Genomic DNA, 138,000 nt, shown 5'->3' on the forward strand with positions numbered 1-138,000 from the left:
ACTGAGGCCACAAGATGAGTCCGATCCTTTCACTGCTCTTATCTATCAGCCAAGATGGTCACCAACTTCCCCTTTTGACTTCCTGTCAATTTAGCATTAATACACTTTCCAGCAACACAAGGGTTTTTCCACAGTGGCTTCAACACAAAGAAAAAGGTCTCTTGATGCATATAAGCTGCTGCTACAACTTGTTTATATATGCAGATACTTCAAACTCACAAGTCGGTTATTATGGCTTTAAAACATTTTCTCCTGAATATGTAACTATTTACTCTCACAGTGATGTTTTTACAAGTAAGTCCGATGAAGCAATCCTTCGTGCTAAAGAGGAAACTCAAAAGGCAGTGTACCTTGCGCAGTACGTGCCGTTATTAGATAGCTGGTGGGGATAACAAAAAGTTGCCAGCATACTGCGAAATAAGTCATCACAAAGTTTAATGGAGATTTCTCAAAACACAGTGTACGATCAGACGAACAAGGAAACATTCTGGATGAGAGAAAACAGCAAATCCAAGCACAAGTGCATTAAGTATTTGGTTATTTTTGAACAGCTTTTCAGATAAAAAATGAAACACGCTTAAATTACAGGAGAGAAAAATGCTTTTGTGCTACATACAGAAAAAAGCATATGTTTTGATAGACAGCACACAGATGGACCACAGCTGTTTTCTCACACATTGGCGTATATGGCATCATCCCCATCAGCCTGTAGAGGAAAAACAAAGAACTCACTCTGTTTTTAATGCATGCATATGCTGAGTGATTGATTGAATGAATGAATGAACACCTTACATACCTCCATGTTGCCATATACATGATCATTAGCATAAATGCCACCGCAGCTTACATCATCATAGCTGTCTTTTCTGAGGGGAAGAATGCAGAAAGAAAGCAAAGATGTGACTGTTTTAAATCTACACATAAACACACCCAAGAGTGTGTGTTATTAGTTTCATTTAAATCATGAGGAAAGTTTCATTTACTCCGAACTGGGGGGAAATCTTTTCGTTGTGGCGTACTGAGGGAGATCCACAGCTTTCTCTGCCTTCATGCTGTTCATGGTACATGCTGGTGTGTCTGCAGGTCTCCCCCTACTGGCAGGGAAATGGGTTTTACATTTTTGAGAAAGACTTTTTACAACCACTGAAACTCTTTGATGCAAAATGTAAAGTTGCAAGCTAACATGCTGCTTCAATACTGGTTAAAGTCATGTCATTTGACTGTAATAAAGCAGAATTTTACCCTTTATTAACAAATTCCTCCTTGTAGATGATAGATTAAAATTGGAACCATTTCGGATTTTGATGCCACTTCATACATAAAACAAGCAAAACCCTCCCTAGAGCTAATGTTTGTCCATTCAGGGCTACTGTAGAAACATGGTAGAGCAACAGAAGTCAAAATTGTTCACCCCAAGACCTCAGAAACTTTACTTTTAGGTTCTCATGACTGCACTTGTTGCTAGAAAACACTGACAGTTTAAAAAAGCAAATCTGAATTCAAGTTGTATTCACAGCTTGTACACCTGATCAGTTTGTTGATCACTGTCTCTTTGTTACAGATATTTTAGCAAATTACTGAAGGCCAGGAAAAGCCATGATATCCTGTCTTTGTCTGAAAATACCAACAACTCTACATGTGTGTGATCAATAACCACAGCTGATACTTTTACTTTCAGATAAACTTGCCAGTGGATTTCTTCCCATGTTTGCGTTGTATAAATTTTGTTGGGGAGCAGGATGACTATGCTTCTATGTCACCAGTTTTGCTAAAAATTCCCTCGGGAGAATCGCAGAAAAGGCGCAAAACAGCTTCAAAAACCCCACATCAGGTCCCTGGTGGACATGATAGTGGTACAATTCTCATGCACTAAAACAGGAAGACGCCTTAAAGTCTGTGAGAGTTTGGAGAGTGGGGTTGAAGAATAAAAGCATATGGGTTCTATCTAAAGATGCACAGTGCTATATGACAAGCCTGCGAAATGACACAATTTCATGCAAGTCATTACTTTTTAAGACATGTTTAGAGAGTTAATTTTGGGTTAAGATTTGGATTAGGGCAAGAAGGACCGTTTTATAGATATGAGGAGTTCATCTAATGCTAACAAAAACACAGTAATTCATAGTTGTGTACTACTCAGTTCAATTCAATTTTATTTTTATAGCGCTAATTACAATTCAAATTGTCTCAAGAACCCATATGCCTGAACAAAGGCATAAAATCCTCTTGGACATCCTACATACTTGTCCTTTAAATGCACATCTTTATTTCCAGTGTTTGTGTTATGCGTTATAGTGTTCCAATTTTACTCGGTGCAAGTAAAAAAACAACAAAACAAACACTTTCTATTTACTGTCACTGAAAATAAGTATCTTATATACCAACTTACCATTTCTTAGCAACTCCCACTGCTATTAAAAGTAGCACCAAAATCACTCCTGCTCCGATGCCGATGAACATATACTGCATGTCACCTGTCCAAACAGAAATCACAGTGTGCTTTCTTCTCCAATCTAATCTGCATTCTCGAAATTCATTGTTTCTTCCTACCGTTCACAGTCAAAGAGAGCGTGACGTTGGCGTTGCCCAGACTGTTGTTGGCCACACAGCTCACAAACTTGGAAGACCCGACGTCTGCCTGCAGGGTCCCGATGGTGAGCAAGCCATGTTTCTCCACTTTGGTGCTTTGCAGGACTTTGCCAGCAAGCACAAAATGGACCATGCTGGGAGGCCTGGACTCTGCGATGCACACACACTTTCCCACATTCCCTTCTGAGGAGCACGAAGAGGCAATTTTGATCTCAGGAGCATCTGTACAGACAAAAAAAATGTAGTTAGAAGACAGGAAATAGTCACACATTTAAAGATAATCTCCTCTGTGAATGCATTTCTTGACTTACATAACACATTGAGCTTCACTGGCTTTGATTTGCGTTGTCCTTCTTCATTGATGGCAGTGCAGAACAGGTTTCCTCCTGTGTGCCTAGAGACATTGTGCACAGTGTAGATGTTTCCTTTATGCAGCTCAGCGCCTGTTTCGTTGTGCCAAAAGCTGTTAGCAGGAGGGTGAGCATCACTGGAACATTTCAGCTGCACAGTTTCTCCTTCCTTCACATCCGACTTGTAATCAACTTTCACATTGACTGGAGCATCTGCAGAGAAACACTGTGTTTAGTGCTATTTCACACAGCATTTTATCAAAAAAAAAAATAAATCAGCAACATTTTGGCCATTGGTGTGTTAACAAAGCCTCTTCTGAGTCACGACAGAATAGCTACAAAAAATGACAGGAAAAGCAAAATGATCACATAAGAAATGCATAAAAAGCCACAAAGAAGGTTTAAGATACACACAAGCAGATTATATTTGCTGCCCTTCATGCCACAGGCTCATTCAGTATAAATAAAAGACAATATAATGGTGTTTTTCCAGTGCCGATGAGTAGCACGATGACTGCGAATCCCATGACAGTGACTGGAACAAGTTCAAGAAGCAGCGATTTTAAATATTACATGTAGGTAAAGAAGCCGCCACATTGGGGAAAATCCAGTATATAACATCATTATAGTACACTGTTAAAAAAAGCAACAAAAAACAATACAATTATAGCAACTGGGGCATCAGAAAACTACTAAAAATAATGGAATATAACCATCTCATTAGAATACAGTTTTTTCACACAATTAAAATACAGTTTGTGGCCTAATTGCTTTACAAGATATGCTTTTTTATGTTTAATTAAAAATATTTACATATATACAGCCAATTAAATTAACTATAAACATAGTAATTATCATTGTTTTCAATGATAAAAATCTGCATTTTGACAGTTTATCAATGCTGATTGATATTATTGTTATGATTCTGCTTCTGTCCCTGTTCCTTCTCCCTCTTTCCTTCTTCCTCGTTTTTCTGCGTCTGTTTTGACCTGTCTGTCTTCCTCTGTATCTGTCATCTCTCTTACCCCTGTGTCTCTCTCTCTCTGTCTCTCACTGCCTGAACTGCTGATTGCTGCAATGAAAGTCAGCTGTGACAATCAGCTCACCTGTTCTCCACCTCACCTCCAGCTATTTAAGCTCTGTGCTGTCCTTTACTCCCTGCTGGATGGACTCTGCTTTCAGACTCTGTTTTCCCTTCCACTGGATTTTCCCCACTTGGACTCAGTTCTTCTTTTGGATTCTCGCTAGCCCTGCTTTTGTCTCCAGCCAGTAGCTCCAGTCTCGTCTCCATTCTCCCCAGATTTCCTGAGCCTGCTTCCCTGCCCCTTCTACTGTCAGTTCCCCCCATTGTGTAACTACCCCTCCTTAGCTTAGTTTTGTTATTTCAGTTTAGTTTTGTGATCTTCAGTTTTTGAATTCATTGTGTCTGTTAGTAGTAGTTTAGTTTAGTTTCCTCCCAGTTCAGTTCTCCATTTATGTATTGTTTTAATTTTCTGGTTGAATAATATTCCTTCCTTAATTCATCTGTCTGCCAGTCTCCCTGTGTCTGCGCTTGGGTTCTCCAACTTCCCCCATCACAATTATACACGTATGAAAACACATTTATTCAACATTTTCGTTCTGACAACTGTGCAATCTATATAAAATTACAGAATCTTACTTATTTTTCTGCTAATTGTTACGAATTATATCTAATTTTACAAATATATTTGATGTATTACATATAAATTCAATAATTTTATCTGCTAAAGAAAAGCACATATTTGTGGAAATACAATATATTTGCAAATGTATTTTAAAAGTCAGAAGTTTTGATTCCTATTTTCTGTTAGATTTGTAAATGTTTTTGTCGTGATGTTTGTAGTTACACATTTTTATCTTTTCTTTAGCAAGCACATCTAAGTAAAATGGGAGAATCAATCCTTCTTTTTCTGTTCATTTCAACTAATTGTATCAAAATTTAGCAATATAATTATGACATAAAATTTTCTTTAACAGTTTTATCTTGCCATGAAATTACAACAAAAAATGTTGATATTAAAATTTATGTATTTTTTAAAAATACATAAATATGTGCCAGATGCTGTTTTTGTTTAATTATATTTCACATTAGATTTAAATTTACATTTCATTTTTGCAATTTTATTTATATTTTTCTGCATTTAAAAAATGCTGGAAAAAAGTTTTTTTTCTAATCCCAGTAAATTTCTTTTTTTTTTTTGTTTGTTTGTTTGTTTTTTTTATGGTGTAAAGTGTTGCTCTTGACCTTTTTCTGCTTTTTGGCTTCACGGCAGTTTGTTTTGGGCTTCCTTGTCCTGTTTTGTTCTAAGTCTTTATGAATTTTTAACAGTTTTCACTCATCTTTGACATGATCTCATGTTTTTTTAAGGCTTTTTCTTGTCTTTTTGTGACTATGCTGGACATTGTGAGCCTGGTTTTGAAAAATGATACTTTAATGACTCACTGTGTTTGAAGCATCTGCTTTAATCATCGCCGCTGATGTGTTTACTTACATTTCACTTTGAGGGTCTTGGATTCCTTCTGGTGCGTCCCTCCTCTGTACGTTACGCTGCATTGTAAAGGCTTGTTGTGGTCAGCGTGGGTTGGTTGAAAGGTCAGTGTGGACGTCGCCTCCCACTGGCCTTCGTTCAGCTGCTGGGAGTTGAAATGCTGCTCTCCAGTGCGACTCCAGTTGAAAACGGGAGGAAAGGCAGGACAGGAGTGAGACACGGAGCAGAAGGCCGACACCGTCTGACCCTCCTTTACTTCCTCTCTCACAGTGAATTTGATTGGATTTGGTTCACCTGTGTCAAAAAGACAAATCATAATAGACGATAAGGATTAAAGATCTGCTGTAGGAGAGCATTTAGCTAAGATTTGGATTTTGACCTCACTTATTTTGATACTGAAGAATCATTTTAGTTGGGAAAAGTGCTTAAATCTACTAAACCTGAGTCTGCCGAAACCACATAAGGTCACTAAAGCACAACATGAGCTTCCATTATAGACGAATGAAGGGTAAAGGGCTAGAAAGACAGATATTTCCTCTTTTATTAGAGTGGCTGCCTTCAAATCAAAGTTAAAAATATAACACAGCTAGAATGGGAACTTGATTTTGTTGTTACAGTGTAACTTTATGTTTCCACAAAGACAGTTCCCCAAATTGTTCCTTCATAAAATAACTCACATCCCGCTCAATTCAAAGATTTTACGGGTGATCTCCAGCTTGAAGGAAAGTAAATGAGAAGTACTAGACTGCTGTGATGAACAGAAGCATCTGTGTAAAGAAAAATAACCGTTGAAAGCAGCCAGAGTTATTTAAAGCAAGAGCAGGATGGCACGTTACAATAGCAAAGACGAGGGCTGACGAAACAGATGCAGTTCTTGAAAGTCAGCCACCTGAAACCTGAATAATGAACATTTCCATCCCAGGTTGTATTGTTAGAAAACGTGACTTCCAAGGCTCTAGTTTCACAACCTGAATGTTCCAAAACATCTGAAATAAGCTGTAGAAACTTTTGGATAAAGACATTTTTGGACAATATGTGTAACAAAGTGCTGCTACCCGTAAATATAAAATCTTTTTGCTTGTAATTCAGATTTTGCACAAATGTATTACTATGTCTAAAGTTCAATGAATAATTCAGTGAAGCAAAAAAAGTTATCGAACTATTTTCAAATGACTGCACCCTGATCCTACACAATTCTCTGACCTGGGATCAATACAAATGACCAGTGTCATGATTTAAAAAATGCAAATACAAATGCAGAATGTTAAACCTTGAACATGTTAGAGTTAAAAAGAAAACTTACTAATCATTGAAATGGAGACTTTGTTCTCTCTGTAGGAAAAATTGTCATAGTCTTTCATTTCAATCCTGAAGTGAAAAGGCCCCTGGTCGCTTGATCGAAGGGGATCAATCATCAGGGAGCAGTTCTTGTGTCTGACGTCTCCCAGCAGCTTCGTCCGACTCCGATACTGCTCCTGCATTTTGGCCTCGTGTGGGTGATAGATGAGGTGGTTGGTGTCGTCCATCCAGCACCCGGTGAACTCACTGACCGCCTTCTGTGGATCTGGGTAGTTGAATGAGCAGGGGATCACCACACATGATCCAGGGAGACCTTTGACCGAGGAGGGCATTGTAGCTGTCCAAGACGAGGCTTCACTTTGAATAACTGTAAGAAAATTGCACAAGAAAATGTGACAACATGAGGCCCAGATATAGAATAAACAGAGAAGCAGACGGATAGCCTGCCAGTGAAATAAAGTGAAAAATCATTGCAGAATTACATATTTTCCTGCACAAACAAGACATGAGGCAGACGTTTACAGCTAAAAATAAATTCCACCGTACCATTGAAGCAAAGGCATCCAAAAAGCAAAGGCCACGTTAAGGCGTCCATGCCGTCTTATCGGGTGGAGATCTGCAAATAAAGTGACAAATATACTTGTGTGTTGCTGTTGTCGTTTCCCTGTGGTGAGAGATGACTTGTCTAGTTTCCATTCCACTTTTAATAGGCTTGACATCCACTGACTTTGACACAAAATGCTGTCTCATCAGATCTTTCTAGAAGGAGAAGTTTGTCATATATTATTTGTATTAATTTTAATTTTTAATCATGTCATAAAGTATCCAATCAGGTCTTTTAAATATTAACGCCTCTGTCACACTGTGTACAACCCTGGTTCTCTCAGTTCCTTGTTTCTACAGGAATTAGATTTATTTTAGTGATTGTGACTTCTCCCATGTTATTTTTGTGTTGCATATAAACCGCTTCACAGAACCAACTACACATCTGATAAAGCACCGTAAACTGTACATTTGAAGCCAGATAACTTTAACCACAAATCACCAGCTGCTAACAGTAACGTTCAAATACTCAGATATTTAATCAGAAAAGCATCTCAAAGTTCATATATTAGTAAAATGAATATGGTTGATTTTATCTCTTCCCATTAAAATAATCCTAGATGTTTCATTTTACCGTCGAACAGCTGTCCAGACGCTCCCTGTGCCTGTTAAAAGTGACGCCCATCAAGAAATGTATTTTATCTTATTTTATTGATAAAGTGGAGTAAATTATAGCTCCTAGTGTTAATTATTATTATTATTATTATTGTTATTATTATTATGTCTTTCAACCACAACAAGATAGTGTGAGTCAGTTTTATTCTATTACATTGACTGAACTTCTAGGAAGACTGTCACATAGAACATTTTCATCCAGCCCTGTTGATGCCAGATGCCAAAAAGATACTAAAAAAATAACATAAAATGATCTCTTTTTTCTATAATTAAAATCCATTTTCTAGTTTTCATTTCACATGAGGTCATGCATACTGTTTTGGCTTATTAAAGTTTAGAGAGGCATAATTACATGTGTAAAGACACATTAAAAATTCTCTGTAATATCTACAAATCTATTATACAATAATAAATTATTTACATGTGAATAAAAACTGTACTTATAGATATTATACACTGATAAAAACACATTCTTTTGACATTTTTGTTCTACAAACCGTGTAAAATTACTGGGTCAATACCTCTTTTTCTATCACTAATTGTATCTAATTTTAGAAATATTTTAAGCTTTAAACTTGAATTTAATAGTTTCGTCTGTTAGTTAAAGACGCTACATCTGTGAAAATATTGTACATTTGCAAACATATCTCAGTGTTACAAGACATTGTAGACATGCACATTCACTGCCTGGTTTTTATAACTTTATTAAAATATTTATGTAATTTAAACATACACAGGAAAAATGATTAATAAAAATTAAAAGTTGCATAGTTTTACATATTTGTAAAGCAAGCTTGCCTACATGTTAGTTACAAACTGTACCTCAACAATAATATGACACAGGGATGGAATCATTTATTGAACAACAAATGGTCAATATGCTAAAATGTCATAAAAGTAACAACAACATACAAAATGTTTCAGTTCATGAGGAGAAAATACATATATTTTTATACATAAAGGCAATATTTTACAAGGAAAATAGCATTTACTCTACCTCAGGTTGCATGACTCATAGCAGCAGAAGTTCAAGGCAGGATTTCCTTTACTCGCCTGCTGTGCAAAGCTTATAAAGTCACATGACGTAGTGTTGTGTATGATTTCTGCACATACTGGTGGTATCAGAGCTTCATTTTATCAAGGCATCAAACTGAAATGTTTTAAATCCAAGTGGATTTAACCTGATGCAAACAAAAAGGAAACATTTTCACTTTTGCTTCCATTTCTTAAAAAAGAGATCTGGCTCATGTCACATTTGCATTGCGGCCTCTCTTCCTGTTCACAGCGAAGTCTTGTGGTGACAGAAAAGTGACTCTAATGTTGCGGTCGGCTAACTGGGCCTGTTTGCAGCCCCCTCTCTCCCTCAAAATCACAAGTGAAGATCTACTTGCTGAGCTGTTATTGTGCATTGAAATGTACACAGTGAATGCAGCAGCTCAGAGTCTCTGGTCTTCAAAGGCAGGGTTCATGATGCCCTTCTTGTTTGGGTTGAAATCCTTCCCTTGGACGGCCAGGTCCATGTAGTGGACGCTGCGGTGGAGGTGGATCTTCTTCACGGGTGGACTTCGCTTTCGGTTCACTCTCCACAGATCCTCTTCGCTCTGTGTCAGGAAGTCCTCCAGTTTGATTGTGTCCTCTTTCTGGGGACCCCAGGGCAGTTTTTTGGGAGCAGAAGTGATGAGGCCGGTGGATGCTGAGTTACCCATGACAGAGAACAGAGATACGCAAGGAGTCAATCTGTGAATCAAACAGAAAAGAGACTGCATATCAAGTGAATGAATAAAAACATACATGTCAAAGCCAAAATTCCACATTAATAGCATTGTTTTTTACCTGGTTGTTGTCTTTTCCTGCTGCTGGTTTGTCCAGATGCTGAATGAGAGGAGTCGGCCTCCTTCATTTAAAAGGCAGAAAACCTGATGTTGTCTGTCAACAAGGGAACAATTAATCACATCTCTGTGATTCTGAACAAAGCAGAAGCAACAGTTAACTAAAGTTCATCATAGTTGATTAAGGGATCTCTAGTGGGTCGTTTATAATAATCAATCAATCAATCAATCACTGGGAAATCCCTTCAATCAGCTTTCAGTTAATGCATTCTACTCAAAAAGGTGATATTTACATTTAAGACCAACATTAACTAAAGCATTTCATTTCTAATGATTTTTTTTAGCTGAACAAGAGGCTCTTTCTGAATGGAAACTAAAAAAAAAATAGGTGACTGAAGATGGTAACACACTGTTTCAGAGATGCTAAAGAGACATTTGAACTATTTCTGTTCTTTTACGATTTTAACAGGAGAAAAGATGATATTTATACCCCTTGATTACAGTTTTCAACATTTACAATTTTATCCAAAGAGAGTAGATACAACACAAGCAAGGATCCAGTGAGAAGAAAAACCTGGATATATCATCAAGTAAGTTTCTGTTTCATTCCAAATGTTCCTGGTCATCTCTACCATGTTCAGAACGTTCTAATATATTATAAGTTGAAAATAGTTTATTCCGTGGTTTAGAATTTGTAGAAGAAGAAGTGAGTAATGTTTAGATTAGATTAGATTAGATTAGATTAGATTAGATTAGATTAGAAAAACATGGGCATTTATCACCAAACAGTCACATTAATTAATCTTTTTGAAATCAAGGACTCCACCAACTGGGAGGATGATTACTGATACAGTGTAAGACGTTTTATGCGATTTCAACTTGCAAATGAAAATTCACTGCTGCCTTGAAAATGTAAATTAACTCAGCTTGAAGACAACCTTTATTTGAACTCATTAAATAAAGTTCCTCTAGTTGACATTGTGTCAACATTGTTTTTAAATCCTAAGACAAGAGTGTTAAATTTGTTATTTACAATATGAAACTGCTACATCCATATATATATTTCTAAAATTAGATGCAAATTGTGACAATTACAAAAAGAAGTATTGTGTAATTTTACACATGCTTATTATTTGAAATGAGAGAATTATGAATATATAATTGAATAATATATTATATATTATAGTATTATAAAAGCGATTTTGTACATTTTAGATAATTTCATTATGTTAACACGTGCAAATCTTCAAATGACAAAAAATACACATGATCTTGTGTAAAATTAGGGATATAAAATCAATTTCAATCATGAAAAATTAATATACTTTTATGAGCTATGTGGTTATTTCAGAATAATTTTTGAATGGACCATATTGAAAATACTGCAATTTTCAATATCGTTGGTTTATACTTTTTAAGTTGTCTAAGTTGATTTAACTTTGTATTCAGAGTAAAACAAAGACAAACCTTATCAGTGCAAGAAAACCTTGTTTATCTAGTCAAACAAATTCACATTTTGATATTATTATAACTCACAATTTCAACTTCTATATCTATATAACTTGCCATATCAGGTTAGTTGGTTAAAACACAAGACACTTGTGCTCTAAACAAAAAGGAAGTGCATTCATTGAAGGACCTAGGATCCCTTACTCATCACTATACACACCAGTGAGCAGTGATTCCCAACACATCTCTGGGGGTCATCAGATGGAAACCTCCCTTCAACGGTGTTTCGTCTATTTAGTCCCACAACACCTCCAGGAGGTTGAACTCTGGTAGCCCAGATTCACACCCCCAACATCCCCACCCCCCTTTTATTTACAAGAACTTCAGGGCATCTAGCTCAACTCTGAAAAACTACATCTTCTTTCTTCTGTTTCAAAAATTAAACTACTGAGTTGAGTTACAACAATAAGATATAATATGGTTTAGTAGCTTAGGGGAATTATCATTTTTATGTAACATCCAAATAGAGGTGGAATTACCCGCTGCCAAAATAAACCCTGGTTAGAGTCAACCGACCAGATAATCCTGAATGCTTTAAAATCCAGGCTCAAAATTAGAGGTGACTGTTAATCTCTGGAACAGTTTACCTTTTAATTCACTTTAAAACAGTTAAATTGCTGCTAAAGACCCACTTTTTCTTGTTGACATTCGGTTGAAATTGTGCTTGACACCCTGATTTGATCTCTTATTTTGGTGGGAATATTTATTATTGTGCCAGTTTGATGGCCTGTGATTTTAACTGGTACATTACAGTTGTCAGTTTGACTTCCTGGTCATGGCTTCCCCTTCAGTGACTTCAGATCAGCATTACAGCGCCACCGTCTGGCCAACATGAACATTTAGACTAAATACCAAAGAAAGGAGGAAGGTTAACAACATGTGGGCAATCAAGGTCTATAGAAACCTCTCAGATTAGCTGCTGTTGACAAGAATGGTTTATATATAATTCAGTGTAACAATAACTTTCCATTTCTCACATCATTTTTTAGGAAACTTGACTGTAACAGTTGGTCAGACTCAGAGCACAAACAGTGAGGAAGGTTTGTTCATATTCCCCCCAGTGGAGGACACAGGAACTACTAATCAAGTAAGGAAGCAGGAAATCACTACAGTTTATGCACGTATCAAAATTTAATGTTTGAATATACGTTTACATGATTGATACATCTGTTCAGACAACATTGTTAGTTTTTGTTTAATGATATGATCGAGGCATTTTTTTGCAAAAGGTTTATGTTTGTTAACATGATTTGCAGAAATGAAGCATTCACACAAGGCAGCACATCCTGTTATTACTGGCTATAATACTCAAAAACAGAAAATACTTCATCAGCTGTTATTTAGATGATTTCTTCTCTCTGAAATTGATGAATGAATAAAAGCAGAAAAATAAAAAAGCAAGACTGCCAAACAAATAGGTTCTTCCCTCTGTGATTTGCTTGTTTACTTCATTTCATTCACTGGAACATTTCTGCCTTTGGTGTCCTTCTCCTTGGCCTCCTTTGATTCCCTGAAAAGGAAGAAGATTTGAAACAATTAGATTATTTTCATGTTACACTGACAAATAAAATCTGACCTTCAAGTCAAATGTTGACATGTAACATAGGATGAATCAGTTGTATTTGAGTTTTCCCCTCTCTGTGTATTTGGATCATATAGATGTAAAAGTATTCAAACTGGTTGCCTGTTAACTTTTGTGTTGATTTTAAAATTCTTTATTTAGTTTAAAAGGTATGACAAGGCCTTGCAGGAGACCAGTCTACGTCTCAGAAATGCTACTGGTCGATGAAACACGAAGAACCACTAAATCGGGTTCATGTTTTTTAGCTGTTCCGCAAAGCAGAACAAAAATATTTCACACTCTCTGTCACAAAAACAGCCTTTCAGATGATGTGAGAGAAGCTGAACATACTTAATTATATTTTTATTTTATATACACTACCAGCAAAAAGTTTGGACACACCTTCTTTTGAAATGGGTTTTATTTAATTATTTTGTACATTGTAGATTAATACTGAAGATATCAAAACTATAGCAGAATACATATGGAATTATGCTGTAAACAAAAAAGTGTTACCTACATACATACACAGGCACAGTGTTCTTTCCTTTTGCCAAGAATGTGTCATGGTTGTTGAAAGTTGTCCAGCAACAACAGAATGAAGACAAGATTACTAATGATACCAAATTTATGTAATGCAGTAAATATGTCCTTACACAGATACCAAGGGTGTGAATGGGATTAAAAAGGAATATTTGACTTTCCTACTTGTCCAAACAAGCAAACAACTGTGAGTGAATGTGATTTTTCTGAAAATATTCTACCATTTTGTGGCCAAACATGTATTAATGATACTAAAATTAAAAATAACAAATGAGAAATAATGCACAGTCTCACATACTTTGATGACAATCGTTGTTTTCACTTCTTGCCTTCAGCTTCTGCCCCTAATTAGACAACAGAAAAAGGAGAACAGAAAATAAGATATCGTGCTACATTAAAATTCAAGCATATATCTTATCAGCACCAGCAATAAAAATAAACATCTGCAGATATGTGTGAAATTACTGTAAGACCAGCGATGCACTGGTGTGTGAAAGCTACAGTTTTAAGTCGATGAATTATAATAACTATAAAGATAAAAACTCTGTTTTTTAAATTAAAGACCTGTACTCTCAGAGATTCCAAACATTTCAGGGACAAAACATTTCTACAGTAACCTCATGCTTGCAAACCCAAAAAAACGCAGTTTTTCTCACCTGCGAGACATCTTGGAGAGCCGGTTCCACACACTACATGTGACAAATGAATAAAAAGGCTCATGAATCACATGAGAATCAAAAAGAAACTGCACCAAAAACTGAATCTGATCTGATAACTTTCCACTCACCTGCCTTCTTGATTTTGGAGCTCTCTAATACGATTCCTGAAGCAGAGAGAAGAAAAAAGAATCAGCAGAGTCTGGAAATACGTTCCTCACAGAAATTTTAGTTATTTGCCAGAATGTTTCATTGCCTCACTTGTATTTTTTTGCCATGAAAACACAGAGAAGCCCAAAGATTAGAGCTGTACCAATGGCCACTGCAGTTGGAATGATGATGTGATTGTAGTTTTCTGCCCCTGCAAATAGACAGAATTTATATCAAACCCATTTAGCAGCTGAGAGGAAGACAGAATCCAGTAAATGACCAACTCAGTGCAAAGATCTCACGTTTTACATAGAGTGAAAAAGTTTGGGAGGACGTCTTCCCTCCAAAAAACTCAGCAGTGCAGGTGATCTCGCTGTGGTCATCCTTCTCCTCAGGAACAAACGTCAAGATAGACTGTGTCTCCCAGTTGCCAGAGCGAATGTCCTTATGATACTCTATGATTTCTCCAGTTTTCAGAGTCCAGGAGAGTTTAGGCCAGTGGGAGGGGCAGGTATGGATGATGGAGCAGGTGACGGTGTAGGGCTGCCCCTCGATGGCCGTCGGTGGATGATTCAGTGTAGGAGCTGGAACATCAGCTGGAAATGAAAACAGATAGAGATAAAGTATACTGATGGAACAGAAAAGTGGAATAGATTCATGAAATTTTGGAAAACTGGTGACATACGGAGCATGTTCAAACCAACACAGTCCTCAACAAAGGAGAACTTGTCTTTGGTGGGTTCATTATCCTCCGTTCGCACAAGTTCAATCCGGAAACAGAAAGGGCCGTTGTCGTGATCTTTAATGTCAACTATTTCTAAGGTGCAGTTGTTCTGACCCAGATGTCCCAACATCTGTGTGCGGCCCTTAAAGTTGTCCAAGATCTTGGCGTAATTATCGTTATAGATGTTTTCATCTCGTTTATCATGACGATGCCAGATGCCTCTGAGTCTGGAGTTGGGCAGGTTTCCTCCAGGATGAGTGAACGAACAGGGAACCACAACACAGGATGAAACCAGGGCATCGAGGCTTTTTACAACATGGGCCTTCCATTCTCCACTAAACACAGGGCTGCAGATGCCTGAAAGAGAATCATAAATAGTTACAATGACCTGTATGACATGCAGAAAGTATGAAATGATTAGAGGTAAAGGGGTGACTGATCATGATACCTGCCAAAAGCAGAGAGAAAATCATCAGCTTGTTCTTCCTGTCCATGTTTTTCAGGTTTTCTTGCTGCAGAATGTTAAAATTAAAAGCCATTAAATTAAATGGTGGGGGGGTTGAAAACCACATGAAAAGTACACTTTAACTGCAGAAGAGAAGTACTTTTTCTAGTCTCTCACAGAATCAGAATCAGTTTTATTGTCATTACACAATGTGTCATGAAATTGCTGTGACTTCTCTCCTTACAGTAGATACAGAAAGTATTCAGACCCCCTTAAAATTTTCACTCTGTTATATTACAGCCATGTGCTAAAATTAAGTTCATTTTTTTCTCATTAATGGACACACAGAACCCCATATTGACAAAAACCACAGAATTGTAGACATTTTTGCAGATTGATTAAAAACTCTATCCAGCTGTGTTTAATTATATTGATTGGACTTGATTAGGAAAGGCACACACCTGTCTATATAAGACCTTACAGCTCACAGTGCATGTCTGAGCAAATGGGAATCATGAGGTTGAAGGAACTGCCCACAGATCTGGCCAAGATTACAAAAGAATTTCTGCTGCAGTTAAGGCTCCTAAGAGCACAGTGGCCTCCATAGTCCTTAAATGGAAGACATTTGGGACGACCAGAACTCTTCCTAGAGCTGCCTGTCTGGCCAAACTGAGCATTTGGGGGAGAGGAGCCTTGGTGAGAGAGGTAAAGAAGAACCTAAAGATGTGAGAAAGTTCTAGAAAGACATCACTGCAGACCTCCCCTAGTCGAGGCTTTATGGCAGAGTGGACCGACAGAAGCCTCTCCTCAGTGCAAGACCCATGAAAGCCTGCATAGAGTTTGCCAAAACACACATGAAGGACTCCCAGACTATGAGAAATAAGATTCTCTGGTCTGATGGGACCAACACAGATTTTTTGGCCTTAATTCTAAGCGCTATGCATGGAGGAAACCAGGCACTGCTCATCACCTGCCCAATACATTCCCAACAGTGAAGCATGGTGGTGGCAGCATCAACATGTGCAATGTTGTAAGTGATATTAGTGACATTTATTATGCAAACTTGCAGGTCTTGGCATTTGTGGCATCATGTTATTTAATTAAAGCTGACTTTTTAAATCACTTTTCAAACAAATGTCTGTGTGCTGGCTACGCTATTTGATCATCGTCCTTTAAAGCCACATTGTAGGGTTCGGTTTAACTGAATGGTCGAGAATCTGTCACCAGTTAAACAGCTCATATCTAATCCTTTTCTCGCCGTAACAATAGAAATGAGATTTTGAACTTTTTTTCCTCAAAGTCAGAAAAAAATAGCATGCTACTCTTTTTTGTTCAGTGCGTTTTGATACTTCTACTTTTGTCTTTGCCTGCAGTCATGCTCACCCCTTCCATGCATTTCTATGCATCTTTAACATCCCCGAACACCACAAACCTTCAGTGGTTCCCCTTCAGCCAACACTTCCTCATTTTCCAGTAACCCCCTTGGAACTTTAGTTTCATCTCACACACCCCAACTTCACTCAGAAGTAGATTCCCTGACGTCACTTGACATGATTAACGTTACTTCGTCTGTTAGTAAATGATCGGCTATCTAAGACGTGCAACCGTTCACTCCTCCAGCTTCAGTTTAATGACAGAAAATGATAAAATGAAAATCAGTGCGATAATTTGCCAGACTATTAGAGTACAGTAAAATCTGAATACCCAGAAAGAAAAGGAACCTCACATATAATAGGTATTCTGAACTATTTTATGTAAGTATAATTTTGTGTCTTTAGTCTTACCTGATTTTGCTTCTGTCTAGTTGATCACAGCTGGTTGTGAGCGATATTCTCCTCTGACTCTCTTAAAGGCCTTTTTTTCCCTATCAAATTCTGCTAATAGGTACCACCCAGTTCCCTCCATCCCCTTCAAACCCACCCTCTGACATTTATATATATTTGTCATGCTTTTTATATCCTTTTCTGCCAAATAGGCAGGAAGGATATAAAAAGCTTGTCCCATCATCTTTACCGTAAATTTCATTCTGAATTAGTAAAATTGTCACTTCTCCAATTAATCTAGACTCAACAACCCACAATGACAGTGAAAATATGTTCTTATGTTTTTTTTATTGTGCAAATTAATCAAAAGTCAAAAGCTAAAATCTGTAATTTAGAAAAGGATTTTGATCATTAATTCATAACTTTACAGAAGCACCTTTGGCGACAGTGACAGCATTGATTTTTTTGTTCTCTAAAAGGTTTGTACACTTTGTTCATGGCAGTTTTTAATATCATTCTAGCTCTAGCCAGCACGTTTGTGTGTCTGGAACTGCTTGTTTGTGTTTTCTGCATTTGCAAGATGTAGGCTTAAAAAACTCTTCTAAATGCTGAATCTGTATTGTCAACTCAATGAAGATGTGTTCTTTCATTTGCTTGTGTACATTGATTGAAAATTTGCCAATTTTATCACCTTACAATTAAATTTGCAATTAAACAGTGTTTAAAAAGTAAAGACATCTAAATATGAATGACTGTAGTGCGCGTTTATTGTCCCTATCTAATCTAATTTTGCCTGCAGTTTTATCAGTTGCCCCCAGAGGTCACATATTTGAAATCATGGCCAAAATGATCATTTTCATGCAAATCTAGAAAAGGTCTACAACCGAGACCACTCCCTGCTTTCTGCATCATTAACTGTACTGCTACTGCCGCTACATCTGCTGTCAACTTTTCCACGAAGAGAAACAAAAATGCTTCTTCTTTTCTAAACTGGCTCTTCTCCTAACTTCAGAGTTGTCACTGGAGTTCACACCCTTGTGCACCACTTGCCATCTGTCTTGAGGAGGCTTTTTTAGTGGACACAGCAGCTCAGACCAGCAAGACAGCAGCTTTAACAGGTAGGATTCTGGAAATGCTGCTTTATGCTTCAATATAGTGACACCGGCATATGCAATAAATGGTGGTTCAGTGTATTTTCTTTAAATATATATTTTTTGAAAGTTAATATAGCACGAAAAATGTCGCTAAGCGTCTCTGGGTGTTTGGTTTTAATATAGGCCTGATCATTGAATATTTTTTCTGCTATTTATCATTGCTGTTGGTCTGAATGATTAGATTTGTTTCTTGGGTGAGCCTTAAAACTTTTGTTAGAATAAACAGAAAAGGGTGCAGACAATTCATACATAGTATACAACAAATATGAGTAGAATGCTGTGTATTATCGCTAAAATTCACAATTGTATCATGTTACAGCAACTGTATTGTGTTGAGTGTATAAATTTTTAAAAAAGAGGTTAAGTGGACTATATTGAAAATGCAGGAAGCGAAGCACACCTGTGACCAAATAAGACTTATTGCATAATTAAGGTTATAAAGAAACCACATCTCCTTCAGTTTTGCAGTGGTTTGTGTCCTATGCGACATGGCTCGATATGGGTTTATAATTAGTAAAAGGGTACAAGAGCATCAGCCAGTTCTAGCAGAAGGTACACTGAGCATCCTCAAAGCATTACAAGTTTATACACAACCTTGCATTAAAAAACAGACAATTAGTGCTACTGACTGTGTGGAAAAAACTGGTGTTTCAGTACTAAAGGATATTATATGACATCAACTCCTATGGCAGGGTCCGAGAAGAAAACCTTTGCTTCAGCTTATTAAAATTTTTTTACAAGTTAGATAGATATTGGCAGCACATTCTTTGATTAGAAATAATCAAAATAAAGAATGTTGGATTAGCTGGGGCCAAGAAGGCTTAACAAACATTGCAGTGGTCTGTCAGTGATTGCATAGTGCCGACTGTGAAAGTGGAAGTGTGCTGATGTGAAGCTACTGATTGGAAAGAGGACTCCCACTACCAAGAATCGGGGCAGGAAATTATTTTCCTGATGTGAATGTGATTAAAAAGGTACATGGTTGCATAACAGTTTTTTTTTTTTTTTTTTTTTTTAAGGAAACGACGTGGAAACTATGGCCTGACCAAATCCCTTAGCGAAGGCAGAAGATGTCTTAAAATATGTGCAAAGCTAACATGCAATGGCCTCAAAAATAAAGGTGGAAATTCAATATATTAATAGTTTAGAGAATGCTGTCATTACTTAAGGGTGTACCAGTTTTTGATACATTTTGGCTGAGGCCTGTATATCCAATGGTGTCTCTCTAGACTGTTTTTAAATTTTAGATACGATCATAAGATGATAGTTTTGAATTATTTAGAATTTTAATGATGTTCCACAGAGGTGTCTCAGAGTCTTGTAGTAAATGGCTAATGTGTTTTGTCTTGTTAAAAATGTGTATATTTTGTATTATCGAGTCAAATTAAGTCAGCTATTTTTATGGAACATTTAAAACAGCAGCAATTCAACTTAAGTGCTTTCCAGTAGAAGTATAAGACCATTGAGAATTCACCTGATAAATTTAAATATAACTGATTACAATCTAGGATATCACATCAAATTTAAATTTAACGAACTTAAATATTAGGGATAATACAATAACATTACTAATTATGCACATTTCTGGCCAAATTTATATAATAAGGTCATAAAATATTATATAGATTACATAATTACCTCACAAATACAGATATTAGCCCTTAGACCCTAAAATATTATGTAAAATACTAATTTTCCCAACAAATTTCAACATTTAGGTTAAGGCACTACAATAGTATGTAAAATCTAAGTTCACCTGACTAGTTGAAATATTAAGTTTAAGACCCTACAATATTCTTTACTATTTTCTTAGTCTTTTTCTAATCGATCACTTTTATTGCCCACTAAGGCCCATATCGTAAAGAATTATTGATTATTGTTTTCCAGACTCTGTTTCAGGCTAATCTGTAGCTGCTTTCTAAAGTAGCCGCTAGCCGTTAGCGTAGTCTTAGCCACCATGAGAGAAGCTAATTTCCTGGTTTGTGGCAATGGCTTGTGTTTCTTGTTCAGTGTTTGCAGACTTTGCTTGAGAGACATTTGTGAGACCACCAAGTCATGACAGACAGGAAGGGAAGGCTGCATCACACCCGAAGTAGCACATTTAAATGATCAATAATCGGTCAATAAAAATACAGGTACCGATAATGGGAAAAATGCCAAATACTGGCCACAATACTTGGCCGATAATCGGTTTATCCCCAGTCCCGATGCATCCTTGACAATATAAGTGAAGCAAGAACATATCTGGGAATTTCAGTTACAAGTTTTTCTTAGCTGGAAGCGTACTTGGCCTGAAACTCATGAGTTTAAGAGAAAAGAAGTAGGGACAAGAATGCATATAGAGAAAAGTGTTGTAATTTTGCTTTGTATCTCCTTTAATTTTATTTAAAGATCCCAGAGTGCATTGCATCAACAAATCATCAAAGAAGAATGGACAAAATGAGAAAAATTCTGATGTTCTGTCTGCTTTTGGCAGGTAAATTATTGGTCATCTCTTTATTTTCGCTCTATTTACACACAGCTCACAAGTTCTTTGTTTCACGGTCACTTTGATAATTCTCTTTCAGGCATCTGCAGCCTTGTGTTTAGTGGAGAATGGAAGGCCCATGTTGTAAAAAGCCTCGATGCCCTGGTTTCATCCTGTGTTGTGGTTCCCTGTTCGTTCACTCATCCTGGAGGAAACCTGCCCAGCTCCAGACTCAGAGGCATCTGGCATCGTCGTGACAAATGGAATGAAATCATCTATAACGAGGATAACTCAAAGATCTTGGACAACTTTAGGGGCCGCACACAGATGTTGGGACATCTGGGTCAGAACAACTGCACCTTAGAAATAGTTGACATTAAAGATCACGACAACGGCCCTTTCTGTTTCCGGATTGAACTTGTGCGAACGGAGGATAATGAACCCACCAAAGACAAGTTCTCCTTCGTTGAGGAGTGTGTCGAGTTCAACATGCTCCGTATGTCACCAGTTTTCCAACATTTCATGAATCTATTCCACTTTTCTGTTCCATCAGTATACTTTATCTGTCTGTTTTCATTTCCAGCTGATGTTCCAGCTCCTACACTGAATCATCCACCGACGGCCATCGAGGGGCAGCCCTACACCGTCACCTGCTCCATCATCCATACCTGCCCCTCCCACTGGCCTAAACTCTCCTGGACTTGGAAAACTGGAAAAATCATAGAGTATCATAAGGACATTCGCTCTGGCAACTGGGAGACACAGTCTATCTTGGCGTTTGTTCCTGAGGAGAAGGATGACCACAGCAAGATCACCTGCACTGCTGAGTTTTTTGGAGGGAAGACGTCCTCCCAAACTTTTTCACTCTATATAAAACGTGAGATCTTTGCACTTTGGTTGAATATTGAAGAAGTATACTTGAACTGTATACGGTAGACCAGATGTGATCCCATTCCCATTTGTAAGTAAAAAAAAAAAAAGACTGATATGAATTCTGTCTATTTGCAGGTACAGAAAACTACAATCACATCATCATTCCTACTGTAGTGGCCATTGGTATGGCTGTGATCTTTGGACTTCTCTGCATTTTCATGGCAAAAAAATACAAGTAAGCCTCGTTTTACACTGACTTTACCTGACAGAGTACAACAGATAAATAAAAACACCTTTGAGGGAAAAAAATTTATTTTCTAACCCTTTCAACACTTTTTCATTCAGCAGGTCTTATTAAATTGGCTCTTTTTTCTGTTTCCTCAAGGAGACGCATTGCAGAGCTTCAAAATCAGGACGGCAGGTAAACATATTGTGAAGTAAATTTATTGTATTTCATAGTCCCAATAGCACATGATTTAAACTCTTCTGTTTCTTTCTCGTAATTGAAATTCCTTTAGCATGTGGAACCGTCTGTCCAGGCTGTCTCGCAGGTAAGAAAAACCTGATTCTGATACTTTTTCTGTCTTGTCTCACAGAGTTTGCAAAAGTACTACTGTTTTCTATCTTTTTTTAATAACTAAACTGACGTATGATTTGCAGGATTCGTCCTGATCGCCCAGCACCATCTCGTTCTGAACAAAGGCAAGAGACATTTCAAAGATCTTTATCTCTCCAAAACCGACATGTCCTTTTAGTGACTAGTTCTGTACTGTCCCTTCTGTAGCTTTGTATAGAGCAGTGCATGGGTGTAACTGTAATTTGCATTTGTATGCAGAAGTTGCATTTTTTCTTGTAAGTGACAAGAACCTATGCTAGAATTTAGATGCCTTAAAACATTTGCATAGTTTCTGTTCTTCTTTTTTTGTACAGACGTTCTATTTGGAGTAGATTTTCGAGGTAAGGCATGACAAATATTTATGGACACACGCCAGCTTCTACTTCACAAGTACTTTTTAATCGCTTTTGTACAGTTCACATACGCTTTGGTTTTCACACTTCTATCAACTTACACACATTACGACAAATACTTTAATCTTTGACAGGAGGCCTAAAGGCGACATGGTGGACTTTGGTCATACGTGAGTGTGTTAAAAGTCAGAAAGTTAAACAGTTAATTGTTGGATTTCCAAATTGTGTGTGGTGACGTACATTTTAATTCACAGTCCCAATAATGTCGCATGCAGTGCTGACCAGAAAGTCTCCAAACCTCGTTTCCCATCACCCAAAAGGTACTTGGCCTGAACCTCTCTAGTTGATGAAATATACATTTTATAATTTGTACTACAGCAATGTCTTACGCTATTTTGTTTCTCTGTCTTTTTGTTTGTTGTTAATGAACCATAGCCAGCCGAAATCCTACAACTACAAAGAGGTATTGTTAATTTGCCAACATTCATGCCTTTAAATCACATTCAGTACACTTATCCATCACCATCTGTGGTAATAATGACCTTCATCTCTCACAGGACCTCGATGACGGTGATGATTATGTAAACACTGCTGACCTCAATGTCTATGGAAACATCTGAAAACAAGAACTTTCCAAGAGAGAGGATATGATCAAAGCAAAGAGCACATCTATTTCTGCTTTTACTGATTCATAATGATTCTGTTTATCTTTTGCATGTACATATCCACGGTGCTGATCTTCTCTATCAAGCAAAATCGGTTTAATTGTGTAATTCATACTGTGTGGTGTGGTGAATTTTTAGGTCCATAACTCTATTTGCATGAAAATAACAAGTTATTTGAAGGCATAATTCAAAATGGAACAGAGTTTTCTTATTGAGTTGACTTTTTTTTTTAGGGTGGTGGTGGTTGAGGGTTATGGGGATGTGGGTGGTTTCAGATGATTTAATATTCATATAATCAAATATGTATTACAAAAAATACATGCTCTTAAATCAATATAAAATAAATGTAAATAGTAGTACACACTGATATTTAAAGATGATTTGGGTATATATGAAGTATTGCTCAGATTTGATATGCTGCTTTTTTCCTCTTCAATTTCCATCTTAAAAAACATCACAAAATTTAGTCATCAACATTGCACAACGGTAAGGTGAAAATGAACAACACTGGCCTCCATGAAAGTGACAGATGAACAAATATTTAAATAAAACAGGTCTTCTTATCCTGGTCACTTTTACAGAGTGATCTGTGATAAACTCCAGCAGAAATGTAGGTTTTTATTTGTACTGAATCAAAATGAAGAAAAAAAACAGCTTTATCATAATGAATGAGTGTTTTCAACTGCAAATGTGCCAAAGTTGATGTACCAGGAGTAAAGCACAACAAATGCTGCATCTATTTTCGTCTTTTCATTGAATGTCACACTCTGCAACCTTTAAAAAACGCTTATATGGTACAGGAACCTCTAGTGAAGAAGAGGTTAACAGAGTCACAAGAATATTAGGAAGGGACAGAAACAAATTTGACTCAGCTGAGACCAGAAATATACAATATACAAGAAGGGCAGCGATGGAACAAAGTCTAAGTAAAAAGGTAACAAAATTCTACAACCAGCTTTGCACAAATACAACAACTAATAAAGCAGCCAAGTCTCCCAGACATCATCTTTCTATGCAACTAACCTGGAGTCTATCCCAGCTGACTTAGGGGACACTCTGGACAGGTTGTCAGTCTGTCACAGAGCTACACATAGAGACAAACAATCACACTCACATTCACACCTACGGACAATTTAGAATCACCAATTATTTATCCTCAGCATGTTTTTGGACTGTGGGAGGAAGCTGGAGAAAAGCCACGCATGTGCAATGGGAGTGAGTGTACTTAGGACGTCAAAGAGGACAGCTCAGGTGAAAGTTCTCTGGCATTTATTTTCTGCAGAAGAGATTAACAGACATTAATCGCCTTCTGGTTCACCTTTCCTCATGCATTCTGCTCCGAAACATCCACACAAGAACAGCATTCACACAAGCTTAGCTGCTTGGGAACATGCCACAGGGAACATGCGCCTCTACTGACAAATCGTGCCAAAATAAAAGTGAAACGCCTATAAAACTTATAATAACGGTCAAAACATCACAAAGCAGCTTGAAAACATAATAATATACAATGGTAAGCAACATGCAACAGAGTCCACATGGCCTACCATGCCCCCCCTTCCCCCCCACCCACCCACCACCACCACCACCACCACCACCACACACACACACACACACACACACACACACACACACACACACAACAAAATGCCACTTTTTTTAACCTTTATGATGTCCTAAATGAGACTTTGAGTGGTAACAATAAAATAACTCATTCCCACTGTAATTTTTTTATGCTGTCTTTAATTTACCCAGAAATGTGACATTTTCCACAAATTTTCAGTTTTTTTTTTTTTACCAAAAATTGACATGGTTATTGTAGCCACTTCACTCATGGCAATCACAACATGTTATACATCAAATAGCTTGTTTCTGCCTAGCCCTGGTTAGTTTTCCTTCCCCTGTGTGTTCCTCTAGTGTCCATTCCTTTTTGAGTTTTGTTTCTCTCGCATATGTTAGTGTTTTTGTCCTGTTTGTCTGTTTGTGTCACAGTCACAGCTTAGGCTGTGGGTGGTGGCAGTACTCTCTCCTCCTCCGGCCCTGCTCTCTCTCTCTCTCTCTCCCCTACAGGTGTGTGCAGCTTCGAGGAGGGCTCCAGGTGTGTTACATCTGTAATCAGTAGATCGTGTGCAGGTGGAGGCCAGCTAATCATCCACTCCGGCGTTCCTATAAAGACGGAGACCAGTTCTGCTAGCCAAAGTAGTCTGCACCATTATTTTTTTCCTAGTTTTGTTCTGTTTCTGTTGTAGTATCTGACCTGAGACATGTGTTGCTCATCATGTGTTCCTTATTAGAATGGAATGTGTATCTGATGCTAAAGGAACTCAGTGTTGTGTTAGATAGGAGTTCCTGTGTCGAGGCAGTTGACCTCTGAGGTTCTTCGGATTCTGCAGTAGGGTTAATCAATGGAGATCTTATTTTTGACCAGCAGTTTTCTCATAGGAATTACATGTTGTCACATGTTTTCATTTGTTCAAAACATATAAAAGTGGTTTTTGGTTGCTGTTCTGAAGGGATCATTCGGCTGAATCCTTCCAGGCAGTCTCTCTGTCTGATTGATGCTGTTCTTTCTTTTACTTACCACCTCCGCGTCTGTATCAGGAACGAGAGGTTTTTCCTGAAGGACTGAAAGGAGCGTACCCCTACAGAGGACATTTCACTAAAGTCAGTAAGGCTTTCCAGACCTAGCAGTACCAGACTTGGTTTTTGCTTTCGATCGCTAATGCAAGCTTGTATCCTGTTTGCTTAATATCTGGGTTCAATAGGTTGGCGTTCTGGGTTTCTGTGCAGTTTACTGGTAGAACTAGGACTCTGTAGTTTTGTATTTATCCCTGTTTCTTTGTTTTCCTGCCTTGGTGTTACCAATAGTGGGTTAACCGTAGTTTTCTGTTTTTGTAATTTGTCCACTGGAGGTTCTACGTTCAGTCCGCTTTACGCGGTTCAGTTATTCTTCCTATTTCCGGTAGTTATTTTCCGGTTCCATTTGTCGTTCTTTGTTTCCCTGAGTGTAAAATAAAAGTGTTTCTTAAAACTGAATATCCTCATCTTCTCATTTCCTGCTCTTGAGCCTCATGCACCCGCCCTAACAGTTTGATCCATAGCTGTAGGTCTGTTCTTAGTTTCCCTTTTAGTCTTGTTTTCTCCATTTTGCTCTGTAGTGTTCGGTTTTAGTTCTTCCCTTAGTTTATTCACAATTCCCCTCACTCCCTCCAGATCTGTTTATTACTTGCGTTATGTAATAAACTCCTCGTTATTGCATTTTTTTGGGTGTGTTGAGTTCACTGTCTGTGCTTGGGTCTGTGACTCCCAGTGACTTTACAAGGTAATTCATCTACTCGGATCATTTGTTTCTCTACTCAAGACACTGATTGTCAGTGCTCTTTTAAGGTAAGCCCCATCTTCACCCTTCTTGTGGTTGGCAGGATCAAACTCTCCACCCACTGTGTTAGAGGAAGTTTTTTGAAATGAGATAAGTGGCGTTTCTTAAAGCTGGTAATACACTCCATAAATATTCAACCCTGCAGGTAAGTCAGTTTAATCTTTCACAATAGTAGTGTCTATAAAGCAACTTTGCTTTTTGAAAAATGCATTTCACAACTTAAAATGTAGAATTTGAAAAGTTTTTTGCAGAGACTAATGTAAATATTATGTCAGAGTAGCTTCAAATTTTGATTGCTGAACAAATAGCACGGATTTTTGTTTTAATTTGAAATGTGGGGCAGTGTATTAATCATCACTACTGTACAGGAAACCGAACTGAATTTGGATTTTATACTCTGACATGCTGTAGCTCTCTCTGTTCTGCAAATTCAAGTGGGGGAGGAAAAATCCAAATTATGTAACACATTAAATAATATTTCTCTCAGCTAAGATGTTACATACTGCTAGCCTGTCTCAAGAGGTTTTTGGTATCAAGAATGTTTTTGTTAAATGTAGATTCTCCTTTCTTCTACCTTTTTTTTTATACCATATTGTCACAAATTTCCACTGTGGCCTGAAGCTGTAACACTCAGAAATGACTGTAGCTGTCTGGTTGCTTAGAACAAGTTGAATTGTAACATTTTTACTTATTCAAGAAATGGTGTGATTTGGGTAGCTTAAAATTGCCTGGTTTATTCCTATTGCATTTGTGAGATTTTAAAAGGCTCATTGTGTAATCTGTGTACATTTCATATGTTCCTTGTCTGCAAATTTTAGGAATCTTGGCTGTTTTTCCTCTATGACAGCAACATTATTAATTATGTAAATTTGCTGGCATAATTTATATATTAAGACCATAAAATATGATATAAATTAAAGTTACTTGACTAATTGAAAAATTAAGTTTAAGACCCTACAATAGTATACACAATAATTCTTTATTTGCTTAATATTTCACTGTTATCACACTTTTATTGCTCACTAAGGTCCAGATCTTTAAGCATTATTGTTATCCAGACACTGTAGCTGCCTTTTGTCTTAGCTGTTTTCCGTTAGCATATCCTTAACCACTGTGAGAGAAACTAATTTCCTTGTTTGCGGCAATGGCTTGTTCTTGGTCAGTGTTTACAGTTTCTGTATTTTTAAGTGTTTTTTAACTTAACTTCTCTTGTATTTTTTAAAATACGTTTTTACATTAAACAAACGTTTTCAGTGGGCTGTAGCAGCAGATTTAGTATTTTCTCTAACTTTTAAGCATTTATTACAAGTAAAATACATTTTGGTCTCTGTCTTGTTTTCTTCTTTTCTTTTTTAAAACACGTTCTGGTTGAATAGTCCGTGCACTGGCAGAAAGTAAGGGGGTGGCGTCACCTTTCTAAAACCCAATCAAGCTTGAAATTTCCAAGACAGAAAGTGTGGCCCCCTGCTGATTTATTTTTGACAGTTCTTTAGTGATTGTGTGACTGTACATGAGTCTCCCAGCTTCATGGAAATTCATTCTAAATGGCTTGAGTTCCTGCTTTAACAGTTAAACTACACTGATTATATTGTTTCAATGCATAATTCTAATGAGCTGATTTCATTTATATCTTAGCTGTGCGATATTCCTCATAAGATGTCTGGGTTGCGCCATTGTCTCCTGTGCTTCTGCATTCTAGGTACAAAAATTCCATACAGTTCAAATTTTGATCAACATACAATATAAACACTTATTGTGCTGATTTTTTTTTTTTTTTTTTTAATTTTCTGTTTGCACACTGGTCTTCTTGCAGGATATAATTTCTGCAGCTCCAGGGCTTGGCAAGTAAAGATGCCCAGTCATATCAAAGGACTGCTGGGTTCCTGCCTTGTCATCCCTTGTAAATTTAACTATCAGCGGTATCCACCTGAGAGACCGGATCGTGTTGTTTGGTACCAGTACGTGGACAGTGGATATCCTCTAGTTTACGATAAATGGCACCCAGGTGATGTGATTGCCAAATATAAATGGCGAACGCATGCATTTACTTCAGCATACTCAAAGACATGCAGTCTAAAGATCGAACCAGTGATGCAGTATGACCACAGTCAGAAGCTTTATCCCTGGGTAGATCCAGAGAATGTTGGGAGAGGGACCTACCGATTCTGGGACACAACCGTGACAATTGAAGTTGTCGGTACGTCACCAGTTTGGACTTTGATTCCCAGTTTATTAGGAAGCTGTTGTATATTTATCTAATTCTTCACATTTCCTTTGTAAAGACAGGGCAGAGGCACCGGATATTACGATATTTGGAAGGCTGAAAGTTGGACAGACTGTGACAGTACAATGCAGCGTTTACCACACCTGTTCTACGAATCCCCCAACTCTGAGTTTCAACATCCCACTGAAAAACCATCAACTACGCCATACGGAGCACGACGCTACAACCAAAACCACTCTGACCACCACTTTGTTCATAGAGAGAGATTATCAAACTGTGACCTGCTCCGTCCGACACCCCGGCGGTCGCACTGCAAGAGCCTCTAAAACCTTAAGTGCAGAATGTATGTAAATGCCATTGCAATAATAAAAACAGTTTTCCTTTCATGCTGACTTTAAGATTTTAACACTTATTTGTATCTCAGGCTCCATTTCACCGTTGACTATCAGACCTATGTCAGATGAATTTCTCGAGGGATATGCGAGCAAAGTGATCTGCACTGCTACGTACACATGCTCTAAACATATACCGACTATCACATGGAACTATGGTGGCATGCCAGTCTCCACTGATACTACCAAGGTACCAGGAGCAGCTCTGTGGAGGACTGTATCCACCCTGACATTCACATCATCAGCCAACAGCCATGGAGGATCTCTGGTCTGCTATGCACGATTCACTGGGGGTCTGATACAGTTTGTTAGCCTCACCCTACGGGTAAAGAGTAAGTGCAAATAATTATTCTCTATATTGAATAACTGAACTTTGCCATCATAGTGATGTGCAAGGACTCTCATACATTTCCTCTGCAATAAAATGCTTTAGGCAGTTTCACACTCTCTTAGTACTGCAACACCTATGCTGTTTCTTTTATGCAATAAAATGTCCTATGTCCATAAAATCACTTCACAGGACCGGCTTGTTTCAAGCATAAGATTTCAGCAGACAATAAGATTTCAAAATTGCACAATAAATCCTTATTTTGTTTTAGTTTTCTGTCATTATTTTCTTGTTAAAGTATAAGACTCTGTAATTTGTGCTTGTGGCTTACTGAGCATCTGACCAATCAGGAGCCCCACAAGACATGAGCTTCACAATCAATTTATTTGTTTGCTGATTTTCATCATCATACTAAATGCTCCTCGATGTCCAAAATGTCAGGAGCCCCCTCTTATAACATTAAGGCCTCATATGAAAAAAGCACCATTAGTTCCCTTTGTTTGACACCAACCGCTTAAAAATTCTGGTTAACATTAAAGCAGCTGTTATTGATATTCTTCTACAACTTTTTCTTCACTCACATCTAAGTTCCTGGCATGAGATCCCACATAATAAGTCTTCTCCCGAGAAATGGGTGGAGACCAAAACAGAGCTCAAAAGAGAGTTGCTATTGGACTAATATTTGATTAAACCGAGATAAACACAACAAATGAATGCAAATGCTGTTCTGTATGTGGATGTATAAGACGAAAAAAATGAGCTCTCGCATGCTTGCTAAACCAAGTCAAAAGGTATTAATAATGACTTGCCAAAAAGACAAGCAACTTTGCCTTCTTCCTTTTCCAGGGAATATGCTCTCTCGGGGTTGGTCTTTCACCACTCCTGGCAGCGTAACTGGACTGAGAGGCTCATGTATCATCATCCCCTGCAGATTCACCTACAGTACCTCCCAGCCTTCTGACCTCCAAGTTATCTGGTACTTGTACCAGAGCAATGGATACCCAGCGGTATACAACCAAAGAGGAAATGAAGTTATTAGTGAGTTCAGAGGGAAAACCAGCTTGATGGGATCCGTGAGTGACAGGAATTGTAGTCTTAAGATCGAGAGGCTGGAAATGTCACACAATGAGGACCGTCTCTACCCGTGGATAGATAAGAACCCCATTACTTCCTACCACACCACTGGCCACTCATTTTATGACAAAACCACTCAGCTTATTGTTTCAGGTAAGCATTTATTCAGCTCATCAGTCTTATCTGTTCCGTGGGTGTATTGTCAGTCAGAAATATGAGGTTTTCTTACTAGTGGAACAGCATCCAGAAGATCCAGTTTCACACTGGCTCTCTGTTCTTGCTTTGATTTCATAGATCGTGGACAGGAGCCACAGCTGAGCATCATCGGTATCCCCAGGGTGGGAGAACAGAGCAGAGTGTCCTGTAGTGTGCGTCATACATGTTTGTCTGCTCCTCCCACCCTCATCCTCAGTGGTATACCTGGAACAGACCAGACTGTGGACACTCTGGTATCTGACGGGATGTGGGAAAGAACGGTGGCGCGAACCTGGACTGTAGAAGAAGAGCACCAGAGTGTCAAGTGCAGTGTAACCTACCCAGGTGGTCAGAAAGCCTCAAGTGAGCTCCAACTGAATGTCGAATGTGAGTACAATGTGAGATGTGTTAGTGTATATTTAAATTAGACTCCTGATGCTCCTTTGCCTTAATCTTCACTGTCACATTTCTGCTCAGGTCCATATGAGGAAATCAAAATGGTTGAACCGCCCGGCGAGGCCACAGAGGGCGTGGCAAAGAGTGTCATTTGTGCCGTTTCCTACAAGTGCAGGAGGAATACACCAACCATCGTGTGGAACTACAAAGACATGCAGAGTTCATTAAAAACCAAAACGATCTCCAGAGATACGTACAAAACAGTGTCAAATCTGACTTTTATTGGTGCTCTGGAGGATGATGGTAAAACTTTGACGTGCACTGCTCAGTTTAGAACTGGGGAGACCTCTGACTCTGCAACTCTTCATATAAAAAGTGAGTTTTGTCATACACAGTTAATAGTTTGACACTTTAGATAAAAAGATATGCTCATTGGTTTTCTGGTTGAGAGCTAGAACAGACTGACACCATTCTCACATCTGTCTGTTAAATATGAGACAAGCTAGTTTAGCTTAGCCCAAAGACTGGGAACAAGAGAAAACAGGTAACCTGGCTGTGTCAAACCACTAACAAAACACCTTCTCAAGCTCAGTAAGTGCAGGGATGTTGACTCAGAGAGTAGTTTTTAAGGTGTCTTGCAAGATGACATCGGAAATCAATTGATTTCCTCACCAAGTACAATAGATATATTACTAGCACCAGCTTTACTACCCAAAAGCTGGCTGTCATAGAGAAGGGAAAGGAAAGGAGACAGGATATTGCTTACAAAGTTGAAAATTACACACAGTCTCTTAAAGGAGATGATTCATAGGTGTAAAAACTGCCACAAGTCAATGTGTAAAAAGCAAGCTCCCATGAAAACATGATTTGTCAAAATTTGGGGGGCAGTTTGCTATTTTTGCCCTAAATTTCTATTTTTCAGTATCTTCATATTCATGAATAATACAGAAAAAGTTTCCATCCTTGTTGTTTAATTCATGACTTTAATTTAAACTACATGATGATGCAATAACACAAACTTAACTCAATTTAACTCAAACTCTAGAAATAATAGCCAAATTTACTTGATGCCAACTAATGACTCGCCTAAAAGACAAGCAACTTTTCTTCGAATGTTTCTTCTTTCTACAGGGAATATGCTCTCTCGGGGTTGGTCTTTCACCACTCCTGGCAGCATAACTGGACTGAGAGGCTCATGTATCATCATCCCCTGCAGATTCACCTACAGTACCTCCCAGCCTTCTGACCTCCAAGTTATCTGGTACTTGTACCAGAGCAATGGATACCCAGCGGTATACAGCCAAAGAGGAAATGAAGTTATTAGTGAGTTCAGAGGGAAAACCAGCTTGATGGGATCCGTGAGTGACAGGAATTGTAGTCTTAAGATCGAGAGGCTGGAAATGTCACATAATCAGGACCGTCTCTACCCGTGGATAGATAAGAACCCTATTACTTCCTACCACACCACTGGCCACTCATTTTATGACAAAACCACTCAGCTTATTGTTTCAGGTAAGCATTTATTCAGCTCCCATTGGTCTTAGCTCCCACTGAGACCAATGGGAGTTTTCTTTTCATATCGTAATGCACATCAGCATCTACCATAAGAACTACTGTGGGAAAAGGATCTATTTCAAGCCTGTGTTTGTAGTCATTAATATGAGATTTTCTTATCTCAGGACCAGAATCCAAATGTACCAGTTTCACACTGGCTCTCTGTTCTTGCTTTGATTTCATAGATCGTGCACAGGAGCCACAGCTGAGCATCATCGGTATCCCCAGGGTGGGAGAACAGAGCAGAGTGTCCTGCAGTGTGTGTCACACATGTTTGTCTGCTCCTCCCACCCTCATCCTCAGTGGTATACCTGGAACAGACCAGACTGTGGACACTCTGGTATCTGACGGGATGTGGGAAAGAACGGTGGCACGAACCTGGACTGTAGAAGAAGAGCACCAGAGTGTCAAGTGCAGTGTAACCTACCCAGGTGGTCAGAAAGCCTCAAGGGAGCTCCAACTGAATGTCGAATGTGAGTACAATGTGAGGTGTGTTAGTGTATATTTACAATAGACCATTTCATTAGGTACATGCTGCTAGTCCCGGATTGGACCCTCTTTTTGCCTTCAGAACTACTTTTATTTCTTCTTCGCATTGATTCAACAAAATACTAGAAACGTTCCTCAGAGATTTTGGTCAATATTGAAGATAGCATCACTCAGTTGCCACAGATTTGTCCATTCAGTCCATTATGTGAATCGCCTGTTCCACAACATCAGGAACGTGCTCTATTGGATTGAGATCTGATGACTGTGGAAGCCATTTTAGTACAGTAAACTCACTGTCAGGATAAAGAAATCAGTTTGAGATCATTCGTCTTGTTCATTTCTGCCCAGAGAACTGCTGTTCATGCCCATCTGGCATGTCAAAGTCTACATGCCTAAACACAATATGTTGCTGCCATGTGATTGGCTGATTCAATAATCCTGTTAACCAGCAGTTGAATAGCTGTACCTAAAGTGATCAGTGGAATAAAATGCCACTTTGCTTTCATCTTTACTGTCACATTTCTGCTCAGGTCCGTATGAGGAAATCAAAATGACTGAATCGCCCGGCGAGACTGTAGAAGGTGTAGCAAAGAGTGTCATTTGTGCCGTTTCCTACAAGTGCAAGAAGAATAAACCAGCCATCGTGTGGAACTACGAAGACATGCAGAGTTCATTAAAAACCAAAGAGATCTCCAGAAATACCTACAACACTGCATCAAATCTGACTTTTATTGGCGCTCTGGGTGATGATGGTAAATCTTTGACGTGCACTGCTCAGTTTAGAACTGGGGAGACCTCTGACTCTGCAACTCTTCATATAAAAAGTGAGTTTTGTCACACAGTTAATAGTTTGACACCTTAGATGATAAGATATGCTTATGTGTTTTCTGGTAGAGAGGTGCATTGACAGAACTGTTATATCTGTCTGATGCATGTGAAGACAGTTAGCTTAGCTTAGCAGAAAGACTGGAAAGAAGATGAAGCAAGAAGCCTGGATCTGTCAGATAGTAACAAAATCTACATTCTCCAGCTCACTGACGGCTGAGTTATGGACTCCCAAAGTAGTTTTCAAGGTCTTGCCCGTCGCCACTGGAACTCAATTGTGTTTATAGCCAAGTACAATAGATATACCAAAAAGCTGGCTGTTGTAGAGAAGGTGGAAAGATTAGGAGATGGGATATAACAGTCTCTTAAAGGAGATATTTTAAACACATGAAAACTGTCAATGTGGGAATTGACAGCTCTTTGTAAAAAAATCTGGGGCACAGTTTCTCAGTTCCTGAATTCCTATTTCTCAGTATTTTCATTCTCAATCATGCATAACATTTAGCTGTATGACTCATGCACCAGTGTGATTCATTACTTTAATAAAGATTACAGCATGTTTTGTTTATTTTTGGCCGTAATACCAAGAACTAAACTCAATTCAAATCAAACACCAGAAAGGAAAACCGAATTTTCTTGAAACCAACCAAACAGAAGAAGTAGAACAAACCTATCCCTCTGTGCTGCCAAAATCTGCAACTACTTTTAATCTGTCTTCTTATTATTCATAGTCCTATTAGAAGGAATAATATTTTGGGAAAATTAAATCTAAATTGAATGCTTTATAAATGTGGTGTCCATTGCTTTGTGCTGCGAAACAGTCAAAGGAATTGAGCTTCTCTTAAAAGTGATTGTACAATGTTCACAAAGTCAAAAATAAGTAGAAAAAAGAGGGTGTAAATGAGAAATGTAAGGTTTGTCTCTTCTAATACATCTTCACACAGCTGCCTAATGAAGGTGTGAAGTGGGTGTAATTGACGCCTAGTTGGTTTTGGAAAGTTACGCTTCATAAGTGACACAGACACCTGCTCTCTGACGTCAAAAATGTGGATTTTTGAAGTTAACCAACCATGTGACATACAGTGTAGAGAGACCATAAGCTTAAATATTACCTGTTCTACCCACACAGAAAAACCCCATAAAAGTTGTTTTTTTGTAAACTTTTTCGACTTAACGTGTTCAGTTGTGAGCTGTTGAGCTGCTGCTTCAATCTAACTGCCATCTCCACGTCCAACTCCAACTCTCCAGAAAGTGAATAAGAATTATCCCAATATGTCAAACTGCACTGCAATGATTAGATAACATTTAACGATTTAATTAATTGCCTGCTGTCATTTTTTTTTCCAGAATATGTGAAACCAGTTGAAGATCCTCATGAAAATGACAGTGGGTGCACTTCTCTCAAAACTCCCCTTTTTATCATGTTGGACGATTGGTTTTGGCATCAAGTTGTGGCCTTTCCTCTCTCTTTGCAGCATTCCATGTTCTGGCCGCTGACGTCCCCTTCAGATTCAGCGCCCTGACCCGTTCCTGTGTGGTCATTCCCTGCAGTTTCCAGTATGAAGAGGACATCCCTCTGACCCGTGGCATCTGGTCCAAAAAGACAGGAGGCATTGTCTTCCATAATGGCCAGAGCAATGTCATTGACCACTTTAAGGGCCGAACCAAAATACTGGGAGATCTGAATGAAGGGAACTGCTCACTGGAGATCGATGACATCAAACCCTTTGACAACGGGCCCTTCTGCTTCCACGCAGAGAAAGGTCATGACAAATACAGATTCAACAACAGCTGTGTGTTTATTGTCATGAAAGGTTTGGATTTCGATTACTCTTATGTGTCACGCAATTTGTCTGTTTGCTTCCTGAGGTGTACATCAAGACTCTGCTTTGTGTCTTACATGCTCAGCTTCCCCAGAAAAGCCAGTGATGACCCCAGTTCCAGCAGAAGTGGATGCTGGTTCAACTATAACTGTCTCGTGTTCGGTTGCACACACGTGTCCGTCGCACCCTCCCATCTTCTCATGGAGTGTCCCAGACCTCAGCAGTGAGATTTCACACACCTTGACATCGTCAGGCATCTGGGAGACCAAATCCACCGTTACTTTCATGGTTGCCGCAGGAGACGGAGTCAGAAGCCTGACCTGTACTGCCATCTTTTGGCGTGACAAGCAACAAGCAGGCACAGTGAAGCTGAATGTGAAAGGTTAGAGCACACCCTTTCTCTAGCATTTCAAACACTGAGTTCCCTGTTTAGTTTTTTTTTACTACAGTTGCATGAAGCTAAAATGTTCCTACATGTCCAGGATCACTGATGTACCAGCTGAGAAGTTCACTTCCAGTGTCTGTTCCAGTCTCACTTGTAGTCCTGATCATCATCACCTTAGCTGTAGTGTTTGGAGTGTTCATGTGCAAGAAAAGGTAGAGCAAACTTGTCTCATTTCAAAATGTGCAAATACGTTTGTAATATCAAATGAAATGATGCTTGTCTATTTTTAGAAAGATTCATTAGCTTACTTTGACTCTAGAGTTGAATATATGTATTTACAGCACATATTTTTTGCAGGAAGCACACTGATGATTTGCTGACACCACCGCCTCGACCAGAGAAAAGGCATGTATTTAAATCTAAACGTGCATAATGGTGAAATATTCCAGTCAGGAGCTGTCATGTCTCAAAAATCGAAACTTATTACGAAACACTGGGCTCCCCTGAAGGTGTTTTCTAAGAATTCGAGTTATTTAAATGTAAATATCTGCCTCTGTTATTTTCACAGGAGGTCACTGTGGGACAGATTGTCAAGGTAAGCTTCATTACAAATTGCATCTGGTGAGCTATATTCTGCATATGGCCTTTTTTTAAACCTTGTATTACTTTTAAAAAATGATCTAAAATTGTCCAGGAGATTCCCTGAACAGAGGGAGAGACCTCCGAGGCCAGAAAAACGGTACGTCAGCCGACTGCCTGCTTGTTTTGGACAAATGCAGTGGTACCATACTTGCAAATTATCATGTTCTTTCCAAACAGGAAGTCCATGTGGAGCCGATTTACCAGGTAAGAACGCCTACATGCACATGAACATTTACTTTTAATCAAGTGCCTTATGTATATAACGCTACCTTTTTTTAGGAGAGCACAGGACGATCACGTTGGATGGCAAAATGAGAGGTCACCAAGGTAAATTGGATTTTATCCTTCCTACTGTTAACATTCCTGTTCAACAGTTTCATATTTAATTGGTCATCCTCATACAGGAAGTCATTCTGGAGCAGATTTTCAAGGTAACATTTTTTATCCTTCTGTTTCATGACTCTATATGAAATACATGATATTAACTGAAACTGTCAAACAATATAAATGAAATGTTTATGATCTTTGCAGACACCAGGGCAACACTGCGAACATCAGCGTTGGCTATTTGTGAGTGTTTATCTGGATTCTTCCACTGTATCACATAATCCAACTGCAACAATAAGCAACAGACCAAAGCTGACTTTGTGTGATTCTTTTCTCCTCCTATAGAAGCAACACCAACGCTGTAATCTGTGACCCTCATGTTGACAAACCACGCTTTCCATCCCCTAAGGAGTGAGTTTTCTTAACACAGCTGTGCTCCGTTAAACATTATACCATTGTGTTTCACTTAGCTGTGTATTAATCGTCTGCTTTCCTGTTCGTTCTGTTTCATCCAGTCACCGGAGGCGGCCTCACCCTTAACAGGCTTGGTTAGTATAGTGCTGTTGTGTGGTGAGTGGTAAACCCCAAATCATGTAGATAAAAGGCTTTTGTTATAAATTGTAGAAAGTTGCTCCACTAACTATTAACCCTCTGAACCCCAAGCTGCTTCTTTATTGTGCTCCTGTCACATTTTTACTCATAACAGTATAAAGCCCTGGATCTCAAAAATCACAAAAAAAGACAAATTAAAGCTTCTTAAGTTCTTCATTTATTAAAAAAAAAAAAAAAAAAAAAAAAAGTAATTCACTTTTTCTCAAGTGTCAATCAGGTGTTACCAATATTAGAAAAAAAAACACAGCCTGCAGTACGGCTGAAAAATCTCTGGTTCAAGTACTTTATTTTTTACTTTTCTTTGAATTTGACATGTAGAATAAAGTGATTCTGAAGAAATTAACCTTAGATTTGCTTAATTTTTCTCATGTAACCACAAGTCACACATGATGAGTTCACAGACCATTGGAAAGTCTAAACTATGACAGTTCTTTGTGTCTTTACAGTTTCTGTCACAGACATATGGTGTCATTTTGACAGCATTTTATGAGATTAGAAAAACAGGCAATGATTCAATCAAATTTTTAAAAAATCTTTCACCTCTCTGTAAAAAAAAATGTTATCTGCCGTTATTTATTACATTTAGTGACTTTTCTGACCCAAATCCACACTGTGGTCACATGATTTGTCTTTTTGATCATTTTATTTTGTGTACAAAGCTAGCATGCTGCACAGAGCAATTTGTGACTGTAACTGACTATTTTCCTTAAATTTGTTGCAGGATTTCCAAATGCAGTTCTTCAGGGATGTCTCGGGAAACACAACATGCTTCTATGAGTATGTTTCTGTCATTTTATATTCAGTGCATGTGGGGTGGAGAGATGGTGCATTTAAACTTCATTTAGCTTCATTTCAATCAGGAAAGACTCAAAAGAAGGAAAGGCTTCGTGATGTATTGTACGCGGTGTGGACAGTGAGGTAAAGATATGAGGAGTCCTTAGTAACTAGACCTCATGTTAAGGGCTTAGTGATGCCATGAGCTGTACAGGTTTAACAAAGGGAGGAAGGGCCTCTGTCAGCTTATGTGATGTGTTACGAGCAGGAAGAGAGAGAGAGAATGTAAATAGATTGCAATGGCTGAGATTTCTGCCCTGATTCAGCTTCAGCAAAGCTTCATTTAAACATTTACTTCATGCTTTGAAGCATGCAAAATGCCAATAATGTGCTGCCATGATACTGAATTTGCATCAAATATATGATAATAAACATGATTTTTTTTCTCATTTTACCTCAGTTGTTGGTGTTGTTCGGCAGTAGCTCTTTACAAGGCTTAAATGTACAACTACAATCAATGTTAAAACAAGAGAACTCACACCTTTAGGCTTCTGGGAAATGTATTTTTTTTTACATGGTATCTATATTTTCACTAACACTCAATGATAGGTGACTTTCCATTAGAAGCTTTAAAAGCATCTCCAAAAAGAAAATGTGTCTTTAAACATCTATAATTAACTAATCCGGCTGAATTCATTCATAGAATCACCAGACACAAGTTTATAATTGCATTCAGTCTCGTGTTTCAATGGCTTCTTAACTAGTGACTGAAAAGCTGCTGAAGAATGTAGAAATGGCTAAAAATCATCAACTGGATGTTTCCAAACTCCCATAAAATGTCCCTCCGCCCTCTTTTACTCTTTTCTCAGCAGTTATGATGAACAAAAACACAGTTAAAGCTGGGGACAAGCCAATCTAGACTCTAAAGACAGACATTAACCATTAATAATAATCAACAGGGGGTTATAATATTGTACAAAACTTAACCAATCAGTCCCACAAAATTATAACCACCTGTCAAAAATTGTGTTGGTCTCTCACGCCACTAAAACTTTACAAGATGCGGGGAGTTTGGAGGCCGCATCAATACAACACAATAAACATTCTGTAATGATCTAATGTCTGCCTAAATCTAAGAATATGTAGAAATCCGTTTCCAGTCAATCGGCTTGTGATCAAATTCATATACATGAGGCAATAGTTGGTCACAATTTTAAATATTTGTCTGATCACTTTGTGTTGTTTTGTTTATTTGGTCATATACTTTAATAAACTATAAATAAAGGTCAAAATCTTGCTATTTCATATTTTTGTCACTTCATATCAGAGTCAGGTAAATCTTCAGTATATGTGTCCTTCACAGCAGATCATATTTAAAGCTCTGAACTGTTCCTGGGTTAAAACAAAACGAACAAAGCCAGGCTGTGGTACTTTTATGAAAAAAGAAAATAGGACATACATACAAACCACCCACCCTACCAGGCATGTGGTTTATTTTGCCTTTGTTCCTTGTTAATCCTGAGCCTGAGGGTAAACCCACACCTTCCTCTTCACCATTACTGGCACTTTGTTATTGAAACGTCAAGCTTTATCTATTTTTCCAACTTAATCTTATCATTATTACTGACCCTGTGTTATTTCTTTTTTCCTGTTGTACACAGAATAGAATAGAATAGAATAGAATAGAATAGAATAGAATAGAATAGAATAGAATAGAATAGAATAGAATAGCTGTATTATCATCATACATGGGAGCATGATGAAAACATACATTGCTGTCACTGGACGGTGCATTGATAACAAGCTAAATGAAATAACAACAATGAATAATAAATTCAAATGTACATATAAAACAAGACTATATTAAGCATTGCAACATAAGCAAAACAGGCAAGATATTTATAGTTAATTCATTTCCTAAGTTTTCGCTCAGTTGAGATCTTTTGTGTTTGGTTTGCTGTAACCGCCAGAGATCAATTTGATAGGGAAAGAGCTAAAATTCAATTAACAGCCTAGTATTGCTACATTAGTTTGCAAGTGAAAACACATGCAAGGTAAAATCAAATGACTTCATAAGAAGACGCATGTCTTTGGATGTCGTTGTCACCCACTGCTTTCCTGTGTAGCTCATTTGAAGGTCAGTGGGTGGATCTGGTTCAACACTCTGCACATGAGTGAAGCTGAGGCAGGCCAAGCAAATATCTCTAAGCTAAGCTGCCTCACCTGTAGTAAATGCAAATTTATTATCCTTAAAAAGATGTAAACGGCTGAGTTATACAACAATTCACAACATATACAGTTATCATGTTGAAATTAGCTACAGAGACCAGGATGGCTTTTTGTTCTAGGCTGTAAAAACATTTGATGGAGATTGACTCACTGTTAGAGCTTTAAGCAGATGTTGGAAGAAGTGGAGTTTTTGGCACTTCACTTTCATTCAGCCCACAATGTTTCCATCTGGTAAAGGTATAAATAGCATTTACAAACTTACATTCTCAGTGGCTAACTGCCATTTCTTGCCACTCAGTTGATGATTGAATTTCATTTGGTATTTATATGTTTGGAACCAGCGATGAAGGAATAATAATGAATAAACATTTCTTCCAGCAGAATTTGGTGGTTTGTCATGAAGAGTGTGCCCTTCATTGCACCCATAATGATGTGTATATGCTTCTACACTCACTCTGAACTATTCAGTGGGAAAACTTGACCAACATTTAGTATTTTAATCGTTTTGAAGGGACTAAGAGAGGTTTAGAAAACTTACAAAAACAGACACAGAATCTCATTCAGCAGAACTTTATTTTCCTTTACACCAATAACATCAAAGCATTGTTTTCAAATTTATAGATAAAAAAGGTGTCGGTTACTAACATCACTCACAATCAAAAATTTGCATCACCATATTTTCTACTTACCCTTTGCTTTAACTATGAAACAAAGCCAAACAGAAACACAAATAGCGCTGTTATTCACAATTCTATGCAAGACAGTTGCTGTTAGATGTATAAGCAACATAAAAACTGTGTCAAAAAATGAAAGAAAAAAAGCCAATTACAAACTGCATGTTGCAGTAGACAGGAAAAATCTATTCTGTCTTTTGCTTTCGAAATTTCTACTTTCTCACATCTGAAACAGTAACGAGGCGCATTAAGGCACTAAGACGTGCACAGATGAGAAGCAAAACTAAGAAAACCAGACCATAGAGACCAGTGGTGCCATCAACAGCAGAATGTCAGCAGTTGTACTGGTGGCACCGTGGAAGAAGTTGCCCTGGCAGCAGCTGGTGTCCTTTCCAATGCCACCCATCGTCTGAGCATATTGGACACTTGAACATACCATCTTAGAAGCACAGCCCTTCACTTTCATGGTCTTCCCTGCTGAAGCCACTGTCAGAATGATAATAATGTTAGTGTTCCAGCTTCAAGCTGTGATAAATGTGCTGGAGTCACTAAACATTCCTCTGAGAGGAGGAAATATGTGGAGCACATAGTAAATACTACATGCTGTAGGGCTGTTACCTGTTGTAGTGATGCAGTGGTCCTCATTCCCCACACAGTTTACAGTTGCAGTGCACGATTGTCCATCACAGTAGAAGCACTTTTTGCCATTTGGGGAGGATTGGCCAGACTCTGTGAAATAGAATGTATAATATTTGGAGAGGAAAAGGGAGCTGTAGGGGGTGACCTGCAGGGTATTTCACTAACACTAACCAACCATGTAAAAATGAGCATATAAATGCAAAGATTTCTGCCACTGGTTTGTTTGTAGAGTTACTGTTATTAAATAAAATTTAGATTTCCAATGCAGGACATATTTGTTGTATTTACAGTGTGACTATGAGAAGCTGAGCTTCCAGTCTGGGTTGCCACACCCTTCAGCTCCTCTGTTAAAGATGATCCTGACTCCTCTTGTTTATCTGACAATTTTTGCTCCTCTTACTTATGGTAGTTTCATCAAACAAGACATGACAAATTTCCCCAGCACTAACTTTGAAGGCAGTCATAGGGTTTGCATTGTTTTTGCTCATGCAACAAGATGCTAGTTTCAAGAAAAAAAAAAGTCTCTCAGTGCTGCAAAGATGTATCAAATCAATGAATTTTGTACCACCTGCAAAAAAGACAGTGGAAATTATACACTGAGCCAGTGCCAAGAAATAACAAAAACAGGGACCTACCAACTAACATACCTGTATATGTAACAACTCTGATCGCACCACACTGATGATCCTGTAGAGGACATTCTACAGTGTTGGTGCAGTTTCCAGAGTTCTCCATTAAGCACTGATGACATTTCAGGGTGAAGGCTGATAAAACACAAAATAAGATAAATCAACTTCACTTATCTACAAAGAATGAACTACAAAGAATAAATTTTTTTCAGACAATAATTCTGAAGTGAATTCATCAGATTTTTAAATACAACTGCAAATATGAGGAATATGTGTTTCCTGGAGCCTGCATCTTAAGCACGAGCTTAATCATCTGTTGCTGCAGATATGTAGCAGAAAAGCAAAACACCAAACAGCATATATGCTGGATTTAACAATATTTGAAAAAGCCAAAGTGCTGGAGAGAAGAGTGAAAGAACAAGAAGAAAGAAAACAGAATAAAAACTTGCCTTTGGGGAGAAGCACAATCCCAAGGATCAGCGTAAGGAGATGCATTTTTTGATGATGGGAGACAAGTGAGATTTAGTTTGATCTCTTCAGGCTATATGAAGCTCTCCTGAGAAGGGGTTGTGTCCACTCTCAGACCACACCCTCATTCCTTTGACAGGGACGAAATGTGACATTTAAAAAACCCTTAAACAACCTTGTTTTTTTTTTTTTTTTTTAAATATACATATTTTTGCTTTCTACTATATCTTCTTCCATATTTAAAAGTTTTACAATGCAAGTTGATATCTCTTTTTCGGTTGGCAAAACAAGGCAACTTCTATTTGCTCTGTAGTTTTTCATCCGTTGGCTGCAAGGGTAGACTGTCAGCTGGACCTCAAATCAAAAGTCGCAAAGATCACAGGTTTACTTCATGCAAATGATTAGTTACACATTTGTTAGTATGCAAAGTTTCATTGAATTGATTTCATTTTTTTCTTTCAAATAATTAACAACCAGAGAAAAGCTGTATTATTCCATCATGAATACTTTAAAAATGCAACAATGTTATTATTATTAATGGACCTGGCAGTTACTTTTCTTTGATAATCAACTGCTTATCAGTCATAAAGTAGTAGAGAATGCATTCACTATGCAGCCATTATTCAGTGAAGCAAAAGATAACATATTCAAAAGAAAAATAACTTTAAAGCTGCTTTTCTGTAGTTGTCGGATCCCCAAAGAAAAAACAAAGATGATAATGTAGCCATCCTTTATGAATGAGAGTTTTCTCAGCAAGGGTTTTGTTTTCCATGAGCAGCAACTCTTAAGAATCATTTCTGAACAGTTAATCAATAAAAAAAAAGAAACAAGCCTTTTATTGAAAGGGCTTCTTCCTGTTCTTTTTGGGGAAAACAAAGTTACAGACCACACACACATTTGACTGAGGCAGTGATGTGAAAGCTATTCATTCACTAAATCAGTAGAGACTTGCACCACTCACACTACTGTCAGTGGTGTGTGTGTTTGTGTGTGTGTGTGTGTGTGTGTGTGTGTGTGTGTGTACGTGTAGGTGTGTGTCTATATGTACATATGGAGGGTGGGAGGGATGTGTTTTCTTGTTTTGAATGTTTTTAAATGTTGTAAAGCACGTTGTGTTGCATTTTAATTGTATGAGAAGTGCTGTATAAATAAAGTTTGATTTGATTTGATCACACATGAAGCTTTTTTACTCGAGCTTCTTTTTTATTGTTGAGTAAATGACAATTACTTTACTCGTTTTAATTTACATTTTGGAAGATATTTAAAAATAAGTTACAGAAGGCATCAGTACACCACAACTGCAGTCACACGCTATGAATAATGGCTTGATCCTAAAAATGCTATCTCATCGTGCTTGGACATGTCCAGAGAACTGGATTGCTGCATCTTTTCACACTCACCACTGCTGTAGCCTTGTCAGTTAACATTACATTTCCTGAGGGCAGCAAGAGGCAGCTTTCTGACCTGGAGCATTTCAACGTCTCATTAATGCGTCAGGCTGAAATGAGCTATTATTATCCATTAGATCCAGTTTCACTTGTCCCTCCTGAAGGGCCTCCACCAGTGATGGGTGGATGAGGCCTCATGAAGCGTTGCGGCACATTCCCAGAACAGTATACTGTCAGTACTGTGTCGCTCCATACTGACACCTGCTGGATGTTAAAAATCACTACAGGCAAAATTTTAATTTAATAAAATTTTTAAAATATTTAATATATTTAAATATATATCTATATAAATATATTTTAAATTTATTTTAAATAAATATTTAAAATATTATTATTATTATTATTATTATTATTATTATTATTATTATTATTATTGATAATAATAATAATAATAATAATAATAATAATAATAATAATAATAATAATAATAATAATAATAATAATAATAATAATAATAATAATGTCATTTTTACCATTTTAACCTTCTGTGTCAAAGCCTTTCTAATATAGACATAGTGCAGCACACTCAGATGTAGCAAAAAGCCATGAAATGAATGACATTAATAAAACCAATGTAGCAGAATGAGTTTTGCATCCTCTTTGGGTTGGCTGTGTTATGGTCCTGTGACATAATGACCGTGACTTGCTTTGACCAATCACAGCAGGAGGACGCATTGTAAAGCTGGGCAAGAGTTACTCGTCGTTCTCTTGCTGTGACGTCAGGGGCACGCCCCGCTCCCCGTTAGCCTCACTTCCTGTTAACTAGTGATGGGTGAATGAGGCCTCATGAAGCGTTGCGGCACATTCCCAGAACTGTACTGATACTGTGTCAGTACTGTGTCGCTCCATACTGACACCTGCTGGATCTTAAAAATCACTACAGGCCAAATTTAAATTTAATTAAATTTTAAAATTTAAAATATTATTATTATTATTATTATTATTATTATTATTATTATTATTATTATTATTATTGTTATTATTATTATTATTATTATTATTATTATTATTATTATTATTATTATTATTATTATTATTATTATTATTATTATTATGAAAGAGCAAGCAAAAATGGTTGTCATCATTTTTCCCAGAACAGAATAGTGCCAACAGAATGTGCAAATAGAATAGTGCAACCAGAATGAGTGCAAGCAAAAAGAATAAAGTGACTGGTAAATGGAGGATATTTAATGGTTCATAACTCCGACAGCAGAGGGAAAGAAACTGTTTTTGTGGCGGGACGTTCTGGTCCATATGGATCGTAGCCTCCTGCCTGAGCAAAGTGGCTCGAAAAGTTTGAGTCCTGGGTGAGAAGGTTCGGCTGCGATCCGGTCTGCACGCCGCCGAGTCTTGGAGTCGTGGGTGATGGTGGTGATGGGGAGCTGGGGCTTTCGTGAAGTAGATCTTCATCTCCAGTTTTCTGAGCTTTGAGCTCCAGGTGGTACATACTGATTTAATGACGTTCCCTCGTGGTGGACAGATTTTACTGATTGGCGTGGCCGCTGTTTGTCTGGAGCTGTGCTGGCTACACTGGGTCATAAACGCAGGAAACGCTGCTGCTTTCCCTCCGTGGGTTTGTCTTGCAGACGTGGGTCTGCGTTTCCGACGCTTGACGGTCGGCTTCGTCTTCTTTCAGTCTGTTTTCTGCTTCTGTGTTGGAGCTGTGGGTGTTGGGCTGCTTCAGCTTGTCTCTGTGGCTGCTGACCAACCGTTGTACATGCTGCTTATTTTAACGTTCAGAGTGCATGTGTGAAAACAGGGTTTGATTTTTCTTTCTTTTCTCCTTGTGTTTTTTTTTTTTTTTTTTTGTCTACTGCAGTCACTTGGCCATTTGTTTCTGTTAGGTATTTTCTTTGTCTGATTTATTTGTCACGTGACAAACAACTTGATTAGTCGTTTTGTATTATCAGTGGATTTTGTTTGTTATAAGTTAATGTTTATTCATCAGTTCTTTAATTGAATGTTTCAGTTTCCATAAACTTGTTTTTTTATTATGTTAAGTAGTTTTCTTCGGTGGTTTTAATTGTTATTTTGTTAATTGATTAATGGAACCTGGTTATTGACTGTTCCCTTCCCTTTGTGAATTGCAGAAGCTGGAAGCTGTGGGCCTCTGGTGGTGGGGACTGGTGTCTTCAGGTGGTGGGAACCCCTTCCTGTGTGGCGTGCTGCTCATCCCCTGGTTGTTGTTGTTTTTTTTTTATTTCTTCACTCATGTGTGAGTGGGGTGATTTCTCCTGGGCTCCCTTGTGATGCCAGTTGGTCCAAACCTCAACCAGAGAGCCCCCAGCTCTGATTAGTCCCCAAACCCTTCATTTAACAATCCCGTGTGAATGGTTGTTTTTAAAAAATGGTTTTAAAATGAGTATTTTTGATATTAAATAAAATTTGTATCTTTTTGCCTTCACTGGAATCACGTCTCCCGCCTCATCAGTGGAATGAACCTGAGTTGTCTTCTGGTTAGTAGTGGTTATAATTCCCTGGGTGAAAGTCCCAGGATGGCGTTGTTTGGCTGGTGTCTACATTCAGTAGTTACAGCACCCTAGCTTATTCCTCCACACCAATAATAAATGTTTTTGGAGCACATTGTGGAGCTTCATGCAGATGTTAGAGGAAGTGCAGTTTTTGGCACTTGAGCTTTATCTGTCAGCCTTTAAGGTTGCTGTTTGATAAAACTATGATATTTACATACTCACTTTCTCTGTGGCTAACTGCCATTTCTTGCTAATCAGTTGATGACTGAATCTTGTATGGTATTTTTCTTATATGTCTTCAACCAACAAATCATGACCAAATATCACAGGGAAAGCAGGCAAAAACAGAAAAGGTGTCAAATTATGAGGTATTCGCCAAGTAAACATTTCTGCCAGCAGAATTTGGGGGTTTGTCATGAGTGATAAAGAAGATCCTCATTGTTATGTACATAATGGTGTGTAAATGTTTCGACACTTTGAGCTATTCAATGGGAAAATTTGTCACAGCATTTAAAACTTTTTGATGGAACTAAGTGAGGATTTAGAAAACAATAAAAAACAGAATTATATTCAGCAGAATTTTAAGAGCTTTATTGTGTTTTATATCAATAACATCAAAGCATTTTTTGACATTCCTAAATACAAAAGGTGATACTAACAGCCCTCACAACCAAAAATTTGCATCAGTATATATTCTACATTCCCTTTGCTTCAACTATCAGATAAAGCCAAACAGAAACAGAAGCAACGCTGTTATTCACAATTCTATGCAAGACAGTTGCTGTTTGATGTATAGGCAATGTGTAAAAATAAAATTTAAAAATAAGCAGATTAGAAACTGTACGTGGCAGACGACAAGAAAAACTATTTAGTCTTTTACTTGTGTAATTTCTACTTTCTCACACATCTGAAACAGTAACAAGGCGGGTTTAAGCACTAAGACATTGTGCACAGATGAGAAGCAAAACTAAGAAAACCAGACCACAGAGACCAGCGATGCCACCAACAGCAGAATGCCAGCAGTTATACTGGTGGCACCGTTGCAGAAGTTGCCCTGGCAGCAGCTGGTGTCCTTTCCAAGGCCACCCATCGTCTGAGCATATTGGACACTTGAACATACCATCTTAGAAGCACAGCCCTTCACTTTCATGGTCTTCCCTGCTGAAGCCACTGTCAGAATGATAATAATGTTAGTGTTCCAGCTTCAAGCTGTGATAAATGTGCTGGAGTCACTAAACATTCCTCTGAGAGGAGGAAATATGTGGAGCACATAGTAGATACTACATGCTGTAGGGCTGTTACCTGTTGTAGTGATGCAGTGGTCCTCATTCCCCACACAGTTAACAGTTGCAGTGCACGATTGTCCATCACAGTAGAAGCACTTTTTGCCATTTGGGGAGGATTGACTGATATCTGTGAAATAGAACGTATAATATTTGGAGAGGAAAAGGGAGCTGTGGGAGATGACCTGCAGGGTATTTCACTAACATCTCTCCCCCTTTCCACCCCTCTGCCCTTCTACCCCTCTACCTCTATCCTTCTACCTCTCTACCTCTTCTGTCCCTCTCAACCTGCCCAGCCAGCAGGCAGATGGGTCCCCCCACATAAAGAGCTGGGTTCTGCTCGAGGTTTTTTTGCCTGTTAAAAGGGTGTTTTCCTTGCCACTGTCGCTTTAGGGCTTGCTCTGGGGATCAGGCATATGGGTTCTGTAAAGCGTCCTGAGACAATTTGACTATAATTGGCGCTATATAAACAAAATTGAATTGAATTGAATTGAATTAACTACGAACAAACCATGTAAAATGAGCATATAAATGCAAAGACTTCTGCCACTGGTCTGTTTGTAGAGTCACTGTTATTAAATTAAATTGGATTTCCAATGCAGGACATGTTTGTTATATTTACAGTGTGACTATGAGAAGCTGAGCTTCCAGTCTGGGTTGCCACACCCTTCAGCTCCTCTGTCAAAGATGATCCTGACTCCTCTTGTTTATCTGACAATTTTTGCTCCTCTTACTTATGGTAGTTTCATCAAACAAAACATGACAAATTTCCCCAGCACTAACTTTGAAGGCAGTCATAGGGTTTGCATCGTTTTTGCTCATGCAACAAAATGCTAGTTTCAAGAAAAAAAAGTCTCCCAGTGCTGCAAAGATGCATCAACAGAGAGTAAGTTACCCGGGGCAGGTTGAGTGTTGCAGAGATCGGAGTTGCAGCACTTGCTGGTAAACACAGTCTTTGTGATTCCAAAGTTGACTGATCCTTCGATACACTCCGTAGGCAACAAACAGGTTTTCGAGGCAACATCAACAAGTTTTGTACCACCTGCAAAAAAGAGTGGCAGCTGTAAACTGAGCCAGTGCCACGAAATAGCAAAAATAGGGACCTACCAACTAACAAACCTGCATATGACACGACTCTCATTGCACCACACTGCTGACCCTGTAGAGGACATTCTATAGTGTCATCACAGGTTCCAAGGTTTTCCATTAAACACTGATGACATTTCAGGGTGAAGGCTGATAAAACACAAAATAAGATAAATCAACTTCACTTGTCTACAAAGAATAAAAAAGTAGTTTTAATATGTTAAATTGTTAAATTAATCAGATTTCTAATTACAGCTGCAAAAATGAGCTATCCAACATATGCCAGCTGGAATTCTGATGTGTTTCCTGGAGCTTGCAGCTTGAGCATGAGCTGAGTCATCTGTGCAAAAGATGTAGATATGTAGCAGAAAGGAGGGAGCGGCAAAACTAAAAGCAAAAAAAAAACATGCAGCATGTATGATCAACCAAAATAAACCATCTCTACACCATGTGAAACAACAAGAGAGAAAACAGACAACAGAATAAACACTTACCTTTGGGGAGAAGCACAATCCCAAGGATCAGCGTAAGGAGATGCATTTTTTGATGATGGGAAACAACAAATGAGATTTAGTTTGATCTCTTCGGGCTATAAGACGTTCTTCTGGGAAGGGGTTGTCTTTACTCTTAGACCACGCCTTTATTCCTTTTGTGACCAGCTGATTAGCCATCATGCCATATACAGCTGTGGGGGAACTAATGATTGGTTTGGCCGTTGCAGCAGGGGGTTCAAATTGATTGACGGACGTAGCTCCAGTATACTCCTGAACACTCCTGGACAGGTACGCGCTGTGCAGCACTCGAAACACTGGTAAGCTTTAGATATTGTGTTAATATTGTTTCTTCTTTTAAGACCAGTTTTCTGTGGCTGCAGGGCAGAGTCTGCTGACGGTGTCTCTGCTTATCGGCGGCGTCATGCGCGTGTAGGGTCGGACAGCCGAGGTAAACAAAATGTTTGTTTATGCTTGTTATCGTTCTGTTGCTTGATTGTGGTTAAACATTTCTTTGTTTTATTACAGTTTTGGCTCTGTTCCGCTTGTTTATTTTGTTGTTTCTTTCTTTTAGTTTGTAGTTGTTTTGCCTAGTTTTGTATCAGTTTGCTTGGTTCGAGTTTAGTTTCGTTTCTTCCCATGTGTGTGTTTATCTTTAGGTTGTTGTGGCTGTGTTCTCTGGCTCAGTAATCAGGTTTCTCCCCTCCGTAGCTGCGTAGGGCCTGTGTGACTTCCAGTTTTAATAACTGCATTTATAGTAACATTAGTGTGTGTCGTGTGCTGAACATATTTTTGTACCAGAATAAAAATTGTATTTATATTTTCTATACACGCCTCTGTATTCATTTGTGCACCTACCTGTGTTTAGTAGGGGAAACCCTCTGTTGAGAGGCAGAATTGTTAACGGTCTGAAGTTGAAAGTCCCTAGGTGGTGTTGTCGGTTCCGTGTTAAAAGAAACCAGAAGACCCTCACCAGTCCTAACTTGGTTACACTTTGATAGAGACAAAATGTGACTTACAACAAAAGTCTTCTTTGTGTGTAACTTGATGTTTTGATTTTTTTTTTTTTTTAATATTTAGTTTTTCACTCAGGTTGCTGCTGAGAAACTGCTACAGCAGAAACTACCTTTTACTACATTCTTGTTCCATATTTAGTTTCCAAGTGCAAGTAGATATTTCCCTTTTGGTGAGCAAATGAATGCAGCTTCTATTTGTTACGTAGTTTTTCATTTGTTGTCTGCAAGGTTAGACTGTAAGCTGGACCTCAAATCAAAGGTCCCAAAGACCCCAGATTTGCGTTATGCAAATGACTAATTAAGCATTTACTAGACATTTTGGTTTGTGATTCTAAATATTCTATATTGCCAATTTCTTTATTAATCTTTTTCATTAAATCACCTTCATTTTCTCTGTCAAATAATTAACAACCGGAGGAATAGTTCTGCAAAGTTGTATTATTCCATCATATGAGTCATATCAGGCTGTAACCAACAATGTTATTGTTATACAGTTAATTTCTTTGATAATCAGCTTGTTATCAGTCACAAAGTAGTATAGAATGCATTTACTATGCAGCTGTTATTCCCAGAAGCATAAGGCAACATTAAAATTTTTCTTGTCTTGTCATTCTCATCTGAGCAGCAGTGAAAAAAGCACAAAATCCCACCAGCAGAGACTCGCATAAAATCTTTTCACTTTCACAAGGTTGTATTTAACCATCAGTACATCAAAACTGCAGTCACACACCATCAATACTAGCTGGTGAATATTTTTTTTTTCATTATTCATGTTTAGACACTTGCAGAGAACTGGAGTTACACCTCTCTATGTTTCACTCTCATCGCTGCTGCACATGATGCAGTTGTCTTGGTAAGCATTACATTTCCTAAGTGCAGCAAGAGTCAAGTTTCCTGAAGAATAGCTCAACAGATCTGAATAATTAATGATTATATCAACATCCCATTAATGCATTAGGTTGAAATGAGCCATTAATAACCCCTTAACTCCACTTTCCTTGTCGCTCCTGAAGTGTACAACAATGGCCTCCACTTTCAGACATGTTTTTTTCTTTATGTGCCCGGTTACTGCTGCTTTCCCTCCGTGGGTTTGTCTTGCAGACGTGGGTCTGCGTTTCCGACGCTTGACGGTCGGCTTCGTCTTCTTTCAGTCTGTTTTCTGCTTCTGTGTTGGAGCTGTGGGTGTTGGGCTGCTTCAGCTTGTCTCTGTGGCTGCTGACCAACCGTTGTACATGCTGCTTATTTTAACGTTCAGAGTGCGTGTGTGAAAACAGGGTTTGATTTTTCTTTCTTTTCTCCTTGTGTTTTTTTTTTTTTTTAGTATTTACTGCAGTCACGTGGCCATTTGTTTCTGTTGGGTATTTTCTTTGTCTGATTTATGATTTGTTTGTCACGTGACTGCACTTGATTAGTCGTTTTGTATTATCAGTGGATTTTGTTTAAGTTATAAGTTAGTGTTTATCCATGAGTCCTTTAATTGAATGTTTCAGTTTCCATAAACTTGTTTTTTTTTTTGTTTATTATGTTAAGTAGTTTTCTTCAGTGCTTGTAATTATTTTGTTAATTGATTTATGGAACCTGGTTAATGACTGTTCCCTTCCCTTTGTGAATTGCAGAAGCTGTGGGCCTCTGGTGGTGGGGACTGGTGTCTTCAGGTGGTGGGAACCCCTTCCTGTGTGGCGCTGCTCATCCCCTGGTTGTTGTTGTTTTTTTTTTTATTTCTTGACTCAGGTGTGAGTGGGGTGATTTCTCCTGGGCTCCCTTGTGATGCCAGTTGGTCCAAACCTCCACCAGAGAGCCCCCAGCTCTGATTAGTCCCCAAACCCTTCATTTAACAATCCCGTGTGAATGGTTGTTTTTAAAAAATGGTTTTAAAATGAGTATTTTTGATATTAAATAAAATTTGTATCTTTTTGCCTTTACTGGAATCACGTCTCCCGCCTCATCAGTGGAATGAACCTGAGTTGTCTTCTGGTTAGTAGTGGTTATAATTCCCTGGGTGAAAGTCCCAGGATGGCGTTGTTTGGCTGGTGTCTACATTCAGTAGTTACAGCACCCTAGTTCATCCCTCCACACCAATAATAAATGTTTTTGGAGCACATTGTGGAGCTTCATGCAGATGTTAGAGGAAGTGCAGTTTTTGGCACTTGAGCTTTATCTGTCAGCCTTTAAGGTTGCTGTTTGATAAAACTATGATATTTACATACTCACTTTCTCTGTGGCTAACTGCCATTTCTTGCTAATCAGTTGATGACTGAATCTTGTATGGTATTTTTCTTATATGTCTTCAACCAACAAATCATGACCAAATATCACAGGGAAAGCAGGCAAAAACAGAAAAGGTGTCAAATTATGAGGTATTCACCAAGTAAACATTTCTGCCAGCAGAATTTGGGGGTTTGTCATGAGTGATAAAGAAGATCCTCATTGTTATGTACATAATGGTGTGTAAATGTTTCGACACTTTGAGCTATTCAATGGGAAAATTTGTCACAGCATTTAAAACTTTTTGATGGAACTAAGTGAGGATTTAGAAAACAATAAAAAACAGAATTATATTCAGCAGAATTTTAAGAGCTTTATTGTGTTTTATATCAATAACATCAAAGCATTTTTTGACATTCCTAAATACAAAAGGTGATACTAACAGCCCTCACAACCAAAAATTTGCATCAGTATATATTCTACATTCCCTTTGCTTCAACTATCAGATAAAGCCAAACAGAAACAGAAGCAACGCTGTTATTCACAATTCTATGCAAGACAGTTGCTGTTTGATGTATAGGCAATGTGTAAAAATAAAATTTAAAAATAAGCAGATTAGAAGCTATGTGGCAGACGACAAGAAAAACTATTTAGTCTTTTACTTGTGTAATTTCTACTTTCTCACACATCTGAAACAGTAACAAGGCGGGTTTAAGCACTAAGACGTGCACAGATGAGAAGCAAAACTAAGAAAACCAGACCACAGAGACCAGCGATGCCATCAACAGCAGAATGCCAGCAGTTGTACTGGTGGCGCCGTTGCAGAAGTTGCCCTGGCAGCAGCTGGTGTCCTTTCCAATGCCACCCATCGTCTGAGCATATTGGACACTTGAACATACCATCTTAGAAGCACAGCCCTTCACTTTCATGGTCTTCCCTGCTGAAGCCACTGTCAGAATGATAATAATGTTAGTGTTCCAGCTTCAAGCTGTGATAAATGTGCTGGAGTCACTAAACATTCCTCTGAGAGGAGGAAATATGTGGAGCACATAGTAGATACTACATGCTGTAGGGCTGTTACCTGTTGTAGTGATGCAGTGGTCCTCATTCCCCACACAGTTAACAGTTGCAGTGCACGATTGTCCATCACAGTAGAAGCACTTTTTGCCATTTGGGGAGGATTGACTGATATCTGTGAAATAGAACGTATAATATTTGGAGAGGAAAAGGGAGCTGTGGGAGATGACCTGCAGGGTATTTCACTAACATCTCTCCCCCTTTCCACCCCTCTGCCCTTCTACCCCTCTACCTCTATCCTTCTACCTCTCTACCTCTTCTGTCCCTCTCAACCTGCCCAGCCAGCAGGCAGATGGGTCCCCCCACATAAAGAGCTGGGTTCTGCTCGAGGTTTTTTTGCCTGTTAAAAGGGTGTTTTCCTTGCCACTGTCGCTTTAGGGCTTGCTCTGGGGATAAGGCATATGGGTTCTGTAAAGCGTCCTGAGACAATTTGACTATAATTGGCGCTGTATAAACAAAATTGAATTGAATTGAATTGAATTAACTATGAACAAACCATGTAAAATGAGCATATAAATGCAAAGACTTCTGCCACTGGTCTGTTTGTAGAGTCACTGTTATTAAATTAAATTGGATTTCCAATGCAGGACATGTTTGTTATATTTACAGTGTGACTATGAGAAGCTGAGCTTCCAGTCTGGGTTGCCACACCCTTCAGCTCCTCTGTCAAAGATGATCCTGACTCCTCTTGTTTATCTGACAATTTTTGCTCCTCTTACTTATGGTAGTTTCATCAAACAAAACATGACAAATTTCCCCAGCACTAACTTTGAAGGCAGTCATAGGGTTTGCATCGTTTTTGCTCATGCAACAAAATGCTAGTTTCAAGGAAAAAAAAGTCTCCCAGTGCTGCAAAGATGCATCAACAGAGAGTAAGTTACCCGGGGCAGGTTGAGTGTTGCAGAGATCGGAGTTGCAGCACTTGCTGGTAAACACAGTCTTTGTGATTCCAAAGTTGACTGATCCTTCGATACACTCCGTAGGCAACAAACAGGTTTTCGAGGCAACATCAACAAGTTTTGTACCACCTGCAAAAAAGAGTGGCAGCTGTAAACTGAGCCAGTGCCACGAAATAGCAAAAATAGGGACCTACCAACTAACAAACCTGCATATGACACGACTCTCATTGCACCACACTGCTGACCCTGTAGAGGACATTCTATAGTGTCATCACAGGTTCCAAGGTTTTCCATTAAACACTGATGACATTTCAGGGTGAAGGCTGATAAAACACAAAATAAGATAAATCAACTTCACTCGTCTACAAAGAATAAAAAAATAGTTTTAATACGATAACTCTGAAGTAAATTGATCAGATTTCTAAATACAGCTGCAAAAATGAGCTATCCAACATATGCCAGCTGGAATTCTGATGTGTTTCCTGGAGCCTGCAGCTTGAGCATGAGCTGAGTCATCTGTGCAAAAGATGTAGATATGTAGCAGAAAGGAGGGAGCGGCAAAACTAAAAGCAAAAAAAAAACATGCAGCATGTATGATCAACCAAAATAAACCATCTCTACACCATGTGAAACAACAAGAGAGAAAACAGACAACAGAATAAACACTTACCTTTGGGGAGAAGCACAATCCCAAGGATCAGCGTAAGGAGATGCATTTTTTGATGATGGGAAACAACAAATGAGATTTAGTTTGATCTCTTCCGGCTGTAACACATTCTTCTGGGAAGGGGTTGTCTTCACTCTTAGACCACGCCTTTATTCCTTTGATAGAGACAAAATGTGACTTACAACAAAAGTCTTCTTTGTGTGTAACTTGATGTGTTTTGAGTTCAAGGATTTGACAGAAAATAAAACATTACATGTATTGTAGTGGTAAAGTTCCAATAATCAATGATCAATAATAAATAAACTATAATCAGTAATCAATAATCACATTAATAGCAGTGGATAGCCTTTGAGCACTAAGCACACGAACACCTGTGTACACAGACGTCCAGGTCACTGTGACCTGTGCCAGCTTGGTATGAGTTGTTTTGCTTACATAAGTGCTTAACAGGTGTTGTGGTCATTATGGTGCCTAGCACTGCCTCCATCGGTATACACAAGTTTCTGTTTTTCTCATTAAAATGGTATGATGTAAGACTGTGACCGAGAGATGCCCTGCTAGAAGTCTGATGCACCCTGATGATGTGCTCCTGGGTCAATGTGACCTGGGTCAGTGTGACCCAATGTACCTAAGAAAGGATGATGTACTGTAAAAAGATGAATAAAGTGGTTTGATGAGGATGGGAGTGGAGCCAGAAGGGGGGGGGCTACCTCCACCTGGCTCCACTAGAATCGAAACTAGTGATACAATGGTGTCAAATGTAGGAAGCCTGTCATAAAAGAAGGATGGGCCTGGGGCGTGGAAAACCACCAGGACCAAACAGTATAAAAGCCAGTGCATCAGATGGGGTCTTCAGACATGCCCCGGGGCATCTCTCAGTGTGTTTGGCCTGTACTTTGAGGAATAAACACATCTTCTTTGAATCTGAAGACTGACTCCTAGACTCTTCACTGCCTGCATTGGTGAGACTTAGGCAGCTATTATTTTTGAATCTGCAAACTCTTTAGAAAATCAGAACTTAGAGCAAGAACTGAAGAAGCCCCAAGTTGTGAAGACATTTTTCTGCAACAGTATCTGTGTCAAAAGTGGAAAAGAGGATGGAACTGTTGTACATACAGCTGATAACAGTATACTTCAGATTTTACAGAAGCAAAATCAAGTATCTGAACTGCTACTACAACAACAGCGGTCAAGTCAACTTCCACCAAGAGATACCGGTCTTTGAAGGAGACCCTTTAAAATTCAAGATGTTCATGCAAGCCTTTAAACACTGTGTTGAAGATAACTGTGCAGCTAAAGGAGACTGCATGTACTATCTGGAAAGGTACACCAAAGGGCATCCAAGAGAGCTTGTGCAAAGTTGTTTACACATGAGTGCAGACAGAGGCTTTGAAACAGCTAAAGCCCTCCAACAGGAGCATTTTGGTAATGAAAATTTCTGTTTCATCTGAGCACAGAACTTTCCTTCAGAAGGTCTTTTTTTTTGTCCATGTGATTAGCAGCAAACATTAGTTAAGCTTTACCTTGCCGTTTCTGGAGAAAGTGCTTCCTTCTTGATCGGCAGCCTCTCAGCTCATTGCACCTCTATGGGCACAGACACCTGGGTTCCAGCAGAATTTATTGAATAATTCATTGAAGACCTGCTTTTTAGTGATTCCTGATTGACTCTTGACCATCGTGACCAATTTTCTCTCAGCAGCAGGTGACACAACTATACCATGCACTTCATGCTTACAAACAATGGTTTGCACAGATGATTTTGGAATCAGTAGCTGCTTAAAATGCCTCCAAATGACTTTGTTTGCTTTTTCAGATATTTGCTGAGCTCCTCAGACTTTACCATTGTAGTGTTTGTGGATGAGTCTGATGAGTGTATCAAATGGACACTAATTAAATTGCATCAGATGAGTCACCAGTTGTAATGAATCATAATCACTCATAAGAAGATTATAAGTCACTTAGCAAATTTAATTAACATAGCTTTCTACATTACCAAAAGTTAAACTTTAAGTTGCTGCATGATCATTTTTGACCAAGGAGATTGTCTTATTTCCAGAAAACAATAAATAAATATATGAAAGAACTAGAGTGCATGACTTTTTTGTGTGACAAAGACTCGTGTTTCAGTGATTCCATCATAGAAAATTTAAATTGTTGGAGTAACTGGAAACTCACGATCACCTTATGTGGCCTTTAAAAATGTGTGAAAACGTTTGTTCACGTCTGTAAGTAAACATTTCTGCAAACAGAATTTGGAGGTTTGTCATGAGTTAGAAAGAGAATGCTATCATTATGTACATAATGGTTTGTAAACACGCATACACTTCTCTGAAACATTCCATGGGAAATCCTTCCAAGTGCATGTGGGTCAATATATAATTGAGGGACTTTTGAAGTCCATGGAATATATCTTGCATACATTTTTATTAAAAGTAAAAAAAGTAATGTTTTTATGTTCATTATGGACATGTTTTTACAAATTCCACAACTATTTATTATGGAAAAGATCACTTTTTAATAATAAATGACTGGATATCACTAAAATGTCAACTAAATAACCATCCAAATTTAACAACAGCCACCTTCTAATTAGCCAAAACAATAATAAAATGAGTTCATTCAAAAATTGTTTTGATTGTGTTCTTTTTATTAAGTTGAGATAGCACTAGCACTTTGAGATTTTATATGTAAAGTGCATTATAAATTAAAGGTATTATTATTATTATTAGATAATCATGACAGATATTTCTTTTTTTGGCAACATATCAAATTTTATATAGAAAATAAATTGTATCTGTGTCTGAGAAATCACTTTCAACCACTGTTCCCTCTAAACTGCGCGCGTGCGCAATTGCGCACTGCTGACACGCTCTTCGCGCACAGAAAATCTGCGCTGCGCACAAAAAAAAAAAATCCAACCTAAATTGTAAATAAAATAAACACGTAACAATTCATTCTGTGCTATTTTTCAGTGTGAGTCAGTGAGTGACCGGTGACTGGCTGCTGCAGCCAATGATGCGATTCACATACGTATTTACCACAGACTGTATATAATGGTATTTATGCAGCTAATCAACGTCATTGACAGGCGTCCTTATGTGCAGCTACGTTGTTCTCATAGATATGAATGAGTAGATAGGACACGCCCCTTTGAGCTGCGTACTACTGCGAGGCTAAGCTAGTGGGGGCAAAGTTTCAGTGCATTCTGTTGATGTAGACGGCGTGAAAACGGAAACAAGTATGCCGGCTCACTGTGCTGCATACAGTTACACACTGTGTCGTACGATTGAGACAAGGAAACTTGGAATGACTTTTCATAGGTAAGAATAGTTTTTGGCTCTTTTTCCAGTATTAAATCTTGTTGAGAGCTTCCAGTCTATGAGAGCTAACTAGTTAGCCACTAGCAAAACATTAAGGCGAGCTAGCAGCTTGACAACCAAATACCAGATGATTAATAGTAGCTGTAGTATAGTTGTACAAGCAGTAGTAGTAATACTAAAAGTACAAGCAGTAGTAGTAGTATAAACAGCTGTTCGAGTCATAGAAGTAGTGTCAGCATTTGTAATAGTATTACAATTTGTAGTAGCAGTGCCAGTATCAGCAGCAGTAGTGTATCACCACTACTACTAGTAGTAGTCACATTGCTACCACCAATACTACCAATAGTAGTTATAAAGCCTAACTCATGTATATCCAGATTACCATCTATGTTCTTCCTCCAAACCCATTTTATGATTGTGATTACAGGCAGTTCTTTAGGACTGCTCTCAAATAATTCAGATGTTACTAAACAAGGTTATACTTATCAAATTAAATAGCTCTGGTCTCCAGTATATTGGTGAATTCGGTTATTTGTGCTTAATTTATTAGCATGATTTCTTTTTTTAATATGTTGTGTACAGACTTACTTACTTCTCTGTCTACTTTTCTTACTCCATGTAGGTTTCCCAGAGACTATGGGTTGAGGAGGAATTGGAAGTTTGTCGGCTTAGACCTGGTGTCATTCCATCAGTGTTAAACTTCCCGGCTCATCTTGGAAGAGTACGTGCCAGAAAGACCATGACCAAGCAGCCTTGAGATCTTAGTCTCCCCGAGGTGGGTGTCAACGGTGTTCACGGTCAGGTCTGTGGTAATCCCGTCAAAAAACAAAACAGAAAAAAATCTAGATTATAAATCAACATGTAACCAAAGCACTCTGTGTATAACGCCATAGTATAGGATGTAGTTCAGAAAATGTCAAAGTATAGTATGCTTTACTCAAGAATGACATAGTATGGCCTGTAGTTCATAGTACAGCATGTTGGCAAGAAAAAAAAAAACAAAACATAGATTATTATGTGGTTCAAAAAGTGCAAAATGATAGGATGTTGCCTAAAATTGTCATGTATGATATGTGGTTCAAAAAATGTCATGGTGCAATATATTGTCAAAATAGTATGTAATTCAAGAAAACATCAGAGTATAATATGTCGTCTAAAAAATGCCATAGAATAATAATTTCATTGCACAAGTAAAAGTATAGTAAGTTTTAAAACTGTTCGAATTCTTATATGTTGCTAAAAAAAAAAAAAAAAAACTAAAACAAAAAAAGTCACAGTAATACGTCAATTAAAAAAACCTATAGTATAGTGTGCATCATAGTATAGCATGTCGCTCTAAAAACGTCACAGTATAGCCTTTAGTCCACAGCTGTCAGTAGGTGAGGAGCAACACAAAAACAGTCCAAACACTGGTTTCCAGAGGGTTAGACGAGAATTTATTTGAAAGAGTAAGTTTACAACAACACAACATGTGAGGGGGTTAAAAACAAATGGGTGTTAGTAAAATAAAAATAAATAAACAGAACTAAAAGTGAACTTCATGTTGACATTGATGGGCATTCCAACCAGCAACAAAGTAAAAGATAATAAATACGAAAAAAAAACTCTTCCTGTTCGCCTCTTCAAGCCCAAAAACACACTGCAGTAGCACCCTAAACTAAAACTACCAATGGGTTCCCTGTTTTCTTTTCTGAATAATTCAAAGGTCCCTCTCTATCTCCCCGCACATCCACCAACCACTGGAACACATCTCCAAAGTTCTGCCGGGCCAGCTCAGCTTCCCCTCAGAAGAAGTGCCACCACCTGCCAGATGAAGGAGCCTTTTGAGAGGCAGCTGACATCATGATTGGACTGTACTTTGGTCTGTTCCAATCCAGCTTCAGCTCCAGAGACGGCAGGCGGGACGAGTCAACGGAGGCCGGGTGGACGAAGGCATGCAGCTGAGTACAATCCAGAAAACAACAGAGGAAGAGTGCAGCAGCCAGAACAACCAGAGTAGCATCGTATGTCTCTTAGAAAACATCATAGTATAGCCTTTGGTATGAAAAAACGCCATCATATACATCGTATATTGTACAAATAACAAGTCAAAGGAAAGAGGCATACATTGTAGAATTGTAGTAATTGTGGGCTGACTGATTTACTGATTATCAGTATTTTATTTTTTACTGATTTACGGTAATAAATACATTTTAAAATGGTGCTACTTTGGCTCTGAACCTTTATCTACCTGTGGTCGCTCTGTCTTCTGGAGTGATTTGATTGGTTATGCGTCACAAATAAAACTCCTTTAACTTAACATCTGTAAACAAAACAAAAACGTATCAACAAAGTTTTCTGTTAGTTTGTGTTCTTCTAAGTTTAACTCAAGATTTTAAATACTTTCATTTACTGCAAATGAATATCGACTCCAAATGTCTCACTAATAATCATTATCAGCCTTAAAAAAACCACAAAACACCCCTCTATACTCGACCACACTTAGTACAGTCCGGTTCCCCCTTCTATAAATCTGCTTGGAATCTTCCACTTCCTGTTTGTCAAAGTGGCCTTCTACCTGGACAGGTTTTGTTGGAGCTCATGCAACAAACATTTTGGGTAACTGCACTTTAATATGGATGGATGACACTGAATTAGAGTCTGTTTTAATGAGACTGAGTTAAGATGTGTAGCTCTGTCATTAAATAGTAAATTATTTCTCAGAATTCACAGAGAAATGTCTGAAATGTTTGCTAGGTTAGCATCCCACATGTTCTTTGGCTCAGCTAAAGCTAACTCTCTCCAACTTCTGGATCTCTTGAATTGCTTGTGGTTAAAATATCTTGCTAGAGGTGCTGAAGCTCAGAAAGTCTGAGATGTTTGTTCAAAATAAGCTCATTCTCAAGTCTGATCTGAACTGTCCTCTTTTGTTTGAACTTTCCCTAAACTTAGGAGTTAATGACAGAGCAGCACATCCAGACTCAGTCTCATTTATGTAGAGATTAAACTTCAGTGTCATTCATTGATGTTAAAGTGCAGTTTTTCAAATGTTTGTTGCACATGCTCCTGACCAAACCAGTGCAGGTGGAAGACGATGTGAAGAGAAAGCTCCAGAGGATGAATATCACACATTTACATTGGAAATAAATGTCCTTTAATTAGACATTGTCATGCAAAAGCTGGATTTCCCTTTAATGATGTTCAAATCTTTGTTGAGTGCTTTGTTGATGTTGGTTTCTAAATGTTTTTGGACACTCGGCCCCAAAGATTAAAACCTTCTACGGCTCACAAGCTGCAACAATTCACACATTATCAACTATCTTTCTGACTAAACTAAGATAAAAAGTGAAAAACTGCATGATTCCTGCATCATGAATGTAAATCTTTTTGGTTTTTATGACCGTAAACTGAATATATTTGGGCTTGACATTTTATAAACCAAAACAAGAAATTAATTACTGGAGAAAACAACAGATTAATGGACAAAGAAAATGTGTTTTCTAACATATATGGCTGAATTACTCCAACATTACAAGATACATACAATTTTAATTCAATTTTATTTATATAATGCCAATTACAGGTCAAATTGTCTCAAGATGCTTTATTTTTATATTTTTTTGTCATATTTAAAATATGACAAAGTAAGAAATTTAAACCTCTTGACTAATCCAATTTATTATTTAGTTTTTAAGAGACTAATTGACAATTCAAACTTTCTCCACTGAAACTAATAAACATGAGGTCAAATAGAAGGAACAGTTTTAAATACTGCAGCCCCACGACGACAAGAATAAAGTATCTCAACAAAAACTAAATCTGCTGGTGGATTCCATGAAAGTCCTAATAAAGGATAATAAAGTGTGATACTAAAGGTTTGTGGTGCTAAAAATGTCAAAGATATCGACTTGAACATCTGGATGGAGGTTGATAAAAGTTGACCTCCCTTCATTTCTGTGGAGCGACTCCATGGATTTTATGGATGGTGGTTAAAGACTTGCTCTTCTCGTCATCTTCCTTCTCGTCGCTGTAAAAAGTCAGTCCATCCTGGCCGACTTCAACACCTCTTCATGACAACTTGTTCTGCCTCCGACCTGGTGGAAACTCCAGAAACTCGGGAAAACCTGTCGAGACTCGAGGAACTCGTGGAGACTCGAAAAACTCGTCGGGCGGGGGAAGGTGTGGTGGGTGGTGGAGGGAGGTGGGGGAGTAGAGGGGGGAGGCCGCCACCCACCTCCCCACCTACTCTCCGCCCTGACTCCACCCAGACTCCGCCTTGGCTCCACCCATGTGGTCACTTGGAAACTTCGATGCCAAAGGGACGACGAAATTATTTCTTTTCATCTGATCTGTAGCTCAGTGAGTTAAGGACTTGCCTATGGAGCTACAGGTCGCTGGTTCAAGACCAGACACTTCTTAAATTTTCTCAAAGTTCTGACAAAGACAAAGAAAGAAAAAGGCCGGTGGCGGGTCTTGAACCTGCGACCCTCCGCTCTGTAGTCTCTCCTCTTATCCCCCTGAGCTACTCGCTCAGATACTAATTCTTCTGGTTTTTGCGCATTTATCATCTATTTTTTGTCATGTTCGAGTTTTTTTTTAACTCGAATCTCGACTCGACCATTTTTCTCAGGAGGTTGGACTTCAGCCTTTGTGCTGGAGGGTGGAACCCTCAGTTCCAAGACTTTCCAAGCCTCCACACCTCCCGAGTCCTCAGGACCTGAGCTTTCACACAGTCTGAGGGCTGAAATTTTCTAAGTCCCACAGTAGTTCTCTGTGAGATTGAACTTTCAGACAGTCCAAGGGCTGATATCTTCGAAGTTCCTGAGTAGTTCTCTGTTAGTTTGAACCTTCAGACAGTCTGAGGGCTGAAATTTTCTAAGTCCCACAGTCGTTCTCTGTTAGATTTAACTTTCAGACAGTCCAAGGACTGATATCTTCTAAGTTCCTGGGTAGTTCTCTGTTCGTTTGAACCTTCAGACAGTCTGAGGACTGAAATCTTAAAAGTTTCTCAGTACTTCTCTGTTAGTTTGAACTGTCTGGTTAACAGAAGCCTTAAAACTTGTGACCATGAGTCTTGATTTCACATTTAGACCATCAATTGGAGTTCTTCTCAGACCTTCACCTGTGGGTTTTTTAGAAATCCTGAACAAACTTTGATTCTCTTCACTGAACAGTAAAGTTTGTGGAGATCAGAAGGTAACATTAGTTTGATAAATGCCGTCAACTACTATTAGACTTTATCTGGAAAGCAGTTTTCTGAAATGAGTTCTTAGTAAATCTGTCCACAATCAAACCAAGAACATAGAAAGAGGAAATGTTTGAAGAAACAACTTGATGTTTTCATTTCAGACTAGAAAACACTTTGTTTCTTCTTTTTAATTTGATCTTCTAAAGTTTAACTGGTGCCCTTTCAAAGGTTTTATCTTTAGTTTGATTCTTCTTAAATGTTTAGTTTTGCTCTTTTCTCACCTTTTATTCTGTTCTAATGTCTGATCTGATTTCGAAATGTTTTGTCTTTTTAATGTTTAATTGTTGTTTTTTCAAATGTTTTATCGGCTTGTTTGAAAAATTTCCTTTTCTTTCCCAATGTTTTATTTTTCGATTAAATCTTTAAGGTTTTTCTTTTTGAATGTTTTACCACCTTTTAATGTTTAATTTTCTTTTTTAATGCTTCATTGTAGTTTCTGTTTAACTCCTATTTAAAGTTTTATTGTCTTTAAGATTTAATTTTCTAATTAAACATTTAATTTTTTATTAAATGTATTGACTTTTAAAGGTTTAATAATCTAATTAAATGTTTTGTATTTTTCTAAATGTGTAATATTCTTGTTTAATTGTATTTTTTAAATGTTTAATTATCTAAAATATTTCATCTTTAATGTTTAATATTTTTGTTTCCAAATTTTTGTTTAATTTCATAATTACATGCTTTGTATCTTCCATTTAATTATCTAATCAAATATTTTGTGTAATATGATTTCATTGTATTTAACGTTTAATTTTCTTTTTAAAAGTTTTATTATATTAATTATATTTATTATATGTTTTTTCCTTTGATTTAATTGCTTTTTTACTATAGTTTATTTCTTTAATCTTTTTTTCTGTCAAGATTTTAACCCCAACCTTAAAAATGAAACAAACCCTTAAATCACAATGAAAATACTTCTGTTGTCACAATCATGAGTTAGTCTATTATTCAGTTTATCCATTCAGCTTTATTTGTTTAGCACCTTTCACACAGATTACAAAACTAAACAAGCAAAGAGAAAAAACTATGCTAAAACTATGATTAAAACTCAAAAACAAACAAACAAAAAAGATTTAACATGGTAATAAAATATGTTGTGTCCAGGGGATGGATGGAGTTTATTGAAGTCTTCTTGGGCTCACATGGGAAATCATTTAAAATATAAACTTGATATTCAGTGTAAGGAAACTGCAGAGCGACAGAAGAACCAACAATATCTCCTGTTTTCTCCTTTAATGAGTCGACTCTTCTTGTGCTTTCAGACCAAAGAACTACAGACTCTTCACAACCTGCTCAAACTCTTGGTACAGGACCTCACCACACGGGTCAAGAAGGTTTCCATCTCATTTCTACTCTGAAGCTCACCTTCTCCTGCTCAAACTGCTGATAAATGTTTCTGCTGCTCTAAAGTCTGGTCTCCAGAACTTCCTAAAAACTCTCAAAGTCTCTTCTGCTGCAGGTTGCTTTGTAGAACTGTTCCAGAAAACCTCACTAAACCACATGGAGGGGCCTCAAGATAGTCGTCCAAATGAAACCATACAAAAACCAAACTAGCACAACCCAAACGCTAAAGTCTCCTGCAGCCTACCAGAGAACCTCTGAGAACAGAGAATCAGGACAGGAACTCTTACCTTCTGGACAACCAACGTTGGTTCACAAACAAGAATACAGAATGTATCTGACCAAAAACCTCTGAAGACTCACTACAGCCAAGATAAAGACACAACTCAGCTGTACCAAATCCACTAATCACTGCACACATTAGCACCATGTGCTAACTGTGGCTAAAGAACCACCTTTACCAAGACAACTATCCAGTACAAAGCCCTAAAACACACCAAGAAACACATTAAAGACGATTTTACTGCTGGAAGCTGCAAGCCAACGCCTAAAGAACAGACTAAAGCAATGGAGCCAAACCCTGTTCACTGGTGAAGAGAAACAGAGGAAATGTTTGACTGAGCCACATGAAGCAGGAAGACACTGAGCTGCTCAGGTGTTCCTGATAACACCAAGCTGCTCAGGTGTTCCTGATAACACCAAGCAGCCACCTGGACAGCCAATAGGAACACAGCTTACTGGAAGTCCAGAGGGCTGGCTTAGTGAAGGAAATTTAGTTTAAAGTTGAGGCAGAAAGTTAACAAAGAAAGTTGAAAACCACCTTCTGATACCTGAAATCTCTGAGTTTTCACACAAAGAACACCTGAACATGTCAAACTGGCTTCATAGTAGAACCATCATTGTAAAAACGTCATAGTATGGTGTGTTGCTCAAAAAACATTAGGACCCGGCTGTCAGGGGACAAACATGTAAGAAACATGAGAACAGAGAGAACCCAACCAGTAGGTCACAGTTTATCATCCCCCAGTCATCTCCTGAAGTCCATATGGTGAGAGACATCAGTATCTGGTTGTTAATTTACCAGAGGATGCTTATAATCATGCTGATGTGGTCTGTACTCTACAGTATTTTAGTGACTCAATAAATGCCTAAGTTGTTTTTTTTTTTAATGCTTTTTAGTTTTTAAGAAACATTTAATAGCCTATATGTAATCAATAAATGGCCTTTGCCTATCTTAAGAAAAATTCACTCAGAACTCTGATATGTTAACAGTACTAAATAAATCAATAAATACATGCATACACACATAAATAAGTTAACACATTAACTGTGTTAAGATAAGATTTAGATTTTAAAAAAAGTTGTTTATGTTTTTGTAGAATCCAGTATTGCTCACTGGTTGGTCATTACATTTTGTTAGTTTGATTTCACTGTTTAAAATGATGCCACCTCTTTTCAGACAGAACCTGTGATAATAAAACAACACAAAATTTTTAGTTCCGTGTTAATAAAGCACTTAAAGCTTTAAGTATGGCTAAATGCTTTTTTTCAAAATTAAATATATCACTCCTTAGGTGGTAGTGGCCCCAAGTTCAGTAAAGTTGGAAAGATATTCAGATTCAGACTTCCAGCATCAATAACTCATTAGATATAGGTTGTCAAAACATAAACGGTGCCTCTTTCCCATTGTTGCAAGGCAGACAATGTGCTACAAGCCCAGTTTTATCAAAAGTAGCTGTCTTTCAAGCTACAGGAATAACATTGGTGTCTATGGAGTGAACAGGGTCCGTCTGCAATTTGCAAAACCGCTGCAACAGTAAAGAGAGACAAATATTCAATAACTTCACTCTGATACATTGTAGTGTCACTAAAATCACTGCAGCCTTCAACTGGCTCCTGTTGACAAAGTGTTTTAACAGAAATGTAAATGCTGTAATTTGATTCTTTTAATGAACCATGTAACTTGAATGGATGTGATGCTGGTGTGACCACAGTGCACACGTCTGATGTTGCTCACAGTGGTCCAAGGGACGCTCAGGGAGTTTGTGTGTTTGCTCAGACTCAGGAAAAACTAGAGGGAACATTGCTTTCAACTAAGTTACCTGTTACAAAAACCCCTCTCCGGAAGTTTGTCAATTCCAGATCACATGACCTGCTCCACATGATGTCATTTCCTCCTGGAGAAAAGACTGGCAAGACTCCAAGGCTTTCTTAGTTATTTAAAATAAAGTAGTGTGTGAGTCAATTGTGGATTTATCGCATGTCAACAGGTTTACTACAATATCTTTAGAAACAACTTTAAATTTTACTCAATTGTATATATATATATATATATATATATATATATATAATATTTAGAAGACTCTTTGTCTAACAGTACGATGTGGTGTTGTTTAGAATAAAAGAAATGTTGTTTTTAGGCCTGAAAACAGCAAAATGTCAACTATGATACCTGTCAATTATGTTACAAAAAGTCTCGCAATTTCATTTTGACCACTGGAAACTTAAGACTGCCATAACATATATGGCCTTTAAAAGTGTGAAAACTTTTGTTCATGTCTGTAAGTAAACATTTCTGCCAACAGAATTTGGAGGTTTGTCATGAGTAATTAAGAGAATGCTCATCATTATGTACATAATGGTTTGTAAACATTCATACACTACTCTGCAACATTCCATGGGAAATCTTTGTAAGTGCATATTCACGATGGTTGTATGCCTAATGGGAACATTTAACATTTTAAGCTTTTTGATGGGACTGACAGAGGATTTAGACAGCTCAATAAAAGACGGACACAGAAATACATTCAGTAGAATTTTAAGAAATTTATTTTTGCTATATATCAATAATAAAACTTTAAAAAATATATTTCTAAATACAAAAAGTGTCATTTACTAACAGCACTCACAACCAAAAATATGCATCAGGATATCTTCTACTTTCTCCTTGGTTTACTAAAAAGAATAAACACAGACAGGGCTGTTTTTCGCCAACTTGTAAAAAAAAAAAAAAAAAAAAAAGTGAAAGAGGAAAAAAATAAGCAGTTTAAAAACTACATGATGCAAGACACAAAGAAGAAAAAAGTCTTTTCATTTCTACATTTCTACTTTCTCACACATCTGAAACAGTAATGAGGCAGATTTAAGCACTATGAGGTTGTGCAAAATGAAAATCAAAACTAAGAAAACCAGACCACAGAGACCAGCGGTGCCACCAACAGCAGAATGTCAGCAGTTGTACTGGTGGCACTGTTGCAGAAGTTGCCCTGGCAGCAGCTGGTGTCCTTTCCAATGGTTCCCACCTTCTGAGCAACTTCTATACCTGAGCACATAACCTTTGAAGCACAGCCCTTCACAGTCACCAGCTGTCCTCCTGTATCCACTGTCAGAATGATAGTAATGTTAGTGTGTCAGCTTCAAGCTGTGATAAATGTGCTGGAGTCACTAAACATTCCTCTGAGAGGAGGAAATATGCGGCGCACATAGTAGATACTACATGCCGTAGGGCTGTTACCTGTTGATGAGATGCAGTGGTCCTCATTCCCCTTACAGTTTAGAGTTGCAGTGCACGATTGTCCATCACAGTAGAAGCATTTTTTGCCATTTGGGTAGGACTGGCCAGCATCTGTAAAATGAAACATACAATATACTTCTAACTAACCATTTAAAAATTAACATTCATGTGAAAAAATAATCCAAAGATTTGTGCCACTGGTTTATTTATAGTATGATTTTAATTTCATCAAATTTGAATTTCCAATGTGGGAATTTTTTGTTATTTTTACAGTGTGCGACTATGAGAAACTGATCTTGCAAGTAATAATCTGAGAATAAAAACCGTGAGCCGTGATTACCACACCCTCCAGCTCCCCTGTCAAAGATGATCCTGACTCGTCTTGTTTCTCTGACAATTTCTGTTCCACCCAGTCAGGAAAATCAAACTTAATTATGGTAGTTTCAGCAAACAAAACATGCTGAATAACAGCGCTAACTTCGAAGGCAGTCATAAGGTTTGTGTAGTAGTTTCTCATGCAACAAAGTGCCAGTTAAAACAAATAAAAATTCCCCAGTGCTGCAAAGATGCATCAACAGACAGTAAGTTACCCGGGGCAGGTTGAGTGTTGCAGAGATCGGAGTTGCAGCACCTGCTGGTAATCACATTCTTTGCAAGTCCAAAGTTGATTGACCCTTCAACACATTCTGCAGCCGAAACACAGCCTTTCGAAGCAAGATCAGCGAGTTTTGAGGCACCTGCAAAAAAGTGAATGGCAATTATACACTGAGCCAGTGCCAAGAAATAACAGGGACCTACCAACTAACATACCTGTATATGTAACAATTCTGATGGCGCCACACTGATGGCCCTGTAGAGGACATTCTATAGTGTCAGCGCAGGTTCCAGAGTTTTCCATTAAACACTGATGACATTTCAGGGTGAAGACTGATAAAACACAAAATAAGCAATATCAACTTCACTTGTCTATAAAGAATAAAAAAATAGTTTTAACACATTAACTCTGAAGTAAATGAATCAGTTTAAATACAGCTACAAAAATGAGCTATGCAACATATGCCAGCTGCAATTTTGATGTTTCCATCTGTGAAAAAGCTGCAGATGTGCAACAGAAAAGCAAAACAACATGAAGCATATATGCTGGATTTAAAAATACCACGTCTTTAGCAGTATTTGAAAAGGCCAAAGTGCTGGAGAGAAAGGTAAAACAACAAGAAGACAGAAAACAGACAACAGAATAAAAACTTGCCTTTGGGGAGAAGCACAGTCCCAAGGATCAGCGTAAGGAGATGCATTTTATGATGATGGGAAACAAATGAGATTTAGTTTGATCTCTTCGGGCTAGAAGAAGCTCTCCTGAGGAGGGGTTGTCTTCCCTCTCAGACCACACCCTCATTCCTCTCATAGAGACAAAATGTGACTTTCAAAAAAGTTTTCCTTGTGTTTAAAGCTTCAGATCAGAGAAAAGTTGTATTGTTTCGTCATATGAGTACTATATGGAAGCAACCAACAATGTTTTTATTATTATTATTATTATTATTATTATTATTATTATTATTATTATTATTATTATTATTATTATTATTATTATTATTATTATTAATAATAGATGTGGTAGTTTCTTTGACAATCAACAGCGTGTCAGTCATAGAGAGAATGCATTCACTTTGCAGCCATTATTCCCTGAAGCATAAGATAACATATTCAAATTTCTTGTCATTCTCATCTCAGCAAGTGTAAAATGCTAAAAAAATAAACCCTACGGGCAGAGACTCGCACCACACAAGAAGTCTTTCATTAGAGTTTCTTTTAATTTCTGAGTAAATGACAATTACCTTACTCTTTTTTAATTTACATTTTAAAGATATTAAAAAAGAACTTACAGAAGGTTGTATTTTCGTCTCAGAAAACCATCGGTACGCTATGAATAATGGCTTGCTCATAGAAATGTGGTCACATCTTGCTTAGACATGTGCAGAGAACTGGATTTCTGCTGCTTTTTTTTTGTCACTCTCCCCACTGCAGCCTTGTCGGTAAACATTACATTTCCTGAGGGCAGTGAGGCAACTTTCTGCCATGGAGCATTATAGATCTGGATAAGTCAGGTACATTTCAACATCGCATTAATGCATCAAATAAGCCGTTATTATCCTTTAACTCCAGTTTCACTTGTCCCTCCTGTAGGGTGCAAACGACAGCTTCCATTTCCAGGCACGTTTTTCTTCATGTACCCGGTTACAGAAGGCTGTATATTGTAGAGAACAGCTTTTGAACCCAGGTGTTAGCAGAGCAGGCGGCTGTATTCGGAGAGGGCTGAGGACTTTTTCACCCCGTCCCAGATACGAGCTGCGTAGTGAAACCTGTAAAGCCGACAAAGAAAGCGGGACAGGAAATGTGGGTTATGCTTTTGTGCAGCACTGATGAGAAGTTAACATTTTTGTAAACTCAAAGTTTCTCTAAACTGGATTACAGCATTATTAGAGTGTTGTTAAAGACTGCAACCAAATCAATTTTACATATACTGAGCATCAATATCATTGATTATATCATAGCTTCAATAGCAAAACTGCACCAGTGTAATGTCTATGACATAGGTACCCAAATGCGTTGTCTGTTTTCTGATAACTCACCAGAAAAACCTTAAAAAATTCTTCATGGGTAAACGTTTAAGGATCATATCACCTTGTGGGATAGGTGGTTGGTCAGAACAAGTTATAAGATATGAAATCTCTCACTTTTAAACTAATTTTCTAACATAGACATAGTTTAGCAATGCTAAATGTAGCAAATAGCTGCAATGGAGAAACAACATAATTAATAATCTTTTTTATAGAGCATTTTTAAAAATTCAAGTTACAAAGTGCTTCTCAAGACAGCAAAATAAAACATACAGACATAAAATCATCAGGATTCAAGAGACAGATAAAAACCTAGAATGGCATATAGATAACAAGAAAAGCATGTCTGAACAAAAGAAATCAAAACTACTGTATTAATAAGAAGACATGATGAATGTTGTTGAGCTAAATAGAATGCGGCCATTTAATATAGATGTACCCACAAACAAAATGACCTTGTGCTGAGCACAGGCGTGTTTTACATGTGTACATGATGTACGGATACAGAATCACGTCGCCTAAATATGTAGCAGGCGGTGGAAATTGATGGGGCTCAGAAACACCCCCACGAGTTAATCAGTTGTTCCTTGTATCATTTCTGACTGATACGTCCCGATAAGTCCGTAACGGTTGATTTGTAGTAGGATCACAATCATGTGATTGTCAGCAGGCAGCTGATGTAGTGTTCACTTGTTGTCATAGTTACAGTGACACCGTGCCGCTATCTCGTAATGATACAGAAACCTTTAACAAATCCATGGATCCAGACTATAAGCCGCATCACTGCCAAAATCTAATCACTTGGTCTTTGTGTCATTTCTGACCTTCCCTGAAAATTTCATCCAAATCCGTTATTCTTTTTTAAGTAATGTTGCCAACAGACAGACAGACAGACAGACAAACAAACCAATGCCAATCATCACATAACTCCGCCGAATTCCTTGGCGGAGTGATAAAACATACTGGTTTGTCTAATGGTAGCAATTCTTGTCTCCATTACTCTCAGTCATAGACATTAAAGTGGGTGCGGTTCTGAACAGAGCTCAAATGTGTTTTTTAATTCTGAAGATTTCCTGTGGCTGTCTACCATACTCAAAATGCATTAAAAAGCATTAATTTTTGCCTCTGGTTGACAAACTGCATATCTGTTCTCTCGAAATGACACCCTTGCTGTTACATGTCATGTTTGGTTGCTCTCCTTCATTTCTGATTTGCACACCACTCTGTTTTTGATGAATGGCATTCTTCTAAATAGAAAACACATACAGCAGTATGCAATGTTTACCAGTTTTTCTCAGTGAGAATGGTGTGTGACAGCTGACAGCGGGGCATGGCCAGTATTTGGCTGCGGAGTTTTGAGACCATGGTGGAGAAAGAAGGGTGTCCTCTGTAGCCAGGCAGCAGAGAGAAGAGGGGGTACGTTCCTGAGCCTGAAAGATCATACAAGAATTAGTATATATCACACACAATACAGAAGAGTGTTGTCTTAAGAGAAAACGAGATCCTCTACAACCTGCTTTAGTCAGATTATCCTCCCCATCGTTCTCCTGCGCTGGGAGCAAGAACATGTTGACCTCGGGTGCCAGATAGTCCTGCCCCAGGCCTGGGAAGATATTGCAGTCTAGCATGGACAATGTACCTGAACACAAACAGTGTGGGAAATTGTGGGAAGTACTTTGTTAATACAACATCTAAACCAAATACATGCAACGACAAGAAAAGAGCATTTGGAATTTCCTGCTTTTCTGCATGAACTTATCTAAGCCTGACCTTATCACTGTCACGACTAAAGACAGACCTGCTTAAGCTGATAGCATGCGCTCCAATATTCCCATCGGTGTGTTTATTGAACATACTCGTGGCATTTCCAGTGAAAAGTAAGTGAATCTAGTATCTGATAATCGCTGTATAACAGCCGCAATAACCTCAAATGATACTGTTAGGTCACACCTGTGGGGTGCAGTATAAAGCAGGTTCAGCATTGTTGGGATTTCTTTGCACTAGCTGGTTTGACAAAACCTAAAACCCCAATCGGAGAAAATTATTGGTTATCAGCTTTCTTTGTTTACCAGGTTTTCTTCATCAGACTCTGTGTGTTCTCTCACTCAGACACCTCATTTGACTTTTCTGTCACACGAACTGTGCCAATGTGCTTACTTCAGTCAGGAAAAACGGGTTCTTATAATAATTTATTGCAGGAAAACTGTGAAAACTCTTAATCCCAGCTGCTTCAGTGCATTTAGGTAGAACAGTGTCCCATACCGGAGGATAAAAGAAAATTATTCATAAAGCAAAATTAATCTGTGTTCTATTAGTTGCAGTATCGGCAGGGTAAAACGAAATGTGCAGCAAACCAGGACCAAGTAAAAACATATATGCATTTTCTGCATCACCAATCGAATGCATGTAGGCTCATGTGGCAATGCAATAAATACAGTTTACACTAGTAATGTACTGCTCAAGACGTTTGCAGCTACAATATATCTCTTCAGCTGAGAATCAGTACTGCTTATGAAGAATATGATCAGGAGAAGAAAGTTTCACTTCCTGTTTCTTGCCACTGTATCATATCCATGCTATTATACCAAAGCACTTAAGCAGTCTTTCCAGTCAAGTCTTTGCAGCTGTGTCCACTAATAGATTTTTATGTCATTAGATGAGTCATCTAATGCTCATATATTTTGTGCTTGCTCATTGGTGTACGTTTAATGATTGATAATACAGATCTGTGGTAAGTTTGAAATTGGAGTGCTTTTAGATGGAGTTTTGTATTGTCCAGAAAAGTTCCAGAAAATTAGATTTAAGTTGCAGCCTGAGTAATTAGATTGCTGTGAGCCCCAGAATTGTAACTAAGTTTTGAATATATAGTGAACTTTGCTGCACTGTGCCAGATTCAACTGATGTGATACCAAAGAATCTGTCTGCACCAGAGCTCCAGTGCGGCTAATAAATTGAACCCTGATTAAGATTATTCTCTATCCATGTTGGAATTGATCCAACACATGTTGTTGTTTTGAATCCAAGTTAGAGTGAAAAGAAGCTGTTGTTTAATTGTGAAGAAGCAAAACTGCTTGATAAATGTTGAAACCCACACAGAGTCTTGTGTAATCACACTTAAACAGCTGCTGTGATCAGGTCTATTGGCAAAGTTGATGATAAAACTTCAAGCTGTGATTTAAGAAGTAGTCTCCCCTGTGTTTTAAGTGAGACTGACCTACTCTTACCCTAACCCTAGTCTCAGCTTTGAGGGTCTAACAGAGTTTCTACCTCTGCACTGAGTAAAACAGAGAACTTTACATCTAACTTCAGAAACATCTAATCTTTTACTTGTTGTTTTTTATTTTAAATTGTGTATTGGTTGTGTTTAAAAGTGATCAGCCTTTTGCACAGTTTTGCAGTGAACTAGGGATTGAGTTGATGTGAACTGTTTTACAGTTAAAGTCACTTCCTCCTGTATCTCCTTTTACTTCCTGATTCAGGTCCTCTCACACAAAAACACAATTGAAGAACCATCATAACTCAAAGACGATGCAACCACAAAGTTACAAAGTTACATAAGGAAACAAGAAAAGCATTCAGAGAGCACAATACTCTGCCAAGGCTGTTCATTCCCACATATGGCATTGTCAGAAATGCAGCATTTTTTATTTATTTATTTTTTTTACATGCAGCATTTGTTTATTAGTTGCTGATGATCACAAAACACAGCAACATGGAATGTGGCCATTTAATATAGATGTATCCACAAACAAAATGACCTTGCGCTGAGCACAGGAGTGTGATATGCATGTGTACGTTATGTATGGATACTGAATCACCTGACCTAAATATGTAGCGGGCGGCAAGAATTGATGGGGCTTGGAAACACCCCCACAATTTAATCAATTGTTCCTTGTATGATTTCCAATGGATAAGTCCTGCTAAGTCTGCAAGTCTTCAATCTGCAGAGTCTCTCTCAGTATTTAAGAAAGGACTAAAAACCCAGCTCTTCCCCGAGCACCTTTGCACTTGACAGACTGCAAAATAAGACAGTAAAAATAATAACAAATAATTCCTGTTACCTCCTGCACTGCCTGTAGGCACCAATTCTCCTATTATCACACTTGAATTTGTTTTATGACACTTATCCAAGTTGTTTTCTCCTGACAAGATCCTTGCGTGTGTGAAATTGTACAATTGTAGAATCATTGTCTTAAGAACCGCTGTGCATTTTTCTATTCACACCGAACTCCCAACATGCCAGTGTCACCTACCATAATCAACAACCAAATCATTCATCCTTTCCCATGGGAAGATATGGAAACCTGGCTCAGTGCCATGACTGGTGATAACCTTCCAGGCTATGGCTAAAAACAAGAACCAGGAAACCAGAGGAGTTAAATCTTAATTATAGTAACCCAGACGCCATAAAAACTTGTGACTCTGTCATTCCCTACCTCATGACCCAGCTGAAGCTGAGAAAAACAGATGCACCTCTGTACGAGATGCAAAACCAGAGGCAAATGGATGAGCACCGAAAAGAAGAAAACATTTCCACAGAACAAACTGAGAAACTGTGAACAGCCATGCTGGAACCGCAGGCTGTCGCCAACCAGCCAACAAAGTTTACAAACACAGCCAGAGATGACAAAACACAAAGACTTGAACAAGTTGAAACCTTCATGGACCAAATGAAAGATGAGCCCCAGGGCAAGAACAGTCGGACCGAAATTGTAAAGAACCAGCTACATGATGCAATTAAATACATACCAAATCTAAGCCGAGACCTGCGGCTCACCCAAGACCAAATACTGAAGCTCAAGCAAAAGCACAAAGCTGACAAAGAGCAACACACAGTGAAATTAACAAACTGACTCAAGTCCACGAGTTAAGACTGTACTGTCAGGCAAGGTCACTGCCCCTGAGCCAAACTGCACCACCAATCCAAAGTCAGATGCATTGTGCCGAAGCAGAAGCTCACTGGTACAATGTGCTACAAAGCCAACACCCAGAAGATGTCTACACAAACCCAAGAAGAAGCATCTCAAACAATGGAGCAAATGATGGAAAAGCCTACAGCTCCTAATCTCAAGTAAAGGTGTGGCACAAAGACCTTAATAAATTGGCCCCAAACATTGACACTTTCAACTCAAGTCCTTCAAGGGGTCATGACATCCACGCAGAATCAAGCAACCAGCCATGATGCTCTCTACGTTATCAGGAAAACCTCCAGTTTGTAACTTTCTTGACCACCAGACAGACCAGGTCAAGGCCAACTTCAAGCTGCTACGTGGAGCACTGATTAAAGAATTCCTCTTTCCAGAATCATTGCATGATAATCGCTTGTGTATGGATCACCTGCTCAGCCAGCTAAGCTATCTGGGTGGCCTCTCGGATGTTATTTAATTAAAAAAAAATTTCTGAGTGGTGCCCTGATTGTAAACAAGTGCAAAATTTGAATCATCAAGTAAAGTTTTTGTTTTACAGCTGCTATTCTGCTACATACCTTTGTATTTGAGATGAGAATGAGCCATTAGCTTGTCCACCACCATATGCATGTTCTTCAGATTTCTTGGACAGAAATCATCTCGTCTGGCCTTATTCTGGAGGAACACTGGAAGAGAGTGACATTTAAGGAAGACAAACTTTGATAGAACTAAAGCTGGTTGGTGTGTGAGATTGCGTGTTTCTATGTGAAGCAGCCACCTATATGAGGATAATATTCGGCTCCATCGTCGCTGCCTGAAGAGCCGGTGCTGTCGTGGCTTGCTGACGGAGTGGACGGTTTCAGCATCTCAGCAGTCTGAAGGAACCTGTTCAAAAACATGACATGGTACAAGTGAACATAACTTAATATGTGGCAGCGACATCTGCAATCATGAGGCAACAACTATGAGGGTGGCGAATTGTTCCTAATGGGAAGGTATATACAGTTATATACATACAAGTTATTCCATCTCTAAGCAACAGGGGCCTTCTGCTTGACTCTTTATTTATCATAAATTATACATGTTTTTAAAAAAAAAACAGTACTCTGTTCTACTTGGATAAGACAGTCTACCAACATTTCTGTTTTTGTGGTACAACTTGTCATACTTGCTCAATCAGTTATGAAAGTTCAACAAAATAACTTCCTTTTCATTTAGGTGACCAAGAATTTCATATTAGAAAGTACTGCATATCTTTTGTGTTGTACTATTGTAACATGCTGCTACATGTGATTCAGACAAAAAAACACTAGCTGTCTTCTGCTCTATCAATATTTTTGTTAAAGTGTGCTCAAAGACAGGACTTTTCATGACGGCTTCAAATTATTTTCATTTTTCAGCCCATCAACCCAATTTTAGCACATTTTTTTGCCCATTGAAATTTGAGGCTATGTTTGGATGACAGTAAATAAGGAACTATTAAACATAAAAGGTTGGAAATCTAATTGTTATTTCTCATCATGTCATTTATTCAGAATCTGCAATATTGGACAAATAGATCAAATAGTCTCTGACTGCGGGTGAGCAATTTTCTTTTGAATATCCGTATTTCATGCTAGAAAATTTTTGAGCAAATCAAAGATGGTCGAACAGAAAAATATGATGATTTGAGCTGACCCATATGTAAATCAAGACGAACTTCTCAACATGAAAAGAAGCATAATAACGCTCAAAAGACAGTGAAGAAGGCAGCTTTAAGCTATTAAATACAGATACAGACGATACAGTATTGAAGAAATTCTGAAAAAACCTGCTTTGAAAAAGTTCTAAGATCAGGGAAATGCATTTACCACATTATTAAACAAAAAAAAACCCTAATTGTGGGAAACTTTAAATCTACCTTGCACTGTCATCACTACATATATGTGTGTGTGGACAGCATCTTGATGTGGTCAACAAGGATAAAGCTCAATGTTACGTTCAATGCCATTTTAAAGCGCACACAGTGGCGTAACTTGCCATAAAATATCTGTGTGGATTCTCAGTCATCCAGGTAATCCTACGTGCGTCAGTAGAAGGTCATTGGAATTTATTTTTTCTTGAGACATTTCACCTCTCATGCAAGAGGCTTCTTCGGTCCTAACTGAGTGGTGAGCAGTGATTGAGGATAACAAGATGGTCTTGGTAACATCCAAGTAACCACCCAAGAGTTACATAACTAAAGGTATGAATGAGTGTTTCACAGGCAGTTTGACAGTAACGTGAGCTTGAGTGGTGAACATAATCTCTAGACAAATACATTTTTATATGCCAGGGAAGCTAAAATGGGGCGTCAACAGTCTGTTAGTCAGAACGTTTCAGTATAAAGTTCCCTCTGTGTTTTCCCAGATGCTGAGCTGTGGCAGGATGGTAATAAAAATCAATAATTTGGACTTTATGGCCGTTTGATTAGTCTGATTTAGACTGCTGAAGCCTTACACAGCATTAGTTATTTTTTAAATTTTGCCCAGATGTAGCATTGTGAATTCTGTCCTCATTCACTTACATTAAAAAAAATCAAGATGGAACCTTTCTGCTAGCAGAAAGTGCTTGGAAAAAATGTGAACCTACCATTTATTTACTAAACTTTCCATGTCATTAAAGTTGTTAGATGTTTTCTTTACTTTCAAGGCCCAGCTGACCTTCCTCCTAACCATTTTATTGCCTTCAACTATCCAGTTACAACTTTCAGCTTGGCAAAAGTTTGTAAAAACTCACATTCGATGATAATTTGCCTGCTTTAGCCCAGATCAGCATGCACAAGTAAAGAGTCTTTCTGCGATAATCCATCATAATTCAGTTCGAATCACAACAAGATTCCTGACAGGTATTGGTGTACCGTACAAGGTGAATGAAGTCAGTCATTTTCAACCGGTCTGGCTTTGCCCCGCATTTGCTGTTTATAAGACCAACTGACAGCATCACATTATTGAGCTTATGAAAAAGTAAAAGCAAATATCCTTTCAAGACACAACATGAAATGCTCAACATTCCATCCAGTCAAACCCTTCCTGAGAGCTGCCCTCTCCGTTTGTCATGTGAGCCTGCTCAGTGAACAGCACGACGCAGATGAAAAAGCTGCCTACCTGTAAAGGTTTAGGTCGGTGAACCAGTCTTGAACCACTATCACTACATGGCACACTGTGAACAGGAAGGCGGCGATCTGAAGGGACTGGTGACAGATTACACAGAGTACAAATGTGTTTACATGTGAATGTACAGTACGTATCAACAGAGGAACTGAAAAGATCACTAAACCATCATATAACAATAAATCTCAGGAGTAATTACACACACTGGCGCAAGTACTGCCCCCTGCAGGCCAGCCACATACCTGCATCTCAACGTATGTATGAGGAAGGTTGTACTCTGGAGGCAACTTCCGATCATTGTTAATAAGATGGTCCAGGATAGAAGGGCTGAGCATTGGCTGAAGGAAGAAGAAAGGCATTTATTTACTGTTTTACAGACTAAAAGTATATTCTTTCAATTCCAAGGTAACATTTCAGTCAGTTTATGAGTTGCTTGCAATTTGGCAGCACAATGAAAATATGACACCAAAGGAAACTCAGTCTTACCTGTGTGTCTAAGAAGATGACTCTCTCCTGTGTGATGAAGAAATCAATGCCTGTGCTCTGGTTTCCTCCTCTTTCCTTGATTTCTTGCGTCTGTGCTCTGAATACATAACTCCTGTTCAAATAAATAAACATATTTATCACACAGAACCCAAGGACTAAGAAAGTAATTTTTCCAGATTTTACAAGACAATGCTGATATTAATTAAAATCTATGCAATCTAAAAGAAAATTATGTACTGCAACTGCAATTAATAAGTGTATACACAGGTTGTAAATATTCATTACAGTAAGGAGCAGACAATTCCACTCTATGGAAGCATTATCTCGCCCCTGTGTATTCAGAAAGAGTACTTCATGTTTTTTGCGCAGCCTTAAAATACACAACAGGAGGAGCAAGTGAGTGAGCAGAAGCTGTATCAGTTGTAGCTGTTCTCTAGATATGTACAAATAAAAAATAGAAATAAAATAGGAACTGAGTAACAATTTGATCTTAACTATTCACAAATTGGTCATACTCTTCACTTTCTTCATCAGTTGTTTAAACACTGAGCACCAAATACAATAACTATTAATTCATTAATCTTGACTTAAACATGAGGGATTCTTTTTGTGAACCCTCTACAAATGAAACATCACAGTGACAGTAGTTACTAAGTAGTTGCTCATTATTTCACGACTACCTCACATTCATGTTCTTAGTGTTACCTTTGATCCTCCTCAGACGTGTTGGCAGACAACAGCGACATGATCGTAGATTTCCCGGTCCCCTGCAGGCCGATGACTCCCACCACCAACATGTCCGTCTGGTCCCTCAAATACTGCAGCACATCACAACAAAACACCACTTTCTGCATTAAGTACACTGAAAACACCACTAAATATTCTGACCTCAATCTATTTACATTACTAAAGACTAACTCACCTCCATGGCACTGTCGCACCAATTCATCTGATCATCCACTAGCTTGATGCTGTGCTTCATTTTCTCTGGAGGAAGGAGTTTGGACTGGCCGACCATGGCTGGAAGTCACATGAAAAGATTTAAGCTGCTTGTGTCTTCATACATAATTTGGCCTTCATGACTATGCAAGGAGGAAGTTTTTTTTTCATTTACAGAAGAAAAAAAATCCTAAAACCTATAATAACTCACGATCCACAGCACTACTTGATGCAGAAGCACCCATTCCTCTATTCTGAATCTGGTATACGGGCTGAGTAGGACGCTGCCCTTCCCTCTCCATCTTGGAGGGTCCAGGACCAGAAGACTGAGCTGCTGCCTCTGGAGGAGTCCCTGGCTTCCCTGCGTCATCTCTGGCTTTCATGAGCATGATGGGCTTATCCAGGACCGGAGCTCCACTGACAGGCGCATTCTGGGAAGGCTTAGCCTGGGAAAGGATTCAAGGTTCGATTAGAGGTCGAATACTTTTACAGATATAAGCTGCACTGGTTGGAATGATCACTTTTTATCTGTGACTCATTGGTTCTGGCAGTGTGGAAATTCTGGATGAATCATGTACATGCAGACATCTCTTTGAACAAAAACCTCCCCTAAATGAATTACTATAAATTAAGGCTGAACAAGGGGATACTGCATAATGATACAAGTCTTAATTTAAGTAGAAATGTGACTTTTTCATGTATATTTCACTGAAACAACATAAAAATAATGTGACTGTTGCTGTGGTCTGTCCATCCATCCATTACCTATACACCATTTAATCCTCATTAGGGTCGTGGGTCGCAGGGGGGCTGGAGTCTATCCCAGCTGACTTGGGGCGAAGGCTGGGGACACCCTGGACCAGTCTGTCTCAGGGCTACATATACAGACTAACAATCACACTTGCATTCACACCTACGGGCAATTTAGAATCATCGATTAACCTCAGCATATTTTTGGACTGTGGGAGGAAGCCGGAGAACCTGTAGAAAACCCACGCATGCACAGGGAGAACATGCAAACTCCATGCAGAAAGATCCAGTCAAGGCTGGGACGCGAACTGGGAATCTTCTAGCTGCAAGGCGAAAGTGCTAATCACTATGCCACTGTGCAGCCCTGCCCTACCAAACAAAAGCATGATTTGTAGGCTGAGGCATCTCTGCAGCACTACAATGCTTCATTTTTAATGGTATTTTGTGACACATTTCCCCTCAATTGGAAAAAAAAAATGCAGCTCCTCTGCTTTGAAGTTTGACAATATCCTAACTGACAATTCGGACCTACTGTAAATGTAACTGTTCCCAAACTTTGTTCTTAAATCCAATAATGTGACGTTTAATATACCCATGTCGCAGTCTCACAGATGAATATTCTTGCTTTGTTATCAGTCTGACTGCTCTGTAAACAAAGTAACACCTGGGAGAATCAAACTGTTCCAACACCATGCAGTGTGTTGCTGTTTGTAGTCAACAAATAGAGTTGCAAAAGGAGCTAACGTACCCTTTCTCCTGGAGGTTTGGCAAGAATGATGGGGGTTTTCTGAATGAGAGGGCCTGGTGGATCCTCGCTGCCATCCTGATTAGAAAATTTTGCAAATACGTCAGCGTTCTGACATATAGAAATAAAAGCAACACTCAAAGCAACCCGGATATCTTAGATTTGTGTCTGCATTACCCTTCGTTCTCTCGGCTGGTATTCTCGATCTCGACTGGGACCGGACAGGTTTTGCCCCGGAGGTCCAACATCTCTGTCTCCCCGGCGTCGCCTCCTCCTGCGTCCCTGGCCGTACATACCAGGCTGACTGTGGCCGGACTCTGACATGTCGCAACGGCTGCAGTCAAGAGGAAGCTAGCTAACCGTTCTGTAGCTCAACGAGGCTGTGGCGACTTAAAGATAATACTTCTTCCACTGAAATGTCTTCGAAACTAAAAGTCTGCTGCCGGCTACAAACCTGTGGCCGTTACTGTCGTTGTCGTTTAAATCTAATAGTTAGCAATTGCTGCATTTACGGCTAAACCACTTGTCTGTGGACATAAACAACAGTAGCGAAAGCTTCCTGATAGTTCGCTTGTTTTTATCACAGCGCTAACCGATACACCACACAACGGAGCGGTTCGCGATTATCAGAGCGCTGAAAGAAACTCCGCCCGCCTGAAACTCTCTTTGCTTATAGACAAACGCATATTGTTCCTTTTGTAAAAGAAGTCGTTAAGAAACATTGTAATAGTATGATTAGTTCCCTCTACTTCAGGGAAAGTTAACGATCTTGTGCACCGTAAAAAGGAACGGAGGAAGATATATTCTAATTACGTTGTTCTTTGTTTAATTTTGTTCGGCAAATTTTTTTTAAGAAAGTAGTTAACATTGTTTTTTCAAATATTTATAATTTTATGTAATATTCTAGCTTTTTAATATATTTATATTTAATTTAGTCAGGTAAATTTGTGTAAAAAAAATAAGATTTTAGAGTCTCAACCTCAATAATAAAACTTGTTTGGTGAATTCAGTCCTATTTCTCTATTGAAAATCACTTTGGCTTAACGACTGTTTAAAAAATGTAAATGTAAAATGTACCATATTGTTTAAAAAACCCAACAAACAAACAAAAAAACGACCTAACTTGACTGTTAAAGTTTTGATGCTCTATTATATTTTTACTTCTATGTTATTTTTATTATCATTGTTGTTGTTAATCACAACCATAACAATATCTATATATAAGAATGAGAAAAAGAAGACAATGAACAAAAATGAAGTTTTACTACAACTACTACTAATAATAACAATAATAATAATAATAATAATAATAATAATAATAATAATAATAATAATAATAATAATAATAATAATAAGAAGAAGAAGAAGAAGAAGAAATACTAATAATTAAACTTGATTATAACAATTTTATTTATATAGCACTTTCAAAACAAGGGAAAGGAAATACATCAAATCATGATAAGATTAGATGCCTTTATTATCAATGTACATGAAAATACAATGAAATTCTGTTGACATTCTCTTACAGTAGCACGAGTTGCAGTGGTCACTGGACATCACAATATAGGATATATATATATATGTATATAAATAAAATCAAACAAGTATGTAAGTATATGCACAAGTAACACCAAGAATGTAGTGAACATTAAGGTGCATTTATAAAGTGTCTGTTGAGGGAACATCACGACGGAATATTTAATATAATAGCAAGAACACAATTATTATTGATAATAATAATAATAATAATAATAATAATAATAATAATAATAATAATAATAATAATAATAATAATAAAAATAATATCCGTCTATGTTACGTTTTTTTAAAGGTGTAGCTACATGAAACATGAAACAGTTTGTTCAAGTGACAAGATTACGAGTATTTATTTTATGTGTTTAACTTGAATTACTTTTGAGTTAAACTCGTCATAAATTTCCTATTTAATAAAATTGTTCCGGGGACAGAAAATGTAACAATTTGCAATTCTTCCAAAAAAGAGTTCTCCCCTCATTTTGGAGAAATTTAAAATAAAATCTGCCGTTAGAAATCGAGTGACTGTGAAACACGCCGTTGCATTGTGGGAGATGTAGGAATTGCTCTTCCTGTTTAAACCGGATATGGACTTGTTCGGCTATAGGTAGTGATGGCTGATCGAGGCTTTGTTGAAGCTTCGACACTTCATTCAAAACATGGTTCATTACTCGAGGACTTACTTACTCAATGACACACAGTGCTCGAGTAGGACATCTAGTGGTCAATAATATGAAGTGCAATCAAGACGTGGTCGGTTCATGGATTGTTTTGGATTTGATTCGCCATGCACACATTCCTGTCTGACTACACTAGATGATTGTATGGGTTGTAGTGGACACAAAAATAATATTACTAGTAATAATAATGACAATAACTATTGAAGAGCACGTTTCTTATTTCCCATGTTTGTCTGTATCCCTATATACTCTTTGCTTATATTCTGTGTTATGAAACATTTAAACGGTGCTGCTACATTCATGAGATGCTCTACAAATACAGACTGATGTCATTTTCACATGGGGCTGGTGCAAATAAAGATTTTATGGATTATTATGGATTTTGGCAAAGTATGTCTTGGGGTTTATTGGTAAAGAGGTCAGTAAAGAGGGTGTGCTTATGTAACTGGTTATGAGGTTTTATTGAGAAATAATTTATCAACAGTTTTGGGACCACTGTTCCCTCTAAGCTGCGCGCGATACTTTTTTTTTTTTTGCGCATGTATCATCTATTTTTTTTTTTTTACCATTTTCGAGTTTTTTTTAACTTGAGTCTCGACTCGATCGTTTTTCTCAGGAGGTTGGACTTTAGCCTTTGTGCTGGAGGGTGGAACCCTCAGTTCCAAGACTTTCAAAGCCTCCAGACCTCCCGAGTCCTCAGGACCTGAGCTTTCACACAGTCTGAGGGCTGAAATTTTCTAAGTCCCACAGTAGTTCTCTGTTAGTTTGAACCTTCAGACAGTCCAAGGACTGATATCTTCTAAGTTCCTGAGTAGGTCTCTGTTAGTTTGAACCTTCACACAGTCTGAGGACTGAAATCTTAAAAGTTCTTGAGTAGTTCTCTGTTAGTTTGAACCTTCAGACAGTCTGTTAATGTTTCGATTAAATCTTTAAGGTTTTTCTTTTTAAATGTTTTACCACCTTTTAATGTTTAATTTTCTTTTTAAATCCTTCATTGTATTTTCAGTGTAATTCCTATTTGAACTTTTATTGTCTTTAAGATATAATTTTCTAATGAAACATTTAATTTTTTAATTAAATGTTTTGTCTTTTTTGGCCTTTTATTGGATACATGTAGTGAGAGACAAACAGGGGAGAAAACTTGCAGCAAAGGGCCACTAGCGGGACTCGAACCCGGGACGCTGCGTTGGAGACCAACCCCTGTACATGGGTCACCCGCTTAACCCGTTGAGCTATATGGTCACCCGTGTTTTGTCTTTTTAAGGGTTTAATAATCTGATTAAATGTTTTGCATTTTTAAAAATGTTTAACATTCTTCCTGTTTAATTGTATTTTTTAAATGTTTAATGATGGAAAATACTTTATCTGTAATTTCTAATATTTGTATTTTAAAAATTGTGTTTAATTTCATAATGACATGTATTGTATCTTGTTGAATTATCTCATTCCATATTTTTGTCTGTTTAATAGAGTTAAACATTAAATTACATTAAATTATATTAAACAGACAAAATATGGAATGAGATAATTCAACAAGATACAATACATGTCATTATGAAATTAAACACAATTTTTAAAATACAAATATTAGAAATTACAGATAAAGTATTTTCCATCATTAAACATTTAAAAAATACAATTAAACAGGAAGAATGTTAAACATTTTTAAAAATGCAAAACATTTAATCAGATTATTAAACCCTTAAAAAGACAAAACATTTAATTAAAAAATTAAATGTTTAATTAGAAAATTACATCATAAAGACAATAAAACTTTAAATAGGAATTAAACAGAAAATACAATGAAGCATTTAAAAAGAAAACTAAACATTAAAAGGTGGTATATGTACATATAATTTAATTATATTTAATGTTTAACTCTATTAAACAGACAAAATACTGAATTAGATAATTCAACAACATACAATACGTCATTATGAAATTAAACAATATTTTTAAAATACAAATATTAAAAATTACAGATAAAATATTTTCCATAATTAAACATTTAAAAAATAAAATTAAACAAGAATATTAAACATTTTAAAAAATGCAAAAAATTTAATTAGATTGTTAAACCTTTAAAAAGACAAAACATTCAATTAAAAAATTAAATGTTTAATTAGAAAATTACATCTAAATTTCTTAAATCTTTTTAACAATAAAACTTTTTAAAAGTTTTATTGTATTAATTTTTTTTTTATTTAATTGCTTTTTGTTATGTAGTTTATTTCTCTAATCTTCTTTTTCTGTCAAGATTTTAACCCCAACCTTAAAAATGAAATAAACCCTTAAATCACAATTAAAATACTTCTGTTGTCACAATCATGAGTTAGTCAATTATTCAGTTTATCAATTCAACTTTATTTGTTTAGCACCTTTTACACAGATGACAAAACTAAACAAGCAAAGAGAAAAAACTATGATTAAAAATCAAAAACATAAAAAAAAAAACAAAAACAAAAACATTTAACATGGTAATAAAATATGTTGTGTCCAGGGGATGGGGGGAGTTTATTGAAGTCTTCTTGGGCTCATATGGGAAATCATTTAAAATATAAACTTGATATTCAGTGTAAGGAAACTGCAGAGCAACAGAAGAACCAACAATATCTCCTGTTTTCTCCTTTAATGAGTCGACTCTTCTTGTGCTTTCAGACCAAAGAACTACAGACTCTTCACAACCTGCTCAAACTCTTGGTACAGGACCTCACCACACGGGTCAAGAAGGTTTCCTTCTCATTTCTACTCTGAAGCTCACCTTCTCCTGCTCAAACTGCTGACAAATGTTTCTGCTGCTCTAAAGTCTGGTCTCCAGAACTTCCTAAAAACTCTCAAAGTCTCTTCTGCTGCAGGTTGCTTTGTAGAACTGTTCCAGAAAACCTCACTAAACCACATGGAGGGGCCTCAAGATAGTCGTCCAAATGAAACCATACAAAAACCAAACTAGCACAACCCAAATGCTAAAGTCTCCTGCAGCCTACCAGAGAACCTCTGAGAACAGAGAATCAGGACAGGAACTCTTACCTTCTGGACAACCAACGCTGGTTCTCAAACAAGAATACAGAATGTGTCTGACCAAAAACCTCTAAAGACTCACTACAGCCAAGATAAAGATACAACTCAGCTGTACCAAATCCACTAATCACTGCACACATTATCACCATGTGCTAACTGTGGCTAAAGAACCACCTTTACCAAGACAACTATCCAGTATAAAGCCCTAAAACACACCAAGAAACACATTAAAGATGATTTTACTGCTGGAAGCTGCAAGCCAACACCTAAAGAACAAACTATAGCAATGGAACCAAACCCGGTTCACTGGTGAAGAGAAGCAGAGGAAATGTTTGTCTGCAGCTAAATAAAGCAGGAAGACACTGAGCTGCTCAGGTGTTCCTGATAACACTGAGCTGCTCAGGTGTTCCTGATAACACCAATCAGCCACCTGGACAGCCAATAGGAACACAGCCACCTGGACAGCCAATAGTAACACAGCTTACTGGAAGTCCAGAGGGCTGGTTTAGTGAAGGAAATTTAGTTTAAAGTTGAAGCAGAAAGTTAATAAAGAAAGTTGAAAACCACCTTCTGATACCTGAAATCTCTGAGTTTTCACACAAAGAACACCTGAACATGTCAAACTGGTTTCATAGTAGAACCATCATTGTAAAAACGTCATAGTATGGTGTGTTGCTCAAAAAACATTAGGACCCAGCTGTCAGGGGACAAACATGTAAGAAACATGAGAACAGAGAGAACCCAACCAGTAGGTCACAGTTTATCATCCCCCAGTCATCTCCTGAAGTCCATATGGTGAGAGACATCAGTATCTGGTTGTTCATTTACCAGAGGATGCTTATAATCATGCTGATGTGGTCTGTACTCTACAGTATTTTAGTGACTCAATAAATGCCTAAGTTGTTTTTTTAAAAATGCTTTTTAGTTTTTAATAAACATTTAATAGTCTATATGTAATCAATAAATGGCCTTTGCCTATCTTAAGAAAAATTCACTCAGAACTCTGATATGTTAACAGTACTAAATAAATCAATAAATACATGCATACACACATAAATAAGTTAATACATTAACTGTGTTAAGATAAGATTTAGATTTTAAAAAAGTTGTTTATGTTTTTGCAGAATCCAGTATTACTCACTGGTTGGTCATTACATTTTATTAGTTTGATTTCACTGTTTAAAATGATGCCACCTCTTTTCAGACAGAACCTGTGATAATAAAACAATACAAAATTTTTAGTTCCGTGTTAATAAAGCACTTAAAGCTTTAAGTATGGCTAAATGCTTTTTTCAAAATTAAATATATCACTCCTTAGGTGGTAGTGGCCCCAAGTTCAGTAAAGTTGGAAAGATATTCACAGATTCGGACTTCCAGCATCAATAACTCATTAGATATAGGTTGTCAAAACATAAACGGTGCCTCTTTCCCATTGTTGCAAGGGAGACAATGTGCTACAAGCCCAGTTTTATCAAAAGTAGCTGTCTTTCAAGCTACAGGAATAACATTGGTGTCTATGGAGTGAACAGGGTCCGTCTGCAATTTGCAAAACCGCTGCAAGAGTAAAGAGAGACAAATATTCACTAACTTCACTCTTATACATTGTAGTGTCACTAAAATCACTGCAGCCTTCAACTGGCTCCTGTTGACAAAGTGTTTTAACAGAAATGTAAATGCTGTAATTTGATTCTTTTAATGAACCATGTAACTTGAATGGATGTGATTCTGGTGTGACCACAGTGCACACGTCTGATGTTGCTCACAGTGGTCCAAGGGACGCTCAGGGAGTTTGTGTGTTTGCTCAGACTCATGAAAAATTACAGGGAACATTGTTTGGGACTCAAGCAGTTCCTTCTTTTACTCACTATCTCCCCAGCCTTAGAAAAAAAAAAAAACCTGTTCACACGGCACAGATGAGGCTGAGGTACACAGCAAATGTTTGGCTCCATTGTACAAGTTTGGGTAAACAGTTTTGTGGGTTGCCCAGTAAGCCAGTGGGTCTGCCGTTCTTTCTACAATTGCATTCGCTGTGGCGCTTTGCATTTGCCAGGCTCTACTTGCGTCTTTGTCTAATAGGCTCCACAGTTGAACTGAAAAATATTGAAGATCATCATCATCATCACCAGAAATGTCAGTTATTCCCTATTCAGAAGAGAAAAAGAATACCTGTGGAAGGTGCTGCTGGTGGTGGAGGACGAGGCTGAGGTGGTGCTTGTGACGTAGATGACTGCTGCTTGGTATTCTTTATGTTAATTGTTGTGCATTCTGTTATTAAACGTTCTTTCACACTGGCTGCCACTCTGATTGGTGAATCCAAAAGTTTTGAACTGCAGAGCCACAAGTGTAGCAACAGTCAGTGAACTGTTCTTTTCTTTGGTTTGTAGTCTGTCACCTAAGCACCTGACAAGGTTCTGTGCCAGGTGTTGTGGCATGGGGGTGGTGAGTTGGGAATATATATATATATATATATATATATATATATATATATATATATATATATATATATATATATATATATATATATATATATATATATATATATATATATATATATATATATATATATATATATAATCTATCTATCTATCTATCTATCTATCTATCTATCTATTCTCTACGAAATACGAAATCTGACATACTACTAACTCTCAAAGCAAAAACAACAGCAAAAAAAACAATTTATTCTGCGAAAAACAATTCAAATGAACAACACTAAATAGGGATCTCCTATCCCGGAACACTCGATCCCGCTGAGTGATTCACATGACAAACCGAACCAATCAGGTGATTCGAAGCAGTTGAGTGCTTCAAACGTCACTGAAGTGGTTCAAACGTCACGAGTCACGTGACCAAACCACGCCTCGGCACAGTGGCTCGATACGTTTGCTTCATGAGCTACAGCGCATGTGTCGGAGCCTCGGGTATCAGAGGATCATCACTAGCTGTAGGACGCCATGAACGACAGGACGGTGTCCCCAAGTTGAAGGGTTTTTGTTATTATAATGTGCTCAGTCATACGTATAGTATCTCCACCCCTACCGCTGGATGTGCTGCAGAAAAATATCTTTACCAGAAGATATTTATTTATCTGAAAACCCAAATCACCACACACAAGTTGAAATGAACGCGAGCTGCTTTACAGTCAGTGACTTGGACTAACTGTCGGCTCCTGGTTAAAGTTGCGGTCAGGGTAAGTACAGTTTACAGTGCAGATAGTGTAATATTATGTCTTCTGTCATATAGTTCAACAACAGTCGTTTTCTTACCCAAAAACACACATTAACAGATGACTGAGTATGAAAACACAAACCTGTACCACACTTGGTATAATTATTTTGTGTAGTGGTCATTATTGCTCATTATTTAGCATTTTTTTCAGCTAAGTGATGAACAGTTTAGTCTACAAACTGTCAAGAAAAGTGTGAATTTGTGACTTTTTCTAATACAGATGTTGAATGAAGACAGATATAATGACATAAGAAAACTGGATGCTACCATTCTGCTAGCATCTCAAATGCTAGCTAAATGCTAAAATGCTAACAGTTACAATGCTAACATGCTAGATAGGAAGGCTATGTTTGTCATTATGGGTTAGCATGTTAGCATGGTTACATCTGCTGATTTGCACTCAGAGCAAAGTCTGTTTCTAGGAGCTTTAGTGGAAAAGCAACTGGACTTTTCCTTTAGGCTCTAGACGATGCTGTAGCCTACCTGTCATCCAAGAGGCTTCTTCAGTTCTTGGATGAGAGGTGAAGCATCCCTCAAAGAGAAGTCCAGCTTTACTGAAGCTCTTAGGATTACCATAGCCTGGATGACTGAGAATCTGCTCAGACATCTGTTGTTATTTCCTATTAATTTTCAATACATTTCCGTTCTGCTCCTCAGAACTAACGTAAGAGAAAGGAACTAGGGAGGAGAGAATATGTGGTTACACAGTTACTTTTCACAGTGAACGTAGCATTTTTTCACATTTCTTCACGGAAGTTGTTTAATAATGAAAACTGCAGAGTTCAAAACCTTCAGTTTGTGTGTCTGTAATCAGCAGTTGAGATACACAACCACAAATAATGACTAAATGATTCAAACAGATAAGTAATGGTGAACTAAATAAATAGCTCAAATTGTTGAAATTATCATCAAATAGTAGGGCTTAACAGCAGACAGCAACTGTTTTCTAAAAAAAAAAAACTAATTTGCATAAAATATAATTTTATAGCTAAACATAAGGGATAAACTGTTGATAAACTAGCTAAAGATAATGGATATGTGTTTTAATATAATACTCTAATGAATAAAAAGCTCTGACAAAACTGACAAACATTGGAAGTTAAAGTGGACAGGCCTGTGGGGCTTTGTCAAATGCAAAAGGTTGGTAACCACTGTGCTATGATGCTAATGATGATGTATGAAACCTGTAATAGAGATTAATTCCCAAATATTGTAAGTGATTCTGTCCATTTTGCTTTAAATTGCAGACCACCTGGAGGTTGCCTGACCACCTCCTGATGTCTGAAGACAATGAGGAAGAACACTGTGTCTCCAGAAAAAGGCAGATGTATAATGCACACCCGAAGGCAAAGTGCTGGGAATGTGGCAAACAAGTCGATAAGCTTGATCTCACACTATCAAAGCCACAATGTCAAAGCCACCTGCCACACCTGCAAGGTTACTTTCCGCCGCCTGGCGTTGCTCTCCACACACCTGAATAATGCACACTCGCCACCCGTCTGCAAAAAGTGCCATCAGTCTTTCAGTACCGTGTGGGAGCTGAACAAGCATGCGGAGACACCTTGCGTGGGCTCTGCGTCATTTCGTCAACATTCGACTTTGATTCCTGTTGTCAAACGTAAAAAGCACAACAGTAACAATGTTTCCAATAAGGTGACTGTGCACCGAAATAAAAAGTCGGTACAAAGTAACTCAGCGTCAAAGTGGAGGCCTAAACAAAGAGCTGAGAGGAAGCCTAAGAGACCTGAGCCATCAGACAACAGTGTGGAGTATATAGTGGCTGAAGACGATAATGATATTGACATGAAAAGTGACTGTGAGAACGCAGATGATTCAACAAGCTCTGAATCCGATGATGAGGACAACAAACCCTATAAACGCACCGACTTGTGTCTAGGTGATTCCGAATCAGATGGTGGCTCAAGCTCGACTGATGATTCCAGTGACTCTTCTGACAGCCCAAACTCTAAAACAACCCCTGCTCCTCTCCCCAGCGGCAAAAGTTCAGTGTGTACAGTTTGTGGCAGGGGGCCATTTAGGTCCATTAAGCTCCATTTGCTCCACTGTAGAGGCGTAAGAGTGAAATGTCAGTGTGTTCTGTGCAAGAAGCTCTTTCCAACTGAGGCAGCTCTTAATGAGCATCTCATGCCTTTGTATACCTGTAACATCTGCGGTCAAGTTTTCTCTCACAAGAACTTGTACTTTGGTCACCAGTGTCCCGAAGGAAGCACATCGTCTTTGGTCCTCTTTTGTTCCGAGTCATTGCCGAAAGCATGTAACATATGCAAATCCTTTTTCTCCTCTGAGAAGGCTTTGTTGGACCACGTCACCAGAGTTCACATGTCCGTGGTCAGCACCAAGGTGCACATTATTACTGATCCATCACTGCTGACTAATAAAAAAGTCACAGGAGGTGTCCACAGAACAGAAGTGCAGTCAGCCATATATAGTCCGAACATAGCAAACCAGGCCATTAATGGAAAACTCTGTGTTGGCCAAGCCTATGCCAGGTCTACTGTAGTGAAATCCAGCTCTTCTCTTTCAACCTCCTCAATGCACATCGTGTCTGCTGCTGCACCTGACAAATTGAGGAACAGTGGTGAACTAAATAAGCCAACCAACCAGCCTTCGAGTCATGTATCTACACCTTTATTAATCCCTGCTGCTGCCACTGACACAACTCCAGACACTGCAGCCGCATCTGACTCTGTTTCTCCGCCATCGCCCACAATTCTTGCCATGTTTGAGAACAGCAGCCAGGATGTGGCTTTGATGAAGCATATGAACACAGGCTGGCGCTCCAAGGCCTCTCGCCCCTGCCGGCAGTGTGGTGCCGTCCTGCGACAGCCCTCCCTCATCATCAGCCACCGCTACCTCCACCGAGGTCGCCGCTTGTACCGGTGCCAGTGCGGCCGAGCTTTTAAGCACCAGCTGCATCTCCTGCGACACTGCGTCCAGCACGCGGAGGCTGTGAGCTACATCTGCGTCAGCTGTGGGGACACTTTTACTGGAGCTAAACTCTTAGCTCAGCACCTGAAGGGCGACACGCTGGAAAAATCCTGTTCTGGACAAAAGTGGAAAAATAAAGTTAAGACCAAGTGCCGAATGGCGTTTACATGTGACTGTGGACATATTTTTTTCAGACCATCGGCTTACATATGGCATCAACTTAAAAACAGGACAAAAACTAAACAGTTGAAGAAGCCGGTGAAATGACCAAGGAACTCTTTAAGTTTTTCAACAAACGAGAGATTTCACGCAGGTTGTCACTATTTTTGTTTAATTCATGTTACCAAGAGACAGAATCAAAGCAAAAACACATTCATTCTTAATAGCTTTGGAATCTAAGCATGTCCTGGCTGGTTGTTTTCACCACGTGCAAATGATACATAGTAAACAGAGTGAGAGTAAGTTCCTTATATGTTGTTTTGAGTACAAATGAACCTACAAGGAACTGTTTTCAGTATTGGATTCAGTTAAAACTAGAGGTCGACCGATATATCGGCCGGCCGATATTTTGGGCCGATATATGGACTTTTTTCAATATCGGCCATCGGCCGATATTTACAAATAAAAAGCCGATTTGTGATCAGGCACCCGTAGGGGCAGCTGCCGCGATTACCGTTGATGCCAATTTCATATTAAACTTTTGTGTTTTATTTTGTGGTTTATCTAAAGATTTGTAATGTTTAACTGCACTACGTTATTTAATTTAATTAGCATTTGTTACAGTTTTTATTTTGTGATCATGTTTATCTTTTGTACTTGAACAAGCAATTGCACTTTCAGGTTACTTTTTAATTGTATTTTTTGTAAACTTTAAGTTTTTTTTTATGTTATTGTACTTTTTTCACTTTTTGTGTTCAATAAATGTTAGAGTTCTACTAGTGTATTTAATTTGTAATATATACATGTATATACTTTTAGTGTTTAAATTGCCTTTTGTAATCGATGTGCTTTTAAAAAAAAAAGGATATCGGCCTTAAAAATCGGCTTCTACAATCGGCTTTAGATATCGGCCATCGGCTGAAAATTTTTTTAAAAATCGGTATCGGCCTTTGAAAATCCCATATCGGTCGACCTCTAGTTAAAACACATGAAAACTCCAGTTTATCCTCCAGAAAAAAGTAAGTCCAGTTTTGCAAATGTTTTGTCACAAAGTGCATTCTTATCAGTGAGGTTTGTATGGAAGTTTGAGCCCTCTTGTTTTCTGTTTTTAGTTTAGCCAATTCAGACTTTGCGCTCCTTTGAGACACCGAAGAGGTCTTGATATTCAGGTTGAAAATAGCATAGGACTTTTTTTAATGGTTGTTATATAATCATCATGATTTTAACTTTAATAGTACAAAATAATTTGTTATTTCATGTCCACTAGATGGAGCAGCTGGGTTGCCAAAATATGAGCAAACAAGGCAACTTGAGCTCAAGTTTAATTGTTCTCAGAACAGGTGTAAACTGCGAGATGCTTTTCCTGCATCAGATGATTACAACCTAAAATGTAGATGTTAATCTGTGAGTTCTGTTTGAAAGCCGATGAAATCCAACAGACAGAGTTTTAAATAAAGTTTTCTCTCCATAATATTTGGAATTGACGATTAGTTTCTTCTCTCCATTAATTGTCCAAACACACAATGTCATCCACATTTCACTTGGAGGGTTAAAGGGAAGCAGAAGGTTGAGGAATTGTTAAACACTGTATTATGTTTGATGAGCCTATTTGTGAACAATACCACTGAACTGTCTGTTAATGGGAAGAAAATGATTTGTGATAGGTGTTTTCTAAAACTGATTAGGCAAAGACTGGAAAAATCAAAATAAAATTAACATGTAAAATATACAGTATATATATATATATATCTTATTCCATAGGAATAAGGCAATAATAGAGTTCATCAATAGAATCTTACAAATAGCAGTTTAGAGATCCTTTGTTATTGTGGATGAGTTGAATTCTGTTCTTTGTGCATCGTCGCACACAACGCATCTGCTGAAAAACACAATAGATTTCTCAAACTGCAGTGATTTTCCCACAGTGAATGGAAGTCTTATTTTATCTGTATAATTTTACAGCAGTGAGTCATTGTGCAGTGCACTCAGCACTGGGCCAGAAGATGAGATCTTTGGTAGGTATGCCAGTCCTCCAAGTGGTTCAGCATGTTAAGGATCTGAAGCAGCTCTGGGTGGAGAGGATTCATGGATGTAGATGAAAACACTACAGTCGCTTTGACAAGTGTGTGTGCAGCCATGTCACCTGTAAAAACAAACAAAAACCAAAAAAATCATTCTGCAAAGCTGAGACGTTCCAATCCAGCTTAGACACCACATCCTGCAGCGTGTTGTTACCTAATTTCTGGGTTGCGGTGTCGCAGGACCTGAGACAGCAGCTCGGAGCTTTGTTGGAAGCAGCGACTCAGCTCGTCCAGCTTCTGCTCCATGGAGAGGATGCGCTGCTCCAGCTCCCGATACGAGTTGTTCCAATTGGCACTGAGGTCGCACATGATCATCTGCATCTGTTGAAATTCGACATGCAACACAAGTGCAGAGATTTTAGTGTATAAAAAAAACAAAACACTTTGAGGTCGAACTAGAACCACAAGGATATTGTTGAGCTTTATGAACACATTTTAAAAGTATGTTGAAAACTTGTGGTGAAGCTTTGGTGTGTCTCACTGACTGATTGACATGCTGTTATGTTGCGGATGTGGGACAACTTGGAGCCGAGATTCAAAAACCACACCCTTGTTGCCAGCATAGAAAGCATATCCTACATTTGGCAATCCCTCGGGCACTTTCAAAAAAAGAAGCCAACAGCAGCTGTCTTTTAATATTTTTATTTTTTTACTTTGAGACTGGCTCAGCTGCATTCAGTCAGTAAGAGAGAGCAGCATGTTTCGTTTACTGCACGCCTGTTCGACTGTAACTGATTGTAAAGTGACCGTAGCATGGTTTACTTTTGACCGAGGGGCTACATGTGCAGTCTGGAAAAACTTGGCTTATTGTTCATATAAATCAATCAATTACGAAGCATGAATTACACATTAGTGCCTCTCGCTGGGTGATGTATTTTTATCTCGGGTTTGTTCCACATGGAAAAGCTTTTCGGGGCCCGTGAATTCCTGATGAATGAATCCCGGGATTCATTCGTCAGGAATTCAAATCTCACCGTCCACATTTTGCAAATGTGTCTGCACACCTAGCAGACTGTAAAATAGTGCAGTGTATTTTTTTATGGAGTCTTAACAGTGGAGCATGTGCAAAATATTCCAAGGACAGCTGATATTTACCTTAGGGAGGTCCACCATTTCGCTGACGTAATCTCTCAGTTTTCTTTGTTTGAGGCGTAAATTACGAAATCTGTGCAGAAAAAAAGTCAGGTCTCATTTTAGTTACTTCATTATAAATATTACACTCACAGAAAGAGAAGGGGATCAAAGTAGTTTCATTTACATGTCAGAGATCAGTTCTCGGATTTAAAAAAAAAACCTAATCCAAGAAAAAGGGTTCAAGAGTTTGGAAGTGCCCATCTGCAGTGAGAAGGAGCGTCCTATTTTTGGACAAATGGAGCAACCCTGGCACAAAACAGAAGCCCTGATTTGTGCAAGAATATGCTGACAATCAAGTATTCCACTACTCAACCTGGAGGAGTCATGCTGGGTTTGTTAAACTGCTATAAAACATTGCTTGAAGGTTTCTGACATATAGAGGTGGAACAGAGCTAAATTTAGCACCTTGGATGGATGAAACCAAAAGTTGCACCGAAAAAAGACACATGGAAACCAATATCGCAATAAAGCAGCCGGTCTGCGAGGATTTTCAGAGTGATGGAGGGATGGCCTCATTACAGTGCTTGATCCCAAGGTGTGGAGGTTCCTCCCTCTCATACTTTCCACAGAGTGTTTATTTATAATGGTTCAAGCCGGTTTAAAGCAGGAAGGGCAACCCCTCCACGCAGGCTAACATACCCGCACACATGTTGTCAGGATAACAGACCACATAATCCCACTTGTGGGTTTCCTGTTTTGTGCAATCCACTTGTTTTTAGCAGAGCAGATCTGATACCAAGAGAATGCATCTCAAACAGGAGAAAAAAGTGCAAAGCAATCTATAAAGTTGGCACCTCATCATGATGTTCTTTATCTTAAGGGAAAAGATGCACAATATTACTGTCAAATACTGTGAATTATTATCTTATTTAATAAGTTACTCGCCAGCAATAGCTTTGGCATGCATTCTGCACAATAAAAGGGTGGACCCTTGTTCACACATGCCCTGCCCACATAAAAGGCGCAAACAAATCTAATTAGTAATCTAAATTATCCATTAAAATCGATGACTCTGTGGTTAAACATGTTGACACTCAGTTAATGACCCATAAAATGCACATACAAGGCGCACAAACCACCACCCACTTACACCCCTCGCCCAAGCACACACAGACATCCCACCCGAAGGCATGGCTTTGCGGTACAGTAACTCACACTCTGATGGCTTCCAGAAGGCATCTCTGGTGTCTTCGGTGCTCGCCGCGGTTGCCCTTCGTCAGGTTGGTGCGGTGCAGCAGCCAGCATTCTCTTAGCACATTAGCAGCTGCGTGGCGGATCTGGAAACGGAGACAGAAGAAAATGAACCGAGGTTCCAAGTAGCAGAAAAAAGCATCGAGATAAAGTCGGTCACACTTGCAGGCCTGACTGACAAAAATCACACAGAGCTGCTTGAATCTTTTAGACATTTTAGTACAGGATGTAAAAGCATGAGTCATTCAAGCCAGCTGATTAAATCCAGATAGTTTTTCCTGTTCCACCCTTCTGCTCTATGATGCTGATTTCAGATAATACAGAACTATTAGGCCTTATTTTCTTAGAGAGACTCACAGTAATACAGAAGAATCTGAAAAACGGGCCACAACAGACTAAAGTCAGGCCTTGACACTGCAAGATTTCTCCAGTATCACCTTTTTGCAATCTTCTCTTTGATTCTATTTGTGTCTGTTTGCCTTCCTGCCCAAATCACTGTGACTGCCCTGTGATGATGTCACTCCGGCCCTGTTGTGAGGGATATTATTAGAGGTTGTCAGTGTTTGCAGCCAGATGTCTTCCCTTGTTCCCATCGGTGTAAATCTGGACTGCAGCAGATAGCTCAGGAGGATGCACACACACACACACACACACACACACACACACACAAACCAAAACAACCATGAGCGAGGCGCAAAGATGCACCTAGTGACAGGATGCAGCCACCAGGAGAAAGGAAACGCTTGTATCCTCCAAAGCAATGCAGCCACAGCAGCCACACGCTGCTTCACAGTTTGACGAGGAGCTGCAGTACAAGCTAGACCCAGTCTGTCCTTACACATTTATGCTTCTTCCTTGGACACTTGCAATTTCATTTTAAGCTCCTTCTTCCACCTCTTTCTTCTTACCATCAATAAGCAAACTCTTGAAACATTTCCAAGCTTACAAGCAGCTCTGCAAGCCACTTTCACACACACTCAAATGGTTTCCTGTTGCACCGTCCTGAACTGACACAAGTCTCCTTCCTGACAGAGATAAGATTATTTCCTCTGTTTGACGCCTTGAAAGGCCTATAAAGACGTTGGCAGATCTCACCTCCCTCCTCTTTTCCCACACTATCCTGTTCTCTCGTGTCTCTTATTGAGGGACCAAAATAATCACTTACAAAAAAAAAAAAAAGAAATCAAAAACCAAAACACGCATGCAACGTGGAAAGTTGTGACGCATTCGTACGGACATCTCCATCCGCTTTGTTTTTTTGTCTTACCATACTGTAGTAACCTGTAATGAAAGGAAGGCTGCCTGATTGTTAATAAATGCATTTTTTAGGGAATTTTAATTAAGAAGAGCCACTATTTTCAGTTTCTGTAGCTCCTTTCACTTACTTCACTACTCTAATATGTATCAAAGGTACTTCAGAGGTTTTCAGCTTCACCAGAAAGAGTCACAGGAGAAGGATTGTTTGTGTATTATTTTTCAGCATAGTCTCTTTTAACTTCAATGCAATTGGCACTTGTTCTCATTGTACCAGAAGCTTCTCCATTCTTTACTTTTCCAGTAAACGGACTCAGATGAAGAGCTTCACCTTTTTTATTTCCACAATCACAATCTTGCTTACCGGCTAACCCATTTGCACAGATTAGGTCCCGACTCACACCTGGATTAGAAGGCTGGTCTGATTCTGACCCTCTGATGTGTCTGATCCTTTACTGTTACCAGAATCTCGTGCTTCCAGATTCTCCTCAACAGCATGCGTGACTTCAGCATCCCTTTAAAAGTGCCGCCCTGCAGGTTTGATTTCAGTTTGGGAAACATAAGTCAGACGGTGCAGGACGGGTGAGTAATGTTCATGAGGGAAATGATTCAAAGCCAGATTTGGCTGCTTCTGCCACCCGATGCTGTGTGTCCTGGAGCAACAGTCACCATCTTGAAGCTTTAATCTTCTTTTTTACTTTGATTGCTTCATACATTAGTTTTGTGGACAGTGATATAAAGCATTTAACACACAGGTTATGCCCCAAAACGGGAGTCACGTCCCTTGTTTCCAGGTGAGGCCAAGAACTTTTTGAAGTACCTTTGTATATCTAATAAACTGTAGATCATAATCCAGAAGCTTAAGGAAAGTTCAACATATCCAGGATCAGTTTTTATTATCAGGCTTCATTAAGCCAAACAACTGCTAAGCATTCAAGCAAAGCTGATTATCAACTCATTAAGTCGGCCCAGATTTTCTAAATCATGTTTACGTAAAAGTGGCGGCACCAGGTGACCAAACTCAGATCTAGAGCTGTAGATTTCTCATAAGAAGAAAACGCTACGCAGTATCTGTCACTTGAACTGAATGGTTGTTAGATTTTCATGAAGCAGTATAGACAGAGGTAATAAATAATGAGAAATTGACCAAAAAAAAAAGCATACTGATTGTGTCCAGTGGCAGAAATTGTTAGGATTAAAAAAAAGTTCGAACTTTTGACTTGGTTTTAAAGAGTCTCGCAGAAATTTGTACTAAGCCATCAACCATGTTACAACCCTGAACCAATATGAAGAATGTCAAAATGTAATACAGGCTGACAGATGCACAGCTGCTACAGCCAAAGCAGGAATGAAAGCCTGTGTGAGCTACTACACTCATTAATATCACTGCTTCTTCATTGGTGCAAATAGATGTGACTATAATTACAATTGTGTGTTTCATGAAACGAACATGTTGCAGATGTATTCTTATAAGGCAGTTTTAGCCAGATTCTTTCAGCTGCAGCCCTGGCAACATTAAAACTGTCCAGGGAGAAAGTAAACAACAAATCTAAAAACATAATTCACACCAGTAAGTAGGGTTATTGCAAAGATAAGGTCAAGAAGGCCTTAATCAGTTACTATTTCAGCATTATATCATTATATATAAGCCTAGAAAGTAGCGAAATTGCTTTAAAAGAGTGCAGTTCCCTCCACTGATAATCTATATCGTTCATATCTATGCTTATTATAAAAGACGAGACTCTCTCACGATCCTACGCACCGAGCTCCAGGGAATCTTCTTGGAATGGTGACGGCATTTTCCAAGAGAGCTGACTGGTCAGTAGGCAGTGCTTTTATACGTGTACATCTGTTATTTTGAGCATAGCTTGTTTAGGAACAGGTTAGGTGCAGCACAAGGTGCATTTATCGTGTACTCCAGTAAGCATCAAACTACCGTTATATTCCTAAAAATCCAGAGTTAAACCTAAAGTTACCTCCCTAACCTAAAGTCCAGCTTCCTACAGGCCTCTGATTCTACAGTTAAGATGATTTTCAAAGTAAAAAATCAATAATTTGACCTATATTGAGCTGGAAATGTGTTAATAATTCAAATTAGTTAATTATTAGTAAAGACTATTTTCATTAGATATACTCAACAGAAAATTCTTGAATTCTTCCTTAATCTGGTTTCTTATTAACCGACTGGGAATTTCACGTTTTGGTCCCTTCAGTACAAATAACCTATTTTACATAACTACCAAGCATTTTTCCAAAGCATACCAAAGCGCTGTTAGGTTGTTATATTATTGCTGCGTGGCAATGAAGCACAGACTTTTCAAATCACTCTGCACTTGCATCTGAATTACCACGCAATGTTCCAGCGACTTTGACAACAATAAACATGGGCACGGTGTTCATTCTGATGAATTATCTAACTTAAACAAGCTTCAAATGTCTGCAAGCTGGTTTTCATACTGGGAATAAAATTAACAGAAACTAACAGCTGGCTGGACGGTAGAAAAGGTGCATTGAAAAAAAAATACATAATAATGATTTGATGATTTACTGTCATCTTTGAAGTAACAGAATTGCAAAATAGCATGTAAAGAATGTCAAAATATCATATTTCTAATAAAGAAAATTGCCAACTACATTTTTTCTCATATTTACAATTAGTTTCTTATAAAATCAATATTTTTATGTATGTTTGCTGGGTAACTAATGCATGCTCTTACCCTTTTGGAGATCTGGATGTCCAGCATGAAGTAGTGCACATGTTTCTCTCCTTTGTTCAGCGCCAGCTTCTCTGTTACGATTGCGACCAGCATGGCGGTGCAGGCTACACCCTGAAACCCAGCACAGCTGTTAGCATGGTTTCTCATGCACTGCATGCACCACTTGCCTGTCTTCTCCACAGATTCTCAGTGATTATGTAAGACTGATCCAGGATGGTGAAAGAAAAACTGATTTAAATCCTCAACAGTGGGGTTTGTTTCTTTTGCTCCTTTATTGCCCTCAAAGGAAAGAATTTATTCAGAAAACTCAGTGTTGATCTTCATACCTTAAATGGTTTAGTCTAATAAATCAAAGTTATATTTACACAAAAAGTTCAGTGGTTAAACGGGCTTCTATGGCTCTATAATAGTGTGGGGTTCCTCTGAGAATAGCTTTGTGCTATTGCTGGACAGGGAACTACAGACTGATGGTAAATATCCAAACAGGCCACAGAGCAAACCTCATCCACACAGTCACACAGAAAAAAAAGACAAAACACTGCACCGAGCTCACGTCCACCACAGATAATGATGAAGGTTTTTACCTGCTTTCCTTTTTTCAGCTTGCATTAGAGAGAGGGAAAAAGAAAGGGAGAGAGAAAGACCAAGCGTGAGCATAAGCCAGAGTTTTGAAAGATATATTTATCCTTCACTCCCTCCAGCAGCCACAAAATATCTATCATTACATCGTCTGCGAAACCAGGGAGGTACAAACTCTTTCCTTGGATCCGTCCACACACAGTGATGGGACGCAAACAGTGCTGTCGACCCCCGAGAGCAGCTGCAAATTGAGTTACAGCTGGAGTGAAGCCGAAAGTTTCTGACCGTGGAGGCTCTCGACCATGTTACAGGTGTGAGCATCACCCCAGTCGCTGGATCCCAGAGCTGTCCTGATGATCGGAGTGGGGGAAATTTATTTTTTTTCCAAACCATGGGCACAGGTTGGCACACCCTCCTGTTTGGAGTGATGCCAAAGGCAATAAACCACCTAAAAATGGATATGGTGGAAAGTTTTCCCTTATAAGGGGGGAACTTATAAAAACAAGGGAGATGGAGAAAGAGAGAGGGAAAGATTGGGAAGACTGTTTTCCATTCTGTCACAGAGGTGTCTAAACCGGACTTGTGCCCACATCCAGAGCCATGGTGGGGACTCTTATCTGCTCGTACTGGAATTTAAAGCAGGACAGTTTATCACCTTTTCAGACAAACAGTCCCTCCTTGCTGTCAGTGACTTACTGTTTGCTATAACTTGTGTCTTATCTCAGTTGTAGTTTCCCCAGCCTTTTAACTCTCAACTGTATTGCCGACCTTCATCTCCACCTTTTTTCAATCGTAACCTTAAGAGCATGTTTGCATTCCATAAAAACTGTAAGATATGGCTTATTTTGCTCGTGTATTGAATTTACTGCAATGTTTTCTCTCTGGGTCACTGATTTTTTTTCATTGACAGAATCAGCTTAATTAGAAATGACAAACTTCTCAATATCTAAATAATACACTTTATACAGATCATACGTTTCAGGCAAATTCAGGCATTTAGAAGAGTTTAGTGTATCCAAAATAACTGGTGGAACAGCGCAGAACAGGCTGGGGTTGCAAAAAGTAAAGGAGGGAATTGAACCAAACTGAACTGACCTGAAATGAAATTGGAAAAATGAATGGGAAAATAGGGGAAGAGTTGCTGCAATGGAACAGAAGGGAGAGAAGCAAACCAGAGAGGATGCTATGAAGCAGTGTGGAAGAGAAATCAGGACAAAATATATGGAGAAGGGCTGAAATACAGCACAATGGAGCAATGAGGTAAGAAACCAGAACATGAACTGTGGAGCAGAGCCCGCAGAGAAGGAATAGGACAGAACAGAACAGAGAAGAACAGGAATAAAAGTCAAGGTAAGGGGGAAATTTTGACCACAGCAGGACAGCAACAGAACATGTTGTTTTTATGTGTGCACACAGAGAAGTGTATGAGGGGGTTTCATCAGGAACAAATACAGAAGTGAAACAAAGATAAGACATCTCTCCTTCCCTGTGCTTATCAAATCGAGCAATACATGTCTTAAAATCACCACTCCCGTGCTGGCTGAACAATTTTCTGGTAAGAGCCCAAACCATCCAGTGGATGAATAAATTTGTACATATCTTCTAAAACCTTTGTGTTTCATAATGAACTCCAAACTCATACAAAGGTGAGAGGGAAACATTTTTTTGTCCTGGATATAAAGGGAGATTAACAATAAATTTGTCTATTCTTCTATTGCATTCTAAACAATCTACAGCTTGTATGACAGTTTTTCAATAAGGAACTCAGTTACCATGACGCCGGTGAAGAGACACACCGCCTTGCCACAGCTGGTGTTCGGTGCCACATCGCCGTAGCCAACAGTGAGGAAGGTGATCGCTATGAGCCACAGAGCTGTTTCCATGTGGCCGGTGGAGGTCTGGGTCTGCCTGAAGGGGGGAGAAAACAAGGAAGAAATCACTTCAAATGCATTCTTTTGGATCCCAGCTAGCAGGGAACATTTCCATAACACTGGCGGACATTTGCTAAAAGATGTAAAGAATAAGTCTTAATCACATTTTCACATTTTAAGGATGTTTATACCTTTAGATAATGTTCCTACACAGTTAAATGTTCACAAAAAAGTTTCAGCTGCAACATTCAGTGGATGTTTTGAGGATGTTATCAGGGCCACAGAATGGTAATAATAAACCAACTCACTGCAACATTCAAAGAACAGTTTTAGGATGTTATTGAGACCTGAGATGACAGAATGTTTCGCATAAAACGTTCCTGCAATATATTGCGGTAACAAATGCAAAAACATTTTGCCTGTAACATTCTGCAGATCATAGAACGCTCTTTTTATTAAACATTTGCACAATGTTAAATGACACCAAATGAAGAACAATCTAGACAGAACATTTGGAAAATGTTTTAAGGATGTTAGGGCATAATGTTCTAACTGTATTGTCTCTACAAATATCTAAGAAAGTTATGACCAAACATTTTTAGAATGTTTTATTAAGGGGATAGTATCCTTCTTTAAAGTGGAACATTCTAGGAACAAAATGAAACATTTTCGCCAAAATTTAGAATAATACAAACTCCAATACTAAACTTCATTGAAATGTAAAGAAGACTTCCACAGTACCAGGTTTTGTTTTTAAAATTATGTATATATTACATCTTTAAAGTAATTTAACACATTTTTAAAATAATTTATTTGATCAGAAATCTGTTTGTCAAATCTTTATAATGCAAAAGATGCTACATATTGGATGGGATAATCTTCAAAATCAATGATTTGTAGCAGAAAAGAAAACTAAAACAGACGGAAGAGCCCTTTTTTCTGTCCTAGCAGGAAGTGTAGACAGGAAGTGAGGTGTTAAAGCACCTGTGAGCTGAGTGTGGCAAACAAATGAGGCCTAAAGAACAATGGACAGTGAAGTGAGAGTTGGGATGAAGGAGATTTCAGAAAGACAAACAATCTTCTGATTGTCTTTGCTTAAAATTGCATGTATTAAAGTAATTGGAGCAACTGTGGAGCCAGAACCAGCTGGATATGCGATATTTAATCCCTAACAAACTGGATGCTCCTCATTCCACCTCCTCTGGATAGATGTCTGAGCCTTGACTGGACCACGGCTGAGATAAGTCTCCATTATTTCCTATTTAATCTCTAGTCTTCTTCCCTTTCCTCTTGCCTCAGCTCATGCTACATTATGCCTTTGACAAGCTTCCTCTGCCTTCCTTAGCTTCCTAGCTCCTCACCAACACTCTCAGGGGGTAGGGGTTGTTTGACCTGCAATGTTCAGGTGGATGGTACATGCCAAACATCCACATGAATGTCAGGACTCAAGGTTTCCTAGCAGAACATTGCATTATGACAAGATGATCAATGTTATTCACTTCACCTGTCAGTAGTCATAGCGCTGTGGCTGATGGGTGTACATCCCACCCGCCTCAAAAACTGGACTAAAATACACTGAAACAAGCTGAATGAACTGAAATGTGCAAGTTAATCGAAATGAACTGAAATGACATGGAGTGAACTGAAATGAACTTAAGTGAACTGAGATGCGCTAAAATTAGCTGAAGTGAACTGAAATGATTCGCTGTTGAACTGGTATTTTTTGAAAGTTTATCGTCATTAATTAAGGATCTTTGCTTGTCTTTATCAGGATAAAGAGAATTATATTAGTTGGGGTTCTGTTGATTGAATGGACTTTTGTCCATGAGATATTTCCATGTTTGATTTTTTGACTAAAGTAGTATTTAACCTGATTTCAAAAAAATAAGGTGAATGTGATGACTTTGGTTCTCTTCTATGTATATGTAGTTTTGTATTTACTTTTGTACCGAGGGAGTTCATTTAATCGGGCTATTCCTTTAATTAGTTCTGAAAATATCTTTTAAAGTGGCAGGTGAAGTTTAACCTTTATTCCCCCATCTGGTGTCCAACTCAAATTGACTAATTTGAATATTACGGATACACTTCCGCTACAGCTTGACTCCTAATTGCAATATAAATATCCAATATGTCGTTACCCTCTGACCTCCAAAGGCCACTGGTGGGTTTGAAAGGCATGTTGGTTTTAAAAACAAATTTCCTAAACTATATTATTTATCAGAGCTAGAAACTGTGGCAACAAAAGTAATTTTCAACTTTCTGATGGTCCTTGAACTCATCATTTATTGAAGGAAAAAGCTTCAAATCATGATACTGGATTAAAATCACTTTATCTGATGTGTATTCCAAAAAATATGAAAAATAAACTGCTTGTTCTAGCCAAAGTTCATGAAAAATTAAAAATCATGCACTCCTCGGCACAAATGTGAATCCATTAGTGATCCAGTTGTGACCAACAGTCATGTGACAAAAATTCAGGGACATTACAGCTGAACTGCAGGCTGTGTTTACACAGAGCAGATGGGAGACACGTATGAAAACAAAAAATGTCATCAGTAAAATATTTATAGCATGTAGAGCCTCTATGTTTTTTTTCAGTTTTGGTAACACCTCTGGCCATTTAAAAAAAATTATACAAGTTGATACAATTTTTCCCCCTCAATTTTAGCAAAAATCAAATATTCAATAAATAAATTTTTAAGTGATTCATTACATAACTGTGTCATACCGCACGGCTGTGCTGTTTCCATAGAGGTGCACAACTCCATATTACAGTGGCAAACAAACCCATAGTGAGTAAAAACATGAGACGAGGGACAAACGGCCAGACAGTGCAGAGTTCAGAGGGTTTCCTTGAAAATCACTTAAGGGATCCATATGTTTTGTCAGTGTTTTTGGATTTTGATCAAAGTACCTCATTCCCATTTATGCCTGTTTAACTCTTAACTTGCAATGTTGCTCATCAAGACTTAAAGCATTAAGAAATACTGGTATACCATTGTATAAATGACATTCAATTATCTGTAATTGAAGACACATTTTAGAATATAACTGACTATAATTTTAATCCTACAGTTCTGCCTAGGAACCTTTTTATTGATACATATCAGCTGTTTTCTTTGAAAGTTATAAGAAACTATAGGCATCTGCACAATAAAGTGCGAACCTGAAGTGTAATTTTATCAGTATGTCTGTGAATCTGCCTGTAACTCCACCACATAAAGACATAAAGTTATGTGTACAGTCAGGCTGGTACAGGTGTGGTCTGCTAATCTTATCACTGCTGCTACTACACAGCACTCAGGAAGTCAGGAAGTAGATACTTGTGTAAACTTGTAAAGCATTGCAAAACACAAGTCCGATGTACACTTGGCAGAAATCGCACAACTGATCGGTGTCCATCTGTCAGTCTGGATGTGGCAATCAACTCGTATAGAAAATGACTGTTGTAACACTTAAAAGGTATGGCGGTCTTATCAGCTATCAGTCATACGTTCTTTTATTACTTCTGACAAATCAAAACATACAGAACGGAGACGGAAAACTGAAGGAAAAACCTCCCAATAAGGTTCAAATGAACAAATGACCTCACGCTGTTCAAACAGCCAAACAGACTGCAGAGGATCAGGTTGACATTTAGTTGGCTCCGAGTAGCAAAATAGAAAATGAGAATTATGAAATCAGTCATTGGAAATGCGTTTTCAATAGGAAAGTCAAATTGACCGTCAAAGCTTGAGGAGGAATTTTAAACGACCAATGAACACGAGTGCAACAGTGAATGGACATTTGGATCAAGATAGCAGACAGACAGAGTTGTAGTGTGTGTTTGTGTCTGAGTACTATGAATAACCATTTTTAAACTTTTTTGGCTATTCTAAGAAAAAGAGCAAAATGTTCCATAAACTTTTGTAGCTCACCAAACTTTTGCCTTTCTCTCCCACTGTGTAATGTCTAATTATTTTCCCATAAATCACCTTTTTTTTTTTTTTTTTTTTTAAACATTTCTACAAATAACATCGGTTGATATTACATCCTGCTGACAGTATCCGGGCCCATTTGAAGTCTTTGCTACATTTCTCTTCAGTAAAGCAGGTGGCAGTAAGCTGGGCAGCCCTTTAGCCCTACAAATTATGCAAAAAGTCTGCCTTTCCCTTGTGTCAAGACAGGTGTCAACTTCAATCAGAGGATGATGAAGAAAAAAATGACATCATAAGAGTTTTCTCTCTTCTCCAAGTTTGATGTCGGCAGATAACAGTGATAGTAAGTCGGTGTACTATTTTGCAGGCATCTGTCTTTAGTCTAATCAAGGTAGGAAGTGCAGATCTTGGCCTGGCTGTATCTTCCTTGTTTGCAACCACTTTCATGACTGTATTGTGTGACTTTGTGCCTGATAACAGTAATAGTGAAATACAACAGCAGCTCTGAAAAGAGAGTTCACTTGTACGTGCACAAAACTAAACGTTTCAGCAGCAATTGCTGCAGGGACCAATCCAGATAATATGAGTGACTTTTAAACAAGATAATGATTGCCTAGTCTTACTGTCAAGATGTATTTATGTCACTAGACAAAATGGAAAACAACAGATTGACATTATAGGTTGATGCATTCTCATATGGACAGCTTGAGCAAACTGTTGCAGAGAAGGCAGGATTGAGGTGGGAGTACTGGAGTGTCAGCTGGGACTCCTCACAGTTCAGGTAGGAGGGCCCCTTTGCAGAATTTTGCTTAGCGCCTCAGGGAGGTCAAGGCTAACTCTGGAACTACTTAACCCAACCTTTCCTGCACTGATATTTTAAAGAGCCCATATTATGTACATTTGAAGTTTAGAAAATAAATTGATCACGTGTTCAACGGCAAGTTTTGTCTCCGACTTTGAGTCACAGAATAAGAGGCGTCTTTACAATCATCAAGGCTTAGCATCTCTGTTTCTTCAACTTAACTTCGACTTTCGTGAAAGCTGATTTGTGATGTTGCGAAGCTCTGCTTATTTTCTGCAATTGTACTCTCTACATTTCTCATTCTGGGCCAGTTTCTATGCAGAAACTAATGTTTAACAACAGATTCTCTCCTCCCTCTGGTGCTCCACATTAAGTTCTGCTCTCTTGCATTAGTTTTGAGGACCAGAAAAGGGCTTTACTCTAAATATTTGAGGCAAGGAATCAGCTGTGGAATGGAAATGAATTAAGAAACAATTAGAAATTAAGGACAGACAGATTTGTTGACAGGGTTCAGTAATGGAAGGCATTTTTAATTTATTTCTGGCTGTATATTATGGGAGATGGATTGTTGTTTTCTCAATATTGGGGCAGGACATAACCCCCAAACATAATGTGTGGCTACACCCCAGATATGAACAATCAATTTTGAAGGTTGGCACAACCACTTGATTCTTCTAGTGGTTGGTCCCTAATAACCCCACAATATTAGGATCAGTCAATCTGTTTTGATGACACGCATGCATGCAGTCGTCTTCCCTACCTCTCACACAGTGTAAGCATCCAAGACGCAGTGAGCCAGAAGAACAGGATGAAGACCAGCAGTGTGCGTGCTGGGTGCTGGTTCATCAGTACCTTGAGAACAAAGCGAAAGGTGAAGTTGATATTGTTGAGTGAGCCTATGCTCCTGTAGGAGGCGCTCAGCAGCATTTTGCTGTGCAGCAGGATGGCTCTGTGCACCAAGTACAGCCGCAGAAACATCAGCACTGAGCACAGCAGCTCCATCCCCAGCAGAGCCTCGCCGTGGTGACTGGAAACGCAGAGCTGAGCTGAGGAAGAGGAGTTGCCGTGGGGGCCCTCCTCCCAGTATGATCCAACAGGATGGATGGCGCAGACCAGCAGCTCCAGGGTGATCACAAGGACCCTGTGGCTGGTCATGGCAATTCTCCAGTCCACCTGGTTGTGGTTGTCAATGACAAACAGCTGAAAGATGGAGGAGGACAGTAAAGACAATGACAGAAGATGAAATGAAGATACAGTCACAGCTTAACCTCATAGTAGAAATCGGATACATCCCCGCATTTCCACTCTGAAAACTGAAACTTGCACACAAAACACTCTCAACGTCTTTCAGTTTTGTTTTTCCAAGTATAAAATCCTGTGTTCTACCTGGTTTAAATGCATATATGAGGATATATCAAGAAGTTCTCAACCTCACTAGAAAACAACACCGGAGAAAGATTGCTCTGGCATTATTTTTCAGTATTAACTTCAACACACTTAATGCACCGATGTTCAAGCTTCGCTATACCTGTGTGGAAGAGGGTCACATCTGCCTCGAGATACTCTTCAACAGCGTGCATAACTTCATCATCATTCTTTTAAAAAAGTTGGATTTCAGTGTGGGAAACAGACGACAGACAGTGCAGGTTGGGTGGGTAAGGTTCATGGAGCAACAGTTCAAAGCCACATTTGGCTGCTTCTGCCATATTTCCAGTGTAGACGGGTGCACTGTCCTGCAGCAATACCAGCCAGCTCCTTTCCTCTCGTTTTCCCTTTGACTGCTTCAAACATTAGAGTTTTGCCCCAAAATGCAAGTTATACCCTCTGTTGCCAGGTCAGGCTGAGAACTTTTTGAAGTACCCTCATAATCCCCTTCTATGGTATGCTTAAGTTTTTATATGCGCAGACTGGTGACAAATTAAAGAAAAAAAAACAGCATAAAGGGCTTCAGTAAGGTGTTGGGTCACCAAATGCTGCCAGAACAGCCTCAGTGCATTGATTCTCCAAGTCTCTGAAACTCTCCTTTACGGACTGAACATCACTCTTCCAAAAGGTATTCCTTCATTTGGTGTTTTGATGATGGTGGTATAGAGCGATGTCCAACACATCCGTCTAAAATCTTCAATAAATGTTCAGTACAATTGAAATCTGGCCACTGCAGAGACGTAACTATGTCTTCAAAAAGTTTGTTCCAACACAACTAAACTGCATTCTCATTATATTTTAAAGAAATGTATTTTCTCCCTGAAAGGTGGCACTGTGACTTTCACCTTGGAGACTGGGGTTTGTGTCCCATGTGGGATTATTTATTCTTGGACTTTTGTTTTCACTCACAGTTTGGTGAGGTTTCTGCACCAAAATTACTTGGTTCGGTTCAGGAAAATAGCGCAGTTGGGTTAAAATATGCCCCTTTCACAACATGGGTAAGTTCCAACACCCATACAGTCATACATGTGTGCCAATACTTGCAGTGTGCCAAAAGAAAACCAGAATGGCTGACTACATCTGGTCTCATTTTGCAGCATTGCAAGCCAGCATGCTTTTCTATGTGACATACACTACTGTTGAAGAGTTTGTTGTCACCCAGACAATTTCATGTTTTCCATGAAAACTCTCACTTGTATTCATGTGCTAACATAATTGCACAAGGGTTTTCTAATCATCACTTAGCCTTTCAACACCATTAGCTAACACAATGTAGCATTAGAACACAGGAGTGATGGTTGCTGGAAATGTTCCTCTGTACCCCTATGGAGATATTCCATTAAAAATCAACCAGTTTCCATCTAGAAGAGTCATTTACCATATTAACAATGTCTAGACTGTATTTCTGTTTAATTTAATGTTATCTTCATTGGAAAAAAAATGCCTTCCTTTCAAAAACAAGGACATTTCTAATTGATACCAAACTTTTGAACAGTATCACCTGAGAACTGAACAAGTGATTTCTCCCTGCCGACTGTAACAGACGTATGAACATGACAGTCGAGCCTTACTGTGCAATGTTATTTAATTGCATGTAACAGTATGTACTTTTTAAGGGCTGCTGAGGTATGCAATGAAAGAAAAGATTTGGAATGAAGGGCACATTTGATGCTTCTCCTGTATTTTCTGAGGTACCAGCATCATGAGTACTGTCACATCTAACTAATTTTTTGACTGAAAAGGAGCAACAGTAAAGAAATGAAAACTAAGGCCAAAGATAAGTTGCATTGTTGTACTTGTGATACAATACTTGTGAAAATATGTTTAACTCCAAACCTGAGAATGCAATTTAGTTGTAGTGAAACGTCATTTTGTGATTAAACCATTCATCTTTTAAAAAAAAATGTTTGTGACTGAAAAAAGATGTATATACGCAAAGGGCCACGATAAGGTATTCATTTTAAGCCTCTAAAGATGTAAACCACAGATATCAAACAGAAACCTGTGAGATAAACTTGTATGTTGACATAAAAGGAAGCAACAAGTTGGTATCTACTCAGTATACAGCACAGTTTGTTCAAGAGACTTATTTATTGACACTTTTTTCTTGCACTACTGAACAAAACACCCTGATGTTCTTGGATGATTTGGTCTGTCGCCTTTCACACTAAAGCATAAAAGCTGCACCAGACCTTCTCTTTTAGTCTCCACCCTGAAACTGCTATTCCTTATCTCCTCCACACACTTGGAGTGGACCTATCTTCTATCAGATGCACATGACTTATAGTCAAACTAAAAACTCAGTAGGTGAGAAAACAGACCTAAAAGAGTCCTGAGAAGCTATTCAGTATTTATTCCTAATGTGCAGATGCTTTCTGCACTTGTTCCTACTGCACGTGATCGTGCACGCATGCTGTGAGTGTGTGAGGGCAAACCAAAGACTGTTTACCCTGTTTAATTTCAACCAAATCCCCTCATGCATATTGAATTCACACACAACGGCAGCGAGCCATGTGGACTGGAAAAACATCACAGCTGCAATAGTGTGCATGCCTGTGTGGGCTGAGGTTTTGCTCCAGGGTTTTTTTTTTACGCATACAGCAAATATAACACAGATAATCAGTGCTGAGGCTACCGTCAGCGGACCGAGAGCTCCTTTTCAAACACGTGCCCTCAAGCATCTTGAGCAAAATACGATTCTGACCACACCAGTTTGGAACAAACGTTACTGGCGATGCACAAATTGTAACATGAAGATCAACAATGCCCGATCATACAGACACGAGCCCTCTCACTCAGACGCACAGAGCATCCACCAAAGGGGAAAAGGCAAACTCACCCTGATGTCTTTATAATGGAAAGCTATAATGAGGATCAGGAGACACCCAGTGGACAGGCTGATGGAAGAGTTGATGACTAAGGCGGCATTTGAGCCCTGGGAAGAAAATAAGAACCAAGAGAGATAAATCAGGGTTATTGTAACAGATGAAATGTGATTTGTTTCCATGAATGTCAAGGTTTTATGAAAAAGTTCCTGAGCTGAAAGGTCTCTTGTGTCCATTGTGGCGCTGACATGGATGGAAAACGTAGCAGAATATACAGATACAGTGGAAGTGGTTATTATTGTATAAAAGGGGAGATATGATTGTCTTTAAAGTTCAGCTGGCAGACATTTAGGTCAAGGTGGACGAGAATAGTACTATTTGCTTCAAATACATTGTGTACTTGCATATTTTATTGGTATTTGGCCCAAATGCACAGATAACAGTTCTAACTACCACAATGACAAATTCAATGTTATGGTTTTTGCTCTTTTTGTCTTATTGGTTGGAATGACTGCCAAGTGGACAAACCAAAAAACAGGAGACTACAAGAAGGACTTGATCCCTCACCAACTTCCTACCCAAGAACAGCAAACCGAGCATTAACTCTGTGACAGCAATTTTTAATCTGCACCATGCAGCCAGTGTGGAACTTTAACTGACTTGAGCTTTTATTTCACACAAAAGTTTGCAAATTTGCATCAAAATTACTTTGTAGAGCAGTAAAAATGTGATAACTACTCAAATAGTCAATCAACAGAAAATTGTTAATGAACAATTTGGATCAATAACTGCTTAAAATATGAATTTTCACCATTTTTGACTTCCCCGTGTAAGGATTAAGTTCTTTTCACACTTTTATGACTGACCACTCATATTCCAGCAGCTCTAAAACACAGTAATGAAAAATACCTGTCTCATTAAAATACAGTATTGTTCCATTAACAAAATGCATTTTGTAGCCTAAATTTTATGAGATTTCGTTAGATCTTGTGTATTTTTCACCTTTTAATGGTTAACAAGGAATATTTACAAATAACCTACATTTTGTCACTGGGTGTGTTTTCTACAATCATAGCCAATTAGTCCTTCTCCAATTTTACTATCCATCTTTTTTTTATTTGATGAAGTTTTCTTCTAATTTTTCTTTTCCATTAAAGACGATGTAGAGAAATTTTAATGAATTATTCTTCTCAGTGCGATAAAAGAGCATAACTGCAGGCTAATCTGTAAATCTTGCCTTTCCAAGAGTAGCTTCATTAAAAATTTACAATAATTAGGCTTAATGAAAAAGAAATGACTGATTCTATAATGAACTCTGAAAAAGCACATAAAAAAACCACTCAGCTCCAGAACCAAGCGTGCTTGTAATTAAATAGTTTCCACTCCAGGGAACTGACAGCTTGAGACACAGATGTATGCACCACGACGGTTTATCTCCATCATAGAAGCTGGTTTCACAAACTGAACCAGGACCTAATTATAGGCCTCTGCAGCACCACCTTGGTCTCAGCAGGTTAAAGAGGCACCTATATCCTTTATTCAGGCATCTCAGTGCAAGTGATGCAACATCAGTGGAAGTGTTTAACGGGAAGTGCAGTTTAATGTGGTTTACAATTAAAAAGATAATTACAAACTTTCAAACTTGAGGAAACTCGAGCATGTAGGTGGTGTGGTGTGACGTCCGTTGGCAAGGTACATTGTTTTCCACAGTTTCTCCTGTAGCATCCACATCACGTCTGTGTTTCATCCAGGGCTAATTAGAAGACCCCACAATAAGCTCAACGTTTCACCATAACAGAGTTCAACAGCATGATTCTACGCTGAGTTTCTTAAATAGTTTTTGTAACATTTTCCTGTTGGAAACGGTCATTTCAAGCCTGGTGAACCTAATTTGGGCTAGCTGTAACATGGATTGTTTCTCATAGTCTTGGACAGACACCGAGCCACTGTCACCAGAACAGGCCACCCAGGGGATAGCGAATTAATTCAAATATGAAACACTGAATCCAATGCTAGAGATGGTGGTCTGGTTTGTTTTATTCTGTAATAAATAAATACTTTCCAAAACACTAATACGTGCATCTGACTTTAGTTTTCTAATTTGGTTTGTTAACCAGTGTGTTTTCATCGGCTTTCATGTAAATTCTGTGAAGAGGAATACAAATACTAGGAGCAGGCAAATGTATGGAGACATTACAGATGGTAAAACATCTACGGGTTGAGTTAAAACCAACCCAACACTGCAACAAGGCACTACGCAGTCACTACTAGGTGTTACTGACACCTGCAGTGCACATTTGGAAGAATATTACGGTAACATCAGATGATGTAAGAGATTTCTTTGTTGGTTTTCACAACCACAAACCAGCTCATCCTGAGGATTCCCGAGCTGCTTGGGGATGAGCTTCAGGGAAATCACCCAGATATCATATTAGCTGGATGTGAGCCACACTGTACAGTCACAGCACAACTTTTGCGCTAGTTTTGTGAAACTTTGGGGTCATAGGTGGTTCATATGTGATGATAGGAACAGATTCAACCAACATAGCATACTGGTTTGTGTGTTTTTGCATGCAAGCCATATCCACCAGGTTTCAGTGTGTGGGCGTGTTGCTACCACATTGCATCATTCTGTCAAATAAATGTCAAATTATGACCCATATCGCAAAAAATGTGGGCCGCAGCACTTGAGAGAGCTTCTTACTAATGCTTTTTACTATTGTTGTACAGCTGGATTATAATATTGATTTATTGTGATTAAATGTTTCCACTAATTTCTAATCTTTTTTTTATGTTACTGTTTTCAAAATCTAAAATACAGAAATAATCAAAAGCACTAATCTGTTTGTGGAATTACTGTTAGTTAATTGCATTGCCTTGAGTCCAGGCAGAGCATTTTCCCCATTTTGTAGCTGTAGATTTGCTGCAGCAATTCACAAGCAAGAAAAGTTAATGAATCATAACTTGCACACAAGGAAACTGCCATCCGTTACACAGTAGGATTTCCATCCACATCCCTGGACAGATAGCACTTCAAAACAGCAAAACACGTCACATCAGAACAGAGAATGAAAGGTCAAAGACGAAAAACAGACAATGCGCAGAGTTAGAATGTGAATAATTAATAGAAAACTAAATATACGAAGCTTGCAGTCGATTTCCATTACAACCTGGCAATCAAATGTCTCAAGACAGCAGGTTTGAAAGGACAAAGGAAACAATCTGACAAATAGAAACAGAAAACAAGATTGGTTGGTGAAATGCTTTTTAACCAAGTTTTAAATTAGATGCAAAGCAATGGCTGGCAAGAGTTACTGTATCGTATCGAATTTAAGGAGCTCTAAAACTGTAGCAACTGTCTGTGCAGAATATTTTTCCTCCTTGGGACCAGAATTTAACCAATTTATCTCTAACATTTCTGGGAATTATGAAAGTGGTTGAGGTGTTAATCAGTTAAAAAATGTGTCTATTGTGTCATCTTACTGTTTTTTTTCAGCATCAAGGAAACAATGTTATTTGTAGGTGATTTTTAAATTTCTTTTTTACAGCAATAAATGACTAAATTGTTGCATAAAAATAGATCTTAGTAAAGTGAAATTGCCTAGTTTTGTTTTTTGCTTTTCTTTTTTCGAGTTTTGGAATCCCACAGATCTGAATAGAGCTCCTTAAAATGATCCTATAACTATACATCGTGCTTGGCCGTTCAGTCTCTGTGTGTAGCTGCTGTTTTGAACTGTGCAGTCATTCCAGGGAAGCTGCAGAAAAAGATGTCATGAGGCCACATCCAGGTCAAAGATCACACTCCTGCCACTAGCGCAGCCAAAGTCAAGACACAGAACCTTCGAGACTGGCCACGCAAACACTATAATTACACACTAAATGATGTGGAAAGATAGCCTGAAGTACTGTTAACAATCTCGCTGCAGGGGAAGAGGTGAAATGTGGAAAAACGTTCCATAAATAGCCCTGTTTTCATGCATAACCATGAAAAGGTACGCTTAAATATAACTTTGTAGACTGGTGTTAACTTTGATGGGGCAGCTCCAAACTATGCTGCAGCATACTTAATGATGCCCTTAACAAGAAAAAAAAAAACTATTTTACTATGGTGTCAGTTCACGTGACAGCTTATGAGTTGCATTAAGTATAAAGATGAATGCTGGCAATAGTTATATAAGCGATGGTTAAATCAGCAGCGCAGCCACTCCAAAATAATATGCTTTAACTGCAGCATTGAACACTTTTCCAGTGCATCAGCATTTCCACAGCACCAGAGCTGATGCCTGTTGTTAGGAATGGTCTGACAACACCTGTTCTTGGTTCCTATTTGTAAACTGGAACCGCAAAGTCCTATTTGTGCCAATGCTGTTCATTTCACAAGCATGTTTCCCCAAGGTCCAGCCCTTCTGAACGCATCAGGCATATTTGCGAGGGTCAGGCAATATTTCCATAAGTTTGTCAAAGGAGTGTATAGTTTAGTTGTGTGTGTGTGTGTGTGTGTGTGTGTGTGTGAAATGTGGGTCTCTTTGACACTGTAATCAATCACTGGCTTCACAGCATGGAGGTGGTCTGATGTTTTGCGGCATGCATGAGAACTTTTTTCCACATGTGGAACTGGCGTGTGCTGTAGGAAGTCAGGGGGAGTTAATAATTTGTTGATTGTGTGGCCTGGCATTGTTATCCACTGAGATCTGCATGTTAATGTCATGAGGCTGTGCTACCAGAGCGTGTGTCTGGAAATGGACTAACTAATCAGTAGGTCAGGGAGGTTCAAAGCCCAGGTGCAGATTTCTGCCGCCGTGCTGCATGGGGTTTGCGCTGCCTGCTAATCAAGAAAGTTGTTATGACAACAGATACAGCCAGTTGTGTAAGGGTGTTTTTCCGCACCAATTATGGCCACTTGGTGTTACTGAAATATGCTACGGATAAAATACAACATAGGTTAATATGAATTCTGTTAGAGTGAAAAAGTATTTTGAGAACAGCTGCACAAGGAGCAGCAGATCAAGTGTTAACAGGCTTTAGTTCCTGCATGATGCTGACAGCAAGGTTATTACTTTGCTGATTATTTGATGATGAGTTCAAGGGCCAAAACTAAAAAAAACCTTGACCAGCCGAGAACACAAAAGTCAGTTTATTTATTGTTGTTGACTTGGCTGCTGTTCCCAGTGCAGAGCAAATGAAGCAAATAAAGATGCTGTAATTTAGAAGCTTTGCAATATGCTCAAAAAGACAAAAGCTTGGAGTGAATTTGTGAAATGAACTGAAAATTCAACGAGATGTATAATGTACACTTCTCAGTATAGATAATGAGAAGTGTAGTGGGGATTATGATGTAAGGCTACAGCTGAAGTGTCAACAAAAAAACACATTTCAAAAGGTTTGAATTTTTGGTTTTGTTGCCAATTCTTACACGCTACATTCTAATTGGATCAACTTTCCACTGGCCAAGACGTCAGTGTTGGTTAATTTCTTCAACCTACCGGTTTATAAACAAAGGGACACATTTCGGCGTGGATTATCATGAGCAGTATCCCGAGCAGAGCGGTGCCCAGCGCCAACGCGCACAGACGCTTTCTATCCTCTAATAACAACTTTCTGTCTCGCAGTCTGTACAGGTCGTCTCCCTCCATGTGAGTTGTCCGCTTCCCGTGAAGTGACAGCGGCACGGACACTTCAGCAGAGTCCCCGCAGTTCCGACCGACCAAGCCATCGCAGTTGTTGACATAATCCACTTTGGAGTCGCCGTGCGGGCTGCGGTTTGTCATCTCCATCTCCAGAGCGCACACGAGCCGTCCGCCCGCGTCGTCGCCTCTCTCCGCTGCTCCGTCCTTCGCCTGTCCGGTCTCCCCGTTGCTTTCCTCCCGAGCTGGGGAAGGCATAGTCCGACGGGAGAATCGTGTACCGAGCCCGTCTCTCGTCCGTTGCTCATCGAAGTAGCGGGCTCACCAAAACGCTCCAACCGACCCGCGCGGCGTGCTTACGCGCACTGATGCCATTTGCACACTGCGCCGGGCTCCCGCGAGCTCATTTGCATGGCTTATTATTGCGAGAGTGTGCGTCAGTGTACCACAAATGAAGTCTCTGCGCGCTCGGGTGTGCGTGTGCTCGTCATGTGCGTGATGCGCACTCAAGGAATCAAAACGCCTCCTTGCATTAACGCACAGGAAGGCTGCAGAAATAATGACATTTTGCTGTTTTGTTGTCATTTTATCAGGACAATGCTGATCAGATAAGATGCATTTTGGTTGAAAAACATGTAAACAAGTTTAAAACGAAAAAATGCTGTATCAGAAAAGAAGCCATAAAGTTGCCAAAAATAAGGCAATCTCTTAAAAACTAATCTGCAAATTTTAGTTTTGGTATCAAGCAGTGCTATTTTCAGGTTCCACAGCAGTTACAGTGACATCTTCTGACTTGTGTCTGCATAGCTGTCACCATCTTTGTATATTTCTTACAGCTTTTTATGCTTCTAGCCTTTAGGTGGTCATTATTTGTTGGTGCATCTCCCATTTGCGGTCTAACTGATTTGCCATTTTCTCAGTTTTACCCAACAATCAGCGTATTTTGACGGTCTGAGGTGCCAAGATGAAGGCCTCCTTTCAAAAACCCTCCATAAGCCAAACAAAAAGTGAGAACCAGACTGTCGCCCTCTCTTCTCTACTAGGCCTGTTGAAGGAGGAACAGCGTCATGACCTTGGGCTAAATGACGCAAACACGCACTCAGGGGTACTTCCGCTGCAGCATCCTGCTGATCCCTGTTGACGGTAATGACTGTCCCTCACAGCTCCGTGACAGGATGAGCCCAAGTAGAGCGCTCAGGTCGACAGGTGCTTTCAGAAAAACACATCCAACACAGCACTGAGCACAATTTCTGAGCAAACAAATGAGCACAAGTTCTAATTTCAGGTAGGAGCTGGTTTAATTGGCTGTAATGAGAAGGAAAATGCAAAAGGTGACAGCAAGACAGTGAACACACACAAGCTACAAAGTGGCATAAATAAATATCAAATAACTGCATAAGTGAGTGAGTAAAACATGCGGTTGTTTCCAGGGTGTAGCAGATTATCATAGCAAGGAATGTAATTTAAAACAAACAGCTTAAAGCCAGTAGATTTTCCCTGAAAGAAGAAGCACAGCTATACATTTCACAGACTAGCAAGCTTTTCTAAAAAACATGTTTGTGTTCTGAGATTTGCAAGATACAGCATCCATAGTTGATAAAAAATATACAGCTTCATGTACTTGATGTGACTTGAGCGCCATCCACTGGTGGACAAATAAATTACAACAAAAATAGTAAGAAAGTGTGCCTCAGTCTATAGTATCTAAATTCTCTATTATTTACAAGCAGTTTAGTAAAAAATAGTCTTCTTAATATACAGATATTGTCAGTCTAACTACAATAGATTAAAACCCTGAATTACATTGTACAGTGATTAACTGTGACATACACACAGTGAGAGAACTGGAAAGAAAAGAACATAGAAAGGTAATTATTTGGCTTAAATATATTGCTGACAGTTCCTGAGATAGTCCAAGCACCCAGTGACTGAAATCATTGATGAAGTTAAAAAAAAAAAAAGTTGCAGTGCATACATGACAGATTAAATAGTTTTCACTCAAGTCCAGTGCTATCTCTTTGCTTGAGAGCAAGAAATGACAAAGAAAGTAATTATTACAGGCTGTGTAGGGAATAACTTTGAAACTAACGGTTAAAAATGTTCTTTTCTTGGCCCAAGTTTAGCTGAACTGAGAGACCTGACATCACATGGCTCAGTCGAAGGAGCGTGTAATGCTCGGTCTTTGCAGCTCGTGGACGGTTTAACCCTTCACGGCCGCCCAAGGCTGCAGGGCGGCTTGAGGCACGATGAACTGCGGAGGCGGCTGCGGCAAGATGTAGTAGCCGAAAACCTGCTGGGGCGGAGGAGGCGGCGCTGGAGGGGCGCACACTGTGGTGAGGAACACTGGAGCGGCCTTCTTGTACTGACGCCAAACCGGCGTAGGCTGGTAGAAGTACTGGAGGCTGGCCGGGAGCTGAACGGAGAGAGATTGGAGGGAGGACGAGAGATTAGCCGGGAAGGTAGGGATCTGTTCGGCACACTTTGTCCATAAGGGAGGAACAAATGCTACTTTCCTTTCTGGTAAAACATGATCACATGGGAATGAGTTGGCAGCAAAATAACTGATGAGTAAAAGACAAAAGCTACTTTTTAGGGCTGTAAAGAAAATATTTATACAAAAAAAAGCAACAATGCCTCTGTGTCCCACTCCAAACTCCTAAATCTTAAAAAAGGTGCCACTACTATTGTAATATTTCATAAAAAGCTCTAATTTCCTAAGAAAAGTGTGTTGTTTTGGGAGAGAGTTCTTTCTGCTGTGGATTGACATGTATTTTATAGTCAAGGTAAACACTTTTTTTCCCCAATATCCAGTGAGTATTAATGGCTGGTGGATTGCGTACATAGGAATGACTCAAAATTAATATTTATGGTGATGAAAGAACACGTCATTCCCGGCAGCAGCACAGCTTGAAGTTGCACAACTAAGCTCACTGGCAGTCAACTATCTATATTTGGATTTGGCTGATGCTGCCAAGTAGGATTCTGTGAAGCAGCAACAGATGGAGCTAAAAAAAAAAAAAGACAGGAAAATTACCATATTTCTGACGTATTTGACTTCTCGCTTTCGAATCCTGGGCACCATCACTATTGTGTAGGGTTCGCCTTCAGCTTCTTCCTTCTTCACAGCCTCCTCTTTCTCCTGCTCTCCTTCGGTCTCGCCATCTTTCGCCTCTTCCTCCGTGTCGCTGGATGTAGTAGAACCGCAATCCGAAGAGGTAGCAGAGTGGTAGTCTGAAGTGTCCAGGTTTACCGAATCCTCCGAGGCGTCGTCCTGGTCTCCCTTCACACCTTCGTCGTCCTCTTTCTCATTGAAACAGGCTATTGTGAAGGGCCTGCTGTTCTCTCCAGATCTGTGAAGAGGGAGTAGATTATTTTTCCATGTGTCATGTTTGGTTATTTTGTTTGAAAAATCCCCAAAATTACACTACTTCTCGCAGTAAGAAACTGGAAAAACAAGAATTTTTTCAGACGGTCCTTGAACTAATCAGGTGCCAAGTTTGGTTTTGTCGGGGGAATTCAACAGTTTATCAAAACCAAGTTATTCTGCTTTAAATATTTGCCTAAAATTAACCTTTTGCAGAAACCACATTCTGCCAAAACCAAAAAATTCTACAGTCTGTGACATAACTGAGGACTTATTAATAACTTAGCAGTGACCAACATTAACATGCCAAAAATTCAGAGTTTTTGGATGAACTGGGGTGAACTGCAGGCTAAGTTTACTCAGAGCAGACAGGAGACATGGGCGTAAACAAATGCAAGTAGTAAAATATCTATAGAGGGTGGAGCCACTTTGTTTCCACTCTTTGCAAAACTTGTGGTTGGTTTGAAAAAGTGTTGTACAGGTTTCTACAATTTTTGTAAAAAAAATAATAAAAAAAACCAAAAAAAATTCAACTTTTGTTTTTTAATGATGCATGGCATTACGAGTGTCATGCTGTATAAAAGACATTTTTGAGTTCTGTCTGCTTCTAGCTATGGTTGTGATGTTTCCATAGAGGTGCAAGACTTTACATTGCAGTGAAAAATGAGCCCACGGTGAGTGAAAATGCGACAGGATCAAAACATGCCCGGAAACTGCTTGGAACTCAGAGGGTTAACCCCTAATTGACTCCCCACACGGTTTCATTTACGCTTCCACAGAATGCATCATGATGACGACTCACTCGTAATTCTTGGCTAGACTGAGAAACATCCTTGCTTGCTGCTGAAACGTGTCTGTCTGTGTCATTCTTTGCCTCGGAGCCAGTGACTCACCTCGCACACACCTCCAGTGGGTCGATCCACAGCGTGAGCTCAGGCGGAAGTCCTAGATCACTGGGCGTGAGCTCGCTGTCCTCGCATGCCTTCAGGACAGCTTCATCGCAGAGGACTCCGTTATTTATCCGAATGCATCTGCGAAGGATCAAACGTTAGAAGTTCTGTTTGGCAACAACGTGGTGAATAAAACTGCCGTTACGTTCGTGGAAGATGATTACCTGTAGGCCTGTCCTTTGCTGGGACTGTCAGGGTACCAGTGGTCTTCATATTTATCACATAAAAGCTTCTGCAGCCTCTCCTCAAACAGTTCTGCTTTGGCTCTGTCGACTTTTCCATGAGCCACAACCAGCTGTTTGAGGAAGTTGACCCCGGCCTTCACTTCTCTTTTCATGATGTCTGCAGAAACAGAAATTGACAAAAAAAAAGAAAAAAAATCACTTGGGAGTTTCCAGCAAATGTATCTTAGCATTTGTTTTCTCAGTAACAAGCCATGACTTCCCTCCACTGAGTTGTGGGGGGGTAGGAACTTCAGCCTGAGCGATAACAACGCTTCCCCGTGCAGCTGCCCCTGAGCCTTCTATTTTTATTACCTTCGGCGTTAAGCCGGGGCCCAGTTCACAGATGTTGACGTGGCTCCGTGTTGACAGAGGGCTACAGTTCATACACAGGCAAACAAGATGCAAACTAGCGCTTCCATGTTGGGTAGTTTCACATGCAAATCCGCCGAGCTCGCAGTGCTGTTTATCTTCTGATAGCATGTCTGTTTGGGTTGAGCGCAAATGTCAACCTGACCGTGCGAGAAGAGTGTGTTCCACAGAGGCCAAGGCAGTTCAAAGTCTGCAGCTGAACCGCTGAGCGCGCTGACATCCTGACAAGAAAGTAGCGCCTTGAACTCAGAGGCGCAGACGCTCGTTTTGTTATTGTGGCTTGAAATGCGCAACCCGTTGCCTCAGTCTGTGTAATGTGTTGTGAGGGGAAAATTATTATTTATCCTTGCAGCTGTAGCCGCAGTGTTCGAGTAATGATGAACAAGTAGAAGTTGGAGCAGCTTTAAATCCCTTTAGAAAAATGTTTTGCCATTACATGAGAGCATCCGCCTGCCGTATGTTTAGATGTTCAAACTGCAGCTTTGACATTCCAGTCAGTTATTAGTCTGCGAGGTAAACAGGGTCAAATTGCACATATTCTTCAGCTTGTTGTTTCCTCAAATCACTCGTCGCCTACACATACTCCCCGCCCGGTGTTCTAGTGTGAAGATTTCTGTGAAGAATGGCTGAGAAGACCTTGAACGCCTCCCAATGCTGGGCTGTGAAGGCCACTGGAGGTTGAGCACCATTGTAAAGAGTTTCAGGGCTTTAGGTAGATGCATTTTGAGATCTAGAGACAATAAAGCTGCCACTGCATATAACCCTTTCATACCTCTTGACCTTTATAATAATGTATGAAAATGAGAAAACAAAATGCAGTGATTTCAAGTTGCTGAATGTGTCGCTACATAAAGGAACAGCTCCAAATGTTACACATAAGACATTTAACACATTTTTATCTCATATATGCTACTATAAAAGTTGCTGATTTTCAGTTACTCCGCATTATTTATTATTAACAGGACCATTCCTTATTTTTTAATGTAGCGATGAATTAATCAGGCTAGAAATTGTTAGAAAATAGTGAAAAACAAGCATCACAATTTCTTATTTCTTTCCTCAAATAGCAAAAAAACAAGAAAACCCCCAAAGATACTTGGCGTGCCATTACAAAGACTAACAAATACAGCAAATAGAAAGCAACAAGAAGCTGAAACCACTGATTTGTTTGTTATTTATGCTCACAATTCCTTTCAATTTGTGTTGACTGTTCCCTTTTGGAGTTTTCTTCATGAGCTGCATTGACTAAATGATTTGAAGACTCTGCTGGATGATTGGAAAAATACAGTTACAAAGATGCTGTTATTCATCACACTGAACATTTGTTTTCCTTATCTTGTTTTTGTCCTTGTGGTCGGGTAACAACATGTAACTTTCCAGCATAATCCTGCTGATTAGGTAGAACGCCTTCTGTCAGGATGAGTGATAGCTAGATACTGGAGGCACTAAAAGAAAAATACATCACTGTTGGAGTTTGTTTGTTCCAATTACTTCACCTGTACGCGTAGCTCCTTTGATCCAATCATTAGCTCCCTAAAAAAAGCTCCTCCGCTGTGTTTGTTGTGCATCTGTGTTTGCCAAACGCTGACCTGCTGCCATTATCACCGGCTCTGCTGATACTGTTGTGATTTCACATGCGAACAAAACAACTTGACCTATTTGCAGAGTCAGACTTGTCCCAACTGTTTATTCTGCAGCGTCAGTGTTAAACTCAAACACATTAACTGGGACTCTCTCTGTCGAGGCTGCGCCGGCTGGATTCCTTCTTTTGTGTGTGTGTTTTTTAACCAGCTTGTTGATGTTCTTGCTGTGAGATGAGAACGCCATGAATTAACTCGTGTTTCTCAAGCTAACCCGACCAGCTTGCAGAGAAGTTTGCAAATTTGCAGACAGGTACAGGTGCAGACTTGTGGTTTAGTTTGTCAATATTCACTTTCAGGTTGGAACTAATGATTATTCTGATGTACTCAAGTGTCTTGTCCACAATCAAAAGATTTTCAGTTTATTGTTATAGAGAAAGAAAGAAAGAAACCTGAAAGTTTTCATCTTTAAGAAGCTGGAATTGGCCAATTTTAAGCTTTTCCTTTTAAAAAAAATTACAGATTAATTGATTTAATTCTAAATTTAACAGTTGACAACTAATTACTTAATCGCTTTCGCTCAAAAACAGGCAAAACAGCTTGATCAGGAGTTTGCAAATGATTTAGTTGTGTCACTATGCACTTTACACCGCAACAAATGATTATTCTGATGCCCTCAAAAGTCTCATTTTGTCCACAACCAAAAGTTTCCACTTTACGATCAGAGGAAGAAAGAAACAAGAAAGTTTTCACCTTTAAGGAGCTGGAATCAATGAATTTTGGCATTTTTTCTTTTTTTTAAAAATGACAGAACAATGGATTAAACTATTCATTTACCAGCTGACAAATAATCATCACAGCTCTTAAAAAAAAAAAAAAAAAAAAGGCAAAGCAGCTTGATCAGGAGTTTGCAAATGTTTTAACTTTGTCAATATTCACTTTAGGTTGCAAGTAATGATCATTTTGATGCCATCAAATGTCTCATTTTGTCCACAACCAATTTGCAGTTTACTGTCATCAGAGAAAGAAAAACCAGGAAGTTTTCACCCTTAAAAAGCTGAAATTTGGGAGTTTTTTTTAAATTATTTTTTTCTTTAAAATGTACAAATTAAGTGATTAAAGAGTATTTTAACAATTTACAAGTAATCAATGAATAATTGTAGCTCAAAAATAGGCAAAACTGCTTGATCAGGAGTTTGCAAATGCTTTAGTTTTGTTGATATTAACTCTGGGTTGCAACTACTGATTATTCTGATGTTCTGTGTTCTCTGCACAATCCAAAGATATTCAGTTTACTGTCATACAAGAGGAAAGAAACCAGAAAGTTTTCATCTTTAAAAAGCTGGAATCTGACAGTGTCGATTTTCTTTCTCTAAAAAATTAGACAAAGCTTTCAAATAGGCAAAACAGCTTGATCTGGAGTTTGCAAATATTTTGGATTTGTCTATAATGATTATTGTCATTGTTGATCATTTGATTATTTTGTGATCGCTCCACTTGTTTGGTCAAAATAATCGTGAAAAATGTCAACCAGTTTTTCCCAAAGCCCAAGATGATGCCTTGAAATGTCTTGTTTTGTCCACAACCCAAAGACACTCAGTGTACTGTAATATATGAGGAAAGAAACCAGATATTATTCACCTTTAGGACGCTGGAATCAGAGAATTTTGACCTTCTGATTAATTGATTATAAGAACAGTTGCGTACTAACTAAATAGTTGACAACTAATCGATTAATCGTTACAGCTCCAAATAGATTGAACTGAGGTTTGAAATTGTAACAGGCAGCCAGATACAGATGAAGATTTCTGAGCCATCTGTTGTTTGGTTTCATTGATATTCACTTCTGATCCCCACTAGCTATTTTTTAAAAATATTTTCTTGATTAATCGGTTAGTTCACAAGCCTATAAAATATCAGAAAACAATGAAAATGTCATTCCAAAGTGTCCACAACCCAAAAATATTCATTTTACTGACATGGTGGAGCAAAGAAACTAGGAAATCATTACATTTAAGAAATTTGAAACTGAGAATTTCTACTTTTTTCGTCTTTAAAAGTGCCTTAAACGGAGAAATCATTACCAAAATAGTTGGTTATTGATTTAGTAGTTCAAAACTAATCGATGATTTGAGCGATTGTTGCAGCTGCAGTCACAACTTATCTCATTTTTTGCGTCTGCGCCAAACAAAGGCGACACCACAAAGGTGACTTAAGGAGGGTCCACGTGTTGGTGCGCAGCTGCCAACGGATCACAACCAGAAAAACAACTCCAAGAAAAGTGAAAAATCACAGGACAGCGTATTGTTTCTGAACCTTCCTGCCTGTTTCTTTGTACTGTGACAAAGGAAACCTCATGCTGCATGCGGGAAATTTACGCATCTGGGGTTTTCTGACAGCGCGGAAACCCCCCCGGTGGAAAGTTAGAAAGTTGGTAGAAACCAGGATGCGATTTTAGTGAAAGAAACGGCGTTTTCGAGCAAAACAGGTGGAAGTTGTGGGACATTTGTTGAAGAATTTTCGATTTTAAATGGCGAGTAAACTAAAAAAGTTAATATAAACAGAGCGAGGTGTGAAAGCAAGTGTGAAAAGGTGGCGAAAAAGGAGCATTTAAACAACAAAATGTGTCTCTACCAGGAAGTCTGGAGTCGAAAACAGAGAAGTAAACTCACGGCTTTATCGGTGTCCTGTGTTGTTGGTGGCACGGCGGTCGGTGAGTGTCCTCGGCTGGTGTCGTGGTTGTTGCCTGGCTGCTGTGTTGAAGTTATTATGGTCAGCACATGTTGCTTCCTTGTTCTGCTGCAACGGAGACGTAACGTTACCGTCAGTGTGACTCACTTCCGTGACTCAGCGCCGCGAACAAGCGCTGACTGGCTGCCGCAGACAGCGTCACCCCGACGGACCAAATATGGACCTAGAAGGTAAGCAGCTGATGGTTCCTCCTATTGAATTGTAACACTGATATGGTGACATTTAGTGCAATACTTCAGGTTGTACCTTATTGAAATTGTACAAAGGTAAGTGGCGAACTGCCAGAGATTAAAAGAAAAAAAAGGTAATGTTACCCAAAACTGAAAAATAATGTACATTTCAGAATTATACGAAAAGGCCTTTTTCAGGGAGCAAGAAATGGGTTAACAACTTAAAGCTGTTCTGCAGCAATGGAGGTTGATCAAGCTTTGAAAGTTGGTGCTACCAAATCCTACAGGTGTCCCAACTTTACTTGATTACTTCCAACGCCCACTGTCTGCATAAAAGTAGTGTGAGCCCCCAGTGGCACCATACCCTCGAGAGCATTATTTGAACAGTATTGTACTGCAGAAAGTAGTGTGTTGCTTTAAAAATGGAGAGGAAAAGGCAATTAACAACAGAATAGAGACAGACCATTGTAACACTTAAAAATGTAGGTGTTTCCTTCAGAGAAATTGTGAAGAAAGTCAGGGTATCATTGAGCACAGTTTTCTTCACCATCAAAAGGCTCAGAAACTGGGAGAAACTCTGACAGGAAGAGGTCTGGAAGACCCAAAGCCACAACAGAATCAGAGGACAAGTTTCTGAGAGTCAACAGCTTGGTGATAGGAGCTCACAGGACAACATCTTCAAGCACAGCTTAATAGCGGTCGTAGTAAGAAGTCTCAGTTTCAACTGTGAAGAGAAGACTTGGAGTTGCAGGTTTGACAGGTCTAATTGCAGCAAGAAAGCCATCGCTAAGACGTTAGAATAAGAAAAAGAGGCTTGCCTGGGCCATGAAACACCACCAAGAGCGTCGGCAGCACCATGCAGAACCCTCTGGTATGTTCCTAGTTGGTCAGGGGTTCATCCTACAGCAAGATAATGACCCAAAACATCAGTCCAAGCTCTGCCAGAACTACCTTAGGACAAAAGAACAAGATGGTAAGCTTGAAAACATGGAGTGTCAGCACAGTCTCCATATTTAAACCCCATGGAGCTGGTTTGGGATGAACTGGACAGAAGAGTGAAAGCAAAGCAACCTACAAGTGCCACACATTTCTGGGAACTTCTGCAGTGAGCTGGGAAGAACCTTCTGAAGAATATTTGATTTCCATTGTGGAACGAATGCCACAAGTGTGTTCAGCTGTTATATCTGCCAAAGGTGGCAACTTTGATGAGTCAAAAGTTTAGAATACATTTTGGTTTCCAAGTTGATTTTTTTAAACTTAATTTGTTTATTTGTTCTATGCTTTCATTTCAGAGTACAATGAGAATTTTAAACTGTGCATTTTTTACCAGCATTTTTGAGCCCTCACAACTTCATAAGCTATCTACATGAAACTGCAACCAAATCACTTTTACATGGAGTCACAATCTACATCAGTGTACCTAGTTACACTGGAGCTAGTAAATCTACTGTAAATTATTTATATCATATTTATGAAGATAACCATATTTTTTGTTTACTTGACTTAAACGTTATCAGTTTATAATTACCCAGTAAATGCAGTGGAGTTAAGAGTTCCATGTTGGCTCTAGAACTGAGGAGAATTATTGAATAAGATAAGATAAAACTTTATTATCGCCAAAGGAAATTCCTGTGCCAGGTATTGCTCAGAAAAAAACAAGATTACGTAACATAAGAAATTCAGTGCCTAGAAAGTCGAAAAGCAAAACGATGTAAGTACGATAAAATACTGAAATAAAATCAGCAAGCTACAATAGGGCTAGAATACAGTAAAAAGTAATGCTGGCATAAGTAAGTAAAGGGAAAGTACTCATAAAACTGTACTTACAGTGTTTGAGTAATTGCTCTCTGGTTTTCTTTGTGCTCCTGTAGATTTGCTGTTAAGTCGACTTCCTGTGGATTTTGTGGTTGTTGAAAAAAAAGGATGCAAGTGAGCAGTATAATTGCATTACACAGCTGGTTTAACAGTTCTCCTAAATGCGTTGTAGGATCAATTCAGTTCTTTTGTTTCATAAACAATGGACAGCATCTTTTTTATTTTTTCTCTATGTGGATTTTTCTGGGGTTATTTTCATAGAAGTGTGAGCTGGACTTGTGTCGCGTACGCCCAGTGCTCCTCTGACCACGGAGCTGCAGCCATAACAAGCTGAGTCAGTATGTTTAAGATCAATAAAGCGTCCATAAATACCAGCAGTTCACAGCAACACAGACGGAGAGGCTGCAGCTGTAAATCACACGATACAGACTCGTATCATATTAACAAGAATCTACTGGAGAGTGTTTGTTCTCTTCTATTTCCATATCGCTTTCTTTCTGCAGAGTTAGTGACCGTGTGTGTGTGTGTGTGTGCGTGCGCACGTGCATTTATAATATATGCATCACATCTTCACTACTTCTTTAATGGCTAAGCTTGAACTTAATCTCTGTCATGTAGCAGCTATTTATAGTTTATAGATCATTTACACAAACAAATGTAGAGAAATGGAATTTAAAGTAAACTAAAATACAAGTCAAAATCCTACATTCAACATTTTTACTTAACTAAAAAGTTAAAGGATTATAAGATAAATGTACTCAAAATACCAAAAGTTAAAAACTGTATTCAAAGTAATTATTGATAATATACTTAATATATAATGTAATGTACAATAATAATATTTCAATGTTTAATATTCCACATTTATCATTATATATTAACAGAATGTATAATAATTATAATACTTAAAACCCTGTGTTATACATTTAAGTATTGTTAATATTATATATTATGTTAATATATAATATAATGTGTAATAATAATAATAATAATACTTAAATTTAGAAAACAGGGCTTTGAAGTATAATAAATTACATGTAAAAAATCTTGCATTTAGATTTTTACTTTAGCTTTTAAAGTATTTTAAATGGTTTAATTAGTAACTATTAAGTTATATATTGAATAAGTGCCGAGATATTAAATAAATGTAGAAAACACAGATTTAAAGTATAAAAAATTACAAGTGAAACTCTTGCGATACGCATTTTACTTGAGCAAAGGATTATATGTTACATGTACTTAAATTATCACAGAAAAAGAATGTATTTTATATAATTTTGTACTGGTTTTAGCTGTAATTGTGAAATTAGATGTAAAAATCCTGAATTCAATATTTGACTTAAGTAGCAGGTTTAGAGGATTATGTGTTAAATATACCTAAAATATCAAAAGTAAAATATTTTATTTTAAGATAATTTTATATTGGTTTTAACTCCAGTTTGGTGGTTACTTATTGAATAAGTACTGAGATCATTTACTTACATAAATGTAGAAAAACAGGATTTAAAGTATAATATATAACAAGTAAGCAAAGGTTTAAAAAAAAGTAAAACATTTGCAGGGTTATATGTTAAATATATTTTGTACAATTATCTATCTATGGGTTTTAACCATAATTTTTAAGTAACTTATTGAATTAGTACTGACATAATTAAATAATTGTAGGAAACCAGGATTTAAAGTCTATAAAATTACATGCAACAATCCTAAATTCAGCATTTTACATAAGTAAACTGTTCAGAGTACTATAAACTAAATGTACTGAAAGTATCTAAAGTAAAACATTACATTTTGTATAATTTGATATCGGTCTTACCCTTAATTTTTAAATTGAGTTTCGGATACATTTTAATTTTTTTTTGTTTAAACTTTATTTTACCAGGAAGTCCCTTGAGATTAAAAATCTCTTTTCCGAGGGAGACCAGGCCAAGACAGCACACCATTTCAGAGAATGTAAAATAATTTAGTTAAATAAATGTAGAAAACCAGGATTTAAAGTATAATAAATTACAAGTTATTACAAGCTAAATTGCATATAAAGTATGAAAAGTATTGTATGTATTGTATAGAATTTTGTAGGGTCTAAAAACTAATAATATAGTGTCTCAATCTTAACATTTAAACTTGCTACATAAATTTATAACACCTCTTTCTCTTGTTATTTTATATATGATAAATATTTAATGGTGACTTGACTAAAAACAATGATGCCTTTCAGAGTTTTATCTTCATATATGTTTTATATTTTTTCACAATTTCACGTGTAAACAGCTGATAGCCTTTTGTAAGTTATGATTAAAGATTAATTGTTGAGTAGGTTGACAAGTGTGATAATTTTGCATTAAACAGTATATTCTACGCATATAAAATCATGTATTTATGTAAAATTAGAACTTACAGAGAGAAAATAAATTTAAGGTTAGGTTTACATACTCTTAAGTAAATGTATTACTTTACCTTCCATCACTTCTTTTTGGATTTTGTTGCCTGTGTTGCATTTCACTTCTTACAAGTTTTTATAAATCTTTTTGACCACTGGAGGGCAGGCTTGTGTCTTTTCTTAAATTTCCTCCAGTCACTGGAGTTATTGCATGTTTCTAAAAGTCAGACACAAAAGAAACTCCATTGCTTTTGTTTGTCTGTCTTCATTGCTCTGTAATCACTAAACACTTAACTCTTCAACTCTCATCCTGCTGTTTATCATTTATTGTAAACAGTTTGTACTTTAGCAGACCATCATCCCATTACCTGCACCATTTTTGGTCAAAAACAGCTCTGGTTTGTTTAAAATAATGTTATTGTAGGACTGTGTTGGGACAAAAAAAAAACATATTCAAAGATAAATGATAGCTGATTATCATTTTTCAGCGTTCAGGTCATTATTTTTATGTCATATGAGCACATCTCTATTTATTTGAAATTCCTGCTCTCTGCTGTGCTCACTTGTTTGCCCTCATTCCTTTCTTTCCTGCACTAATTTACCCATTAATCACTCGGTTTCTCTGTTTATCCACTTGGTTTTTTGTGGACCTGTGTGGATTTTTCTCCACTGGATCAGTCTCCCTGCCCCAGATGCCAACTCAAGAGTGAATTATTGCTGTGAGTGTGCCTGAGAGATAGAAATTGATAAATGGAAGGAGAGGCAAGAAGAGGGAGGGGATGGCAACGGTAGAAAACGTTGAGGAGTGGGTGTCTTTTCTATTGATTAGCGCTGTTTTGACAACTGATGGAAATTAAATTGCCTTCTGTCTTTGTTGCCCTTCTGCCTCTCTTTCTTCCTCTTCGCTCGCGTTGACCTCCTTCCCACTCCATATTCCTGAGCAGGCGATTGCAACTGATTGCTTTACAGTGTCTTTATGCAATTACTTTTCTCAGAGCTCATCTGTTCTCTTTCTTCCTTGCTAATCTTCCGCATAACTTTCTCCATCTGAAAAATATCGATTTTCTCCTCTCGGTGTGTCATTCGTGCTCCTCAAACAACTGGCCGATATTCTGCTGCGATAATGGGAACCTAAACTGGGACACGTGCATGTTTTTTTTTTTCCTTTCCATGCACATATTCCTCACAAGCGTCATGATTTTGCAGATAGGTATTGGAAATGAAACCACTTGACCTCGAAATGTGATAGTTCTTTTTCAGGAACAGCCTCTCTCTGAGCACGTCTGGCTGGTATCAATGAAGCCCACACGCATACACCACATGCAGCCTGCTTCGCCTTTAAAAACATATTGATTTCTCTCTTTCGCAGGGAGCTTAATGCGATCGATCGCTCAGGCCCTTTCAAGATCAGCGCCAGTATAAGCGTCTCTTCCCCTAACGCACATGCTGCCTCTTTCCCCTCAGGTAATGATTGTCCTTGGGCTGGAGGGAATAGTTTGTCTGCATTAAGAGACACAAGTGTTTCTCCTGGCATCCAGTCACTCTCCCTGCTCTCCGAGTCCCCACTAATGTGGTTATGTACGGGACGCCGTTTTGCCTCTTTAACAAAAGGTGTGGTGAATGCAGCGCACACGTCTTTGACCTTTATCGCACCAACCCCCCACCCTCCTCTCCACCTGCCAGTGGTCGATACCTCTTTGTATTTGCAATGCATTACATCAGTGCCCTCCTTTTAGATTAAAAATGTTGGCCTTTCTCAGTTTGGCACCTTGCAGAGAAATTAAGGCAACAAGATGGGACTTTTAAGTAAAAATGTTCCACATTTTCCATGTTATAAAATTAGTGTAATCACAGTCATCTGCCAGCTTAGGTATTAAAAGACGCAAAGTGTTAACCCTGTGGTTTCTGGGAGCTGTCACATTTTTCATCACTGTGGACTAATTTTTTACAATATAAAGTTCTGTTCCTCAGTGGAAACATAACAACCACAGCTAGAAGTAGAAAGAAGGCAGAAATGTTTTCTGTGCAGTATGTTATAGTGCCATAAATCATAAAAAAAGTTGAACTGCTTTATTTATTTTCGAAAAGAAATACACAAACCTGCTATCCGCATTTACATTCTTTCCCACAGGTGTTGTCAGCATTGGAATATATGGGGGCTCCATGGGCTAGAGATATTTCACTTTTTACATTTTTACAGCCTCTGCAGATTAGATGTTTTTCACTTTGCTCGAAAAATATTTTGCGTTGCCGAATGTATTTTCCAGCACCCTGCTCCACTGTATACAGTTTTTAAGCCATGCTTCATTTATTTTATTGATCAAGTATGTTGTATTTTGCCCTCGGTCTGTCTTGTCTCTCTGTTCTGTACAAACACAGCCTGTAGTTCAGCTGAAATCTCTCTGAAAAGAATTTTTTGACTGATAGTCTCTGCTCAGTCAGTCATGGCTTCTCTTTTTTTTCGCATTTTTAGGATCTGACATTTTGGATTAAAAAAACAAGATTTAAAGCTACAATTTGGTTCATTTTCCTAATGGAACAATTCATTGCAGTTGAGTTTTAGAGGATCATCATGAATTTCTAGGAGCAGAAATAGTGTGACGACTTGCCAAGACTATCATAGGAGCAGTTCCCCACGGAAGGGGCCAGAATGTCTTAACCATTGACTCTTTACAGTTCGTCTGCTTAACAAACAGGCATCAGTGACAGAAACAGCTGTCTATCGATAGTCGGTGACTTTTTAATTACCTATATTTCAGTGCCTCTCCTTGGTTCACATGGCTGCAGTCTAAACACGGCATGCATTAACCGCCTTCTGAGTGCATTACGAATAAACAACTTAATGCAGAAAAGGGATGAAACACGGCTTAAGCAATGAATAAATCAATAATTGTTTAACCAATTTTCTGCTTGTACAAAACTTCTGCCTTCTAATCAAAAAGCTTGCAAATTCAGTTTCCTGTTTTTTAAAAATAATTTCAAAACGCAGTCCCTTGAATCCCCCTCAGTTCACTGCTGACGTGCTCCTGATCTGAAACTAAAATGTGAAACTCCCTGGCCAGTGTTGAATTTCTAATATTTAAACTCTTGAATTTTCCAGCACCGAATTAGGTATATCAACTCTTTATATAAGACTTTTCTATCAGATTTGTAATTTACTTACTTACTTTATCTGTTTTCATCAGGTAAAGTTGTATTTTTATCACTTTTGTAGGGTTTTAATTCTTAATATTTTAATTCCTCAGGTAAATTTATCCCATAAATAAAACTACAGCGTCTTCGCCTCAATATTTAAACTTGTTTGGAAATTTATAATGCCAGTCTGCTGGAAAACACTCTGGCTCAATAGCTGCTGCTTTAAATAGGAGTTGACTTGAATTGTGTGCTTGCATGCCATTGTCTATGCTACAATTAGTATTAAAAATATGTTGATATTTTTGAGGCACTTTTTCAAACTTTTTCAAACTTATTGTTACATTTCCAGTGCAAGCATTATCTTGATGAATGCAGTTATTTTTTCAGGGCGTTTGCTTACATTATACAATGCCCTCCGGTTACATGAAACATTAATGCGAGATGAACCTGCAGTCTATTGTGCAAAACTCCAACGCTGCACAGTCCTGCAGGGAACTACTTGTACGGCGTAGAACAATTAAACATATGCGAGCCTGCACGCCGTGAGAGGCGTCGTGGGGTTTTTAGTTTACTGTGTGCATCCGCTGGCCTACAATTGAAATCCCGGCAGAGCTCCTGACTCCCCCGGCCTCCATCCTCCCCCACCCTCCTCCCTCCCTGCTGTCTCAACAATTAAATCAGTCAAGGTGAGTGGACTGCCCACTCTCTCTGTCTCTAAAAGAAGAAGAAAAAAATGAGCGAAACAGATGAAAAGCCACAAGCTGGTATAATAGTCCACTTCATGACCTGCTACACAAATGAGTCGTTTTATTATGAAACATTTCACCTGTTTGCCAGCGGTTGCCATGGAGATCTTGCGTAGATATGTGAGGCTCCGCTTAATGGCCTGACCTTAACCTTGCACTTCTCCTGACTGTATGCTTTCATGACACACGCAGGCTTTATACTGTAAATCAATATTTCAGAACCTCTTCTTCACACGTATTAATAATTCCTTTTAACGTGGCCCTGAAGAACAACAAGACAGCTCCGAATGCATGTTTGTACGCCGTGCATCTTCGAGATTTCTTGAGGTGATTTCCACAGCCTTCAACCAGCATTTACAAACCTCTACCCTCCCCCATCTGCATTTCTCTTTCTGCCCCTTTTTGCCCCTCTGTCCTGCTCTCTCTCCTGCAAGCTGTGTCTCTTTCCTGTGTGCTGGGGGGCCGGCGGAGGGGAAGTACGCAGAGAAAGAAAAGCACTCTCTCTGAGTTCAAGTGCACAGGCTTAAAGACACAGCTGGCCTCAACAAAGGGGCTATATGACAAGGAGAAAACAGT

At 38.5% G+C, this 138,000-nt stretch overlaps 10 protein-coding genes and 2 long non-coding RNA genes across 17 annotated transcripts; 5 read left to right on the forward strand and 7 right to left on the reverse strand.

The window, feature by feature from the left end:
• Positions 1 to 418: 418 nt before the first annotated feature.
• Positions 419 to 8,999, reverse strand: LOC111577081 (myelin-associated glycoprotein-like). Of its 2 annotated transcripts, none has more exons than XM_055013500.1 (10): positions 8,964 to 8,999; positions 7,295 to 7,364; positions 6,753 to 7,115; positions 5,453 to 5,743; positions 2,901 to 3,152; positions 2,551 to 2,811; positions 2,390 to 2,474; positions 984 to 1,091; positions 797 to 866; positions 419 to 706 (listed from the first exon to the last, which is right to left on the reverse strand). In XM_055013500.1, the coding sequence occupies exons 2-10, from the start codon at positions 7,341 to 7,343 to the stop codon at positions 671 to 673; spliced, it is 1,515 nt and encodes a 504-aa protein (XP_054869475.1). In that variant the 5' UTR covers positions 7,344 to 7,364; positions 8,964 to 8,999; the 3' UTR covers positions 419 to 670. The 2 variants fall into 2 exon arrangements, with proteins under 2 accessions (XP_054869475.1, XP_023138939.2); XM_023283171.3 differs by having other exon boundaries at positions 984 to 1,094.
• A 3,423-nt stretch (positions 9,000 to 12,422) lies between these two features.
• Positions 12,423 to 17,255, reverse strand: LOC111577092 (myelin-associated glycoprotein-like). The gene is made up of 9 exons (XM_023283186.3): positions 17,168 to 17,255; positions 15,387 to 15,450; positions 14,900 to 15,295; positions 14,517 to 14,810; positions 14,326 to 14,425; positions 14,196 to 14,231; positions 14,065 to 14,097; positions 13,707 to 13,752; positions 12,423 to 12,814 (listed from the first exon to the last, which is right to left on the reverse strand). The coding sequence occupies exons 2-8, from the start codon at positions 15,430 to 15,432 to the stop codon at positions 13,740 to 13,742; spliced, it is 918 nt and encodes a 305-aa protein (XP_023138954.2). The 5' UTR covers positions 15,433 to 15,450; positions 17,168 to 17,255; the 3' UTR covers positions 12,423 to 12,814; positions 13,707 to 13,739.
• An 819-nt stretch (positions 17,256 to 18,074) lies between these two features.
• On the forward strand, positions 18,075 to 26,596 carry LOC111577091 (myelin-associated glycoprotein-like). The gene is made up of 13 exons (XM_023283185.3): positions 18,075 to 18,264; positions 20,692 to 20,776; positions 20,868 to 21,263; positions 21,351 to 21,644; positions 21,776 to 21,875; positions 22,026 to 22,061; positions 22,159 to 22,191; positions 22,301 to 22,342; positions 22,571 to 22,597; positions 22,744 to 22,779; positions 22,864 to 22,929; positions 23,045 to 23,072; positions 23,167 to 26,596. The coding sequence occupies exons 2-13, from the start codon at positions 20,731 to 20,733 to the stop codon at positions 23,227 to 23,229; spliced, it is 1,167 nt and encodes a 388-aa protein (XP_023138953.3). The 5' UTR covers positions 18,075 to 18,264; positions 20,692 to 20,730; the 3' UTR covers positions 23,230 to 26,596.
• A 1,667-nt stretch (positions 26,597 to 28,263) lies between these two features.
• On the forward strand, positions 28,264 to 39,147 carry LOC111577039 (uncharacterized). Of its 2 annotated transcripts, none has more exons than XM_035954189.2 (24): positions 28,264 to 28,352; positions 28,467 to 28,850; positions 28,936 to 29,220; positions 29,302 to 29,601; positions 30,444 to 30,824; positions 30,966 to 31,253; positions 31,344 to 31,637; positions 32,394 to 32,774; positions 33,002 to 33,289; positions 33,836 to 34,129; positions 35,478 to 35,516; positions 35,606 to 35,944; positions 36,039 to 36,335; positions 36,436 to 36,550; positions 36,696 to 36,743; positions 36,907 to 36,933; positions 37,033 to 37,077; positions 37,158 to 37,184; positions 37,260 to 37,307; positions 37,385 to 37,411; positions 37,512 to 37,550; positions 37,653 to 37,718; positions 37,823 to 37,877; positions 38,641 to 39,147. In XM_035954189.2, the coding sequence occupies exons 1-23, from the start codon at positions 28,310 to 28,312 to the stop codon at positions 37,845 to 37,847; spliced, it is 4,080 nt and encodes a 1,359-aa protein (XP_035810082.2). In that variant the 5' UTR covers positions 28,264 to 28,309; the 3' UTR covers positions 37,848 to 37,877; positions 38,641 to 39,147. The 2 variants fall into 2 exon arrangements, with proteins under 2 accessions (XP_035810082.2, XP_054869465.1); XM_055013490.1 differs by having other exon boundaries at positions 37,823 to 37,855.
• Positions 39,148 to 45,922: 6,775 nt separating this feature from the next.
• On the forward strand, positions 45,923 to 53,047 carry LOC111577108 (uncharacterized). Of its 2 annotated transcripts, XR_008602717.1 has the most exons (4): positions 45,923 to 46,218; positions 46,871 to 50,402; positions 50,495 to 51,980; positions 52,744 to 53,047. It is a non-coding gene; the product is annotated as an uncharacterized LOC111577108 (long non-coding RNA). The 2 variants fall into 2 exon arrangements; XR_008602716.1 differs by lacking the exon at positions 45,923 to 46,218 and having other exon boundaries at positions 49,575 to 50,402; positions 50,474 to 51,980.
• Positions 53,048 to 53,692: 645 nt separating this feature from the next.
• On the reverse strand, positions 53,693 to 56,115 carry LOC111577100 (urokinase plasminogen activator surface receptor-like). Its single transcript, XM_023283195.3, has 5 exons — positions 55,979 to 56,115; positions 55,515 to 55,631; positions 55,291 to 55,437; positions 54,414 to 54,524; positions 53,693 to 54,281 (listed from the first exon to the last, which is right to left on the reverse strand). The coding sequence occupies exons 1-5, from the start codon at positions 56,022 to 56,024 to the stop codon at positions 54,079 to 54,081; spliced, it is 624 nt and encodes a 207-aa protein (XP_023138963.2). The 5' UTR covers positions 56,025 to 56,115; the 3' UTR covers positions 53,693 to 54,078.
• A 606-nt stretch (positions 56,116 to 56,721) lies between these two features.
• LOC129349643 (uncharacterized) lies at positions 56,722 to 66,682 on the forward strand. Of its 2 annotated transcripts, none has more exons than XR_008602719.1 (3): positions 56,722 to 59,295; positions 59,918 to 60,070; positions 65,785 to 66,682. It is a non-coding gene; the product is annotated as an uncharacterized LOC129349643 (long non-coding RNA). The 2 variants fall into 2 exon arrangements; XR_008602718.1 differs by lacking the exon at positions 65,785 to 66,682 and adding an exon at positions 61,001 to 61,496 and having other exon boundaries at positions 56,726 to 59,295.
• Positions 66,683 to 68,674: 1,992 nt separating this feature from the next.
• On the reverse strand, positions 68,675 to 71,023 carry LOC111577103 (urokinase plasminogen activator surface receptor-like). The gene is made up of 5 exons (XM_023283199.3): positions 70,627 to 71,023; positions 70,188 to 70,304; positions 69,968 to 70,114; positions 69,378 to 69,488; positions 68,675 to 69,245 (listed from the first exon to the last, which is right to left on the reverse strand). The coding sequence occupies exons 1-5, from the start codon at positions 70,670 to 70,672 to the stop codon at positions 69,043 to 69,045; spliced, it is 624 nt and encodes a 207-aa protein (XP_023138967.1). The 5' UTR covers positions 70,673 to 71,023; the 3' UTR covers positions 68,675 to 69,042.
• A 144-nt stretch (positions 71,024 to 71,167) lies between these two features.
• Positions 71,168 to 83,534, reverse strand: smg9 (SMG9 nonsense mediated mRNA decay factor). The gene is made up of 13 exons (XM_023283169.3): positions 83,131 to 83,534; positions 82,957 to 83,031; positions 81,670 to 81,904; positions 81,442 to 81,539; positions 81,225 to 81,337; positions 80,520 to 80,631; positions 80,276 to 80,371; positions 80,028 to 80,113; positions 77,681 to 77,787; positions 77,481 to 77,588; positions 73,509 to 73,634; positions 73,281 to 73,425; positions 71,168 to 71,737 (listed from the first exon to the last, which is right to left on the reverse strand). The coding sequence occupies exons 1-13, from the start codon at positions 83,275 to 83,277 to the stop codon at positions 71,659 to 71,661; spliced, it is 1,527 nt and encodes a 508-aa protein (XP_023138937.1). The 5' UTR covers positions 83,278 to 83,534; the 3' UTR covers positions 71,168 to 71,658.
• Positions 83,535 to 91,096: 7,562 nt separating this feature from the next.
• si:dkey-79d12.4 (zinc finger protein 91) lies at positions 91,097 to 96,004 on the forward strand. Its single transcript, XM_023268204.3, has 2 exons — positions 91,097 to 91,374; positions 92,660 to 96,004. The coding sequence occupies exon 2, from the start codon at positions 92,703 to 92,705 to the stop codon at positions 94,626 to 94,628; it is 1,926 nt and encodes a 641-aa protein (XP_023123972.1). The 5' UTR covers positions 91,097 to 91,374; positions 92,660 to 92,702; the 3' UTR covers positions 94,629 to 96,004.
• On the reverse strand, positions 94,676 to 120,426 carry kcnn4 (potassium intermediate/small conductance calcium-activated channel, subfamily N, member 4). 2 transcript variants are annotated; one of them, XM_035954199.2, is made up of 10 exons: positions 119,800 to 120,426; positions 114,331 to 114,426; positions 110,827 to 111,266; positions 105,249 to 105,384; positions 103,482 to 103,499; positions 102,898 to 103,008; positions 98,891 to 99,012; positions 97,697 to 97,766; positions 96,756 to 96,922; positions 94,676 to 96,663 (listed from the first exon to the last, which is right to left on the reverse strand). In XM_035954199.2, exons 1-10 carry the CDS (start codon positions 120,196 to 120,198, stop codon positions 96,660 to 96,662), a joined length of 1,563 nt encoding a protein of 520 aa, XP_035810092.2. In that variant the 5' UTR covers positions 120,199 to 120,426; the 3' UTR covers positions 94,676 to 96,659. The 2 variants fall into 2 exon arrangements, with proteins under 2 accessions (XP_035810092.2, XP_023138936.2); XM_023283168.3 differs by lacking the exon at positions 103,482 to 103,499 and having other exon boundaries at positions 119,800 to 120,425.
• A 793-nt stretch (positions 120,427 to 121,219) lies between these two features.
• Positions 121,220 to 129,257, reverse strand: si:dkey-79d12.5 (maternal B9.15 protein). Its single transcript, XM_023283187.3, has 5 exons — positions 129,100 to 129,257; positions 124,419 to 124,596; positions 124,198 to 124,335; positions 122,975 to 123,290; positions 121,220 to 122,353 (listed from the first exon to the last, which is right to left on the reverse strand). Exons 2-5 carry the CDS (start codon positions 124,589 to 124,591, stop codon positions 122,141 to 122,143), a joined length of 840 nt encoding a protein of 279 aa, XP_023138955.2. The 5' UTR covers positions 124,592 to 124,596; positions 129,100 to 129,257; the 3' UTR covers positions 121,220 to 122,140.
• Between the last annotated feature and the right edge of the window lie 8,743 nt (positions 129,258 to 138,000).

The sequence above is a fragment of the Amphiprion ocellaris genome, chromosome 9 (assembly GCF_022539595.1).
Source record: "Amphiprion ocellaris isolate individual 3 ecotype Okinawa chromosome 9, ASM2253959v1, whole genome shotgun sequence".
Lineage (NCBI taxonomy): Eukaryota > Metazoa > Chordata > Actinopteri > Pomacentridae > Amphiprion > Amphiprion ocellaris.

Coding starts and splice junctions, on each gene's coding strand:
- LOC111577103 (XM_023283199.3), bottom strand. CDS start 70,672: ATGCATCTCCTTACGCTGATCCTTGGGACTGTGCTTCTCCCCAAAG. Junction 70,305..70,626: donor GACTGTGCTTCTCCCCAAAG/GCAAGTTTTTAT, acceptor GTGTTTTATCAG/TCTTCACCCTGAAATGTCAT. Junction 69,246..69,377: donor CCACTGCATCTCATCAACAG/GTAACAGCCCTA, acceptor TCATTCTGACAG/TGGATACAGGAGGACAGCTG.
- kcnn4 (XM_035954199.2), bottom strand. CDS start 120,198: ATGCCTTCCCCAGCTCGGGAGGAAAGCAACGGGGAGACCGGACAGGCG. Junction 114,427..119,799: donor GTCCCTTTGTTTATAAACCG/GTAGGTTGAAGA, acceptor TTTTCTTCCCAG/GGCTCAAATGCCGCCTTAGT. Junction 99,013..102,897: donor ACATCCAGATCTCCAAAAGG/GTAAGAGCATGC, acceptor CTCCGTTTCCAG/ATCCGCCACGCAGCTGCTAA.
- smg9 (XM_023283169.3), bottom strand. CDS start 83,277: ATGTCAGAGTCCGGCCACAGTCAGCCTGGTATGTACGGCCAGGGACGC. Junction 80,372..80,519: donor TCATCTTCTTAGACACACAG/GTAAGACTGAGT, acceptor TTCTTCCTTCAG/CCAATGCTCAGCCCTTCTAT. Junction 77,788..80,027: donor ACCGACCTAAACCTTTACAG/GTAGGCAGCTTT, acceptor GTTTTTGAACAG/GTTCCTTCAGACTGCTGAGA.
- si:dkey-79d12.5 (XM_023283187.3), bottom strand. CDS start 124,591: ATGAAAAGAGAAGTGAAGGCCGGGGTCAACTTCCTCAAACAGCTGGTT. Junction 124,336..124,418: donor AGCAAAGGACAGGCCTACAG/GTAATCATCTTC, acceptor GATCCTTCGCAG/ATGCATTCGGATAAATAACG. Junction 123,291..124,197: donor CCACTGGAGGTGTGTGCGAG/GTGAGTCACTGG, acceptor CCCTCTTCACAG/ATCTGGAGAGAACAGCAGGC.
- LOC111577039 (XM_035954189.2), top strand. CDS start 28,310: ATGTCTGGGTTGCGCCATTGTCTCCTGTGCTTCTGCATTCTAG. Junction 28,851..28,935: donor CGTGACAATTGAAGTTGTCG/GTACGTCACCAG, acceptor TCCTTTGTAAAG/ACAGGGCAGAGGCACCGGAT. Junction 37,719..37,822: donor CGCTTTCCATCCCCTAAGGA/GTGAGTTTTCTT, acceptor TGTTTCATCCAG/TCACCGGAGGCGGCCTCACC.
- si:dkey-79d12.4 (XM_023268204.3), top strand. CDS start 92,703: ATGAGGAAGAACACTGTGTCTCCAGAAAAAGGCAGATGTATAATGCAC.
- LOC111577092 (XM_023283186.3), bottom strand. CDS start 15,432: ATGGACAGGAAGAACAAGCTGATGATTTTCTCTCTGCTTTTGGCAG. Junction 14,811..14,899: donor TGTTGGTTTGAACATGCTCC/GTATGTCACCAG, acceptor TTTCATTTCCAG/CTGATGTTCCAGCTCCTACA. Junction 14,426..14,516: donor TTTTTCACTCTATGTAAAAC/GTGAGATCTTTG, acceptor GTCTATTTGCAG/GGGCAGAAAACTACAATCAC.
- LOC111577091 (XM_023283185.3), top strand. CDS start 20,731: ATGGACAAAATGAGAAAAATTCTGATGTTCTGTCTGCTTTTGGCAG. Junction 22,192..22,300: donor CTGTCCAGGCTGTCTCGCAG/GTAAGAAAAACC, acceptor TATGATTTGCAG/GATTCGTCCTGATCGCCCAG. Junction 23,073..23,166: donor AATCCTACAACTACAAAGAG/GTATTGTTAATT, acceptor CATCTCTCACAG/GACCTCGATGACGGTGATGA.
- LOC111577081 (XM_023283171.3), bottom strand. CDS start 7,343: ATGGACGCCTTAACGTGGCCTTTGCTTTTTGGATGCCTTTGCTTCAAT. Junction 2,475..2,550: donor GCTCTCTTTGACTGTGAACG/GTAGGAAGAAAC, acceptor CTGTTTGGACAG/GTGACATGCAGTATATGTTC. Junction 707..796: donor ATGTATATGGCAACATGGAG/GTATGTAAGGTG, acceptor TTTCCTCTACAG/GCTGATGGGGATGATGCCAT.
- LOC111577100 (XM_023283195.3), bottom strand. CDS start 56,024: ATGCATCTCCTTACGCTGATCCTTGGGATTGTGCTTCTCCCCAAAG. Junction 55,632..55,978: donor GATTGTGCTTCTCCCCAAAG/GTAAGTGTTTAT, acceptor GTGTTTTATCAG/CCTTCACCCTGAAATGTCAT. Junction 54,525..55,290: donor CAACACTCAACCTGCCCCGG/GTAACTTACTCT, acceptor TCTATTTCACAG/ATATCAGTCAATCCTCCCCA.